We start from the raw sequence: 144,179 nt of genomic DNA on the forward strand, positions 1-144,179 counted from the left end.
GAAGGATTTCTTGCAGTGCTTGTTCTTACTCTCAGCTCACATCCCCATGCTGTTAGGGCAGAGATGGGTTTTCCATTCCACTTCTTCATGTCCTCTCTGTGGCCATGTAGGTAAGACCACAAGTGACCTTGCGATGTGTACTCTTTCTCTTGAACAGGGGGGCACTTTCTCCCAATAGCAGAAACTCTTTGTACAAGTAGGGCATGGAACACTTCTTTAAATTGCTGGTAGTCCTCTTTAAATTGATGGATGTCCTTGGACAGTCTTTATACAGACAAGACACAAGCCCATATAGGGTAAGAGATACTTTTTTCATATTGCTGGAGTTTGTTAACCAAATTACCCACTCTTTGTTCTCTTTCTTTCATTGACATCAATGCCAATAAGTAGATGCATGACAATGGTACTCTCCATAGGAATTTCTGCTTCACAATTTGTGTACATTTGACCATATCTGGATTTATAGGGGATTGCTCATTATTTGAATCCTTAAAGAGTACCTCCAGCACAGCTAATTCTCTCAGATGCTGGATACTTTGTTCCATGGTGTTCCACCTGTCTTGCTGCACTACTAGATCATCCTTGAAAAGCTATCTTTCCCTCAAGCTATACAGGAGCTGCCTTCAGAGGCTGAGTTTCTATTCTTTTTACAATCTCCTGGTCAATGCCCACATCCTGGGACAGGGATCCCAGTTGCTTGGCTTCACTACCATCTAGTTTCGTACTGTGGGCCATGACATCCCAGCATCAGAGCAACCAGGTTACTGTGGGCTCACCCAACTGGCAGTTGAAATCTTTTTGCATACCTTGCAGCTTACCCAGGAATAGGGATTGTATTATTATCTCTGGCCCTGCCTCTTCCTCCTGCTGTGAGGGCCCTACTTCTTCATCCCTAAAAGAACTGATTTTGTCTTGGCTTTTTTCTTCTGTACAGGGGCAACTGCTACCAGCACAGGTTGTACCTCTGGTTCAGCTGCAATTTGAGTGGCCATAGTGCCTGTTGGTCTGCTTTCCTCCTCCTCCTCCCCCTGAGGGTGCTGTCTAGTAATGGGCAGTGTCCAATAAATAGTAGCCAGGGTCTAGCACCTTGCATAACTTCGCACCTCTCTAGAACTGCCACAGCATTTTTCTTTCCAATATACTGCCACTATCAGGGTCCTGCAGTTGTTCAGGGGTGAACTTCCAAACCATTAGAGCAGAATAGTCCTTCAAAAGCTGGCTGATTTTCTCCCACCTTCCATGCCATTCATGATTATCCACCCTCAGGGCAGATCTCTGAAAGACCCTCCTAAAAATCTCTTGTAACTAAACATGATATGGACCTCACTGAGGTGACCTGGCAAACATAGCAACAAGAACATGCTTTCCTTAACACCCAAAAGGAATTCAAAATTCTCAAAACCTGTTGTAACAGGCCTGAAGGAGGAAAAGGAGATGGAAAGCTGTCCTCCCCTGTCCCCCCCCCACAGGCTGGGTATGATTATTAAAGGACTCCTAGTAGTAGCATGCAAGGTAAAGGCAGAAGGGAAGCACTGAAGACACATCTCAAATGACCCTCATTGTCTTTGATGTTCTGTCATAAACCAATATCACACAGTACATCAACAAAACACTCCTGATCCCTCTCCTTGTTCTGAAAATCATAATGAGGAGCACATGTTGCATATATGGGAATATATACAGGGTTAGGTGCCACAACCACATGAGCAGACCAAGCAACATTGTGACCAGTGGCTCTGAACCTAATACAACAAATGCTTAGATCAAATTTGGTTCCAACCCACTCTGGTAAGATCTGTTGTTATCTCAATCCTTTGAGCCCCAAGTTGGGCACCAAATAAGGCTGTCATGGTTTAGGAATGATATTCCCCAATTTAGTGTTCCCACTGAAACCATGCACTGCTCGCTCACTCCCCCCTTTCCCCTGGGGCAGGCTGGAGAGGAGAATTGGAAGCACAAAAGGTAAAGATCACGGGTTGAGATAAGAACAATTTACTGGAAACAACAGTGAAATAAGGAAACAAACAGTAATAGCAACAATATTAATAACAGAAGTGTATAAGGGAGGTGAACAATTCACACAGGATTTGTTCACCACACAGAGCCTGGCAATACTCACCCACCCACCACACTACATGACCCCAAAAGGACCCCTTCCCCTGTTCCCAGAAAATGACATGAAGTTGTAAAGAATAACCTCTGTGTGCTAGCCATGCCCCCTCATGGCTACTGCAAAAATTAACCCTGTCTTGGCCAGAACCAGGACAGGAAGATATTCCTACTTTATGCATTTAAATCAGGCACCTCAGCCAACAGCCTAGGTTCTCTACCAGAGAGCAATTCAGAGCCCCAAATTCAGACTTTACCTCTCTGTTCTGATTATATGGGTAGTCTAAAATTAAACTATTTATGCTGCTTGCCTGCAATCAGTCTCAAGGAGGTTAAAAGTCCTGATTCAGCACAATGTCCTGAATAAGAGCAGGAAAACACCACAGCTCTCACTGCTCTAGAATTATATAACAGCACCTGAAAGCCAAAGTACTCTGCAAGATGCTTAAGTAACAGCGGAGAATTCATTTTGCAGAGAGCTTACCACCTAGATAGGAAACATGCACTAAAGTAAGGGGGAAATACACAGAGAAAATGTTCTACTATCAGTTCTCACAATTTAAAACCAGAAGAATCCAGGCATTTTACATTGTTCTCAAAGCCTCAGCCCTGAAACAACATCAAAATGAAATCAGGTTTTTCTTTGGAGGGAAAAGGGTACTTAAATGTTAGCTCAGCGTACCCAACTTGCCAAAAGGCAACTCAAAATTAATTTTTAGGCCTGTTTTTTACACAAACTATCTGATTTTTGATTACTTGGCTTTGGCGATACTATGAAAATCAAGCTCAGACAGGGCTAGTGACAAGAGAGATATCAGAACCCAGGGTTACAGAATCAAAGTCCAAACTTAAGGTACGAATTACATGTACAGTTTTTCCAGCTTGACAATACAGATAAGCAGATGGCTACCCATTCTTTAAGCATCTCCATTTGAGTACTTCTGGCTTGGTAACTATTTTATTTTACAAAACAGCCTCACTGAAAAAAAATTCACTTTTCATATGTACTTCGGATATCAGTACTTTGGCAGAAGAGAAGAGGGATGAAGTCGCATTCCTTATGTACCACAGGCATTCTGCATTAAGATGCTTGAGCAGGCACTGGTGTTGGAGAATTTTGTTCAGACATGGCTTATAGGAAAAGGCCATGAGCACATACAGCTGGTTAAAAAGTAAAAGGCAGCTGTAAGCAGCAAGTTCTCAGGCTTTTTCCTTAAAAACAATAAACACCATGTCCTTGAGTAAAGTGATGAGAAAAACATGATGGAAAACATGGAGGCCTTGAGAATGGTCAATAACAAGTCAACAACAGGATGAGAAAAACAAGTATTAGCCTCAACAAGAAACCACAGGTATTGACAACAAAGGAGGGGTTGGTGTGTAATCTGTAACCAATGATGAGCTCAGGTTTTGCAATATGTATGAGCTTAATTAACACTACTATAAAAGTGTGTAAGCTGGATCAATAAATCTGAGATCGATGCTCATCAATCAGGATGTGATCATCTCCCTTCGCTTTCCTCACACTGGTCAGATTTTGAAGAGCAGAACAGCAGTGGGATAAGTCAGAAAGGCACTGGATTAAGAAACAGGAGTAGGTAAAGTTACTCAAGAACTGACAAAAGAATTTAAATTAAATACAGGCAATCAAATGTTTCAAATGCAGATAAATTCCCTTGTGCCACTAAGCTATGGCTGAAACAGCAATTGCAGGAGACAGTATCTTAGTGGTACTAACAGAAGTTAAAAAAAACTACCTACATAGACTGAGATGGCCTTGCATGCAGGCAGCACCACAGGTCCACAGATAATGTCTGCGGTGTCCTTGTCTACTTGGAAGTGCCCACCAAAAAAGGGTGGGTACAGTCGAGGTTATTAATTACAATATTCAAGGCAAAGCAAGTAATTTTGCTGTAACTGAAAGAACACATACAGAAATCCACAGTAAGGGGACTACAGAATAAGCTATCCAACTGATTCAAGTTGCAAACTGCTCATAAATGCGATGGGAGTCTTTCAACCAGACAAGTTGCTCTTATATGTTTCACAGGTGAAAGTAATCATCTGAGCTAGTAGGATGCAATTTGATTGTGGTAGGAAAAAGCAACTGCTTTAATAAATTTGATCAAGAGTAGAAATCTGTACTGCTAAACACATAGATCCAGAACCTGCACAACAGCTGTATGAGAAGTGATTTTAACATCTAAACTATACCTTTCCAGCCACAACATGCAGGACAGTTGTGCCATTTATTTGGGTGGGTTAGGATGACTCCTAACCTTCAACAGAAAATACAGACAGCAATTAATAAAAACCGAACCATCATGGGAATTAAAAGTTTTATTAGTGTATTCACATGTTAGGCAAATGCAACACACATGAAGCTTATTTCTTAGGTTCACAAGTTCTACCAATACATTAGTCTAGTGGTAAAACTAGCATAAATTGGTAACTTCTTTGCCAATTTTTGAAAGGTGTCCGTCCCACTTTTTCAAGGCTTGATTTTTGGTATTGCTTCTATGCCCTAGTCATTTTGGCATAAAAATATCCATCACTATTGTCAATTCAGTTAAAAGATTAAAAGCTGTAACACTGGCCCCATTTTTGTTCTAAAAGCTATCACTAGCTGTACTTACAAAGTACAGTACTAGTGTAATGGATGAAACAATGGGAAAGAGACAAAGACAATCCCGCTACTGCCACAATAACAAAAGAATGACAGACAGCTAGATCACAAAGCTCGTTAGTAAGATATATATTTTTCAAGTCAGAATAACCCTTCTATATAGCTTCCCAACCCATCCCCAACCCAGACTAATTTGTAGAATATATTTCAGAATATTTTTATTATGGTGCAGCTGTAGTGTCCAAGGGTTCACAATAACATGCACTGTCACAAAGAACCTAGAAGTCCTCCTTTGCTAGTCATACCTCAGCAACCACTATCCTAGAGGTTTTGCAAAAGCAACTACTTTTAATAACAAGACCCATTAGGACATAATGAATGTGTATGATCTGGTATACAAGTAAGCTATACAAAGCCACACAGATCAGAAATTTAAAATCTGTTACTGAAATATATTAAGAAGATGCATCTATTTAAAACCTATATGAAAGAGTAGTTTACCTTGGGAAAGAGTTTTTCAAGGTATTTAGCTCTAAAAACTAAAACCCATGATTTTTAGTGATATTTGTTCAATGAAAAATACAGATGTAAGGGGTAAGCCAGTAACCTTGTGTACTTAATCCAGTATCCAATGCTATGATAAATTCTCATTCCATGAGAAAAAAACCACTGACTTCAATGATTCAAGATAAACAAAAACGTCTGAAATTACACCATTGCCAGCAATGATGCTGGCATCAGATTCATCAACTCAGATGGGTAGGGAAAAGTAGATTCTCAGTGTGATAGATACTTGGAATTTATAATATTAATTGATTTAGGCCCTGTTAAGTATATAGTGTCTTAAAATTTCACAGATGAATCTCAAGACATTCCTTTCCAATTGAGGGATTTTCTTTTTCTTTAAGAAGGCAGCAAAAAGTTGAGCTTTTTATATTTAGGACAACTCAAAAATCTTCTTATTTAAAAAAGTATAAAAGAATAAGGGCATAGTCTTGGAATTTTATAAGAGATTTACCCAAATCAAAAAACCACAAGCAACTATGTATGGGAACTAAAATGTAGAACAGCAGAATACTGCGATATTTGAGATCATGATGCATTACTTGTACATATACTTAGTTATTCATGTTATTGATAAACCATTAGGACACTCAATTATATACCCAATAAAAAAACCATTAAGAGTCTTGAGAACAGTCCCATCTTCTTTCTGAAGTTGCATTTCTATACACTAAATTTTCATCTAGTAGCAGAGTATAGGAAACAGAATCCACAAGGTGCTTTAATTGCTGAGACCTCAAGTGCTGTTTTTCTTTTTTTTTCTTTTTTAAAAACCTTTTTAGATAGTAAACAGTTCATGGGGACCACACACAAATACTATGACAAACGAGGTTTTATATTGTCTGTTGATTAGCCTTGATATTTAGCCCACTGGTAACAGAGGAAGGAGTTTTACGACATGCTGGAGCAGCGTACTGAAGGGGAGCCCATCTGAGTCAATACTTTGTCCAACCATTGTAGAGGTCCATTCAGATGAAGTTCAATCCAGCAAGGAGTGCTTGTTACTGTTTGCCGCCTAGAAAATAAATAATAGGGAAGTCAGAAAGCAGCTTTAGCTACCATAAGGTTCTCCATAATATGATCAAATCTGTTTCCATCTATATCTCATAGACAGAAAGATAAAAATCCACAACCATTACCATAACTGTTACTAAATTTGTTTCAGACAGTCTTTGAAGGAAAAAAAAAAAACAACAAAAATTCCAAAACACTCCACATCTGTAAGACACATCAATAATTAGATGCTTGTCCATAATACATTGAGAATATTCTGCTCTGGAGAAAAAAAGCTTCAGCATTTGCTTCAAGTATGCTTCAAGTACCACACCAAGAGCTTTACAACTAAAAATAAATTCTAAACTGAAGATTGTCCAACCAATGTGGTGTTCACGTCACAGATAGCTGTGTGCAGCTGCATCACAACCTTCAAAGAGTCTGCATGCATAACTGGGTTTGAATTTTGTAGACAATTACTGAGAAATACAAACTAGAAACCCTTGACTCTGCACTATTAGCATGGTCAAACAGCACAGTGCTATGATGATCATAAGGTCTGGCTTTTTTGGAGCAAATGACAAGACAAATGTATAAGGAAACTGCTAGATGTCAGAAACACTGTCAAAACACAGTGTGTGGTTATAATGTGCTAACTGATGATATCTCAAAGGAACAGTAAACTTTTATCTCCAATTTTCTGTAATCTTACATTTCTACATGTGTTTTGCACTGCAACATCCTCACAAAAACAACCAAAGTAAAAATTGTGTTTCCATTGTCTTCAATATAAACTTACCTATAATTTTTCACAATAGAAGCCCTTAATTAAACACCATCTCTCAAGTCTCAGTAAAACTGAAGGGCTGACAATCAAAAAAGTTTCATTCACTCTCCCATATACTGTTGTTTCAGAGACCTGTTGTTCAAAAACTTTCCTTTTCATCTCCAAAGTAAAAAAAAAATCAGTATCAGACATACTGTGCCTGAAAAATCTTGGTTTTTTCACTATACCTGCTCCAAGCATGGGAATTTCCCCAAACTTGACTGCCAAGACTACTGTTGCTAAAACAGTTTTTCCTAGTAATTTTAGCTATCCCAAAGTCAAAGCAAGATTAAGCTTCAAAGGCAGCAGATTAGTCAGACACAAACCCAGCCCCTTAATTTTTACTGTTGGCACTGCAACCCTTCATTTTAAGGAAATCTATTTATATAAACAGAGGAACTGAAAAGGCAGAAAAATTAAGCTAGAGAGAAGATGAATTTCCAAAGTTGTCGGTGATTTCACATTTTCTAAAAAAAGAAAGCAGCTAGGGTCTGTGCACTTTCAGCACTCTAAAAAACATTGTTTATCTTAGCCCCAAATGTCTGTGCTAAAATAAAGTGATCCAATAGAACAACTTAAATCACAGGAAATAGAATTCCATTTAGTCTCAAATCCTTTCCCAAAGAGGGAAGTTCATTATTTCAATGCTGTTAACTCCCCTACAATGTGTTCCACAACACACTTCCTCAGAATTTTATAACTGGTTCTGTTCAACAACCCTAGCTTTGCACTACACTGGCAGAAGTTGACAAAATAGCAACAGTTGCTTTGCAGCTGTCTCAAAGCTAAAACTCAGCCTCTTCTACCCACAGATTTCCAGTTCACATATCACTGTTTGCTGTAATTATATCTCTACTGAACTCTCTTCAGAAGATGATCCTAGACCTGAATAGTTCTTGTGATAACGTGAACACTTGACTGCTGATCTGAACTTCTACCACCATCCTCAATTCTAGCCAACATGTGTTGAGCAAAAAGCTATAAACTATTTTGTCTACCAAGCTTATAAGCGTGGTAAATAAACAAAATGAACCACTTTGCCATACCTGTGCATTTACACACATAGCATAAAATATAAGTAATGCTCTGGCTTTGCCCAGGCCTGTTGTATAAGAAACCTTTTTGACATAACGATGAAGCACAGAAATTTTAACAAGAATGATGGATTTTACAGTGTCTCCTAGTCTATTTTGTGTTTTGGTTTGAAAGACAGGTGTCTGCTAAGGAAGGCAGGAGCCTCCCTTGGAATGGAGAGTGTAAACCCCCTCCCTCCGAATTATTATAATTTTGAAATTAAGGGGCTCTCAGGAAAAGATATGAGGATAGGGATAACAGTTCTTTACTAGTATGTAAAACAAGGTATAATAGATGATATGTATAAATTCGTGCTGAGGCTACAGTAATCTCGCCTGATGAAAATCCTAACATACACCAAAGGAGGGTTCCAGGAAATTCCCTCTGATGGGATTACAGCGATATGCACCAAAATCCTAGCCTGAATATTAGTCTCCAGAAATGTTGATTCCAGAGGATTATTCGTCTGACCAAATCCCAGCGATATGCATCATCGATAAGATAAATATGTGTCTCCTAGAATGTATATTGCAGGAGATTTTCCTCTAACAAGGCAAATTATTTACCAGTTTTGGGAAACTCTCAGCAAGAGCGGCAGCAAGAAAGGAAACACTACATAAATATGCTAAAAGGATAAGATCAACAATAAAAAAGCAAGAAACCCTCCCTGGCCACCCTCGGAGCTTGGAAATATATAAAAAAAACTTTGTGAGAGCTGTCTCTTCGTGATGCACAGTGGAGAGGAGCCATAGTAGCCCCCCCCCATCTCACCCAACGCTGTTAGCCTACTTCAGCACCATCTGATCTTTGCTTGTGGCCTTTTTTCAATTGTATTTTAATTATGGAACAAATTCTCCTCATTATAATCAAATTGGCTAATTCATTTATAACAAAGGCAAACAAAGGAACAACAACTATGGCATTAACAACAAACAGAACCAGGGATCCAGAAACAGCCTTCTCAGCTGCCAGCACTTTCCCCTTTGGTGCAGTTACTGTCACAGCCGGCAGGAATGAGCAAAAATTCCGGGGTGGTGGACGAGATGTATCAGAAGGTCAGCGGCGATAGCTGGAACTTCAGGATAGCGCAGGCTACAGCGTGGAGAAACCCAGAGCAGTACCAAAGAAACAGCAGGGGTGGGGCAGCGACAGCCTGGCGCTGAGAAGAGCAGGGAGAGACGAAGTTCAGGATTTCCCAGGGCACAAGAGTATATGGTGATAGGTCCCTCAGGACTGAGCTCCAGCAGTGCCGGTGAATTCTCCCGCAGTAAGCAACAGCCTGGCTGTCCTCCTCCGATGCCAAAGAGCAAGAGAGAGAATCCCCAACTCCCCAGCCCTCATCATTTACCTGCCTCTATTCTCTTGGTTTCTCTGTGGTCCAGTCCCGCCTCCTCCCCCCACCCCCGAGAAAACTTCCAAAAACCAGAAGCATTCCACTCCTGACATCTCAAGCACCCAGTCATCAGTATTTCTTAGCAACTCAATGGGAAAAAAATCCACAAGTAACAAGGAAAGCAAAGGAAAGCAAAGGAAAACCCAACCCCCAATATTTTGACAATTCAGACTATATTCATTTAAATTCAAGGTTGTGTTTGCAGGAGTATTGGAATTAAATACCAGTATAGCCAGATGGAACGTGCCTGGGCTCGTCTGGTTCTTGCTGCTTGACCAAAGGCGGCAGCTGTGGTGGTTTCACCTCAGAGACACCTTTGGCTAGCTGGATGCTACAGCTGGGCACTTGGGAAAAGTGCAAGCATGCAGGAGCTCAGGTTTACCTCTGGTGGAAAGGCTTTTAGGCGAGGTGAAGGAAAAAGAGTCGGGTTCTGCTGGAGGGTTTTGATCCAGAGCTTTATTCCAGGCACACAGGCCTCTGAATCCAGCAACAGCTCCAACAGAACAAAAAAAACCTGCGTGGTTGCTGTGTCTTTTAACCCCAGGGAGAGAGGGAGGGAAGGGGTAGGGATCCCACCAACCAGGTAAGGGGGGGGAAGTCTCAGGGGACAAATGACACCTGGATGGCCCAATGTCCCCAGGGCTGAGAAGCATCTTTTGAACTTCGCCAATAGCCAATCACACGACGCCCTTTCTGGAATGCCAAGATTGACAGACAGCACTCAGCAAGGGGAAGGGAGGGGTTATTGGCACACCTGGGGAAAGAACCCGGATGGACAGGCTATTACATCACACTGCAACACAGGAGCAACCTCGTCTTGCTTTAATCTCAACTGCAACATAACTTACAGGTTTTGTGCATCAATATTTTAATAGCATAATTTTAAATAGAGATGTAAAGAAATTAGTTCAGCATTATGCCAGTAATCAGTTTCTGTGGTGTTCTGGCAATGTTTGCACTGCAGTTTTTTTAATCCTGTGATCTCTCAACAGACTGCTAACAATCAACATTCTCCCTCCTTAGAAACAAATTTACCAAAGGGCTCCTCACTGTTTTAACTCAGCACTTACACTCCATTCACTTCAAGTTGTCTCCATATAATCTGACTGATAAAGCCCCTTCTGTTCTGATTTGAATATTGTATTTAAGTATGTGTAAATGTACACATACTTCTTTTGAGACAAATCTGAGAGGAATGAGGGATTTGTCTTCACAAACGAACTGTGGGTCTGCTGGTAGATAAAACTAGCACAGAGAGACAAAAAAAACAATGGGAAGGATTCCACTGACTGATGAATGGACAAAGATATTTACCTTTACAAACAAACTGTAGGTTTGCTGATAAATGAAATTAGATATTGAAAGATGAAAGAAACAATGGGGAAAACCCCTAAATTCCATAAGAATTAAAAATTTTAAAAGGAGGATTATACATTAGAGGGAAATCTTGAGTATCAGGCATTCCAGGAAGTCTGTACCTCTCAAGTACCTCAGCCAATGGGGAAAGAGAGAAGGGAAATGCGGCCAGCAAATTGGGATAAAAAGGAGGGCGAGTCCTCTAAAAATTTGAGAGATCCCAGGGGAACACCCCATGGCCTCTCCCTTTATTCGAACAAAGTAAAAGGACTCCTCTGTCTCCTTTTTGGACATAAGCCTCTGATGTTTGTGGATTAATTTTCCTGACAACTGGGGCCCCTTTCCGGAATCTTTACACCATCTGGGGTGGTGGGCAGTGAGTGGAGCTGGAGGCGCGCCTCACCCAGTTTTGGTGTTCAGCTCCCCTTGGTGGCAGCCGGCACCCAGAGATTGATTGGGTTCCCGAGACTGTCCAGGAGACAGATGAGTGGCGGACCAGGGGGGTCCATGAAGAGTCCACAGGGAAGGACCACTGAAAATCTCACCAGTGAGTAAAATGGGATCTTTGGGGGAGCAAACCTGGGAGGGCACCCATGGAGGGTAGCACAGGTAAACCTCAGAGGGCATCCCTGGAGGGTAGCACAGGTGAATCAAGACACCCATTGAGGGTTGCAAGGGTAAAGCTGGGAAGGGGCCCTGGAAAAGGGATGACGATCCCATAACACCCCCAGAGAGTCCCTTGGGGAGAATGCTGAGGTCTTGGAACAGATTATACATTCACCCAGAGGTAACTATGGAGATCATGGTAAAATATTGCTATTTTGTGTGGCCAGAGTATAAGTTGCCAAAGGTGCTTATATGGCCACCTCATGGAACAGATATAATTAATTTTTGTTGAATTTTGTGGAGGTATTTAAAGGAGAATTGGAAAGGATAGATTGAAAGGGCATGTGGATTGATATGGATTAGACAAGGAACAGGAGAAATCTATGTGTTAAGAAAAAAAGGGAGAAGAAGCAAAAGGGAAGTAAAACGGTGAGAATTGGGATGTTTTTCAGCACCTTCTCCTGTCCTGTCCTGCATGTTATGAACAAAAATTCAGTTGATTTTTTTCTGTGAGAAAAAAAGTTACCACTACTGCTGGGCTGCTGCCTGTGTTATGGTAATTACGGGTAGTTGTTGTTAATGGTTGTTTTTGTATTAGTAAAAGCCCTGGCTAGGGCGAGGTAATGGCCCTTCTCAGAGACAGTAATGGGTGGAGACCTTCCCGAACAGTGAGGAGAAGAGACCTGGAGGGGGGGGAGGGTTATGCAAAGTGACTCCAGGACCAGCATGCTGTGTGGGTCCCCCGCTACGAATGTACTGAGAAAACCCCAAAAACAACAAGCCAAATAAGAGTTGAGAGACTGGAGTGATGTCTGGACGTGAAGAGCCGAGTGCTGAGCCTGCAGAGATGCTGAACACTTTCGGAGCCCCTCTCGCCCTGACCATGGGAGTCGTCCCGAAACCGGGAGCAGGCAGAAGAGAACAGAGGGAACTAACATCAGACAGGAACACCACGCCTTAAAGGCTCCCACGAGGACGTGATTCCCCAGCTCTGCCCCTAGTGGACAGAGCTGTGCTTATCCTCCTCCTCTGAGTCGCCCTGGGAGAGGCGACGGGAGACTGCAGCCCCACCGAGCTGCCCAATCCTGAGCTGATCACTTTTAATAAAGGCATTAAAAAGGAGAAGAAGTCTCCTGGCCCTGTTTATTTCAGCTGGGGCGCTCATCCAGAATAGCCACGCCGCAAGATGACTCAAGACTGGCCATCTTGGACCTTCAGGACAGCTGGCTATCAGGACCCGAGGGATCCGCTCAGGAGCAGCGACGCAGAGGAGCACCGGACTGGTGAGAAATCCGGTGGCGGGAGTGGGAGACATGCGCATGTGTGTGTGAGTGAGACGAAGGCCGGCAGCCGGACCCTCGACCTGAGAGTGGACCCCTTAGTACTGCGTTTCCGGCCTCCTGCGAAGGGGCCGGCCGGGAACAGTGGGAAGCACGTGGAATTAGTGTGAGTGAGTCGTCTCCCAAGGGGGAATAAAGGGCCCCCCCTCCGGGCATGCGGAGGGAATTACTGTGTATGAATGGCACGCACCTAAAGTAAGTCCTGACAGAGGGAAGTCAGGCAGATTTGTAAGTCCCGAGAAGGATTCGGGTAGCAGTTGTCAGTCCCGAGAAGGATTCGGGTAGCTCACAAGCCCTGCAGGCAAAGTAAGTCCTGACAAAGGAGTCAGGCACAAACCCCAGCGAAGGAGGCTGTGGTTTGCTTTTAAGTCCTGATACGGTGAAGCCTAAAAATTGGCGGGTTAGGCAAACTAAAAATCAGGCAGTTGCTTTTCCTGACTGAGGGAGTCAGGCACGACCCGGATTCTTAAGTCCGAGGCTTCGTGTGTTCAAGTCCCGATAGATGTAAGACCTGACGTTGGGAAAGTTGGGCAATCAAGAGATCGGGCAGTTGTTTCAGTATAAAGTCCTGAGCATCAGGCAGAAATTTGAAGTTCAGTGGAGGAGGCTGAAGCTCCTCAAACAAGGTTTTTTTTGAAATTCCCGGTCAGTAGAGGCACCTTTGGGACTTTTTTTATTGAGACCTGGAAAATGGGAGGGTGTAATAGTAAAAAGACTGGCAAGAGACTGAGGTATATACATCCCAATAGTCCCTTAGGAGAACTGTTAGTAAAATGGGATTCTATAGAGGCCATGGAGGGATTAGATAAAGTGAAAATGATCCATTATTGTATGGAAGTGTGGCCAGAATTAGAGGTGCAAGGAGGATGGCCTTGGTGTGGGACAAAGGATAAGTGGATGTGCCAACAACTAAATAATTATCTGACAGCTCGAGGTGATACTGATCCTGAGCAATTACTGTATGTATCTTGCTGGGTAAAGAGCGCTGTTGAAGATGAATGGGTGCGAATTTGTAAGGTACAGAGGAAGAAAGAGGGGAACGAAGGAGGGGATGATAGGACTAGTAAAAGATGGGACCCCCTGGATTATTTGCCTCCTTCTGCCCCTCCACCTTATAATCCTCTTCTTCAAGCACCTCAAATGGCAGGTCTGGTTCTTCCCCCGGCTGCCATCTCATTACCACCTGCTCAAACTCCTCCTTCTACCTCTTCAGCTTCCGCTATGATAAACCCAGTATCTCCTCTGGTAACCACTCCCTCACAACCCCCTTCAGCCCCTCCAGTTCCTTCTGCACCACCACAAGTGCCTACTCCACCTGCTGCATTCTCCACCCCTTCTCCAGCTCCACTTAATATTCACTCAGGCTCTTCTCCCCCTCCTATTGCTGTCCCTTTACCTCCTCCTAGTTGGGACACAAATGCCTCCTCGCCCAGTAAACAGCTATCAGCAAATACACCTGCTGATGGGCAGAACGTTCAGGGTAACCCAGATGTCCCTCAAAGTAGTTTGGCATCTGAAGATGGGCCGTACTGTAGCACCAGATCCAAGACCTCCAAGGCGGAGAGACTCTTTCCCCTCAGAGAGGTTCCTATGGGAGGAGTAGCGGGAGATGTTGGCTTTGTGAATGCTCCCCTAACTGCTTCTGAGGTGAGAGGATTCAAGAAAGAGTTGGGGCATTTAGTTGAGGACCCAGTGGGCATAGCCAACCAAGTGGATCAATTTCTAGGTCCAAATATCTACAGTTGGGGGGAGATGAATTCCATCCTGAGTATATTATTTTCCCCAGAAGAGGTCCAGATGATTAGGGCGGCTGGCATAAGAATTTGGGAGAAAGATAACCATCCAGGACCCCAGGTGCCATCAGGTGAACAGAAATTGCCACTAACAGATCCCAGCTGGAACCCTAACCAGGAGGAGGGGAGGAAGGCCATGATGGAATATAGGTCTTTGATGATACGAGGGATCAATGAGTCAGTTCCCAAAGGAACTAACACCCAATTGGCATTTGAGGGTGCACAAGAGAAGGATGAAGCTCCTGCTGCCTGGCTTAATCGCCTAAGGCGGAACTTTCAGTTGTACTCTAGAATAGACCCAGACACCCTAGAAGGTCAAATGCTACTAAAAGTCCAATTTGTTACCAAATCTTGCCCTGATATACGGAGAAAATTGGAAAAGATTGAAGATTGGCAAGAGAAGGACATAAATGAGTTATTAAGAGAGGCATTGAAGGTGTATTTAAGGAGGGAGGAAGAAAAAGCAAAGGCCAAGGCTAAGGTCATGGTTGCTGTAGCTACAGAAAGTGCAGGGTGGGCGGGTCCACCACCAGGAGGAGGCAAGGATAGGCCTCTTGTACTGTCAGGTGCAAGAGGGATGGAGACACCTCAAGGCCCTTTGAGAGAACGACATTGCTCTTACTGTGGAAAGGCAGGACACGTCAGGAGGTTTTGTAGAAAGCTCTGTCTCGATGCGGCAATAGCCAGGGAACAAGATAATTTAGAGAAGATCCTTAAAGATGACGATTAGAGGGTCAGGGGCTTTACACTATAGGGGACCCGATGCAACATCTAGAAGAGCCCTTGGTAAACTTTGAAGTGGGACCCCTAAATGAAGAATTTTAATTTTTGAGTAGATACAGGAGCAGATAAGTCCTGTCTCAACAGAGTGCTAAAAAGTATAGTATAGTGAAAAAACATCTGAAGTTAGACAAAAACAGCTAGGTAGAAAGGATATCCAATAGCACCAAAACTGGCCAGTAAAACTAAACTTGTAATAAGTGATGTGAAAGTAAAAGGTACCTTTTTGTTGTCTTGTTGTGTGTGTGAGAGTGAGTCACAAAGTCAGCCTCAACTTCCCGGGCGGGTGGGAAGGGGGCTGTGGCCAAAGTGTGTGTGTGTGACCTGCAAACCAGACTAGGGCTCCCCAGATGTGTGAGGGAGCCATAGCTGTAAGAGCGTGAGTGACACATAGACAGCCTCACAGGTGAATGAATGTGCACCAGAGGCAACCAGAGTAAGGGCCCTTCCAAGAGGCCCAGAGATACTGAGACCTGTGTGCCAACCCCAGGGTGAGGGGGGGGCTACAGGGACCCGTGATTATCTAGGAATAATGATCCAGTTTGTGTCTTGAGGGTGTGAAGGAATGTGTAAAAGTGAATAAGAGAATAAATGTAAAACAATTAGAATAGAGGTAATGTAGATTGTGCATTACAAGTTTTACCACATCTCCTTAGAGGGAAGTGTATTGTGTAGAAGAATGGTGTAAAAAAAAAAAAAAAAATTTAAGTGTAAGGGGTTGAAAGAAGTATTTAGGCTCTAAATGAAAGTAAGAAACAGAAGCAAGAGATAAATAGATAAGATCTTGAAAAATAGAACAGAAAACCAGTGAATTAAATACACAGAAAAATAGGAGAATATCAGTACTTTGGGAGTTAAGTTAGCTGAGAAATACAACTCCTTGCAAAATACAGAGTATGTAGAAGTTGATGAGAGAAACATACAAGCTATGGAAAAAGAGAAATTAACCAATAACATTAAACAGAGAAACTGAGTTTTGATAAAATCATTAAATAGCAGACCATTAATGCCTGTGTTTGAAAGCCCATTTCAGGTACTCTTCATTACTAATTCGACTGTGCAGACCAGAAGAAAAAGGTTGGACTCACATCACTCTCATCCCCTGGCATTGGACCAGGATTCAACATCAGTTTGGTTTTTTTTTGTTTGGTTTTTTTTTTTTTTTTTTTTTTGTTTTTTTTTGTTTTTTTTTCCCTCTGGCATTCTGGCATTGGACCGGACTGCACCCCATTCTCCCTCTGGCATTGGACCGGACTCCACCCCTTTCTCCTTCTGGCATTGGGCCAGACTCCCAGTTTTTCCCTCTGGCATTGGGCCAGAGTCCATACCACTCACCTCTGGGCACTGGATAAGGATTCATACACATCACAAGTTAATTCACCTGAGTATACTGTGATTTAAAGTTGACTCTCAGAAGGAAGAGTCAAAAAGACTGAACTGTGTGGGAAAAAGAATTGATATCAGAGTTCTAATATTGCTTAAAATGTTTCAAGACTGTTCTGTGTAAACTATGTTGGTAAAAAGTTTAAGACTGTAAGTAAGTAATTCTGGTTAAGTTCCCCAATTTAATTCTAAAGACTCCAGGTAATTCCTCTACAGAACACTCCCCTGGGAGGGGAAACCAAAATTGGTAGGGAACAGACCAAGAGAGGTTTAACCAGAGAAGCGGGTAGAAGGGACTCTAAAGAGCTTGGAAGCTTCTTCTCAGTAAAATTCCCCAAGAGGCAAGGCCGGGTGGGCAGGCTGTGCAAGATGACCCATACCGGACTCTTGGGAGGGGTAGTAATGATGGCTCTGATTGCTGGTGGTGCTCTGGGAAGCCCAGCTGAGCCGTGCAGTGAATACTACCAACCCCTCTATGAGGAGGAAGTGAGCTCCTTGTCGAGAGTCCACATCAGTTCTAACCCTGATTGTGTTAACCTCTCCCAATTGGTCCTTTATCAGAAAAATAAGAGAGTGTATTGGATAGCATACAATACTGCCACTTTTAGGCAGCCACTCCTAGGAGAGTGCCCTATAGGGGAAGCCTGGTTGTGCTTTGAATGTGATGCTGCTGAAACAAGCTCAGCAGATCTAGTAAAAAGCAAAGAAATGGTGAAAACAGTAAGAAAAATTGTTTGTAACAAGTATTTATATGAGTGTACTGAAAAAGAGATAAACCCCTTTTGGAACGCATTTCAGGGGAGCTATAAACCCCTAGGTTTGATCTCTGATACCACAAAACACACCAAATTGTCAGGAGATAAAACCAATTTTCTTCTTATTACCCAAAGAAACTGGATCAAGTTTGGGAGTTCCTATATATAATGATTTTGGAGAAATTAAAAAAAAACAGGCAAAGTGAAATAGAAATGGAGAAAATCCAAAATTGTAAAAGCCAAGTTTGGATCCCAATATCTATGTTAAACAAAGTCATCCGGCTCCAGGCAGTATTCAAAATAAAGAATTCAATTATTAGGAACATTTCAAACGAAATAAAAAGATTAGCATGTGTAAATAATGAAGATCAAACTCCTACACTTGATCCCAGTGGGTGGGAGAACCTGGAGATTTTCAGAAAAGATGTATGGGAAAAGGTAGTTTTTCCCACTGTGTGTGTACTTGGAGGATTGCTCTTTTTACTATGCTTATTTAGCTGTTTCGGTAAAATAGTATTTGCCGTGCAGACCAACCTGAAGAAACTAAAGAAAGTAACAAAGTTAAGTAATCAAGATTACCAAAGTGCACAAGAAATTTATAGTCGATTCAAAACAAAAAAATTGTAAGTTGATGCGAGCTTAAAATTTAAACTCGATCAAAGAAAGAGGGGGGACTGTTATGAACAAAAATTCAGTTGATTTTTTTCTGTGAGAAAAAAAGTTACCACTACTGCTGGGCTGCTGCCTGTGTTATGGTAATTACGGGTAGTTGTTGTTAATGGTTGTTTTTGTATTAGTAAAAGCCCTGGCTAGGGCGAGGTAATGGCCCTTCTCAGAGACAGTAATGGGTGGAGACCTTCCCGAACAGTGAGGAGAAGAGACCTGGAGGGGGGGGGTTATGCAAAGTGACTCCAGGACCAGCATGCTGTGTGGGTCCCCCGCTCCGAATGTACTGAGAAAACCCCAAAAACAACGAGCCAAATAAGAGTTGAGAGACTGGAGTGATGTCTGGACGTGAGGAGCCGAGTGCTGAGCCTGCAGAGATGCTGAACACTTTCGGAGCCCCTCTCGCCCTGACCATGGGAGTCGTCCCGAAACCTGGAGCAGGCAGAAGAGAACAGAGGGAACTAACATCAGACAGGAACACCATGCCCTAAAGGCTCCCACGAGGACGTGATTCCCCAGCTCTGCCCCTAGTGGACAGAGCTGTGCTTATCCTCCTCCTCTGAGTCGCCCTGGGAGAGACGATGGACGCTGTAGACCCGTCGAGCCGCCCAATCCTGAGCTGATCACTTTTAATAAAGGCATTAAAAAGGAGAAGAAGTCTCCTGGCCCTGTTTATTTCACTGCAGTGTTGCCAGCTGAAGGGCCCTTATATCCTCAACTCCCAGAGTAAAGGGATCAGAGAAATGCTGTTCCTATGGCCCCACCTGAGAATAATAAGTGTAGGGGGAGGGGAGCAGCATATCGTATATCCCCCTAGAACTAGAAAAGGAACTCAATTTAGAACATCAAAAGCCCCCCGGACCCAAGAGACAGGGGTACACCAGATGCCACTCCGCCAGGTTCCTTCGGGGGGGTCAAGGGGGAGGGTTTGTGTTTGTTATTGTGTGTACCACTTACTATCCAGGATATAAGTGTTATGAACAAAAATTCTACCAATTTTTTTTGTGAGAAAAGGTTACAAAAATCAGCCAGATCACTGTTGCTGCTGAAGTTCTGACTGTTTTGTTATTGTAATGACGGGTCGTTGTGGCTAATTGCTCCTTTTGTATTAGCAGAGCCTTGCCCGAGGCTAAGTTGTACTTTTCCCCAAAATAGTGAAGAGACATGGGGTGGGAGGGCTATGCAAAGTGACTCCAGGACCAGCATGCTGTGGGGGGGGGGCTACTGCTCCAAACGTACTGAGAAAACCCCGAAACAATGAGCCAACTAAGAGTTGAGAGATTGGAGTGATGTCTGGACGTGAAGAACGGAATGCTGAGCCTGCAGAGATGCTGAACACCTTCGTAGTCCCTCTCACCCTGAGCACGCGAGTCGTCCTGATACCGGGAGCGGACGGGGAGAAATGGCGAAAACTAACATTTGAAGGAGTCATCATGCCCTATGGGCTCCCATGAGGACTGGACCTCCCAGCTCTACCCCTAGTGGACAAAGCTGTACATATCCTCCTCCTCCTCCTCCTCCTCGCCCTGGGAGAGACGACGGGAAGCTGCAGCCTCGTCTGAGCTGCCCAGTCCTGAGCTGATCACTTTTAATAAAGGCCTTAAAAGGAGAAAAAGTCTCCTGCCCTGTTTATTTCATAAGAGGGTTGAAAAAAAGAATTACCCCCATATCTGGATGATCCCATAGGGGTAAGGGAAAAGATAGAGGAGTATTTGGGAAATGTGGATTATACACGGAAGGATTGGGATATTCTTTTGGGGATTTTGTTTGGGCAAGCTTTGCAGAAAATATTAAGAGAGTTTACTCCACCTTCAGGAGTTAGGTTGTTGCAGTATGTGGATGATTTGCTTTTATCAGGGGGACAGGAAAAGGTGGTTGAGGAGGCTACTGTAAAGCTGCTTAATTTTCTTGCTAAAAAAGGACTTAAGAGTGTCCAAAAAGAAGGAGCAGTTAGTAGAGGAAAAAAAAAAAAAGATGCCAAATATTTGGGACACATTCTGACTAGAGGGTTACGATGTATTGATCTAGAAAGAATACGAGGGATTTTATAAGTACCATTACCCCAGAAAAAAAAGGAGTTACGGCAGTTTTTAGGGTTGGTGGGATACTGCCGAGCATGGATTGAGGACTTGTCTGTTGTGGCCAGTCCTTTATATGACTTTTTAACCCAAGATAGTCCTAATGTCGCGGTATTGATACCAGAAGGAGAGCAAAGCTTTAAAAAAATTAAAAGACAAATTGATTAATGACCCAGTCTTAGCTCTTCCAGACTCAGAAAAGGAATTTGAACTATATGTGGATGTTAAACAAGGTTATGCTAAAAGAATTTTGGTGCAAGAGCATGGGAGAACACAGTGGCCTATTGCTTATTTTTCTAAACTGTTAGACTGGGTGGCCAGAGGCTGGCCCCATTATCCACAGAACTGTGCAGCCACAGCTCTGATGGTGGCTGAGGCCCAAAAGCTGACAAGGGAAAGGTATCTGATAGTGAAAATTTCAACTCTGATTAAAGCTTTGTTAACTGAGAGAGCCTCTAAGTGGATGACCAGCACTCAGTTATTACAGTCTGAATCTTGTTTAATGGAACAAGAGGATTTAGAATTTAAAAGTGGGAAAGGGTCCAACCCAGCCTCCTGTTTGAATGGCCCTGAAGGGGGAGGGAGGGGCAGAAAGAAATCCATTACTACATTCAAGTGATAGATCTACAGACCCAGGCTAGGGAAGATTTGCAGAATGCTCCCTGGCCTGAGAGAGAAAATGTGTTTAGTGATGGGTCTTCAAGGGTGGTAGAAGGGAAACACAGGATACTCGATTTAGTGAATGGAAAGCAATTAAAGGAAGGGGGGAGGTTACTGCCCACCTGGTCAGCTCAGACATCAGAGCTGTATGCCCTTGTGAGAGCCTGTGAATTATACCAGGACAAGACAGTGAATGTTTTTTACTGATTCTAAATATGCATATGGGGTGATCCATGCATTTGGGAAACTATGGGGTGAAAGAGGTTTTTAACCTGCAGGGGAAAGATGCTAGCTCATGAGAACTTAATCTCTCGCCTATTGGAGGTGGTGAGCTTACCAAAAAAAGTTAGTGATAATACACATCAAGGCACACCGGACAGGGTGCTCAGAGGAGGTAATAGGAAGCCGACTGGCTGATAAAGAAGCTCGGAAAGCTGCATTGCTGCCAGAAACCTCTAAGAGCCTCCCTTTGCTCCCAGTAACTGCACCACTGCCAGAGAAACTGTCTTTTCCACCAGAGGAACTTGAGATAATTTAAAAGAGTGGGGCAGAGGAAAGAGGGGATAATTGGTTTACAAGGGATGGTAAACAGTGGATACCAAAAGCTCTGGCCTTATAGCTGTTAAAACAACTTCATGAAGGGAGTCATTGGGGCTCTCGAGGACTGGCAGAAGCCTTCCTCAAAACATATGCTGCTGTGGGTCTTTTTATTCTGGCAAAGCGAGCTATTGTGGGTTGTTTGATTTGTGCTAAAACCAATAACAGACTTACAAAGAAACTTGCCAGGAGAGGGAGGCCTTTGGCTGTACATCCCTTCCAGAGATGCCAGGTGGATTTTACTGAAATGCTCTGAGTGGCAAGATTTAAATATCTTCTGGTAATATTATGTCAGTTAACAGGGTGGCCAGAAGCATTTCCAACCTTTTCAGCAACTACAGGATCAGTTATTAAAGTATTTTTGAAACAAATAATTCCAAGATATAGGATTGTGGAAGCAATAGACTCAGATAGGGGAAATCATTTCACAGGAAAAAATCTTCAAGGAGTTGTAGATGCTGACAGTCTGGTCAGAGAGAAAGTCAGATAAATTTTCCCAGGCATTGCTCTGGGGAGTTTTGAGAAAGCTCAGAGAAAGAATTAAAACAATCCTTAATCTTTGCAGATGGTGTTGTTTACTTGTAAGATGTTTACAAGAAGGGTGTTGTTCCTAATTAGCCAATGATGTGAGGGGTGTTGATTGAGGACCGATCAGGTCCAACTTTGTCGAAACTGTCTCTAAAAGAATGTGATGGCTAATAAACTCGGCATTTGCCTTCTGAGAACATAGGAGTCTATGTCGCTTAATTCATCCATCCCAAATAGAACAGCGACATCTGGTGGACCTCCTACATTCAGCGCAGCCAAGACTGACAAACAGGAGTCCGGTAACCTCCAACGTTCATTGCAGCCAAGACTGATGACTCAGAGTTGCCTTCCATCCTCCAATAAGAGAGGTATGGTGATTTTCTCCTCATCCTCCCAGAGGGGGCTGGTCCTTTGTGACCAACAGGTAGTGGAACCGGCCTAGTAGCTGGTTGGGACAGGTCCCCATCATGCAAGAGTTTGTATTCTGGAGGAAACCACTGCTTAGGCAGGCTGCTGGGGAAAGCTTCCCTACAAGATGGGGAATCAAACCTCTGCAGAGGAACAAATTGTGCTTTCTGTATGGAAGAATGAATTACCACATGTAATGGGTTAAAACTTTAGGTTTGTTCATCAAAGCTGACAAAGTTATTCCAGTAAGGCTGTTGCACCACCTCCAGTTGTTTGCTTAAGTAAATTTCCAGACTTAAAAGGATAAGGAAGGTGAAACCAAAGACAATGGGTTTCACAAACATTTGTTTATCTGTTTAGTAAACTGTTAATATGGGTGGGGGGTTTGCTATGATTGATAACACAGTATTAGCTTATCCGCTCAGTAAACCTAAGATTCCAGGAACTCAGCAGATTGAGCCTAAAATTCCAGGAATCAGATAAACTCAGCAAATAAGGAAAATACCGGCCTTCATCTTCAGACCTCCGGGAGGTGGACTATGACCATCTAGACACAAAAGAAGAATACGCAGAGTACTACACATCAACCCGGAAGCAGGACTGTATAAGAACTCCATGAAATATCAGAAGAATGCGGCAGTGGTAGAGCGGGGACTCTCCTGTCGCTTAGCGCGCCCGGGGCGCTGACTTTGCCTATTATCGCTTGCTGTATCAATTAATAAATTTCATTTTATTTGGACTTATTAGTCGGTGATTAATCCCCCACCGCAACTAACCCATAACAGCACCCATGGGAATTGCTATATTAGATCATTCCATGCACGTCCTGTTCTGCTGGGCAAAGGCTCGTATTTTTGGTAGACGCTGGGACTGCTTTTAGCCTAGATACTTGGCAGTCGCTAGGAGACCAGCTGTGGCAAGAAATCTCCAGTGGAGATAAGGATGCATTTGAATTAGCAGTAACCTAGGGCACTATTTTTAAAGCGTTACAGAATGGGACCCTGGGGAGGGTGAAATGGATGTGGAGGACTCAGAGGGTGAAGACGATCCCTCTATAGACACTTATGTGCCAGAAGGCGAGGAGGCTCAGGAAGCTGCTGGCGGCTTTCCCTCAGCTCCACCTGGACCCCTGAGAGACACGGAAGTTGCTAGTAAAATCTATCCCTTACCGTGAGATTATGTCCCCCTCACATATCCTTCTCCCCGTGACTTTGTAATGCCAAAGTATCTGTCACCCGTGACGCAGCTCATGGACACTTTGTTAGCTGAGCCCCAGTCGGAAATTGCCAAGTTTCCTCCTCGTTTTGCCCCCCCCCCCCCCACCCACCTCCTCCTCTCTCTGCATCTGAAGTGGCAGCAGCAGAGCCTTTGCTGCAGCCAGCTTTGCTTCCCTGCCTGGCCCCTCCTCTCTCTGCGTCTCAAGTGGTGGCGGCAGAGCCTTTGCGGCACGCAGCTTCATTTCCCCCATTGGACCCTCCTTCCTCTGTGTTGCAGGGGGCGGTGGGAGTGCCTCCACTGCAGAAAGGTGATGCAGTTGGAGCCGTTGTCCCTTCGGCCCCTCCATTCCCATCTGCAAGGTCAGCGCAAGTGTCTGCACCACCTCCTCCACCAGCCTCATGCGGAACTGTGGGCGCCGTGCCTTCTGCTTCTGCTGTATTGGCGCCACCACTCGCAGCGTCCACCATGGCTGCCCCCCTGCCTCGGTGCTTCAAGCTTGCCCACCCTCCTCCACTTCCTTCAGGCTGTCCCATGTACCACTGCCCCGGGACGTGGACAGTGACACGGATGGAGACCGACAGCTTGTCCCGCGGTGGGGGAGTGCCTGGCAGCTGAGAGCTGGCACCGAAGTGCTGCAAAAATGCCCCAGAGCCACCTGTGGACATTGCCACTATGTCAGGTGACCGTGCGACCAGAGCACCTGGGATGTTTTTGGGAATTGGTCAAATTGCGAGCTCTGGAAATGGGGAATTGGGACTTGCTAGAGAAGATGGCGATGCCCAGGGGTGGCATTATCAAGACCGTAGATTAAGGGGGGGGAAACACAGGTAGACATCAAGTAGTTGTTCCATCATCTAAAGAAAGTATGATAGTGAATCAGGGAGTCAGTGTAGCCCCACAGGGGGGTGTCCAAGCCCTTCCTGTGTTTAAGGCTGTTCCAAATATGAGACAAGTCAACAGGCATGATGTTATTGCATGGAAAGTCGTACAGGATTTGCAAAATAAAGTAGCAAAATATGGGCTTGGTTCTTCAGAAGTTATGTAAGTTATCAGGGTGTTAAACACTGATCTGCTTGCCCCATTTGATATTAAACATCTGGGTCAAGTGTTGTTCCAACTTGTGCAATTTAGAGTTTTTGAGGACAACTGGAGGCAGGTGCCTGATAAGACTGCAGCAGATAACATGCGACTGCCTCAGGCTGATCCCAGATATGCCGTTGGAGTAGATGCTCTTATGGGGAAGGGTATCTTTTCTAATCCTGATGTTCAGGCTACCTGGGACCCTCGGATTCTTGAGTAGAGTCAAAAGATAAGCATTGGGGCACTGTTAAAAACTATAGAAATGGCTACTCCCAAGCCGCAATATGTGAAAATAACTCAAGGAATGAAGGACCCATTTCTGCCATTTGTTGAGAAAATTGCAGCGGCCTTAGAAAAGCAGATTGAGGATGACAACTTGAGACAGATTTTATGCAAGCAATTAGCAAAGGATAACCCAAAAAAGATTGCAGAAAGATCATAGAGGCTCTTCCAGGTGACCCAACATTAACAGATATGGTCCAAGCATGCTCTAAAGTGGGCTCTGTAGACTACAAAATGTCAGTTTTGGCTGCTGCTATACAGCCAGCCCAGGCATCCGGTGAGTGTGGACAACAGAGACAGGTGAATAATAAGTGCAAGCAAAAACAGGTAACAGAGAAGCAGAAAGGAAAGAAGGGTCATTTCTTGTGTGCTAGATGCGCGAGGCAAGGTCATTATGCAAACCAATGTAAGTCTAAATACCATGCCAATGGTCAGCTTTTGGCAGGCTCAGGAAACAGGAGGAAGAGCGCAAAGGAGAGCTGTGCTCTGACACAAGTGATTCCCCAGTGCATGGTACCGACACAGGCTTACTCAGCCAGCTTAGGGGTAGTACCCAAGGAGCAGATGGAGTGGATGTACACACTGCAGCAACAGTTATCTTAGAATCTTGTTGTGTATATAAGGTTCTTCTGGATGTATTTGGACCTTTGGGTCAAGGATTGAGTGCACTGCTTGTGGAGAGATCTAGTGCGACCCTTCAAGGAATCTTTGTGCATTCAGGAGTCATTGATGCTGACTTTACAGGCCAAATTTGTGCCATGGTTTCCACACCCACCCCCTCGTCACTATCCCTGCAGGGACTCGCATTGCTCAACTTGTGCCTTTTCAATCATGTGTCCCCAGGACTGACCAGCGGAGTCATGGGGATGACAGCTTTGGATTTACAGGACTGCCACAAGTTTTCTGGACTGCAGATATTTCTACTCAGTGACCACAGATGACATGTACCCTGATTCTACCAGGTGCCAGCCCACCTCAGATCCAGCTTCGAGGTTTGATCGACACAGGGGCTGACGTGACAATCATCTCCTTCTCTGCGTGGCCTCCTGTGTGGCCTTTGGCTTCCATGGGTTCGGTCATCAAAGGGTTGGGAGGAACTACATAGACCTTTATAAGCCAATGGTCTGTGCTGGCCAAAAATGCAGAGGGGCAGACAGCTACAGTTCTGCCTTATGTCACTGCAGCTCCACTCAACCTCTGGGGGCAGGATGTATTGGCAGCCTGAGGGGTACAGATTGGGACACATTTTTGATGGGGGCCACTGTGCTGAAGGGTGCACAGTATCCTACGTTGCCTTTGCGGTGGCTAGTAAACAGACTCATCTAGCAAAACCAGCGGCCCCTGACAAAAGAAAAGTTGGTCGCCCTTTGTGAATTAGTTCAGGAACAATTGCAACAGGATCACATTGAGACTTCTACTAGTCCCTGGAATACTCCTGTCTTTGTAATTAAGAAAAATCTGGGAAATTGAGGCTGTTACAGGACCTCTGGAAAATCTATGCAGTGATGGAAAGCATCTGGGCATTGCAGCCTGGTATGCCCTCATGCACCCTGATCCCTATGGGGTGGAAAATTTTGATCATTGATTTGAAGGATTGTTTTTTCACAATTCCTTTGCATTCTGATGACAAGCCAAAATTCTCCTTTATGGTACCTGCAATTAATAATGAGGAACCTGTGCAGAGGTATCAATGGAGAGTTTTGCTGCAGGGCTGTAAGAACAGCCCAACTATTTGTCAATGGTATGTGGCTCAGGCCTTGTCCGGAGTCTGCGAGCAGTTTCCTGAAGCATATTGCTATCACTATATGGACAACATCCTGGAGGCGGCATCCACCCAGGATGAGCTGCTGAGGATACAGACTCAACTGTTCACTGCTCTGCACTCTTATGGGCTGCAAGTAGCTCCAGAGAAGGTTCAACAGCATCCTCCTTGGAAATATTTAGGAGCAAAAATTTTGGATCGCACCATTCAGCATCAAGAGGTGCAATTAATGGATTCTATTAAGACTCTGAATGATGCCCAGAAATTGCTGAGTACCATCAGTTGGTTATGTCCTTATTTGGGGCTAACCACAACACAATTGTCCCCACTGTTTAACGTTTTAAAGGGTGACCCTGATCTGAATTCACCTCAGCAATTGACTGCTGGGGCGCGACGAGTGCTGGAGGAAGACCAGCAAGCTATTTCTGCTCATCAGGTTTATCGAGTAGATCCCTCCACTGATATCACTGTTTTCATTACCAATCCAGATTTTCATTCTACAGGTATCATTGGCCAATGGAGTGAAAAATGGTCCGATCCTTTGCACATTTTGGAATGGGTCTTCTTGCCCCATCAACCGAAAAAGACAGCATCCACATTGTTTGAATTGATCACTCATTTGATAATCAAATGCCATCAACGGTGTTTGCAATTAATGGCAGCTGATCCTGCAAAAATTATTCTTCCAGTAGAGCAGGAAGACTTTGAATGGAGCTTTGCTAACAGCGCTCCTTTGCAAAGTGCGCTGCAAAACTTTTCAGGGCAGATTGCTTATCATCTGCCCAGTCATAAGTTATTGCAGTTGGCAAAATCAACCAATCTGTCTTTGCAGCCAAAAAATAGTCGGGTGCCAGTGCAAGGACTCACCGTCTTCACTGATGGCTCAAGAAAAACAGGGAAAGCCATTGTTACTTGGGAGGATAAATCTGAGTGGCAGGTGCTGGAAGGCCACGAGTCAGGCTCAGCCCAGTTGGTTGAATTGAAGGCTGTTGCCATGGCATTCCAGCGATTTTCTCAGGTACCTTTGAATCTGGTAACTGATTCTGCTTGTGTAGCAGACATAACCAAATGTTTGGATTGTTCACTTCTGAAAGAAGTCAATAATGTAGCTTTGTTTCACTAACTGAAAACGTGGTGTGTAATTCAGGCCTGAATTCATCCTTATCATGTCCTGCACATTCGGAGTCATACCAATTTACCAGGTTTCATAACAGAAGGCAATGCCAGGGCTGACAGGTTGGCTAACCCTGCGTGGGTAGTGCCTCAGCCTGACAAAATTGTGCAAGCCAAGGCATTGCATGATTTTTTCCATCAAAGTGCACATACATTGCAGAAACAACTTCAGTTAACGCCAACTGAGGCTCGTGACATTGTCAGTTCTTGCACTGACTGTCATGGACTTACTGCACCTTTACCAGCAGGGGTAAACTCCAGAGGCTTTCGGACACCTAAAAGCCTTGCAGCTTTGGCAAACGGATATCACTCATATTGCCGAATTTGGCTGACTTAAGTATGTGCACGTGTTTATTGACGCCTCCTCTGCTAAGTGGGCATCTGCTCATACTGGGGAAAAGGGTCATGATGTTATTGCCCATTGGAGGATGGCTTTTGCAATCTTAGGTATACCTTCTTCTATGAAAACTGTTAATGGTCCTACCTACGTCTTGCAGAAGACGTGGCAGTTTTTACGTTTATGGGGAGTGTCGGATGAATTTGGTATTCCACATTCTCCAACTGGTCAAGCTATTGTTGAATGCGCTCATGGCACTTTAGAGCATGTTCTGGAAAAACAAAAAGGAGGAATGCCTCGAGAAACCCCGCACAGCTGACTGGAAAAGGCTCTATATACAATTAATCACCTTACAGTGCCACAAAATTCAAACAATCCTGTCATTTTAAATCACTTTCTTTCATTGCAGTCTTCAGGTGAGATGCACCTGCCTTGAGCGAAAGTCTGGATACGGGATCTAACCACTAATAAGTGGGAAGGCCCGTGTGAGCTTATCACTTGGGATTGTGGGTATGCATGCGTTTCCACAGATGCTGGGGTATGGTGGATACTTGCAAGGTGTGTTCGCCCTGACTTGTGACACCAAAAGCAGAGTGTAGCCAACAGGCAACCATCGAATGATGATCAGGATGCTGATCATCAATCGGATGGTCTCTACAAGTAGAGAATGAGCATTCTATCTTTTTCTTTGTTTCTGGAGTAGTGAATGTCGACAAGTTAGACTGCCAATTCTTTGAGCAGACTAACGATGTTTTGTTTACTGTATTATAATTAGTAACTGACTTCTTGCAAGAATGAACAACAAAACTTGATGGTGGTGCATGGACGTGATTGTGAAGAATTTGATGGCATGTGCAAGAGAATCTCCCTGACCATTCTAATTTAGTGTCTGATTGAGGTTCTGGTTGGTAACTGGCAAATTACTAAAGGGGCCTCTTGAGCTGTGTTTGTTCTCCTTCCTGCAAAGGGCCCTGCAGGGGTTTACAAATGCCACCTTCTTTTTTAAAACAAAAAGGAGGAATTGTGGATGCTGACAGTCTGGTCAAAGTCAGATAAACTTTCCCAGGCGTTGCTCTGGTGTAGCATCCCATGAACTCTCTCTCCTCAGCCAATTCCCAAGCAAATTGCCTTGGAAAGACTTACCATAGATTTCATTCTTCCTGTGGGAAAAGACAAAACTCCCCCATGGACCTCTGTCTCACTGATCCCTATATTTCACAACCTACCCTAGTTTCTCCTTTCCCTGTTTACTCATTGGTTGGGTACCCCTGGTGGCTGCCCCCTCTCACCTGGAGACCAATCCCCTTTGCCCTGCCATTAGCTCTGCACCCCCCCCCCCTTCCCCTTCTTAAACTGTCCAGAGCATGTGCTCTCGCTCTTTCGCCTGGGTTTCCTTCAGCCACCACATGTAATTAACCTTGCTGTAATAAAATCCTGCAAAGAGCCTTCTGCCTCTCTCACTGAGCCAGCTGTAGTGAGTGTTGTGTGTGAATCTGACTGCATTGCCTGAATGTTAACCCAACCTACAGGAGAGGTTTGTTTGGAACAGATAGTAGGCAGAAGCACCCATCATCCTATTCCCCCATTTTTACTCTGGGGAGTTCAGAGAAAGAATTAAAACAATCCTTAATCTTTGCAGATGGTGTTATTTAGTTGTAAGATGTTTACAAGAAGGGTGTTGTTCGTAATTAGCCAATGATGTAAGGGATGTTGATTAAGGACCAATCAGGTCCAGCTTTGTCGGAACTGTCTATAAAAGAATGTGATGGCTAATAAAGTCTGCATTTGCCTTCTGAGACCATAGGAATCTATGTCGCTTAATTCATCCATCCCTAATACAACAGCGACAAGTTGTGACTGCTTTAGGGATACAATGGACCCTCCATACCCCCTAGCACCCCCAGAGTTTGGGCAGGGTTGAAAGGATGAATAGAGAAATAAAGAAACACCTCCCAAAGCTGGTGATAGATACTAAGATGTGGCTCTTGCCACTGGCTTTGGCAAGAATAAGGGCCAGACCCAGGGGAGATATTAAATTATCTCCCTTTGAATTGATGTTTGGAATTCCTTAACCTTGTAATTCTCAGCCTAGTGGGGGGATAGAGATAAGTGATATGTATTTGAAACAATATGTAGCCTGGATACTGTCTCTTGTGAAATCTCTTTGACAGGAAGCTCAGCTGGCACAGACCCTGCCTTTGGACTTTGCTGTTCACAACATTCAGCCAGGAGATTGGGTCCTAGTTAAGGAGTGGAAAGAAGCACCCCTGGTGGCGAAGTGCTGTGTACCTTTCCAGGTGTTGCTGACCACAGAAACAGCTGTCAAGACAGCTGAACATGGGTGGACCCATCACACTTGGGTCAAGGTCTCTGAGGGCCTGGAGATTAGGACATCTCAGCTGGAGGAGGATAGGAAGCTGCGACTGACACTCCACAGGAGTGGACTGGAGCAGTACCCAGTGCGTCGACATCGGGGGAAGCCTTGTGTGCCTATCCACAGACTGCCTGCTGAAATAATCTGTGTGGGCATCCCTCCTTTCGGATCTCCAGTCATTGGGGGCCAATCCTTGCTGTCATTGTTTTCTTTATGTTAAGCTGTTTCTGTGCCTTCTCTCGCCAGAGGTGGTGTGGAAGACAACGTGAAAGTGAAAATTAGGTTAGGAGATTAGATTACACCATTAGAATGTTTCTCTTAATAATCTTACCCTTATATTGTCAGTTAGGTTGGGGCCAAAAGTGGGAAAATAATTTTTTAACCTTGTGAGAAGGAGTAGCAAAAACCTTTAACCTTAGCAATTGTTGGGTCTGTGGAGGGCCAGGGGGATCTAAAAGCTGGCCATGAGTGGCCAGCCCAGTCGAGCCTAAATGGTGGGTTAGCATCCTGAATGAGGTTCATAATTGAACAGGATTTTGGGATGAAGAAGGAAGTCCATGGCAGCTTCATTCTTCTGAAAGAGGCATTTATTGTCTAAATAGAACAGGAAACATACGTGGGAAAAAGCGTTTGTGACTGGACTTTATCTTTGGGTTTAGATTGTTGGACCCCCAACTGCTCTCCTTATGATTGTTCCAGATATCAAGGCAGATGGAATCAAACGCATGTTAAGCTCACTAATGGTAGTTGGGTAAGGTGTTCCTTCCATAATTAACGGAAGGATTTTGAAGTCTGTAAAGCAGTGGGGAAGGATAAGTTTTTTGACCCCTTATTTTTAAGCTGCCCTCAAGATAATTCCACAAGTAGAACACATGTTTTCCATGACTATCAGTGGAAGTGGCAACACTGGAACGGAACTTGAACCCTTTTTAATAGGTTCTGGTCCAGATCTAACAAACAGATCTGGGATGTAACTGCAGGTGGAAACCTCATGTGGGAGCTTGGAAATGCAAATACTGTGATTCTTACAGCAGGGCAACTATTGTTGGGGGACCACTAGGCCCAGGAAGCAAGCTGTATTTTGACCCACCAATTTATGATGAAAATTGGAAAGGTCCCTTTGCCAATGGGACCTGGGCTTTAAAAGGGCATTACTGGATTTGTGGCCAATATGCTTACCGCAGGTTACCCCCAAACCGGTCAGGGATATGTTATGCAAAGGTATATTAGACCATTGTTCTTTCTGCTACCACAAGCTCAGGGAAATCAGTTAAGAATCAAGTTGCATGATGATTTAATTAGAGAAAAGCAGTCAATTGATGTATCCCTGGCTGGAAGGAGCATCCAAAAGTGGGGTGAAGATGAATGGCCACCTGAACGAATTATACAACACTGGATCAGACACATGGAATCCTAATTAATATCAGGTGCCAGAGAACTCTTATATAATTTAAATCAGATAATTAGGTTACAAGCTGTCTTTGAAGTAATAATGAACCAGACAGCTACAGCTCTTGACCTCCTTGCTGACCAATCTACTCAGATGAGAAATGCAATATTTCAACATCGGATGGTATTAGACTATTTATTAGCAGAAGAAGGGGGAGTGTGTGGCAATTTAAATGACTCAAACTGCTGCTTGCACGTAGATGGCAGTGGAAAGGTGGTGAAACAAATAACAAAAAGAATAAGAAAGTTAGCTCATGTACCGGTCCAAACATGGAAAGGATGGAAATGGGACGTTTTTGTGCTTATCTGGTGGACTATGGGTTAAACAAATGCGTTTCTTCCTCTTATGTGTTGTAGCAACCCTAATCTTTTTACCATGCATGATCCTTTGCTTAGTACAACTTATTCAATATGTGATCAAAGGGATGCAGGTAGTAGCCATGCCTACTGATCCAGAGATGGCTACAAAAGGACAGAAATTGATGTCAGTGCAAATAATTGCAAAACCAAAAAAGACCCAGGAACAGGAAATTAGGTCCATGATAACTAAAGTTTGTAAAGACAATTTTTTTAAAAAAATTAAAGATGAGGGATTGAGAGGAATGATGGATTTGGCTTTACAAACGAACTGTGGGTCTGCTGGTAGATAAAACTAGCACTGAGAGATAAAAAAAACAATGGGAAGGATTCCACTGACTGATGAATGGACAAAGATATTTACCTTTACAAACAAACTGTGGGTTTGCTGATAAATGAAATTAGATATTGAAAGATGAAAGAAACAATGGGGGAAAACACTAAATTCCATAAGAATTAAAAATTTTAAAAGGAGGATTATACATTAGAGGGAAATCTTGAGTATCAGGCATTCCGGGAAGTCTGTACCTCTCAAGTACCTCAGCCAATGGGGAAAGAGAGAAGGGAAACGCGGCCGGGAAATTAGGATAAAAAGGAGGGTGCGTCCTCTAAAAATTCGAGAGATCCCAGGGGAACACCCCATGGCCTCTCCCTTTATTCGAATAAAGTAAAAGGACTCCTCTGTCTCCTTTTTGGACATAAATCTCTGCTGTTTGTGGATTAATTTTCCTGACAAATGCAATAGTTCTTTAAACTTGAACTACATTTTTTTTTTGCGTATCTCTTACTAACAAAGAGGTACCAATTTATTCCCTTACTCAATTTTCTCATTTCATCTAATTATACTTCTACAAAATTGGCTTAATTTATCTGAGAAGCCTCCCCCCACATAATGACGCTGCTATTTACATGTGTATATTTCAAGAGCAGATAAAAGAAACAAACCCCCAAGATTCACAGTGGAACCGACACACCATTATTGAACTTCAGAAATTATATGGATTTTTAAAAAGTCATTATGTATTACAATAGGGTATTGATATGTCAGACTTCATTCTTTCAGGGAACAATTTCTAGAGACTTTAAGGAATTTGTTTAAATAAAGAATATAATTGGAATCTATTCAAAAAGCAGATAAAAGGCTATTTTTTCCACTCAAAAAAAGTTTTAGCTGTTTTACTACATAAACACAGTCATCTTACTCCCACAAAGTTTTTTCCAAGTTCCAAAATATTTGTCAACCCTTAAATGCATGTTCTCCAACTGTTTCATTCTGCAGAATGCACTCCAAATGACTTCAGTTCTTTCTGTAAGATACTGTCGACTGCATCCCTCACCACAACCTAATGAACTCATTATACTCCACACAGAACAGGACAGAGACCAAAATTACTGTACATCTAACAAACAGCAAATAATCTCTCTGCACAAACTGTGAAACTTCTAGATATTGTCAGTGATTTTACCATAATAAGCAAGCAAGCAGAACCACGAGAAGAAACAACTTTGACAACATTCCTTGCTCAACAGCTGACTATAATACTAAAATCAATTTCTGGTCTTTATAACTTAAACACTCAATAGCTGAGGAGGGAGAAAAATGAAAATATGGGGTTCAACTTGCAGACAGCATGTCTACAGTAGCACTAAGAAGCCTGTAGGTACAGCTTTCAAACCAGAAAGAAATAGTGGATTAGCAAAAGAAGAAAAATTAACTTTCAAATGAAAACTTAAAGTTTTTTACCTGTATTCAGCTCCCCATCCTTTAACAAAACTCATTCTTATGGTACACATTCTAGTAAGCTGATAAACTGCTTCAAAACCTTGATTCACAGATTGAGCCAGAAGAGCAGCAAATTCTTGGTTATTAAAGATTTTTAGGTTGCATCCTATAAAGAAAAAAAGTCCAAAGAGTACAATCAATCAGTGAATATTTGTGTTTGCTACACAGAAATCCAAAACTATGAAGAAACTATGAAAAGAAAATCAAATGTCCAATGAATACATTCACTGAATAGTTTTACACAATACCTTTGGTAAGCTACTAACCTGGTGGAATTTTGCACACAGTTGCAGGATGCCAGCCATATCTTTGATTACAGTTGGGGCTCTGAACAAAAATTGCGCTATCACTTAAGCACTCAGCAAAAACTTCTCCACCAATGTAATAGAGACGTACACCCCTTCCTGTAGCAAAATTCAAAAGAACTTTAGTTATGATATGACCCAAGAAGATTAACAAACAAGAGAGGATTTTGTTTCAGAGAAGGTCACAGTTTTTCTTTATAACAGAAACAGAAATAAATAATCTACAGGACAACACTGCTGGGCTGACAGCTGTAGCGGGAGCAGAACACAATTAACTTGCATTTTTCCTCCCATGAACTCAAAATAGTTGAAGGAGAAGCAGAATAATTTTTGGTCAAGAGTGAGATAGAATTTTCTAGCCATGTAATGGCTTATAACCCAATCAAAATTAGAAAGCAGTGTTGATTACAAATAATTTTTTAGTTAAAGAAATACCAGAATCAAAAATATTAGGTTTAACAGAGTTAAAACTTGTGCTAGTATTAAAGTTTTGTATATGAAGGAGCACAGACCACTATGGCAAAAAAGGAAAACACAGTGTACCACTTCAACACTCTTTGCTTACATGCACCCATACAATTTCACAACCCACTGCGTACCCCCTTCTCTGTAGTACTTGAGCAAAATCAACAGGACTTCATTCAGCCCTATTACAAAAACTCTAAGAAATATTATTGTTCACTTTTAAATTGTGGTTTTATTCTCTCTCTCAGAGTGGTAAAAAACTTGTATGGCTTATTTCTAGCAGAAGATAAGTAATGTACAATTGAGCTCTCAAAGAAAGCTATTTATAATTAACAGGTTCTTTAAGGCCATAGTTCCTATTTCCCCTTTAAAACAATTTTTCAAACAAAATGTGAATTGGTCTATTAAAAAAAGTAAGACTTCCTTACATTTTTGCTTTTCCTCATCACTGGTCATTTTGATTAGTTAGCACAGGTATAGCCAGGGCTTCTGCACATCTAAATTTTTATTAGACAAGCATTTGGATTTGGCATAGAGGCAATCAGAAGGTTCTATTAAAGAAGTTGAAATTTTTACTAAAAATCAAACCAAAAAACCTAATGAATACTGCTAAATAAAAGAATTCAGAAAAAAAAAAGGCTAGCTTATTGAAGAACCTAAAGCAAAGACACTGCATTGTTGTTGGGATTTTGGGGGACACAAGAGAGATGATGGACTTTGGACCTTAGTAGCATGAGATTTGATAAACAAAATACCTTGGCAAAAGCAAAGAGAACTTTGAAAATTAGATCTAGATTGCAAGAAGATTAAATCAGGCAGGTTTACTGGAAAAAGAAAATCTCATTAAACTCTGCAAGCAAGAGATGTTGTAATATGTGTAAGTTTGTGATTGTGATTTTAACCTAATCATTGTACTTCACATTACTAGTCTCCCTAAAACAGTATATAAGTGTTTGTATCCCACAATAAATCAGATTCTGATCACCGAACCAGTCTTCCCCGTCTCTCTTCATCAATGAAACATTGTAGAAAACAATATTCTTTACTAACCATTACAAAGAAAATCTTAATAATGTCAAAACAGCATGTTATCTTAACTGCAGCTTTTCCCATTTCAGAAAAGCATTCAAGTACTACCAATGTTCATGCTGCATTTTATAAATTAGAATAAACTAAGCAACATGCTAATATTTTGCAATTAAAGCTTAATTTCAATTATAAGCAACTCCGAATATAAATGCTACCTAGGGCAGAGCAGTCCAATGAGGAGCCTGAAAGCCAAAAATCTGCCCCTTGGGATACTTTGGTGCGTCAACTCTTTCCAGAAGGCAGAGAACAGCAACATGAGCAACAGAAACCCCTACAGTTGAGTGGCTTCCTTCTGTGCTGCTTGCATCCTGACAGTTGTGTGACTGCTGCTGCCATCAGCTTAGTGACTACTGATTGAGGAAAGGGAGATCCTTTCAGCTGTAGCCATCACTACATCTCTTCCCAATTGCAACAGGCTGTGGTAACAGAAGCAGCTATATTTCTCCTCAATTTCAGAAGCAGCGACCTCTCTATTTTTCCACTTCTGTCCTTAGCAAGAGAGATCAAGCTCCTCTTTGCAAGCCCCAAGGGAGAAGTTCTATGGCTGGCTGCACAAGGGGGAAAGGAACCCAAAACACAGATCTGCCCATCCTACCTAGGTCATTCCAGATAATTTAACGTCTAAAATGAAATTAAAGATCAGAGATCTTTACCTATGTGTCGCCTTGTCATTTCCACTGTAGCATTCCTGTTTACGTTGGAAAGCAAACCTAGACAAAATCGTTCTGAATTTGATGGATCTGTAAAGCCATCTACAGTCAGAGAAGGCTGGGATGCGTGGAAGGTTTCTCCCACTCTCTGATTCAATTCATAATATGCTATTGAACACCAAAACGCAGGCTCCGAGTAAGTAACTGGTTGCAAGTCTATAAAAAAAGAAATAAAACAAGCTTAATGCAGAATTCGAGGCTGAAAAGAAATCTATCTGCTCTGCTATTTGTCTCTCCCAGAAACAACAGCTGTTAGTCTCTGCAAATTATATTTTACTTGCTGTCATTTTTACCTACTCCAGTAAACATAATGGAATTTAGATTTTCACACAAAGGAAGAAGGAGGGGAAGAGGGGGTGTGCGGATTCTTACAGGGGTGATCTAATCTCACCACAGCCCATTTAGTTCAGTACTTGCATTTTGCTTGGCAAAAATCTAATGCTGCTATGAATGCCAGATGTTGAGACATTTCTGTTGCTTTTCTATAACTTACAAACATTTTGACAATGTTAAAGAAAAGATTAAACTATCAAACATTGAACCACACAAAGGGAAAAATATTAATATGAAAATTATATTTTCTTATATTACACTAGATCTTATACCATCTCTATCTAAAAGCAGTTCCAAGGTCCTTTTACTCTCCCCTACGAGAGCTCAATATCTTCCCTGTGCATCTTCAACTTTTCCTGAGCTGCTTGCCCTTTTTACCTACCCTCATTACTTACTAAGCATTCTAAACAGCATTCTTCTGTCATCATTCCTTAAACAAACCCAGGGGAATCTGATCTTCCTGAGGCATTTATACAAATACACAGCAATGGCACCTCATCAAAGCAGGTGGACAACTAATGTGGGAGCAATGATTGTGTTGCGGTTACAGGTGAAACAGTACATGAGAAGAGTAGCAGAACATATATACAAGGGAGTCAGCAAGTCTGGGCAGCACTATGTATTAGCTAACATCCTTTAAACTATTTTCTAAACACTAGTCCTGCACACACAACCATATTATTCTTTCTCTTTGCTAGGAACTCAACAGTTACAGAAATAGAGTAGTAGTTAAGAAGTTATTTACCCAGCCCTATCATGTTTATCATCAGGAAACCAACCCAATAGTCTCCTCCTAATACAGTTCTTAATTTTTTTAAGTATGTTTTCAGTTTAAATGTAATATATACATAAAGAAGAGTCATCACACAGAGAAACAATTACAAGAATTTCCAGCTTACCCAGGCTATGATTAACTGGAGAAAGACTACTAGGAGACAGCTCTGCTGGAGATCCTGTTGAAGCAATACAGATTGTTTGAGAGCAAATGACTCTCATTATTTCAGATAAGTAGGAATAACCATTATCTAGATATAGTTTTACATTGAAATTCTTCAGAATAAGAAACCTCAGAAATACTAACACCACTTTTCCAGCATATCACACACTTATTGTGAATTAAGACTGCATTTAATTTTCCAGACTCATGGGACCCTACCCCACCTCATAAACCTAATTAACATCTTAGTGTTGTATTTGGCAGAACTTTCACTTAATGCACAATCTGTGAACATAACTTTATGTATGTGCTTGTCACAGAATCATAGAATGGTTTGGATTGGAAGGGTCCTTCAAGATCATCTAGTTCCAATCCCCCTGCCATGGGCAGACACCTTCCACTAGACCAGGTTACTTAAAGCCCCATCCAACCTGGCCTTGAACACTTCCAGGGATGGGGCAGACACAGCTTCTCTGGACAACCTGTGCCAGTACCTCACCACCTTCACAGGAAAGAATTTCTTCCCAATATCCCATCTAACTCTACTCTCTATCAGTCTGAAGCCATTCCCCCTTGTCCTATCACTCCATGCCCTTGTCCAAAGTCCCTCTCCAGCTCTCCTGTAGCCCCTTTGGGTACTGGAAGGTGCCCTAAGGTCTCCCTGGAGACTTCTCTTCTCCAAGCTGGACAACCCCAACTCTCTCAGTCTGTCTTCATAAGAGAGGTGCTTCAGCCCAGTAAGAAGGTAGTGACTTCTTCTCAAATTCAGTGGAAAAAAAGCTAAGAAAAAGTGGACGAGACAAGCAAGATATTGCTTCTATTCTGAAAGGAGAGGGTTTATCTCTAGAAGAACAACTTGGATTTCCTCATTTGAGATTATTCTTTCCTGGAAGGAGGAAGGAAAAAGTTTAGAAAAACATGAACTCCTCAACACAATTTGTGCATTTGTAGAAAAAATACTAAGAGGCTTTGCACAGAATCATTCCTACAATGATTGCTGATATCAGGCTTTTTAAATTAAGGTAGCCATTATCACATAGTGGGGAAATATTGCAATTCTTTTGGAAACTGGTGCAGTTGATTCCAGCTAACTGAAAAAGATTGCTAACATATCTGTAACTTGTTTAGGCCAACAGACATGTTGCTTCAACGAACCTGTTTCCAGAAGGTAAAGTTGGAGATGGTTAAAACAAATCAGCTATTAAAATTTGATGATGACTTAATTAGATCTGTATGTTTTTATTATAAAACAAATGTAATGTACTTAATATGGCACAGAATGTTTTAAAAGCATTCCCCTAACAAAATATTAATTTGTTCACTAAAGACTGAAAGTGATATTTTAAACAGAAAACACCAGGTTGTACAGAGGAAAACTGCCATCATCTTTTAGCCTGAATTCATGTTGCTATGCAGAGGGATCACAGCTAGTGATCCCAAGTTTTGAAAGTAGTTACCTGTATCCATGCTTTGGTTTAACTGCTGGTCATTTGTTTCTCCATCTTCACTGATATATCCTGGAGGTGGTGTTTCTGTCAAAAAAAACCAAAACAACAAAACACCTAATGGTTCAATGACTGAGGAAATTTGTACAATTTAGCATTTTGAGTTTTTGTTCTCAAGTCCTCATGAGCTTAATTCAATACCTAAATACTTTATTAGAATGTCATTTTGCCATCCCTTTCTCCTTCCAGTAGGTCTTCAAACACATTACTTGCCTTGTCTATGCAAAATGTATAATCTCTTTTATGCCAGTCAACTGTTCAAATGTGTTAATACTTGTCTTTTCCATTTAAGACAAGACTCTTTCACTAGAATAAGTAACAGTTTTGTAATTGTGATCAACAGCTTTCACATTTAGTAGAATTACAAATAAAAAAACCCCCACATCTGGTGACTTGCACAAAAAAAAATCACGTGAGCTGTCTTAATTTACTATAACCATCAGGTCAGATACCCTCCCATGCCTTATAGATTTGAAGGTTACTTTTCAGTTCAATTCCCAAATCCATTTTCCTTCATTATCTAAAAATTTCACTCAATAATAACTATATTATTTAACTAGTTACACTGCACAAGCTCTATTATCATTATTACTTCCAAGCTCTATTAAAACAATCATCTATTCTTTTAACTAGCTTTCTTTAAAGATGGAGTTTCAGTAACCAAAGCAAACTCAGAAACAAGTTTGAAGCATTCTGATACTAGAAACTTTGCCTAATTCAACAGAAATATCTTCAAAATCCAGAAGAGTATGCATGTTCCTTTTCTCCATTCAAAAGATACTTTGTAATCCAGATAAGTTAACCAACTGCCTTTCAGGAAATAATTTTCTTTGAACTGGGCAAATATCTTTTCCTATATGGAGTTGGACTTCAATGATCCTTGTTGGTCCCTTCCAACTCAGGATATTCTATGATTCGATATATTAAAGGCAAAACCTGGATTGCTTTAGTGAAAGTGTTTGAAGATAACTATGTCTACAATCACCTTAGAATTGTCTCTGAGACATCTGAGGGATTAAGTACATTTAATTACATTACTGTCAAACAGCAGAAATTAAGAGCTTTTTGCCCAAGAATTAAAATCAAATTATATCAAATATCATGTCTGAGATTTACAGCAATATATTAAGGTCAGAAGGAAGTCAGCGACAGGAAATTAGATTAAGTCAGTTGATTAAAAAAAATTAACCAAAAGAATTATCCTTGGTTCACTCTGTAAAACTAGTGAGCTAAATATAGATGTGACAAAATTCAAACGAGAATTTAAAAGGACGATTAAAGGAAATCTTCACTATCAAGAATTATGATAACAAAAATCATACTAATTTTGAACATTTTTATTGAATTCATTGTGATAAAGTGGACTCCACCCTTCTCCAAATCGTTCATTATAAAGGCCACAGCCATGGTAAAAGGTCAATTACCATTTCCAATCCAACTCACACTTCCTGTTTCCAGTTTCTAATCTAGAGTCTTTTGCATAGATTATTTTCCATAACTAATCTCTGTCTGAATAGAGATTTCCTCCATGTAGTAGTATTAATGGAACATACAGCCCCAAGAGCCATCCTGCACCTTCACGACTGCCATCTTCCCAGCTGTAAGTGAAACCAACCTCTCTGTAGACCATGTACTGAGACAGTATTGTGGTGCAAAGCTACCACAGTCTTAGTTTGGCCTGCTGCTAAAGAAAATGGTTCTCTGAAGCAGGCTGTCAAGACACACAAGATTTATCAGAACCTAGCTAAATGTTCAAGATTAAGTCAGCCAGGTCAAATAAAGTAAGATGCCATTAATATAACAGGAGGGTGTCAGTGACAAAGATAAGGATGCAAGGTGCGGTTAGCTGCATAGTCATTTGAAAATCATGTGAATACCCACAATCACCTTGAACATACTTCCTGCAAGTAACTACCTAGCTGCTTTAGCTCATTTCCATAGCACTGGATTTGCAAATGGTAGCTTTCCAGTAAGTTGTTAGGAAATGGTATCAAAAGCCCTCAGATGGAGTCAAAAAAGGCATGCATCAGTTAGGAAAGCAGCACCAATTTCTATCCCCTTAAATTGCTCTTTAAAGATCTGCTGTCCCTAGGTGACAACAAACATGGCCCAGATTAAACAGATGAGAACAAATTTATTACATTTTTAATGCCATTTCAATTCTTGGATGCATTTAAAGAAAACACAAACAATAACCTGTTTAAGACACATAGATACAATTTCTATATTACACATATTTGAGTTTCAAGTAATTTTATTCTTCAAGAGAGTCTAGATCTGAATTTTCAGCTTGTTCATAACATAGCTGCATTAAACATTTATGAGAAAGCTTCAGCTTTACTTGGTTTTACACTCCAGGCAACTTCCTAAAGGGATAGGAAACACAAAGTTGGGGCAGGAAACCAAGTTCACTGATTTTATGTTTCAGTAACAGTACCAGGTTTTGGGTACACTGTAGCAGGGTAGTCTTGGGATGGGGAAGAGGCAAAGAAGGGGAAGAAGGAATTCTTTGATTTCAATATTGTTAGGTTGCTCTTTCATACTAAAAAGACAAAACTGTGCACACCATAGTAACAAACACACAAAGCAGACCTTGATCAATTGTGGACTGCAGATCAAAACACTAAGTCACTCATTTGCAACTTAAAGTTTTCTCCACAAACTACATCTGGTGAGATTGAGTAGTAAACTGCTTCTCAATCTCCAACACACAGCATTTGGCAACCCCTATATGCTTGTAAAACAGATTAAAAGCATAAGACAAAGGTCTGTTTTTCACTCATTAGCATTCTGAATCTTAAATAAGCTACTGAAACCAAGTAAGCAATATCATTTCACACAGGATTGTGTTCTGCAAACAGCAATGTTCAGGTATTTCCATTGGAACTAATACACAAAATCAACTAGATCTAACTTATTGGCACATCTTGCAATTAATTTGATCACTTAGGAGCATAAAATTATTATCTTTGTTTCAGCTGCACAGTGTCAAACATACTGTTTACAGTGAAAGTTAAGAAAATACCTGGTATGTAATTGCTCTGTGGTTCAATTCCAGCTGGAAAGTTAGTGTTTTCAGGAATGGAATGGGTATAGTCATCAAGAGGTGGCAGTTCTGTTAGAATCTCAGTGTGCCGTGGCACTAGTACAGGAGGCAAGACTGGAAAAGCAAAATTCAAAGCATTGGTAAGACCCTCAAAATGCACGCTTCTGTGAGCTAAAAGGAAAAAATATCTATCTAAACCATCTAACAATATCTTCAGATGTTTTGAAATTTTCTGAATCTCTGTACTGCTAGTATTATGATTGCACTGATAGTGGTAGAAACAGATTCCTGAAGTGCCTCTTGACTAAGACTATTCCACAGTAGCAAAGGTGAATCGTCTATGTTCTCCTTTTAAGTCTGGGCCATATTTAGCCATCTGGAAACTACTGGAGGTCCCGGAAATGTTTATCGGAGTAAAGATATCTCCACATTCATAAAGATTTTTCAGTAACTTTACTATTAAAAACTATCAGGGGTTGTTTTTGCAAAAGCTGTATCTCTAAGAATCTTGAACTTTTGGCAAGAGAAAGCATTTTTCTCTTTTTCACTTATAACATGCTGATCAAGCACATACAGATGCTATACAAAGTCAGAAATAGTCTTCCTACCTGGTGTCTCCACCCTCTGGTAGTGGTAAGGGTTTACACATACTTCATCTTTTTTAAGATTAAAAGCATATTCACAGTTTTCAATTGCTTTAAGTTCATGGTGACTGTGAAGATCTGGCCAACGCCACAAACGACAGTAAATAACATGTGGTAATCCTTTACGATGAGATACCTGTAGACGGCCATCGAGAGATCTGGAGGGAAAAGATGTTAAAAAGTTTTTACAGAATGCATGCTCTTAGCCACTTAAGCAAGAGTATACACACATGGGATGGGTAGTTTAATGATTTTCAGAATTCAGTGGATTGATACTGCTAGTGACATTTATACTCTTGTTGAAAAGCTTCAAATATGATAAAAATGATCATATCAGTAGTCTCTTAACTTGTATTTGGGTCGCTCTAATCATTGGCAGTTAAATTTAGAATTCATTAAAAGCCACTTTACCTCCAACCAAGTATTTAGGATGATTGCTTCATATATTTTTTTAAATGCAGAAGACAGTTGTTAAAAAAAAAAAATCACACACTTAATAGTCCCTTCCACTACTAAACCTCAAAGCTTTGCTGTGGCATAGATGCTTTATGGCTTTAAGAATTCCCAAAGGACTGCAAATAAGCCTATAAGCAGTCAGCTGCTCAAGTGATCCACATGGCAGTATAACTGCAATGTAAAAAGCATGAATGCACATCTTTTAAGGACTGTACAGTTTATCTTCTTTACTTCATCTGCCTTATTACCAACTGAAATAATTTTGCTAGTTTTAAGACAGACTGCATATGCTTACACAAATGCAGATGTTTATGATTGTTATGGGATGGGAGACAAACCTCAATACAGAAATCAAGTAATATGACATGAAAAAATAAAGACCCTGTTTAGAATTTGCCTGCCATTAACTACTGAAGAATTTATAAACAATTCTTTAGTAGCTCATATCTGAGCCAATTAGCAAGATTTAACTGAAAGCTTTTGACATCCAAAGCAGTTAAAATACTTTGTAAGATTAGGCCTAAAGAATCAAGCTTCCCAACTTCGTTAATATAAATACCAAATCATATTAGAGCTTGCATTTAACAAGTCTTCCCATTCTTTCAATAGCACTGTCATGAAAAATCAATATTGCAGAATTAGAATTTCATTGGTCAAAACATCAGCTGATAACACTTGGATTTCTACACTGGCAAGCAAATATCTTAAAATGCTGTACCATGAGAGGCCTAGGAAGCATTTTAGTCTATTTTACAGCTAAAGCATCCCATTACAGACCCTCCAAAGCAAATCCCTCCCACAAGATTTCTATGATGCAAGAGGGCAGAATATTCACCTGGTTTGTTCAGAGAAGCTGTAAAGGCCTGTTGTATCCCACTGATCTATCGTGTTTGGTGTACTCAGTCCCCAAATTTCTGAACAAGTGCTGTGCATAATAAATTAAAAACAAAAACAAAAAATTGATATGAATATGGAACATGGTTATTCAAAACACTATGGTGTCAAACATGGAAAAACATACAGAATACTTCCTTTCACATAGAAGATAGAGCATTGTTTGACTTGCATTTAGAATGACATCGCATGCTGTATTTTCTATATGAAGGAGGCTATCAAAATGGAACAAGTGATTCAAGGTAAATGATTAATGTTTTTAAAAGTTGAACAAGTTCTCTGCTTTTAAGAAGCCAGTACAGTTGTAACATCACTTAAAACAGGCTAAATTTCTTCAGCCTAGCTCTTAAAAAATTCTGTTTTAAAGGGTAGTTTCTGGGTTTGTTTCTTGGGGGTTTTTGTTTGTTTTTAAACATAAGCTTCCCTAAGACTTCAAACAAATGCCATGTATATCTGAAACTGAAGGTCACAATCTAACTTTCAGGTACCATCACTTAAGCACTAATCTCATTTTCCATGCACATACTAACTTGCTGCTTTCCCCAAAAGAGGAAAATTCAGACTTTAAAGAAAAGCACATCATAGCTACTACTTTTCACTGTTTTCTGTACTCTCCTTGATTAAAGAACTAAATATTCTTTTCCACAGTATACAAAACACAGAATGTTTAACACGGTTTTACAGTATAGCATTTTATGATTCAGCTACAGGATAACAAACCTTTAATTGCTAAATCAAGAAGAAGGAAAAGAGAGACAACTAATTTTTTGCCAAACTGGTTCAAGGACAAGATCACAACAGTAAAGAAAAAGGAGCCTTCAGTCAGAGGCACAAACTAAAGGCAACATCAGATTTAAACAAAGCAAGAAAAGAGCATGGGTTTGTAAACAGAAAGCAGACTCAGAAGCATAAATCCAGCTCAGCTCTATCACAGACTTGCTCTGTGATCACTAAAAATGGACAGTTTATTTTTATACAAGTGACATACAACTAGACTTCGCACCTCAGAAATTATGAGAATTTGGTTCAAAAGCAACTTACATCTCTATTTCCTAATTACAGAGCCTGAAGTTTGACTGTCTGCTACAGTCTCTAAAATAAATAGCCTCTGAAAAGTTGCAACAGAAAGAAAAGAATCCAAGTTCACCAAACTCCTGGTTTTAAATATAGGTGTTGCAATTTCAACTACTAAACTTAGCTGATACAGTCACAAGTTTGGATTGAGTGCTTAAGGGATGAGAAGTAGGTATTTTTATTTCCCTTCTCTACACAGGGAAAATTCAGTAGTGTTATGAAACAAGAAGACATAAACATAAGTGTGGGCTACTGATGAAGGGACTTAATGGTTCTTGTCCCCTTCTTGCCTGTCCCAAACACCTCACTTTTAGTGCCATTCCAGGGAGGCTGAAATGTTCATGCAATTGAGCAGCAACCCAAATCAATCAACTGGCTATCTGACCACAGAACATACATGGCAGAAAATTTAACTTTTGAGAGTTACTTTTCTATATCACTTCACTGTAGAGCTTCATGAGCATTACGAATCAGGAATAAGACTATAATTGTGGACAGCAGCCTGCATTTATCACAAATAAAATTGTTACATAAAATATGGCCTTTGACATTTTACTGATTACAGACACAAGTAAAATATTGTAATAGAGAACATTTGTCTAGTAGAGAGCAGCAGTGTCAGACGAGAAGGCCTATTCTCTTATTTAGATCCAGCTCTTCCAAAGAGCCAACTCTCCTGAACAAGTTACATCTATCTCAGACACAGGCAGCATCACAGATCTCTACAAAGTGGGCAAAGAGGGATCCTGAGCATCACTATATCAGCAGAGCATACAGCCTCTCTTTTTCACATTCCTAAAACGACTCTAGGATGGTAGACTGCCAGAAGCTGCGTAATGATTAAAATAGTTGCCCTGAAGATGCATAAGGCGCATGTGGGATGCCAGGGAGCATTCCAACACTGTACTGTGTCCTTAAATATTCACCACTGCTGCTTGTAAGACAGACCATCATATACATTAAATCAGAAGAACAATCAGCAGACACAAAGCCTGCTGCATATTAATTGACACAGTCAGCTCATTACCTTTGAGCAATGGATCCTTTATACAAAGCAGTGCTCCAAAGCTGACACTATTACAGATTACACATTCCCAAAATTGTGGGGTGCATCACTGGTGAAAGCATGGCATGCCACACATTTGCTGCACAAGACTTAAGATAGCATATGCAAAAGTAAAATTTCACAGTTCCTGACAAAGCATGATGAATAGGAACAGTATTTTATATTGCTAACCTCTTCTATCTATAAATATTCAAACTATCAAAGCTGACAGCATATTTCATAACCTACAGAACGAAAAATGTAATCCTGAAGTGACTGCAACAGTCATACGTTATAATGAAGCTCAGGACACCATGGAGGGAAGGCAGGCCAAGAGGTACAGAAAAAGTGAACAGTTAGAAATTAGAGCAAAACTGCTCTAACATACAGCAGCTTACATGACATACTATCTTCCAGAATATGTCTGCTTAGAGTTAGGATTAATAGAAATCTTTTACTAGTTCATCTACACTATAACTATACTCAACTCCAGTAATGCACAATCAAACACAGAAAAGCCTGCAGGAAATCAACCCATACAGTCAATAAAGTCAGCTCAAAATAGCTTTTACTGTTCACTGGAAGAAACATCTGAGGAAATAGAGTGGTCTCTCCACTCTCCTGCTTACATAAAAGAACCATTACCTGAGATGCAAGACTGTCCCCCCACTATATCACCCAGATAGTAAACAAGGCCTCTTAATATTCACACACATGCACACTAAATCAGAATGAAATTCCTCACAACCCTAAAAAGCATACTTGATGCACAGCACTTCCATGAAAGACCACAATATGTTCATTCATATGCAAGCAATAGCCTGACAGAGGGCAAACATATCTATTCATCCCAGAAAGGTGGTGCTGGAAAGGTGACTGCATTCTGAAAGATGTTTAAACAACCACTGTAATGCAACCACTAAAACCCTCTGAAAGGGAAACAGGAGTACAGAATTACTGTCCCAAAATAAATAGGATGCATTATCTCCTAAACCTACATCCAAAGCATCCAAAACCCCTTGTGAAGAGTCCTTTCTATTCCTTATTCCATAAAGAATTTAGGAGAATCAAGGATTAACATCTGTACTCATAAGTTAAGTCTTGTCTGGAAATATTCCCATGCCCTGGAACGTGATCATTTATGCTAGAAAGCAGCTAGGACATTCCCCAGCACTGGGCCATGCCAATTACTGTTCTTCTACACAATTCCCAGGTTTGTGAATGGCACATCATCAGAACCACTTCAAAGATACATATGAAGTACCAGAAACTCTATACAGAAGTTGCTAAATATAATTTTCTTCTTCTTCAGTCTCAGAAAGCAGAACTGTAAAGGAGCTTAAAAAGCACCAAGTTCAGTTGATAGCCTTCTCTTTATCTGAAGTGGTAGCACTAGAGAAATGGCAAATAAAACCTGAAATGCAAATAGCATAACGCTTGTCAAAGCCCACATTATACAGAAATCATTACAGAATGGTGTTGGACATTCAACTTGCTTATTTGTGAAATATTACATTGAGCCACTAACATTTCTACTGAATCTTTCATATCTTTTAGGATCTACAGCCACTAAGAAGTTTGCCAACTCCACATTCAAGGCAATCACCTCCATTTGGTTTTTTTCCTGCATCCTATAATCACAAGCATTTCTTACATTTAATCTGTCTACCCCTACATTTTCTGAGGCATTTGTAGTGCTGGAGCTGTGACTGAAACAAAAAAATAATTTTAGTAAACCATGACAGTACCCCATTTATCTGTTTTAAAGTAGGAGATTAAAGTTTTCAAATTATAGAATTGTTATGCAAAATCTTCCCTATAGATATGAACCTGACATTTGTTTTAACTCACATTTTCACTGAAAGACTAAACAAGAAAAACGCAACAAAAAATATGATCAGGTTTTCACTTGAACTGGAGAAGTTACTTAGCACAGGGACACAAACACCTTTATACCAGCCTAACATTTACAGGACTTACTACCTTGACTTACTAATTTTGCCAGGGGGGTAGAAAAGAGGTGCAGAATTTGCTTTGAGAGCTACACCAAGCTATCAAAACAAGAGTTAGAGAAGTAAGAAATGACCACTAGATTTAGAGAATCCTATTTTCTCACAACAAATGGGCAAATGCCAATGTATTAACATTGCTCATGGCTGCTTGTGTAAAATTTGCCTGAGAAAACAGGTTGAAGTCTGCAGATTAAAGATCTGTACCTTGTATAGCAAATTAGTATTTGTTTGTGTGATTGGAGTTTTTTGTGGGGCTTTTTTTGGTTCATCACAGGTGAAGCTCCTGTGAAGACACTGTCCCATTACACTCCACTGATACTAACTTTGAGAAAAGGGTCAATGAATTGATGGATGAAAGAACAGAATCCTTCCTCTCATACCAGTTTTCTTTCTGATACACCTAAGATTCAAGAACAGCTGGGAGGGAAACATGCCAAACCTTTGGAACTAGTTCAGAGAGGGCCTCAAAGACAACAGTAATAGGAAAGCCTGATTTGACAAGCTTAGGTGTAATATAGATGAAACAAAGCTATTAAAAAAGTTCATTGGCTTACATACAATATTGTATTCAGCACAGACAGTTCCTAACAAGTCTGCCAAATTCCACCTTGGACTTCTGGTGGGCAGTCTTTGGCCTGTTTAGGACATTTATTGACAGAGTACCTGGGGAGTCAGTCCTGAAACGCAAAGGTGTCCAGGAAGGCTAGATATGCTTTAAAAAGGAATTGTTAAATATTCAGGAGCAGGTTCTCCCCATGTGTAGAAAGACAAGCTGTCAGGGAAAGACCAGCCTGGTTAAACAGAAAATTTAGGCTGGAACTTAGGGGAAAAAAAATCTATCATCTCTGGAAGGAGAGACAGGTAACTTGGAAGGACTATAAGGATGTCACAAGGGACATATATAGGGAAAAGATGAGAAGGACAAAAGACCAACAAGAACTTGATTTGACCGCTGCAGTTAAAGACAAAAAAAAGTTTCTATAAATACATTTGCAGCAAAAGGAGGGTCAAGGAGAATCTCCATTTATTGAATGCAGAGGGTAGTGTAGTGTAGTGTAGTGTAGTGTCAGGGTATTGAGTCAAGGGGTCAGCTGGAAATATATTTAGGATAATTGAAAACTGTAGATGAGTCGAGGGGCCAGCTAGGAATACAATTGAGATAGTAGAAGATTGCATATTTTAGTTAAGATTTTAAAATTAGTTAAGGAGCTAAGTTGGTAATATAGGTGGCAAGAATCAAGTACCTGAGTTAAAGAGTAACAAATGCATTAGGAAAGAGAAGCTAGGAGTGACAGGGATAGATGTAGCAATTGTGAAGGAGCAGAGACCATAGAAATACCTTGCCTTAAGAATAATCAAACAGTTAGGAGAGGCTTGGACCATGACCAGCAGATCAAAAAGTCCTGCCAACTGGCCATGGGTGAAGAGTTCACCATGAGGAAGATGGCTTTCTTCCTCCCATACCCCCACTCCCTTATTTCAAAATCCCACAGACCCAATTAAGGGAGTACAGTTGCACAGCAGTAATGTCTATTTCAGCTGATTAAAATACAAAGTGAGCAGGTAATGATTATGTATTATGTGTCCTTAGAAACCACTTGGATATGTAAAACCTTTTCTGCATAAATAGAGAGTAGGAGTCTGCGACTCCTTGCACATGTATTTGGAAATGATTCCACATGTGTCCAGTGTGCTGCAATAAATACTCTTCTTTTCAACTTTAATTAGTTGAAGAGTCATCTGTCTGTGCATCAGTATGAAGAAAAGGCAGAGATATTTGATGGCTTCTTTGCCTCAGTCTTTAATATCAAGACAAGTTGTCCTCAGGATAACCAGCTCCCTGAGCTGGAAGGTAGAGATCAGGAGCTGGATGAAGGCCCCATAATCCAAGAGGAGATGGTTAGTGACCTGCTATGCCAATTAGATACCCAAAGGTCTATGGGCCCAGAGGGGATCCACCCCAGAGTAATGAGGAAACTGGCAAAAGAACTTGCCAAACCACTCAATCATATACCAGCAATCCTGGTTAACCAGAGAAGTTCCAGCTAATTGGAAATTAGTAAATGTAACGTCCATCTACAAGAAGAGTTGGAGGGATGATCCAGGGAACTACAGGCCTGTCAGCCTTACTTTGGTGCCAGGCAAAGTTATGGATGATCCTGAGTGCCACTACATGGCACATGCAGGACAATGAGTGGATCAGGCCCTGGCCAACATGGATTTACAAAAGGAAGGTTCTGCTTGACCAACCTGATCTCCTTTGTCCTGAGTAACCCAAAATGTTATTGTATTCCATATCTATCTGTGCCCAAAATTGTGACTGTCTCTTTAAGACCCTGCAATGCAATGGTGGGGCAGGGGTTGCCCGGGGCTTTTAAAAGTTGGAGCATGCAGGGAGTCCTCTCTCTCTTGCCATTTTAGCTCTCTCTCTCTCTTTCACCTTGTAGCTCTTGCTCAAGGCAAAGGCTCCCTTTTGTGGTTTATTTTCTGTTTCTCTCTGGCATCTGGAGGGGGTTGTTTCAGGCAGGTTACTGGACTCACAAAAGTAGCAACTCAAGAAGCTGCATTTCATGATCAAAAACTGTTTCAGAGTAAAATTTGCAACACCTGTCAGCAGTGCGAAGTCTAAGCTGGTCTGGGGTTGGGCTGCCATGCATGAGTGCCTGAGAGTCCATTTTCTCCCCCCCCCTATGAAAGTGGAGACCCAAGACAGCAGTGCCACCTCCAGCAAAGTCCAGTGGGTGGCAGGCAGCAAGAAGCAGTAACACTGACCCTCACAAACATCAGCAATTCCCATCTTCCACTAAACTGCTTCATAAGCTCCGACTTTCCTGTTTGGTTTTTTTTTTTCCAGGAGCAAGGGTGCACTGAGTGGGGTTAGTCTGCCATCTCCCTTTTGTCTCACAGACAACACAGGCACCTGAAGAGCATGCCATCTTGGAGGGAGAGCTGCCACTGTCTTTTCCCTTTGTCTCTCTACACAAGTGGCGAGCACCGTCTTGGGGAAGGAGACACTTTGCCATTTTGGGTTTCTCTGTTCACAGGGAGTCTGTAGGATTTCAGCAACTTTGTAACTAGTGTCTACAACTTATTTTTTGCTTGCTGATGTTTCATTTTTTAGTAAACTTATTTTTTCACTTATATCTACTTGTATTAGTTTCTTCTTATTGGTGGGAAAGGATTCATTAAAACTAAAGAGGTAACTCATTTGCATCCACCTTAAATTGTCTTAAACTAAGACACCTTCTATGACAAAGTGACCCACTTAGTAGATGAGGGAAAGGCTGCGGATGTAGCCTATTTAGAGTTCAATAAAGCATCTGACACCATCTCCCACAGCACCCTCTTAGAAAAACTGGCTGCTTGTGGCTTGCATGGGTGGACTCTTAGATGGGTAAAAAAACAGCTGGATGGACAGGCCCAGAAAGTTATGGTATATGGAGCTAAATCCAGTTGGTGGCCAGTCACTAGCTGTGTTCCCCAGGGCTCAGTTTTGGGGGTGGTCCTGTTTAACATGTTTATTGATGATCTGGACAAAGGGGTCAAGTGAATCCTCAGTAAATTTGCAGACAATACCAAGTCGGGTGGGAGTGCTGATCTGCTCAAGGATAGGAAGACTGCAGTGACATCTGGATAGACTCAATCAATGGGCGGAGGACAACTGCATGAAGTTCAATAAGACCAAGTGCTGGGTCCTGCACCTGAGTCACAGGAACCCCATGCAGCGCTACAGGCTGAGGGAAGAGTGGCTTGAGGGCTGTTTGGCAGAAAGGGACCAGAGGGTGCTGGTTGACACGTGGGTCAATATGAACCAGCAGTGTGGCCAAGAAGGCCTATGGCATGCTGGCCTGTATCAGAAATAGTGTAAGCATCAGGACTAGGGCAGTGATCATCCCCCTGTACTTGGCACTTGTGAGGCTGCACCTTGATTACTGCGTTCAGTTTTGGGCCCCTCACTTCAAAAAGGACATTGAGGTGCTGAAGCATGTCTAGAGAAGGGCAACAAGTCTCATGAAGGGTCTAGAAAACATGTCTTATGAGCAATGACTGAGGGAGCTGGGGTTGTTTAGTCTAGAGAAGAGGAGGCTCAGGGGCACCTAACCTCTCTCTACAATTATGTGAAAGGAGGTTGTAGTGAGGTGGGAGTCAGTCTCTTCTGCCATACCTGCAGTGAGAGGACCGGAGGAAATGGCCTTAAGCTGAGACAGGGGAGATTCAGATTAGATATTAGAAAAAAAAAATCACTGTTAGGGTGGTCAGGCATTGGAATAGGTTGCCCAGGGAAGTGGAAGAGTCACCATCCCTGGAGGTGTTCAAGAGACATCCGGATCTGGCACTGGGAGATATAGCTTAGGGGTTACATTGATGGTGCTGGGTGGTGTAAGGACTTTGTGCCGCGGAGCTGAGGCTCGGAGCTGTGCCGCGGAGCTGAGCCTCAGAGGTGTGCCGCGGAGCTGAGCCTCAGAGGTGTGCCGCGGAGCTGGGCCCCGGAGCTAGGCCGCGGAGCTGGGCCGCGGAGCTGGGCCGCGGAGATGTGCTTTGCTCCTCCCTTCCCCGCATTCTGCATCCCTCGCAGAGTCTCTGTTACCTCCTTAGTAGCCCTGCGGCGCCGACCTGCTGCTGGAGAATTCCTGGAACTTTGAAACCCCGGATTTCCAAATCCCTGAATTTCCAAATCTCCGCATTCTTGAACCCCTGGATTCCTGTAACCCCGGATTTTGGAATCCTTGGATTTCTAAACCCTCGGATTTCTTGAATCCCCGGATTCCCGAACCTCTGGATTTTGAATCCCCTGCTGTCTGGTTGTTTCTGAGGTGTTTTTTAATAATGGTTTCTACACGGTCAAAAGCTGTGGCTGGTATAAGTGACCAAGTCGGGCCCTCCAAAAAGGACGTGAGTGTACAGACCCATCCGTGCCCAGAGTGTTTGAGCTTATTGGTGGCATCAGGGAGTGTTGTGGAGGAAACCTGCCTGCGCTGTGAACAAGTGAATGACCTCCTTTCACTGGTGGCTGAGCTTAGGGAGGAAGTTGAAAGGTTAAGGAGTATTAGGGAAAGTGAAAGGGAAATAGACTGGTGGAGTTCAGCCCTACCATCTTTAAGGGAGGTAACTAATCAAGAGACTGAGGACTTATATGCCTCCCACTCTCAGGCAACAGAAGGGCAATTGGTGGATGAAGAGGAGTGGAAACAAGTCCCTGTGCGGGGTGGTAAAAATGAAAAGACCTCCCCCCCCATCATCCAGCCAAGTACCACTTCAGAATAGGTATGACATTCTGGATCTAGAGATACAACTAGATGATTTAGGAGTGAACTGTCTGCCTAGTGAACCCCCCAATTATGATTCACCTGCAACATGAATCACTACCTCTAGCACCAAGAAGAAAAGAAGGGTAATCGTAGTAGGTGATTCCCTCCTGAAGGGAACTGAAGGCCCTATATGTCGACCAGACCCATCCCACAGGGAAGTCTGTTGCCTCCCTGGGGCCCGGGTACAAAATATCACTGAGAGACTTCCTGGGCTGATTCAGCCCTCTGATTATTACCCACTGCTGATACTCCAGGCTGGTAGTGATGAGATTGAGAAGAGGAGTGTCAAGGCAATTAGAAAGGACTTTAAGGTACTGGGTCAGGTAATTGACAGGGCAGGAGCACAGGTAGTGTTCTGCTCAGTCCCATTGGTGGCGGAGGAAAATGATGAAAGAAACAGAAAAATCCATATCATCAACAAGTGGCTTAAGGGTTGGTGTTACAGGCAAAATTTTGGATTCTTTGATCATGGCGAAACTTTTACAGCATCTTCTCTGCTGGAACCAGATGGGGTACACCTCTCTGTTAAGGGCAAAAGGATTTTAGCTCACAAACTGGCAGACCTCATTGAGAGAGCTTTAAACTAAGTTTGAAGGGGGAAGGGGAACCAGCTGAGCTATCTGGAAACAGGCCCAAGAATTGCAAGGCTAAGATAGGGGTGAACTCAGTTGCCCAGATGAGGTGCATGTATACCAATGCACGCAGTTTGGGCAATAAACAAGAAGAGCTGGAGGCCATGGTGCAACTGCAAAGTTATGATGCAGTTGCCATCACGGAAACGTGGTGGGATGACTCACATAACTGGAGTACTACACTGGATGGATATAAACTTTTCAGAAGAGACAGGAAAGGAAGAAGAGGAGGTGGGGTAGCCCTTTATATTAAGCAAACTTTTGATGCCATCGAAATTGAAACAAAGGAAGAAAGAGTTGAATGTCTATGGATAAGAATTAAGGGGAAGGCCAACAAGGCCGACACCATATTGGGAGTCTGTTATCGTCGACCCGATCAGGATGAAGAAGTAGATGACTTATTTTATAAGCAGTTAGGCAATGTTTCAAGATCATCAACCCTTGTTCTTGTGGGTGACTTCAACCTACCAGATATCTGCTGGGAACTTAATACAGCAGTAAAGAGGCAGTCCAGGAAATTCTTAGAATGTATGGAGGACAATTTTTTGTTGCAGCTGGTGGATGAACCCACCAGGGGAGGGACTATGTTAGATCTGCTATTTACAAATAGAGATGGGCTGGTGGGAGATGTGCTGGTTGGAGGTCGTTTGGGGCAGAGTGATCATGAAATAATAGAGTTCTCAATACTTGGTGAAGTCAGGAAGAGCACCAGTAAAACTCTTGCACTGGACTTCGGGAGGGCGGACTTTGGCCTGTTCAGGAGACTTATTCAGAGCGTCCCTTGGGAAGCAGCCCTTAAAAACAAAGGAGTTCAGGAAGGGTGGGCTTACTTCAAAACAGAGATCTTGAGGGCGCAGGAACAGACCATCCCTGTATCCCGAAAGATCAGTCAACGGGGTAAACGTCCAGCCTGGCTGGGAAAGGAGGTCTTGGAGGAACTCAAGAATAAAAAGAGGATGTATCAGCGTTGGAAGAAGGGTCAGGTCTCAAAGGAAGTATTCAAGAGGGCTGCTAGAGTATGCAGAAAAAAAATTAGGGAGGCGAAAGCTCAGTTTGAACTCAGAATGGCGACTACTGTTAAGGATAATAAAAAATGTTTTTATAAATATATTAATGGTAGGAAGAAAGGTAAGACCAGCCTCTGTTCTTTATTGGACAAAGGTGGGAAGTTAGTATTTGCAGATGAGGAGAAGGCAGAAGTGTTTAATGCCTATTTTGCCTCAGTTTTTAATGGGAAGATGACTTGCCCTCAAGACACCCGCCCGTCTGGGCTGGTTGATGGTTTTAGGGAGCAGAATGGTCCCCACATTATCCAAGAGGAGGCTGTCATAGAACTATTGAAATGCTTGGATATTCATAAATCTATGGGACCAGACGGGATCCACCCCAGGGTAATGAGAGAGCTGGCAAATGAATTTGCAAAGCCACTCTCCATTATTTATCAACAGTCATGGCTCACTGGTGAGGTTCCGGATGACTGGAAGCTGGCCAATGTGATACCCATTCACAAAAAAGGTGCAAAGGAAGATCCTGGCAATTATAGACCAGTCAGCCTGACCTCTATTACCGGCAAAATAATGGAACAGTTTATATTATGTGCCATCATGCAAAATTTGCAGGATGGCCAGGGTATCAGACCCAGCCAGCATGGATTTAGGAGGGGTAGATCATGTCTGACTAACCTGGTCACCTTTTATGACCAGGTAACCCGGCTAGTGGATGCAGGGAAGGCTGTAGATGTTGTTTACTTGGATTTCAGTAAGGCCTTTGACACTGTCTCCCATAGCTTACTCCTAGACAAACTCGCAGGCCGTGGTCTGGATAGGAATACCCTTTGCTGGGTTCAGAACTGGCTGGATGGCCGCGCCCAGAGAGTGGTGGTGAATGGTGTCACATCCAGCTGGCGACCAGTCACCAGTGGTGTCCCTCAGGGGTCTGTGTTGGGGCCAGTTCTGTTCAATATTTTTATTGACGACATGGATGAGGGCTTAGAGTCTTTTATTAGTAAATTTGCTGATGACACTAAATTGGGAACGTGTGTAGATCTGCTAGAGGGACGTAGGGCTCTGCAGAAAGATTTGGAACGGTTGGATGCATGGGCAGAATCAAACGGGATGAACTTCAATAAGTCCAAGTGCCGAGTACTGCACTTCGGCCACAATAACCCCCTGCACCGATATAAGCTGGGGACGGTGTGGCTGGACAGTGCTCAGATGGAAAGGGACCTGGGGGTGCTGGTTGACAGTCGATTGAATATGAGCCAGCAGTGTGCCCAGGTGGCCAAGAGGGCCAATGGCATCCTGGCCAGTATCAAGAATGGTATGGCCAGCAGGAGCAGGGAGGTCATTCTTCCCCTGTACTTGGCACTGGTGAGGCCTCACTTGGAGTATTGTATCCAGTTCTGGGCCCCTCACTTTAGGAGGGACGTTGAGATACTTGAGCGTGTCCAGAGGAGGGCAACGAGGTTGGTAAGGGGCTTGGAACACAAGCCATATGAAGAACGACTGAGGGAGCTGGAGTTGTTTAGCCTGGAGAAAAGGAGACTCAGGGGCGACCTCATCACTCTCTACAACTTCCTGAAGGGTGGCTGTGGTGAGTTGGGGGTCGGTCTCTTTCTCCGGGCGACAACAGATAGAACAAGAGGACACAGTCTCAAGCTGCGTCAAGGGAGATGCAAGTTAGAATTAAGAAGGAAGTATTTTACAGAAAGAGTGGTCAGATACTGGAATCATCTACCCAGTGAGGTGGTGGAGTCATCATCCCTCGAGGAGTTCAAAAAAAGACTGGATGTGGCACTTGCTGCCATGATCTAGTTGAATAGTTAGAACATGGGTTGGACTTGATGATCTTATAGGTCTCTTCCAGCCTCGAATTTCTGTGATTCTGTGATTCTGTGACTTAAAAGGCACAGTTGCCCATCTCAAACACTGTCAAGGCCACAGAGAGAACCTGCCAAAAGCCACAGGAACAGGAACTTGAGATAAGCACAGAGGGGAGGAATTTGTGATAGGAAGGTGCTAATTCCAGGCTGGGCAGAGGTGAGATCTGGGTAGCACATACTGGGTAATGCATCTGGACAGAAGCAACTGCTAATACACATATCATCCCAAGTTTTAGGCATGCCATTGTGATCACCCCATAGATACCCAAAACTTGGACTGTGTAAAGTTGGTACCCCCAGAAGAATGACTCTGGGATCCCCACAACAAAGTCCAGGGTGAAGGAGAACTCAGAGGATGCTGTAAGATCCACAGGTGGTGACTGTCTTCTGCTCTCTCCTCTTTTCTCTCCCTCTTTCTACTTCCACTTTGCTCTCCCTCTCCTCATTCATCCCTCTTTGTCTCTCTTCTCTCTCTCCTCCCTTCTCTCCCATTCTCTCTCTCCTCCTTTCTTTCTCACTCCCTTCTCTCTCCCCCTTTCTCTCTCTCATGAAAGAACTTTTATTGCTCAAGACCCCACTTGAAGAGGTTCTTCTTTCAGATCATTTGACAGAGGGGGCTCAGAAGCTGGCTATAAACCTGGAACATGCATTCTCCAGAACCCCACAAGGCCTAGAAAAGCTTGTGTTTCCTTCTTGTTAGCTGGTGAGAAAAGTTGCTATTTTGTTAATCACCTCTGTAAGCACATGACAGCGTCCACCCTGCCATTTTATTCCGAAGGTCCCTTGATCTTTCTTTTCTTTTTGGCAAACTCAGTTTTTGTCCTGGTTTAAGGCAAATTTGGTAGAGAATCTCCAAAGGGGGGCCCCTCCAGTAAGCAAACCCACACGGCCCCTCCTGCCAACTGGTTCGGGAAGAATTCCTCAGAGAGAAGTGGAAAGAACCTGTTTATTTAACAGGCACAGCACCTCCCCCACTCAGCACACAAAACGAACAATAACGGATGACAACACTCTTTCACTGCTCTGAAAAGATGACAAATTCAGAAAGTCTCTCTCTTGGGGGTGGTCGCTCTGTTATCAGTCCCTCCGGCGCTGGGGCAGCTGCTGCAGCCACAGGGTGCAAACTCGTGGTGTTCCCAGGTCCCAGTCCGGAGCAGGTTCAAGTTGGTCCAAAAAAGGGAAAGGAGAAACAGTCCAGGAAGAAATTTGGACTGTTTAGCTAAACTAGCTAATGAGCAGAAGCAAGAGCAAGCAGAAGCAAGAGCAAGCAGAAGCAAAGCAGAAGCAAGAGAGAGAGAGATCAAAGCGAAAAGCAAAAAAGCAAAAGCAGCACTATGTACTGCCCCGTCTCTGTATCCCGCCAGCCATGGGGGAGTAGTATTACAGCGACCTGATGAAGGTCTTCAGGGTGAGAGAAGTGGACGAGAATCTTGGTTCATGATCACAAGGCTAGATTTATTGATATATGATATATAATACATTATTACTATGCTAAAAGAATAAAGAGAGAAGTTGCAGAGGCTTGCTAAGCTAAGAATAGAATAGGAAAGAATGCATAACAAAGTTCTGTGTCCAGCAGAAAGCAAGGACAAACTCTCCCGTGAGTGGTCAGCAAATCCAAACACTCACAGAAGACCAATCACCACTGCACCTATTGCATTCCACATCAGCAGATAATTATTGTTTACATTTTTCTTCTGGGGCCCCAGCTTCCCAGAAAGGACAAATCCTAAAAGAGAGGATTTTATGAAAAAATGTCTGCGACAGAGTAGCTGATAAGAAACCAAAACAAAACTTTCACTCTTCAGAGCCAGTCTTAAAGGCACAGAACATAATATCCAGCATAAACAGAACACATGAATGGGGACACAAGCATCATAATGTCACCATAGGACAGTTTTCCCAAGAATCTGAATTTTCTTCCTTTTCTAAAATATTTCTTCTGCCTTATTGCCCCACACAATGTCATTATCAATATATTGTAGATGTTCAGGGGCATTTTCCAGTTCAGTTTGTATCAGTCCATGACAAATAGTAGAGCTGTGCTTCCACCCTTGGGTGTATGGCAGGGCTGGAATGGGCTCCATGGCCAAGGTGCATGGGGGTTGGAAGTTGACTCTGCAGGGGCAGCGGTGTAGCCACATTTCTCTTCACAGAGAAAAGCAAGGCACAATTCTTCCCAAGAATATTTCTGGGTTTCACATTCTCTGAACCTCAGAGAAAGGAAAAACAATTCTTATCTTATTTGCTGTGCCTGTGTTTGTGCAAAAGTAGAATGCAATATGGAGATTGTTTACCCAAAGTGATGGTGTTTTGTTTCCTTGGCCTATCAGAGCCAAGTGTGTGTGTGAGTTGGGACTGTTGGCCAACAGTCACAAGATTCTGTGCAGTTGTGTGCAGAGTTGAGTGCTTGCCAGATTCAGTTTAGATGTAATGTAATATAGTGTAATATAGTATAGAATAATATAGTATAATAAAGTAATTAATTAGCCTTCTGATAAGATGGAGTCAGATGCATCATTCCTTCCTTCGTCAGGGCATTCCCTGCAAACTATAACTGGTGAACCCCGACGTTGGCTGTAGCCTGGACTGAAGAACCAAGACCATGAAATTGGGCAGAGTTCGTGGCTGAGGCTGAGCACAGAAGAATCTGCCAAATCTTCCCAGAAAGCTTGTCCAGAGATCTTTGTTGGATGGACGGGAGCAGCCTGTAAGACCCCATGGACCCCGAGCCTGGACACTGCCGCCTGCTTTCCCCGAAGAGGTATTAACCCTTTCCTGCATCTCCCAAGACAGAGACCTGGTCTTTTCTGGCTGTGTTTGGCCCACTGGCCTTAGAGGCAGGGGTGGGGAAAACTCTTCTGGCAAGCACCGCCCCATTGGGATGGGCTTTGACTTTGGGAAGAGATGTCTGTAGACTTCAGCATTCAATTTACATGGGTACAGAGACTCACTTTGGAATTCTGGGAGCTCAAGATTCGTGACCATGGAATTCTCGTGTCCCAGCAAGAACAAGTTTTTTGACTGGGCAAGAGTCTGTGAGTTCCCCATGGGCATGAATTCCTCCTGGGACCCCTGAGCATGGAATGCCCTGGGTGTTTATCTTATGAGGCACTTCCAACGGACTGGGGAAGTCCACTGGCAGCTGCTGATCTGGGAGCTGCTTTCCAAATTTGTGAGAGGGGAGGACGTTCCCTTGAAGAGCATTTCTGACTCCAAGGGGGCCTCCGTCAGGGACGTGGGGGGACGCCTCCCCCCGCGCGGGGGCCACCAACTCCCCCCCACCACAGCCAGTGGGAGAGAAGTCTGTTCAAGGACAGTCCCTGCCGCTGGCTTGCCCCCCCGCACAGAGCGGGGCGGATGGCTTTGCCCAAGGTGCCGGCAGAGCAGTTTTTTTCTGGCCCTCTGGAGCATGTGCAAAAGGAGCCGCCTCCTCCACCCCTCCCAGGGCTGAGAGAGCCGCCCACAACACCGCCCCTTGCTGCTTTGCCCGGGTTGCTAGGCAACACAATCGACAGCAGCTGGAGCAACGAGAGCCTGTCCCCGAGTTGCTAGGCAACGCTCCAGCAGCAGCACAGACTGCGCCGGCGCTGCCCGCCGCCCCGCCTCCAGCACAGCCCGTCATGGGCTCAGGCCACGGCGGCCCTGCCCTCGCCCGCCGTGCCAGAGGGGAATGTTGAAGCTGGGGACGATCCCCAATCACCCCCACCGCCTCCCGCCGGCCTGGTTCCCGTTCAGCATGCCTGCTGTGACGCTGAGGACGGTGACCAGCCCACAGAGCTGCCCCGTGTGCCGCCCGCGGCCCCACCTCCGGCGGCGGCTGCTGCGGCGCCTGCGACCAGCCCGCCACCCCTTCCCACAGCAACAGAGGCCGCGCCGGTGTGGGACGTGCCCCCGCCGCGCCTGGCGGTGGTCCCGCCGCCTTCAGAGGCTTCGTCCTCTGCATCAGCGTTTACGTCGGAGCCTGTGACTGGCTCGGAGCCCCCCTCCTCCGAGTTCGGACTGTCCCAAGCTGTCTTCCCCTGAGGCAACGGCTGGGACGGCGGAAGGAGACGCCAGCCTGTCCCCCAGGGGAGGTGCAGCTCGACAGCTGTTTGCAGGCGCCTACCGGCTGAACACTTTGAAACTAGGTGTTTTTCTGGGATATGGCATTTTTCGCGGACCGACTTTCGTTTGGTTGGGGGGGTTCTCGCTGGAGTTTGAGGCACCTGACTCCCTCCGCGCGCGCCAGCAGCACGGGGGAGGTGGTTTCCGGTCCCAAGCCTGGAGGGAATGGGGGTGGTGCCACTGATCAGAGGGCTGGGCGACATTCATTTGTATTGCGGGGGAGAACGGCGTAGCAGGTAGCGGACGGCACTTGTTTGTCCTGGGCAAGTGGGGACGCGAAATCCGTCATGAGGATTCACATTCCTGAAAAAAATTCTCCTTCCCAGCCAGCGGCATGCACCGGTGGTTCTGGGGGGAGACGGAGAAGGCGTTTGGCCACTCCTGTTGCCGAGACACTTGCAGCATGGTGGGGGCGGGCTGTGAGAAGAAAGTGAGACGGAGTGGGGATCCATTTTGAATTAGGTGAAGTGCCTGGAAGAGGTGAGAGGTCTGTAGGGCCAAAGCTGAAGGAAAAGCCGCATTCCAGAGACAGCAAGGAGACAGAGAAAGAAAAACAGAAATTACCGCAAGGTCGATCTGCCCCAGACCTAGGAATTCCTCTGATAAAGAAGAACTGGTGCTAAATGTCACGCGGAATGAATATGTATGAACTTATTGTGAAACTGTATGCATATGCATTTGGAAGGGGGATAAAAGAAGACCCGAGGTCTTCAGAGGTACGCTTGCCTATTGGGGAGGCTTGCGTCCGGCCCGCGCGCGCCGCAATAAAGCATACCGGGCTTTACAACTTTTACAAAGTTGTGAGGTTTCTTCTTTTCTCCGCAAAACATTCTTGGCGAGCCAGGCAGGAGAAGGAGATACTTTCCGTCTCCATCTCTGTCCCCGCAGGGGCAGGGGGGGGGACCGACGGACTCCTAGGTGCGCCCCAGGATTTTCCTGGTGGGGCTCCGCTCGTCTTGGCTTGCCTCCTGCTGGGACAGACAAGGACCTGCTGGCCTGCGGAGGAGGATACAGTACGTACTGAGGGGCCCCCAGGGGGGAGGAAGGAGAGCAAGAGAGTAAATCACCCAGAGACGTCTGGGTTCAGCTGATAGAGCAGCTGAAAGCTGTATTAGAGACGGGGTTCATCGTTCTGATAGAGCGGAACCGCCAGCAGCTCTGGGGGTGGGCTGGGTGAACCCGTGTATGCATGTATTGGGGTTCATTGTTCTGATGGGGCAGAGCTGAACCCGCGTATGTTTTATGTTTTCTTTGCCTGTGTGTGTGAGTGGTGTCCGGACACTGTGTTGCTGTATGTTGCATTGAGTGATCAGCGTGCTGTATTTGCAATTGTGCAAGTGTATGAAGTGTATGTTGTATAAAAGAGAGTAGATCCATAGTGCTCTACTGCGCGGGGGGGGGAAGCCCTACCCGCCGCTGGAGAGGCTGAGTAAACGCCGGCCGAAGCAGGCTGCGCGGGGGGGGAGCGCCCGACAGAGAAAACAGAGTAAACTGTAGAAAAGTGTGGGTGAGGATGTTTGTTGAATAAAGGTGGTAAATTGTGGTGTAGGTTGTGCACGCTCTCACCGTGGCTAGACGAACCCGAGGGGTTCCTCTGCCTCAGTGGTTTGGACTCGACCCCTGGGAGTTTGTGAATCCGGTGAATTATTGGATAGATAGGGGAGACGAAAGAGTTCATTTAGAGGGGCTCTACCGGACTTCAGCTGGCACTCTTGTAAGTCTAGACTGGGAACAGCTTGCCGTAGAGGATTTAGAGCTCCCTGTAATAAATGGAATAGCTTGCCTTTGCGGGAAATTTCGAGTAGCCTTTGGTGCATCAAGGGGCTGGCATGCTGCGTGGGTATTATTACAGTGCATAGTTTGTGGGAAACGCTGGTATTGCTGTTCCAGCAGGCGGCGGGGCACTTGCCCCAAGTGTAGGTTAGAGGTTTCTCATCGAACTGATTCAGAGTCTAAGATCTTAAAGCTTTTGTGTGGGAAATCGCATCTGGTACCTGCCACTTGGAGTGTGTGGGAGGAGGACTGGGAAGCTACTGTGAAGTCCTGTGAAAAGAGGTTTGGGTGGAAGCGAGAGAGGGCAAGAAGGAAATAATGGGAACTAACCAGAGCAAGGAAGTTCCACGGGCCAGCCCCTTAGGGTGCATCTTGGCCCACTGGAAGGAAGTCACTAGCCGGGGGGGCTCTGAGAATAAAAAGGATCTAATCCAGTATTGCACACGCTGGTGGCCCTTGTACAGGTTAGGGGACAGAGCAAGGTGGCCACCCACTGGAACCCTAGACTATAATACTTTACTGCAGTTAATGTTGTTTTTAAGATGGGAAGGTAAATGGGATGAGGTCTCATATGCTGATATGTTTTTTGTTTTAAGGAATCACCAAGAGTGGCAAAAGGACTGTGGGATTAAACCACCCTCAGACCCACTGGTCTTGGCCCTTGAAAAAGATAACAAGGCAAAGAGAGGGCAAATCAAACACTGTTGTTCGGCATGCAGTATAGGACAATGGTGTATGAGATCAGATAAAGTCTATCGTTCTGAGGAGCAAGAACGGGACACATTTGAGTGGGTGAAAGCTCCTCCAGCTCCTCCCCGAGGGGGGGAGGCTGAGGAGGTTGAGGCTGAAACTGAGGATGAGGAGGAAGGGAACTTCCCCAAAAAGGAGGAGGACTCAGGTGGGGAGGGCACATCTACTAGAACCCACCCTACCCGTGGGAGTCCAGTTGCATCTAGAACTAGGAGGCAAGTAGTGCTACAGGCCCCTCTGCGACAGGCAGTGGGACCAGAAGGGGCCAAATTAATGATCAAAGTGCCATTTACCACCCTTGATTTAGAAGCATGGGAAAGGATTGCGAGGAATTATCGTGTTCACCCAATACTCACTGCCAAACGCCTACGATATGTTATCAAACAACACAATCCAGACTGGGCTGACATCCAGCTACTACTAGATGCTTTCACTGAAACTGAGAAACAGCTGATCTTAAAGACAGCAGGGAATTTGGCAGAGGATTACTGTAAGGCCACACAGCTGGATGTAAAAGAACATTTCCCCCTCCAAGACCCAGAATGGGATCCTAATGTGTCGGCAGAGGTAAAGAAATTAACAGAGTATCAAGAGTGGATAGCAACAGGGGTAGAAAGAGCTATTCCATAAACCATAAACTGGTCTGCCTTATATTCCCTTAAGCAGGGGCCTTCTGAGACTCCATCTGAATTTCTAGAGCGTTTAAGGGATGCTATGCGTCGTCATACATCATTAGATCCAGAGTCTGAGATAGAGATAAATCAACTAGTTAATTCATTTTTGGGGCAGTCTGCTGGAGATATCAGGCGTAAACTTCAGAAAATTCGGGGACCAGATGGGAGCAATCTCGAAGCCTTGTTAGAGGAAGCCTGGAGAGTATTTAGTAACCGGGAGGAAGGATATAAACAAGGAATGAAAAGGTTGGTGGCAGTGGTACAGGAGGAAAGGCAGAGGAAATACAACCAGGGACCGCCGAGACAGGGACCACCTCGGCTGGGCAGGAACCAGTGTGCAATCTGCAAAAGAATTGGTCACTGGAAAGGCCAATGCCCAGAACGAAGAAGGAGTGACCAGCAGATGGCTGCACACGTACAAGACAACTGAGGAGGACCGGGGGATTCTACCCCAGCGGATCCACTGGTTATAACAATGAGGCTGGGGGAAGAAGGGAAAAGGGTGGAATTTTTGGTTGACACAGGAGCTACATATTCAGTTTTAAATAAGGCTTTAGTACCTGTGGAAAATGATTATGTTGTAGTGCAGGGGGCAACTGGCCAGTCTGAAAGGGCATATTTTTGTAAACCTTTGAGGTATAAATTTGGAAAACAATGGGGTATTCATAAATTCTTGTACATGCCTAATTCACCAAGAGCACTCTTAGGGAGAGGTTTATTGGAACAATTACAAGCAACCATTACATTCAAAAATGGGGAAATTACTCTGGAGGTAAATGATCAAAAGTACATAGAGTTATTAAGTTTAACTCTGACAGCTATTGGCATTAAGGAAGAAATTGATGAAGAAATACTAGGTCAGGTATTTCCTGGGGTGTGGGCCTCTGATGTGCCAGGGAGGGCGAAAAATGCCTCTCCCATAGTAATCAAACTCAAGGAGGGGGCGCAACCAGTGAGAATCAAGCAGTACCCCCTAAAGAAAGAGGATAGGGAAGGAATCAGCCCAATAATTGAAAATTTTCTGTGGTTAGGATTACTGAAAGAATGCCAATCTGATTTCAATACTCCCATCTTACCTGTTCGGAAATCTGATGGGTCATACCGGATAGTACAGGATTTGAGGGCTGTCAATAAAATAACAGAAGATCTGTATCCGGTGGTAGCCAATCCATACACTTTATTAACTTGCCTAACACCTGAGCTAACCTGGTTTACTGTTTTAGATTTAAAGGATGCCTTCTTTTGCCTCCCCATCCATGAAGCCAGCCAAAAAATTTTTGCATTTGAATGGGAAAGCCCTAAGAGTGGGCGCAAAACCCAGTTCACATAGACCAGACTACCCCAAGGCTGGAAAAATTCCCCCGCTTTGTTCGGGGAGCAACTTGCAAAGGATCTGGAGTCCTGGGAAGCTCCACAGGAAGAAGGAAGGCTTTTGCAGTATGTGGACGACCTTCTAGTGGCCACTCAGACGAGGGAAGCATGTGTGGCCTGGACGGTAAGCCTTTTGAATTTCCTAGGACTCCAAGGATACAGAGTATCAAAAAAAAGGCACAGGTAGTGAAACAGAAAGTTATCTACCTGGGGTATGAGGTGAGTGCTGGGCAACGGACTTTAGGGCAGGCTCGCAAGGAAGCCATATGCCAAACCCCAAAACCCCAGACCATAAAAGAGCTCCAAACCTTCTTAGGCATGGCAGGATGGTGCCGGCTGTGGGTTTATAACTATGGACTGCTTGTCAGACCCCTCTATGCCCTGATTGCCGATGGAAGCAGAGATCTCCAGTGGAAAAAAGAAGCAACACGGGCCTTTCACCAGCTGAAGAATGCCCTCATGTCAGCTCCAGCTTTGGGACTTCCAGATGTGAGTAAACCATTCTTCCTATTTTCCCATGAGAAACAGGGAATTGCCCTGGGAATACTGGCTCAGGACTTGGGTCCATACCGGAGGGCAGTTGCTTACCTCTCTAAACAACTAGATGCAACAGCCAAAGGATGGCCAGGTTGCCTCAGAGCTGTAGCAGCAGTTGTGCTGAACATTCAAGAGGCACGCAAGTTTACCCTGGGACAAAAATTGACTGTGCTGGTGTCCCACACTGTATCTGCAGTACTGGAAGTAAAGGGTGGCCACTGGCTTTCGCCACAGAGATTTCTGAAATACCAGGCCATAATGGTAGAGCAAGATGATGTAGAGATCATGGTGACTAATATTGTCAACCCAGCTTCCTTTCTCAGTGGAAACCAAGGAGAAGCAGTACACCATGATTGCCTGGAGACCATTGAAGCTACCTACTCCAGTCGCCCAGACTTAAAGGATACCCCTCTGGATGATGCAGAGACCTGGTTCACTGACGGGAGCAGCTATGTTACCAATGGGAAGCGACATGCTGGGTATGCAGTGACCACCTGCAGAGAGGTAATCGAGTCTGGACCCTTACCAACAGGTACCTCCGCACAGAAGGCTGAGATAATTGCCCTGACCCGTGCCTTGGAAAGGGCAAAAGGGAGGAGAATAAGCATCTACACAGACTCGAGGTACGCATTCGGAGTTGTACATGCACATGGGGCCATCTGGAAGGAGAGGGGACTGCTTACCTCACAGGGAAAGAACATCAAACATGCACAAGAGATAATCCAGCTGCTGGAAGCAGTTCAGCTGCCTGAAAAGGTAGCAATTATGCATATTAAGGCACAGCAAAAAGTGAGCTCAGAATTGGAAGAAGGAAATGAGCTGGGGGATAGAGAGGCAAAAGAAGCAGCAAAGGGTGAGGTAGCTACTGAAGGAGTCCTTATTCCAGATGGACAAATCTCCCTTGAAGGTAAGCCAGAATACAACAAGAGAGATAGGAAATTAATCGAAGATCAAAAAGGGACGTATAACCAAGAAGGGTGGGCTACCATTGAAAAGAAACTGGTAATCCCTTCCCATCTATTGTGGTCACTAGTAAGGGAGGAACACCAGAAAACGCACTGGGGAATAGATGCCCTATACACCTACCTGATTGAAAGAATTGTTGCTAGGAATTTATATGCCACTATTACTCAGGTGACCCGACAGTGTGATCTTTGCCTCCAGACTAACCCCCAAAATAGCCCCAGACCGAAACTCGGTCAGATTGGGAGAGGCCATGGGCCTGGACAACAGTGGGAAATTGACTTTTCAGAACTCCCAAGGAAAGGGGGGTATCGATATTTGCTGGTATTGACAGACACATTTTCAGGGTGGCCAGAAGCGTTCCCCACCAGAACTGTCAAAGCTAGAGAGGTGACCAGAGTATTATTACAAGAAATAATACCACGCTTCGGAGTTCCAGCCACAATATCCTCAGATAGAGGATCACATTTCATTTCCAAAATAGTGCAACAGATTAGTAGCCACCTGGGCATAGTTTGGGAACTTCACACCCCATACTGCCCCCAATCAAGTGGCCAGGTGGAGAAGATGAATCATTTGATTAAACAGCAAATCATAAGACTGGGGCAGGAAGCTAATCTACCTTGGCCCCAAGCTCTTCCAATAGCACTATTGCGAATTCGAACGAAACCTCGAGCTAAAGAAAAGTTAAGCCCTTTTGAAATACTCCATGGAAGACCATATGGAATACAAAAGGGAGTGTCCACCCATATTGGAGAGGTAACACTAGCCACCTACATGGTGGCCTTAAACAAACAGCTCAAGGAAATTGAGAAACATGTGGCTGGAACTCGGAGCCGGGAGTTAGATGGGCCAGTACATAACATACAACCTGGAGATTATGTATGTGTTAAGTCTCTTACAGAAAAGACCTTGGAACCACAGTGGGAAGGACCATTCCAAGTGCTTCTCACTACCTTCACCGCAATCAAAATCAAGGAGCAGAACGCCTGGATTCATCACTCTCGGGTGAAGAAGGCCCAGAAACCCCTTGAGGAGTGACGCCAGGAGACAATGAACTGAGACTAAAACTTACTCGGGCAAAATGAGTATATTGCGGTCGGGAGTAGCTCATATTTTAGTTTGTAGAATTGTTTTGTGTGTAATCATAACTGAAGTTTTAGAACTTGAAAGTACCTTTATTCAGAGCAATGCTGAATGGCCTTGGTCCCAGGCATTTAATCAGTATACTGGATCCATGGGAAAACCTTCTGAGATAAAGGATTTAAACCTATCCACTGTGGTAATTCATGGAGATCAGGTATATGGGGAGCAGGAATGGCAGGAACGGAAGCTGTGGACACTTCAAGGGATCAGAGGAGAAGAAATCAAGGTAGGGTGCCGGATGATAAATGGGACAGCTTATGAGAGACCAAATGAAATTAGTGTCTCAACCTCTCCTGGTGTACATGAACGCCAGGAAATCTGTGATAGCCCAAATGAATCAGACTGCTGGTGCAATTTCACCTTAATACAGCCTGTAGAAATAACTTGCCTTTGGGCACAGGAAGATATCGGGCTTTCATTTAAATTCAAAATAGATACTACACCTTTTACCACAGCAGAACCCTATACAGCCCACACCAAGACTCAAATAGTTCAGACTCAACCCAAACTTGAACCTGAGGTGTATGGGGTAGGCCCCTATATAGTAAGGAATGTGGGTGAGCAACAACTATTATTCAATCCAGAATGGTCTCTCAAACGTGTGGAGTTGATAATGCAAATTAACATCTCAAAAATCCAACCAGCCTGCTCCTCCTTCCTAAAAACTTCATTTGGGGGCTGGACAACATGGTTACAAAAACAGGCATACCTCAGGAGCAGAACAAGAAGGGATCTAACTGGCATATTAGGGACAGGATTAGGAGTTTTAAATGGAATTGATTCGGAAATACTGATGAATAGACTGGCCACTGCAGCAGGTAGCCTAACAAAATTGAAGCAACCCTTGCAGTCATCTCTATTGGCATTAGGAACTAGCCAGTGGCAGATTTCAAAAGTTCTGTCAAAATGGGAAACGGCCGGGGACCAAGACCACAAGCTGATAGTAGAAGCACTTGGTACAGTTCAAGATAATGTGTCTTTAGCTTTCAGTTGTATACAAGCACAGTTATGGATGCAGGCAACAGCAGCTCTGATCATACGGGAAGGGGGTGAAGGTAATTTTCCAGCTGAAATTCGGAAGGTTGTGTGGGATAATGCAATTGATTTTGAAAGGAAGTTTCAGTCCTGGTGGACTATGGTGAATTTCACCTATGATCCTGTTTCTAATGTGGCAACTGCCTTTGTGCTTACCATACGTAATGCCACTGTTTATGTTATCCATCCCATCATCGCCCTAGGATTAAACCATGAAAAAACAATACTCTATCCTTCAGAACATAGAGTGTGGGCACGAAAGATGAATGGCAAGTGGCAGACAGTAAACTTAGAATCCTGCATTACTAGAGAACAGATGGGATTCATTTGTGAAAGCAATACTATTAATGCTCAGGATCTGTGTTTGGACACTGAACAGAGTATTTGTCACTTCGAAGTCCATCCAGTCACTGACCAGAAAACTGTGCTCATATATACTGGAAAAGGGTGTGTGTGTCTGAGGACTGCCTGTGCTGCAGTAAATATTGATAGCAATGATGTTATTCTGTCTAGTAAAAATCATTCTAACTTCTGTATTTGTAATTTTGTTAAGATTATCGGGTGTGATTTTTCGTACTTGGCCCCAGTGACATCCCACCAGCTAATTAAAGCTAATTACACGATGTATCACAGACTACCACCTACCCCTATTGGGATGAACCTTACATTAGTGAAACAATTAATTGAGCACCAAGACTTATTGGAAATCCTGAAGGAAATCCATGAAAGTGGAAAGAAAACCTTAATTACTGTCCAACACGATACAAAGGAGATAACCAGGGTTCTACAAAGAATAAAACAGAATATGGATCATCACTGGTGGGATGTGATCTTTGGGTGGTCACCAACTGCGAATGGAATCTTTAATAAGTTGTGTCACCCCATTGTAGTTTTACTAATATTAGTTGGGATAAGTTTAGGATTATCTATTACATTGTTAATTTGGAACTGTAGAATGCTACAGCGAATAGCTGTACTAACCTCTTTGTCAAACGTACATGGTGAAGCATTAAAAGACACTTATTGTCGCGGGGGTTTTCCTTAAGTAAAAGAATTTACTTATTTCCTAGGAAAGGGGGGAATGAGACAGAGTGGGGATCCATTTTGAATTAGGTGAAGTGCCTGGAAGAGGTGAGAGGTCTGTAGGGCCAAAGCTGAAGGAAAAGCCGCATTCCAGAGACAGCAAGGAGACAGAGAAAGAAAAACAGAAATTACTGCAAGGTCGATCTGCCCCAGACCTAGGAATTCCTCTGATAAAGAAGAACTGGTGCTAAATGTCACGCGGAATGAATATGTTAATGCATTTGGAAGGGGGATAAAAGAAGACCCGAGGTCTTCAGAGGTACGCTTGCCTATTGGGGAGGCTTGCGTCCGGCCCGCGCGCGCCGCAATAAAGCATACCGGGCTTTACAACTTTTACGAAGTTGTGAGGTTTCTTCTTTTCTCCGCAAAACAAAAGACCCCACCCCGTAGGCCAGGTCTGGGGCTCTCGGCCCTCCCACCTGGGCCTGGCCCCTGGCCCACCCACCGCCAGGTTTGGGTGCTTTGGCCCCCCCCATCGGGGCCAGGGATTCTGCCCCGCCCAGTGGTGCAGGGTCCAAAAAGCCTCTGCTGCTGCTGGTCTTTAAAAAAGGTGGAATGAGCTACCAGCTCAAAGTACTGGAAAGCCACGAGTCACCCTCGGCCCAAGTGGTTCAATTAAGGGCTGTGGCCAGGGCATTCCAGGAATTTTCTCAATATTGTTTGATAACTCAATGGATTTCTAAATAGTTGATGGTGACTTTCTTTAGCAGTTCTCTGTTTCAGGATTCTGCAGGTCTGTTTCAGAACCAGGAAGGACCTTCAGGGATGTCAAAGAGCAAGATCTCCAGCCAGTGGACCTTCTCCTGAAACTCAGCTATTTGGACATCAAACAATGAACTTTCTCTGCATGGTTGTTTGGGTTTCTGATATTGTAAACCTTGTTTCAATGATATAATAGAAGTTGATATTCTACAGGTAAGGAATCTCCTTGATCATTCTACATCAGCACTTGATTGAGGTTTTGATTGGTAACAGATAAACTTCTCGAGATGTGTTTTTTCTCTCTTCTGCAGGGGCCCAGCAGAAGAACTGCAAACGCAGTCTCCTTTTCTTTTTATTATAGGAAGAGGGGTGAGATGTAGCCACATTTCTCTTCACAGAGAAAAGCAAGGCACAATTCTTCCCAAGAATATTTCTGGGTTTCACATTCTCTGAACCTCAGAGAAAGGAAAAACAATTCTTATCTTATTTGCTGTGCCTGTGTTTGTGCAAAAGTAGAATGCAATATGGAGATTGTTTACCCAAAGTGATGGTGTTTTGTTTCCTTGGCCTATCAGGGCCAAGTGTGTGTGTGTGAATCGGGACTGTTGGCCAACAGTCACAAGATTCTGTGCAGTTGTGTGCAGAGTTGAGTGCTTGCCAGATTCAGTTTAGATGTAATGTAATATAGTATAGAATAATATAGTATAATAAAGTAATTAATTAGCCTTCTGATAAGATGGAGTCAGATGCATCATTCCTCCCTGCCACAGGGGTCCCTGCAAATTCAATACAGCGGGACCTGCATGTCATTGCCAGGCAGGTCGCCACCAGCAGCAAGAACCACAGAGGGAGCCAAAAAATCATCCTCCAGATCTCTTACTCCTGAAGTCTGCAAGGCTTTAGAGACAATTATGATGCTCTGCAAAATAGACAAACACATCGCTATGTTCCAGATAAACCTTTTTTCCTTGCAGTTTTAGGAGAAATGCTGAGACTGTATGGCCTCATTTTCCAAGAGGACTCCTCTCAGAAAGATCCTTTGTTAATAATCAAATGGATTTTTCTTTCTTGCAGGGCACCAAAGACAATCTTCACATCTTTAGAGATGATATCTTGAATTATTATCAATGGCAGAGCTAGGCTTCTTTCTATAGCAGGTCGCGAATTTGCAATCATCTATTTACCTATGATTAAAACCTACTTTCAATGGGCCATGCAAAAGTCAGAAGATTTGCTGTATGCCTTGTTAGATTTTCCAGGTGTTTGTTCCATTCATTATCCAGCACGCAAATTGATCAAAGCTAAATTATGCTACAAAGAAAAACCCCTGATCAGTGAAGAACGTTTAGATGCAGTTACTCTTTTCACTGATGGGTCAGGACAAACACACAAGGCAGTAGTTACATGGCAAAATAAAGATACTAAAGCCTGGGAACAAGATGTTCAAAAAGTTGAAGGTTCTCCTCAGATTGTTGAATTGGCAGCAGTTGTAAGAACATTTCAGCTCTTTCCAGAACCTTTTAACCTAGTCACTGATTCAGCATATGTTGCTAATGTTTTAAGAGAATTGAAGGGTCTGTTTTAAAGGATGTTAACAATGACAAGTTGTGTCTTTGGCTTACCTGTCTTTATCAAATTTTGTTTCTCAGATCAGAGCTCATTCTGGTCTCCCAGGATTTATGGCAGAAGGAAATGCACATGCTGATGCATTGGCATTAGCAGAGTCTGGGGAAAGGGTTGCAGCAGACATTGAATATTCCACTTCAGTGCTTCCTGCAGCTACCTTGCCTAACATTACTGAACAAGCTAAATTGAGTCATGCCTTTTTTTTACCAAAATGCACAGGCACTCAAACAAGATTTTCACATCTCCCTAGAGTAAGCACAAGCCATTGTACGTGCTTGCTCCGACTGCCAGCTTGTCCAATCTATCCCTTCTACAGGAGCAACCAACCCACGGGGGTTGGAAAGTTTACAGAAGTGGCAAACAGATGCCACAAAGTACCCTTCTTTTGGGAAATTTAAAAATATCTGTCTCTATTGATACATTTTCAAAAGCAGTTTTTGCATCTGTACATACAGGAGAAACAGCTAAGCATATTTGCCAGCATTTTTCACAAGCGCTTGCCTCATTAGGTGTCCCTCAAGAAATCAAAACTGATAATGGTCCCTCATCTGCTTCACAAGAATTGGCCGCATTTTTAAATGACTGGGGTGTTCACCATACATTTGGTATTCCCTACTCTCCCACGAGTCAGGGAATGGTAGAAAGAACACATCAAACTCTGAAATGCATTTTTAGATCAGCAGAAAGGGGGAGGCACCCAGGACACACCTCAGAGGAGGTTGAATAAGGCTTTGTATGTTTATAATTTTTTCAACAGTTCTGCAGAAGAGCCTGATCCTCTTATTTACAGACATTTCATGAACAACAAAACACCAAAACTGAAAGAGCACCCCCCGGTTTTAATTAAAAATCTAGAATCAGGACAAATAGAAGGACCATATGGTCTTAGAACAGGGGGGAAGGGGCTTGCATGTATTTCTACAGATAAGGGACTCAAGTGGCTGCCAGCAAAAAACGTGAAACCATACCACCCATCAAAGCCCATTGACGCTTCCACATCAGCCAGTGATCCCACGAGTGGAAGCTGAGAAACAGGCACCCAAATGTGAACTACACAGAATCACCCAGAGAAAACTGTCTGCCAGAAACAGTTCAAGAAAAGAATGGAGTTGTATTATTATTTGTGCGGATGCATGCTGCTTTTACCCTTTTGTTTTTATTTTTGCAGTGAAGATTCAGTTGTAACTCAACCAAAGACAAATGTTTGGGTTTCTTTAGCCAAGTCCATGGGTTCTGACACCATCTGCTTATCCAATACAAGCCCTGATAAACCTTTTTCAACTTGTTTAGTTGGAGTGCCTTTCCCAGAAGGTTTTGATAATGTCACTTTTGATAAATATTGGCCATATGATGATCACCACATTTCCCCAACTCTCAGCCTGAGTCACCAAACTTACATTGATAATTTTAAAGTTGATAAATCTGACCTTTAAGAATTAGAAATTTTAGGCTCACTAACTATGGACACTTGTTATTTGTTTCATTTCATAGGAAAAAATGGGCCTCATCTAAATGCTACTCCTTATCACCCAGTCCATTATTATGACTTCTTGGTGTCATCAAATTAAGCTTCTTACATATGATGAACCTCACACAGATCATTTTAACAAACTTCCAATTCAATTTCCTAAAGGAATTTGGCTCATCTGTGGAAACAGGGCTTGGCAAGGTATTCCCTCAAAACTAGATGGTGGCCATTGTGCCCTGGGACAACTTACAATAATTGCTCCCAGTGTCAAAAAAGCAATCAAAAAGAAAAATAGAAAAATAAGATCTTCCTTAGGGCATCATTATGAGGGCAACTGCGATAGTGATTTTCACCCTTGGAACTCTGGAAAATCAATTATTACAAGCATTTTTTGGCCTCAGCCAAGTTCTTCAATTGCATTGAAACAGTTAAACAAATTAGGGTGTTGGCTCAGTAAAGAAGTAAATGCCACCTGTCCTAGATTGCAAGGCAATATGTATTCTATTTGCCATCTGTTAGAGGTGTGGCAGTTCTCTTCTGTTACTTGGGCAGTTTTCTTTATCTCTTCCACAAACCAATCCTCCCTCCAGGGAGACATCTGCTGTTAATGGGCTATTGAATGTCACTGCATGACTGATAAAAATTACATCATCCCATTGTGAGATGCTCTGCCAAGCTTTCCTAACTGGATATAATCTGAGATTTTTGGGACACTAGATCAGCCTTTCCACTGGATTCCCAGAGGAACAGCTGCCTCTTCCACTGGATCTTCAGAGGAAGACTACATCCTTATAGAGAATCACTGCTTCAACAGAACCACATCTGCCACTCCAGGAGGACTGCAACCATCATTCCAATTGGACTGCTACCAACACCCTGACCAACAGTGTCAGGTTGTATTCTGACTCTGTCAGTGGTTTTTCTTTTGTATTATTGCATGAATTTTGTGGGTTTTTTTCCTTTTCCTAATAAATTGTATTTCTGACTTGGAGTCTCACACTGGTTTTGCTTTCAAACCAGAACACCACCTCTGCTATGATTAGTGATTTGCTAACACATGAAGAGGCAGTTAGACATGCCACTTGTCCTGGTTTAGAACAAATTTGGGAGAAAACCTCCAAAGGGGGCCCCTCTAGAAAGCCAACCCACACGGCCCCTCCCCCCAACCGGCTCAGGAATGATTCCTTGGAGAGAAGTGGAAAACACCCCACAGCACACAAAATGAACAATACCAGATGACAACACTCTTTCACCGCTCTGAAAAAGATGACAAATTCAGAGTCTCTCTTGGGAGTGGTCACTCTGTTATCAGTCCCTCCAGTGCTGGGGATGGCTGTTGCAGGCCACAGGGTGCAAACTCGGTGTTTCCCAGGTCGCAGTCCAGAGCAGGTTCGAGTGGTTCCAAAAAAAAGGGAAAGGAAAAACAGTCCAGGGAACAATTTGGACTGCTTAGCAAAACTAACCAATTAGTAGAAGCAAAAAGCAAGAGCAAAGCAGGAGCAAAGCAGAAGCAAGAGCAAAGCAGAAAGCAAAGCAAAAGCCGCACTATGTACTGCCCCGTCTCTGTGTCCCACCAGCCGTGGGGGAGCAGGCTGATAACAAAACAAAACATTTGCTCTTCAGAGCCAGTCTTGAAGGCACAGAGCATAATATCCAGCATGAACAGAACACACGAATGGGGATACAAGCATCATAACGTCACCCTAGGACACCACTTTTCAAAATAGAGATGCTATTGACTTTCTTTTACTAGCACGTGGGCATGACTGTGAAGATTTTGAAGGATTGTGTTGTATGAACTTGTCTGATCATTCTGCTTCTCTTCATAAACAGCTGCAAAACTTAAGAGATTTAGCTAACCAAACTACAACAGATTAAACATCTTGGCTAGACTGTTTGATGGTTGGAGCTTTGCACCTTGGCTGAAGGAACTTTGTAAAATAGGCTTGATTGTTTTAGTGGTGATAATTGTAATTACAGTAGTGGTAGCCTGTGCACTTCAATGTGTGTAGAGAATGATGAATAAGACAGTTTCTAGCATCTTTGTTTTTCATCAGAACAGGGGAGATGTTGGGAAGGATGACAGTTTGACAAGAAAGTTTAACAGATATGTATGCTTGGCAGAAAGATCTTTGAATGTAGAGTCTGAGAATGAAATAGAGATGGAAGCAAGTTTTGATATAGAAGAATAATAGAAGTGTAGATTGAGGTTTGCTGAGCCAGTCTTGCTGGACAACTAAGAAGGCAAAGGTTATGTCGAGTTGGAAAGAGGTTTTATGACTTAGAGCAAAGGATAAGCTGACCACAAACAACAGGATGTTTTTTACCAAGCAGAAAGATACCACAGGCAAACAAGACATGTCGATGTGTCAACTAGAAAAAAGGTCTAAGAATTTTCCACTGCAAGAAAACTGAAAAACAACTTTAGGCTTAAACTGTAACATACTAACTCATGTGATTGGATAGTATTAACCATAATATGGTAATTATAGTAGTTATGATAGGCTATAGGTAAAAGTAAAGGTATAGACTGGTTCTTATGTATTAAGATGCTCAGCAAAGAAAAGTATATAATGCAATGTAACCAAAACTAAAGGGTCTTCAAGCTTCTCTGCAGCTGGAGCAGACAGCTGTAGGCACAGGCTCTGTCACCCATGACCCTGGACTGTTGTAACATCTTGGATACAATAAACTGCATTTTGAAGAGCCGCCTGAAGTCCCACATCTCTTGTTATGGCTCTTACACTTGGGACAGTCAATTCCAGGTGTATTAGACACCTCTCCAAATGAAAGCAAACTGTGGCCTGCACTCTGCATCCAAAGAAATTGAGAAAAATGCATGGGCAATGTCAATTGTAGCACACCGCCTGGCTGTCTTCGACTCCAGTTCATAGTGGAACTCTAATGTCTGTTACAGCAGCACTCAGTGGTAGCATTACTTCATTTAGGCCATGATAGCCTACTGTTAACCTACACCCTGCATCAGACTTTGGCACTAGCCATATGGACTATTAAAATGCAAGTGAGTCACGATCACTCCTTGACTCTCCAGTTGACGAATCAGCTCACGGATGTGAGCTAGGGAGTCTCAGTGTATGCAATACTGCTGCCAGTGCAATGTCCTGGCAATTGGCTCCTGCTGGTCTTCAATCTTCAGCAATCCTAAGATGAAGGGATCTTCTGAGAGGCCTGGCAGGGTGGATAATTGTTTGACCTTCCCTGTATTTATTGTAGCTACACCAAAAGCCCATCAATACCCTTTTGGATCCTTGAAGTAAGTACCCTCTCCTGAGGCAGTCCATGCCAAGGAGACAGGGGCCTCTGGGCCAGTCACAATGGGGTGATTTTGTCATCTGCCCCCTGTTAAGCTCACCTAAGCCTCCAACACAGACAATTCTTGGTATCCCCCTATCACTCCACAGATCCAGATGGGTTCTGTGCCCCTGTACCCTGATGGCATCAGTGTACACTGTGCACCGGTATCTACTAAAACTTTATACTTCTGTGGATCTGATGTGCCAGGCTATCAAACCCACACAGTCCAGTATACCCGATCATCCATTTCCTCCTCCTGGCCAAAGGCAGGGACTCTATTCCTGTTCCTGGTCAGAGTACTCGCTGTCTGACCTTTGCAATGCCACGCCAGATGTCCCCTCACCAGGGTCAAAGGAAGTGATTTCACTTGTGTCTGGGAGATCGCTGATTGTCTTCTTGTCTCTCTGCAGCAACTACACTGACAGCCTTCTCAGGCAGCCCCTTCTTAACAACTCTCTTCCCTCTCAGTTCACTGACACAGGCTTCCAGCTTAGAGGTGGGTTCACCATCCGACTTCCTCATGTCCTCCCTCTGGTCACAAAGAAACAGAGTTCATTACATGGCCTGTGCTTGGGGTTTCCCTCTGACTGGGGCAGGAGAGAACTGACCTCTTGGGCTGCCCCTAAAAGCTAAGGTGCTGGCCTGTAGGAATGTGGAAGTACCCAGAGTTTCTTGTAAGTTTCAGTGTCTTCCTGGCTCCATCTCTACAGTTGGCATATCCATTTTCAGGTAATACATTGCTACCAAGCTTCTGGAATATGATGCAGGGGAACTTTGAATCACCTTCCTCCACAGGGCCATTGAGCAAGAGACATCCTCTGGATCTTTAGGGACATTATTCTTTAGATCACTATAGACAACTTGCAGCACTGTTAATTCTCTCAATAACTGGGTACCTTCATCTGCAGTGGTCCACTTCCCTGGGGAGTTCACAAGATCTTCCTTAAACAGATATCTTGCCCTCATGCTTGAGAGAAGCCATTTCCAAAGGCTGCAAATTGCTCCTTCCTTCCCAATTCCTCTTTCAATTTCCCAGTCTTTAGCAAGGGATCCCAGCTGTTGGGCTTCATGACCTAACTGCTGACTGTCAGCCCCATTATCCCAGCATCAAAGCAGCCATGCAGAAATCTGCTCACCTGGCTGGAAGCTGTAATCTTTATGCAAGCCTCGAAGTTCTGATGAAATCAGGGACTGAGTAACTTCAGTTTCCTGTTTGATTTGCCTCACTCCTTTCAATTTCTGTGTTGAAGGAACAGCTTCTTGATCTAACTCCTCCTTTGTTGATTCTCCTTCTTCCTCCTTGGTTGGATAGATGGGCAGAGTCCAGTAAGATGAAGTTTAACAAGTCCAAGTGCCAGGTCCTGCATTTTGGCCACAATAACCCCCTGCAACTCCATAGGCTGGGGACGGTGTGGCTGGACAGTGGCCAGGAGGAAAGGGACCTGAGGGTACTGGTCAACAGCCAACTTAACATCAGCCAGCAGTGTGCCCTGGTGGCCAAGAAGGCCAATGGCATCCTGGCCTGTATCAGGAATAGGGTGGCCAGCAGGACCAGGGAGGTCATTCTTCCCCTGCACTTGGCATTGGTGAGGCCATAACTTGAGTACTGTGTCCAATTCTGGGCCCCTGAGTTTAGGAAGGACCTTGAGATGCTTGAACGTGCCCTGAGAAGGGCAACAAGGCTGGTGAGGGGCTTGGCACATAAGCCCTATGAGAAATGACTGAGGGAGCTGGGGTTGTTTAGCCTGGAGAAAAGGAGACTCAGAAGTGACTGTATCACTCTCTAAAACTTCCTGAAGGGTGTTTGTAGTCAGGTGGGGGTTGGTCTCTTTTTCTAAGCAGCAACTGAGAGAACAAGAGGATACAGTCTTAAGCTGCACCAAGAGAAATTTAGGTTGGATGTTAGGAAAAAGTTTTTTACGTAAGGAGCGATAAAGTACCAGAATGGTCTGCTCAGGGAGGTGGTTGGAGTCACCATCCCTGGATGTGTTTAAAAAAAGACCGGATGTGGTACCCAGTGCCATGGTTTACTTGAGGTGTTAGGGCATGGGTTGGACTTGATCATCTTAAAGGTCTCTTCCAACCTAGTGATTCTGTGTGTGATCCTCCCTTTCTAATTGATTATACAGACCTGTAGCTCTCCTTATCCATATTTCCTTTTCACTACTTGAGCAATTACTGTAGTTGCTGTGGTTTGAGTCCCTTTCTCAGGCATAGTGTCCTCAAATGCAGTTTAGGTTCCTGCCTCAACTACAGTCCTCTGAGAGTACTGTAGAGTGGCTCTGTAGGCACAGACCAGGCCCCAGTACAGGGTGAGAAGCTTCTGGTTTTCATTGGGGTAGGCAAGGCACCCTTCTATCAGTTGATAGGTCAGTTTCTTAGGGTTATTTATCTGTTCAGGAGTCAAGTCCCAGGCAATGGCAGGTGATAATCACCCAAGGAAGCTTCCCAAATCCTTCCACACATCCTGATACCCAGGAACTGGATGGCTCAGGGCAGATTTCAATAGCTCCTCACCTAAAGTGTTTTCTCTTACACCAGAACAACATCAGATTCCACAAACCACATGATTTCTTAACCATATTAATTAATAGTAATACACAAATCAGATAAGGATGAACATGGATCACAGGAGTCCGCATTGTAAAACCATTCACATCAATCTTGGGAAGGCAGAAGGAGGTATAATCCCTCATCGTCCACACAAGATAGCTCCCCCAGCCATCAACATAAAGACAAAGCACAGAACCATTGCTTGTATTACCATAATCCCGAACTCAGCAAAAGATAAGCTGTGCAGCTGACAAACTCCATGTTCCACACGGAAGCTTGTACTTGGTAACTTCTATTACTGTAGCATGCAATATATATATATATATATATATATATATATATACACATATAAATTGGGTGCCAAAAAGGAAAAGCCATAAAAATAAAATGCATATTGTCTAAGCTCAGTAAAGCGAGACTTAGATATTGTTCAAACCCATAAAGCAGAACCCAAATCAGCAGGAACCAGGCTCCTGGTTTTGGCCAGGACACATTGACCTAGGAGTTGGCCAAACCTCCACAGCGCATGCCCAGAAACGAAGGTCAAGTAGCAAACACCTGAGGAAGACTTCTTACTTCATTGAAAGACCCCTGCCCACAACCCCCAGAAGGCATGGCACCACAGAAGACTAAGTATAATATGAAGTGCAAGGAGGCAGAGAGTGGGCAGGGAATGGGTGGACAGGGAGGTGTGGGCTTGCGGGATCAATGTGTACTTAAACCTGAAACCTGTCTTGACCAGGTACGCATGTATGGTGGAAATATCCCCCATGTGTCCCAGCTGGAATAAAACATACTTGCTTTACAATCTTCATTGTCACGTCCTAATTCTGCAACTTAGTTTTGGCGAGCCAGGCAGAAGGATCTCTTTGTCTGGCTGCAGGAACCCCAGGAAGTGGACATCCTAGGCGCACCCCAGGTCTTTCTGGAGGACCTCTGCTCCCCAGGCTTGCTGCGGGGGTGAACAAGAACCCCTTCTATACAGCTGATAAGGTATGTTTTACTGGAATTACGGGGGGCTCAAGGTACACTTATAAGATGCTGGGGACACCCACGCTTGGCGAAGGCAGCGTGTCAGAGACATCTGACATAATGTGTTGACCTTTGGGAAAGGGTACTGGAAAGTCGGTGAGAGGAGGTTTCTGCTGACTGCACAGTGTGGCTGCTAGTGAGCTTTGGGGTAGCTCAAGCAGAATCTAAGATATTATCAGTATTTTCTATAAGTTTGCTCCTATAATCCTCACTGCTCCTGCATAAATTGTGTTTGTTGGGATATATGGTGTTTTGTAACTTCATCACTTCAATTCTTGGTGGTGGCTGGGTAATTTAAGTTTGTTATTTTCTTATATAGTGTCTCTTGAAAGCATGTCTCTTGAAAGCGTAATCTTTGGCAATCATTGTATTTATTTTTGTGGTAACACTGCCCTCTTGTGTCAAAAGATACAATTGCAACAGATCAGTAGTTTTCTGAGTTATTAAAAGTGGCTGAAGCCCAAGCTCAAGCCCAAAGGGCCTGACCATCCAGGCAGGCTCTTTTTAGACGGTTTCAGCTCAAACCGGGTGAGTTTCTAAATGATGGGGGGAGTGGACCTTTGTAAGGCGAGAGGACGGAACAGTGAGACGGGTATACTTAGGAGGAATATACTTAGACTCAGCAGGTCGGTACCTGGCTTTTGATTGGGAACAATCTCCAGTTGAGAGAGAACTTAGAAATCCCAATAGACAGGGACAAAGAAGAGTAGTTCCCTGTTTTGTGTATAGGCTGACAATCTTTTGTTGGGAATCATGGTAGCATTCAGCCTGGGTTCTCCTCCGGTCCAACCAGCATAAAAGGAAGTGGCATAGCATATCTCACAGGCGAAAGCCTACATGCTCCAGGTGTACCCCAGAGCGGCGATATTATACTTGGGAAATGGCTCTTGCCTAATGTGAGATAGTTAACTTGATCTGTGGAAAGGGTAATTTAGTCCCTGAAATTTGGGATGTTTTTGAAGATGACTGGGAAAAGGTGAAAGATCAGTATAAGCAGAGGTTTGAGTGGAAATTAAAGAAGAAAGAAAGAAAGAAAGAGAAATAAGGCGAGAGACAATGGGAAGCCAGCAGAGTAAGAAAGTCCCTAAAAGAGTCCTTCAGGATGCATACTAGCCCATTGCAAGGAGATTGTGGGGATGGGAGGAACGGAGAGTAAAAAGGTTTTGATTAAATACTGTAATCAGTGGTAGCCTCTGTATAAATTGGGGCAAAGTGGTTGTCAAATAGGACAATATAAAATATAATACCACATTGCAGTTGATGCCTCAGGTTTTAGCTTTTATATTTTTCAGATTCTGCTCTGCTTTAGTGTGTACTTCTGAGCTTCATATTAGGGGATAGTAAGCTCTCTTCACAGAGTAGGTAGACAAAACAATTCCTTCTCTAGCTGGGGACCAAGGACAACTGATCCAAATCTCAGTCTCAAGAGCATAAACAACGGTGAACTGAAGAGAGGGAAACAAGGATGGGAATTCATAACCTAAAGCTATAATTGGACTATTAACTCCAATATGCTAATGGACCAGAACTTATGAAAGTGTGAGACCCCATGACTGGTTGCCCATTTTGTGACCATTTTGGGTTCATCTTGGGTGTAGCCCTGACTGGGCTCTTGTGCTGCCCAAGCTGTATCCATTGAGGCCTTCTAATAAATTTCTACTTTATTCTTTAACTCTGCCTAGTCTCTGTTCTAGGTCAGCCTTCATAAGGCATCATAGTAATGTTATTTTTGAGGCAGGAAGGAAAATGGGATGAGGCATCATATGCAGATATGTTTTTCACCTTGCAAAATCATCCAGAATGGCAAAGGGATTGTGGTATAAACCCACCGCAAGATCCTATAGTTTTAGCATTGGAAAAGGAAAACAGAGGGGTCCCACATAAATTAAAACTATGCTGTTCTGCCTGTAGTATTGGCCAGCAGTGCACTAGAAATGATAAGATATATAAGGAATAAGATTCTGATTTGGATGATCTATATAGACCCCCTCCTCAATCACTGGAGTTGGGTGGGAACTCAGAGAGGGCACCAATACCCCTGGGAAGTCCAGTATCCTTCCATACAAGGACAAGAACAAGGGAACAACCAGCAGCTTTGCAAGCACCCCTTTCAGAAGCAGTGGGACCAGATGGAACAATGATATTACTAAAGGTTCCTTTCAATAGCAATTATTTGGAAATATGGAATAAGAATGTAAAAGACTACCAAAAGGATCCTATAAGTATAGCTGAACATTTCTGGTTAATAATAAAACAACACAACCCTGATTGGAATGATATACAGTTACTATTACATGCAATGACAGAAACAGAGAAACAGCTGATCTTAAAGGTAATGGGATTTGGCTGAGGAGCACTACAAAACACTAGGAAAGGATGTGAATGAATTATTTCCCCTCCAGGATCCAAGGTGAGATGTGAATAGAGCAGCAAAAAGACAAAAATTGCTAGAATATCAGGAGTGGATTGCAAAGGGAATAGAAAAGGCCATCCCCAAATCCATTAACTGGTCAGCTTTGTATGCTGTCAAACAAGGTCCCTCTGAGTCTCCATCTGAGTTTCTAGATAGGTTAAAACACACAATGCGTCGCAGTACACCCTTAGACCCAGAATCGGATAAAGGGATACAACAGTTGGTGTCATCATTTTTAGGGCAATCTACCAGTGATATAAGACACAAACTTCAGAAATTAAGATGCACGAAAGGAAGAAACTTGGAAATGTTACTGCATGAGAGAGTGGAGAGTGTTCAGTAACTGTGAAGAAGGGAATAAAGGAAAACAAGGAAAGGTGATTGCAGTAGCTAAAAAGGAGAACAAAAGTTCTAAAAAGGGGCCATCACCTCCTCGCCTGGGGAAAGACCAATGTGCTATTTGTAAAAATTAGGCCATCAGAAAAAATTTGTATCCAGAGCACTAGGGGAAAGGAAATAAAGGGGCAAAGGTGGTGGCAAATGGGAATGAAAACTGATGGGAACCAGGGGAATCTTCCCTAGCAGATCTGCTGGTTATAATAGAGCTAGGGAAGGGAAAGGAGCAAAACCAGGTGAAAACTCTAGTTGATATGGGGGCAACATATTTGCTCTTAAATAAAGCTCTAACCCCTATGGGAGAAGATTATATAATGGTTAAGAGAGCCACTGGCCTAGTTGAAAAAGCTTATTTTTGTCAACCACTAAAATATAGAATGAGAAAGCCAATAGGCATACACAAATTGTGGTATAGGCCTAACTCACCACAGGCACTCCTGGGAAGGTATCTACTTGAACAATTAAATGCGATAATCAGATTTTAAAAAGGGGAGATTACTCTGGAGGTAGATGCTCAGCAATACATTCAAATAATGAGTTTACTTTTAGTTGATGTTCCCATAGAAGGAGAAATCAGTGAAGACATCATAGCCCAAGTGCACTCTAGAGTGTGGGCCACTGAGAAGCCAGGAAGAGCTAAAAGTGCATCACCGGTAGAGGTAAAGCTTAAAGAGGGACAATGACTAGTAAGAATAAAACAATATCCTTTAAAGAAAGATAGAGAAAAAAATCCAGCCAGTAATAGAAAGATTTTTGCAATGAGACTTGTTAAGAGAATGTGAATCTGATTTCAACATCCCCATATTACTGGTCTAGAAACCTGATAGAACGTATAAAGTGGTCCAAGAGTTAAAAGCTGTCAATAAAATAGTAGAGGATTTATACCCCATAGTAGTGAATCCATATACTTTGTTAACAGTATTAACACCAGAAATAACTTGGTTTACTGTTTTAGATTTGAAGGATGCTTTTTTTTGCCTTCCTCTCCATGAAGCCAGCCAAGAGATATTTGCCTTTGAACGGGAAAATCCTAAAAGTAGACAAAGAACAACTCACCTGGACTGTACTGCCTCAAGGATTCAAAAATTCCTCCACCATATTTGGCAATCAACTTGCCAAGGACCTTGAGTCTTGGGAAACCCCACCCGAGAAGGGGAGATTGCTACAATATGTAGATGACATCCTGATTGCCACTGAGACAGAAGACGCTTACATGGCTTGGACAGTAAGTCTCTTAAACTTCTCAGAGCTCCAAGAGTAGAGTGTCTAAGAAGAAAGTCCAGGTAATGCGGCAAGAAGTCATTTATGTGGGCTATAAGATTAGTGCTGGGCAAAGGACCTTGGGACAAGCCTGGAAGGAGGCTATATGCCAAACACCAAAGCCACAGACTGTAAAAAAACTGAAAACTTTTCTCGAGATGACCGGGTGTGGTAGTAAACCCCACAGGTTTAGCAAAGGTGCCATGGAGAATTTAACAATAGGAATGCTGACACAGCAGCAGAGAAGTTCCTGACTCCCCGACTCAGAACTTATCTTTATACCCTTTTAAGGAAAAAGCTTGTAACCCTTACCTATTGGTCACTTATGGTCCCTCTAACCCTTTGCCATTGGTTGGGCTTGGATTCTGGCCAAGGCTATAAAAGTAGTATACTGTACCCCTACTAACTCAGAAGAAGAGCTGAGACCCTTCACGGACTCCCCAAATAAAGCCATCTTCATGGAATAGCTGGCATCTTCTTCCTTCTCCTCTCTCTCTGTCTGCTGGAGCTTCGAGCCAAGGGCAAACTTACCCAGCAGCAAGCTGAAATCTTATGAGCTGGCTAATCACTATAAGAGCTGAGTATCACCCTGCTTGTTGGAAGTTTGACCCACGGTCTCTTTGGCTGAGCGAGCTAGCTTCTGGCACTCTATCCCCCTGGGGACAGAGATCCCAGGCTCATGCTCTGCCTATGATAAGGCCAATACAGGCTTTATTATAGGTGGTATTGCCTCTGGATCTATAATTATGGACTACTTGTTAAGCCCCTGTATGCACTAATCAACACCAAGAAGAAGCATCTTCAATGGGATAAACAAGCCACACGGGCCTTCGAACAATTGAAAAAGGCCCCGATGTCAGCTCCAGCTCTGGGGCTCCCTGACATGAATAAGCCTTTCTTTTTGTTTTCTCATGAGAGACAGGGAATTGCCCTAGGAATACGGGCACAAGATCTGGGTCCATACCATAGGGCAGTCGCCTACATTTCTAAGTAACTAGACACGACTGCAAAAGGATGGCCAGGGTACTTGTGTGCGGTAGCAGCCATGGTGCTCAACAACCAGGAAGCATGAAAATTCACCTTGGGACAGAAAATGACTGTGTTGGTGTCCCATACAGTGTCTGCAGTATTAGAAGTGAAGGGTGGGCACTAGCTTTCTCCACAGAGATTCCTGAAGTACCAAGCCATAATGGTAGAACAGGATGATATAGAGATTGTGGTCAATAACATTGTCAATCCAGCTTCTTTCCTCAGTGGAAACACAGGGGAACCAGTGCACCATGACTGCCTGAAAACCATCAAAGCAACATACTCAAGCCACCTGGATCTGAAGGATACTCCTATAGAAGATGCAGAGAACTGGTTCACAGATGGAAGCAGTTATATCCTAAATGGCAAAAGGCATGCAGGATATGCCATCACCACTTGCCATGAGGTAATAAAGTCAGAGCCATTGCCTGTTAATACCTCTGCACAAAAGGCAGAGATAATTGCCTGGATCCGAGCCTTAGAATTGGCCTGAGGTAAGAACATGAACATATGTATGGATTCAAAGTATGCTTTTGGAGTCATGCATGCCCATGGAGCAATCTGGAAGGAAAAGGGGGCTATTGAACTCCCAAGGGAAAAACATTAGACATGCAGAAGAAATTCTGAAGTTAGAGGCAGTACAGCTCCCAAAGAAAATAGCAATCATGCACATCAGAGCATATCAAAAAGCAAACTCGGAATTAGAGAAAGGAAACGAGCTGGTGGACAGAGAGGCAAAAGAAGCAGCAAGGAGAGAGATAAAAATGGAAAGAGCTTTCATTCCAGACAGAAAATTTTCCCTTGAGGGTAAGCCAAATTATTACAAAGAGGATCTGAAGCTAATCACAGATTTAGAGGGGACATACAATGAAGAAGGGTAGGCCTACACTCCAGAAGTAAGGGTACTCATACCTAGCCATTTAATATGGTCTATAGCAAGAGAAGAGCATAAGAAGCAGCATTGAGGAACAGAGGCCCTGTATAAGCACTTGACTCAGGACATCATAGCTAGAAATTTATACACTACAGTAAGGCAGGTAACCCAACAGTGTGATCTCTGCCTCTAGACTAATCCTAAAAACACTCCAAAACCAGAAATGGGCCAAATTGAGAGAGGAAATGGACCCGGTCAACAATAGCAAATTGATTTTTTGAAACTCCCAAGAAAATAGAGGGTTTTGTTATTTACTGGTGTTAACTGATAGCTTTTCAGGATGGCCCAAGGCTTTTCCCACTAGAACCGCTAAATCTTGGGAGATGGTCACGGTATTAATCAAAGAAATAGCAAATAGTACCAGGATTTGGGGTTCCAGCTGTTATTTCCTCAGACAGAGGACCCCATTTTATTTCAAAGGTGGTACAACAGGTTAGCAACACTCTGGGTATAGATTGGCAATTACATACCCCATATCATCCCCAATCAAGTGGACAAGTAGAAAAGATGAACCACCTGATCAAGCAGCAAATTGTGAAATTAAGACAAGAGGTCAATCTGCCTTGGCCTCAGTCTCTTCCTTTAGCTCTCTTATGCATACGAACTAAGCCAAGGGCAAAGGAAGGACTGAGTCCCTTTAAGATCCTATATGGGCGACCCTATGAGATGCAGAAAGAAACACCAGCACTAGTAAAGAAACCATAACAGAATATATGATAGTCCTGGGGAAACAACTAAATAATATTAAGAAACATGTATTGGGAACCTGGTGTAGGGAATTAGATGAGCCAGTACATTATGTGCAACCTGGAGATTATGTCTATGTAAAGTCTCTTGCAGAAAAGACTTTGGAACCACAGTGGGAAGGCTCATTTCAAGTGCTCCTCACCTCCTTCACCGCAATCAAGATCAGAGAGCAAGCTGCATGGATACATCACACTAGGATCAAAAAGGCTTCACAATCACCATGGAGAATCAAGCAAGTACAACCTGGAAAGCTATGCCTGTCATGATCATAGCCATGGCTGTCACAGATGTCAATGCAAGACCACCTGTGTATAAGGTAACTGCCATGTATGTTTGTCATGGGAAAGCTTATGACTTTAACTCTTGTGAGTCTCTGTGGCAGGTGTTAAAAATCACAAATTCAACTATTTGGATGGAGAAATGTCCCAGGATGTAAGGTAAAGTTTGTTCAGGATGGAATACACCGAGGACCCATAAAACCCATTCAAATTGGTACTCAATGCTGTGACAAATGCTTAACCAACTGTTCTGAATCCAGGACTGTAGTAATTTGTATTACATCAAATAGAGAAACTAGAACAACTCCATAAACCCTGACACCAAGAGAAACCATAGTCACCCAGGCCACACTAATTCAAACCCCAAAAGAAACAATTCAACCTTTAATCACCGAAATAGGACCTTATGCTATTAAAAAGACAGGGATCCAAAGGCTATTGCTCAATCCAGAGTAGTCCCTAAAGTGAGTAGAGATGGTAATGCAAGTAAAGGCTTCTGCTATTTGGTCAGAGTATACTCCATTCCTCAAAACTTCTCTTATGGAATGGGCCACTCGGTTGCAAAAGCGTGCACCTTATACAATCAAACAGAAAAGAGATCTTACAGGAATATTGAGACAGGACTGGGGGTCTTGAACACAATAGATTCAGAGCTATTAATGAATAAATTGACTGCAACCAGTAATGATATAGTTAAATTGCAACAACTTGTTAGGTAGAAACAATTTGTAACAGAACACATAGGAATTTAGTTGCTAGGCAAATGTGGTTACTGGCAACTGGTCAGAGAAGAGAGTCAGATAATTTTTCCCAGGCATTGCCCTGGGAAGTTTTGGGAAAGCTCAGAGAAAGAATTAAAACAATTTTTGCAGCTGGTATTTTGAACATGTTGCTTACATGTAAAGAGGTGCAAGAAGGGTGGTGTGTCTAATTAGCCAATGGTGTGAGGGATATTGATTGAGGAACAATCAGGTACACCTGTATTGTAACTGTCTATAAAAGTGTGTGGTTTTTAATAAACTCAGCTTTTTCCACAATGAAGAAAATTGAGTCCCGCATGATTTATTTAAATAGGTAAAAGCCATAAAAATAAAATGTATATTGTCTAAGCTCAGTAAAGCGAGACTTAGGTATTGTTCAAACCCATAAAGCAGAACCCAAATCAGCAGGAACCAGGCTCCTGGTTTTGGCCAGGACACATTGACCTAGGAGTTGGCCAAACCTCCACAGCGCATGCCCAGAAACGAAGGTCAAGTAGCAAACACCTGAGGAAGACTTCTTACTTCATTGAAAGACCCCTGCCCACGACCCCCAGAAGGCATGGCACCACAGAAGACTAAGTATAATATGAAGTGCAAGGAGGCAGAGAGTGGGCGGGGAATGGGTGGACAGGGAGGTGTGGGCTTGCGGGATCAATGTGTACTTAAACCTGAAACCTGTCTTGACCAGGTACGCATGTATGGTGGAAATATCCCCCATGTGTCCCAGCTGGAATAAAACATACTTGCTTTACAATCTTCATTGTCACGTCCTAATTCTGCAATTCACTGACCTACTAAAATTTGCTTGTACATTTCAGAATAAAAAGCCACAATTTGGGGAATCTTTTCTGAAGAAATGCTCAAGTCAGATTATTGTGCAGCATTTGTTCAAGATGATTTTCCCAACCTCATTGTTCTTCTGCCAATTTTTAAGCATATGCAGCAAGATGCGAACTTACTCCAGCTCTCAATTGTTCTGTTGTATCCTGCTGATCAGCTTCAAATAATACAGCATGACAGAAGCCAAAGAAAGTTGTTCATTATGAGACTACAGAATTTTATACAGTAAATTTTAGTTTTCCAACAATCAGCACTGCAACTCAGAGTAATTAAACAAAAAGTTAACAAGACATGGGAAGTTACTTTTATTAAATCAGCAGGTATAGATTTGAAGCAGGATTAAATCAGTAGGGAGCCTATTAACTAGCTATTTGTGTTAAAAGTTGCAGAAGCAAAAGAACTGCAGTATGTTGTTTATCGTAAACATTCTTTGTAAGCTAACTGCCTGAGCAACACAACCAGGAAGGGGTTTTTTTTCTGTAAAATTGCTCTGGTTGTCATAAAACATTCCCACCAGTAAAAACAGCACTCGTGTTTTGTTACAGTACCAAGAAAACTAAATTAGCTAACTTCTACAGAAGAAAAATATAATGAGGAGAGGAATCTTCATTACATTGAATAGTTGACCTGATATAAAGGCAAATTATCACAGTAAACCAGGGAATAGTTTAGAATTAACTGAAGCTAACTAAAGCCTTGATTCCATTACCGGAGGGAAAATAAGTACTATTTATGAGATAATTTGGGGCTCAGTATTGACAACAAAGCACAGTCAACATTTTTCTTGAGTGACTAATATGTCTTCTTAATGGCAGCATGAAGGGCCAGATACAGATATTATTCTAACTAGTTAGAGTTTTATGCCAGGATTTACTGAGCAGGTAAGTCACTAAAGTAATTACAAGTAGCTGTTTTTCATTTGCTTAAAACTCAGCAGTCCTAGCACCAGTTGTTAACCTGACAAACAATAAAAATCAAGCAAGCTTTAACACTTAATTTTGATTTCGATTTTTCCTGCTTACTATTAAGATAATCCTAATGAGGAGCAACAGTAACTTGAACTTGCACAAATTCCAACATTTTTTCACCTATAAACTTGCTTTCCACATCACTGATACTACAATGAGAACAATACCTTAAACTTACTCCCTAAACAAATAATACAGTTTATACTACTGAAGAAATTGCATTATCCTGCACCTTACAAAAAATCATCTAAATTTATGGACTGAAAAATGACAGCAAATTAAAAACTTGTAAGGTTACCTGAGAAAAAGCAGCAGAGCCAAGGCCAGAATCCACATCCCCTGAGCCTTTATCCAGTGCTTCAGTTAGTATACAATATAGTCCCCAAAATTCAATGTTTTTTCCCCCCCGACTTGAGAGACAAGCTCCTTTGAACTATACAGCATTTTGCTACTGGCTAAGTATCTTGTACATTTATATTTTTACATGTTGACCTACCTCAAAAGACATGCCGATACTTTCTGCTTGACACACCAACTTCAACAAGTTACGTGGCTAAGTTACATGGCTTCCTGAATTGCGCAAGCTTCAGACTGGTAGCCCTAAGTATCTTTAATACTCTAAGACTTCTTTTTTCAGCATGACATCATTATAAGATGCTGTAACCTGAACTATGTCTACACTAAGGCTTAACCTTAGTTATAGCAATTCAGTCCTCATCACCAGCTGTGCAACAAACCAAGTTATCAGCTATATTTTAGTATTTATAATTAAAACTCAATTACACTTGAACACAATCGCTATTCTTAACTTCAATCAACACTGTTAGAAGGCTAGAAAACTTAAATCTTCAAATTCATCTTCTAAAGAATGACTGATTTGCAAGGTCCTAACTGCTGTAATACACAGTGTCTGGGCAGTGCCCTACTGATGCACATACGTTCTTCTGTATACAGATATCAAAATGATTTGGGTTGAAAAGGACCTTAAGACCATCTAGCCCAACCCCCCCCACCATGGGCAGGGACACCTTCCACTAGACCAGGTTACTCAAAGCCCCATTCAATCAAGCAGAATCTCACAACACTGTCTTATTGATTGCTAACATCAAGCTTAGAAATTAAGTTTCATAGAGACTTGAAGTCAAACCTGACATGAATTTTTATTTCCCATTGTATGTCCATACAGCATCTAAAAGTGTTCTGCAACCTAGAGTTTGAACATGTCATTTTACACATATGTAATTAGGGACAGCATCCTTGCGTCTATAACCATGTAATCCTGAAAATTTAGGAACTAAGAAGAGCTGGAACCATTTATCTTTGGGTGCAAGATCATCTTGGAAAACCAGGTGCCAGCTTCTGCCACTCCAGCTCTGCAAAAGGCTCCAAGGAAATTATTAGAATCTTTCAGAGCACTCTCATTCTCTCTACACACTAATCAAGACTGCACAATACAGCACTACAGAACATGGAACAGTTGAAAGTGGCCGTTGTAAAATTATTGAAAGAAATGCTTAACAGTTGAAAGTGGCCGTTGTAAAATTATTGAAAGAAATGCTTAACACAGATTAAAAGACACTACAAAATGTCAGAAACCGCTCCTAAAGTCAACAGCTTCACACTTATCACTTTTAGAAACAACAGACTGCTTGTCTCACAGGATCACCTTACATTTTATGTTCAGGCAATGCAGGTGGACTCTATTCACCAGACAAGCAGCTGCCTGGCTGTTTCCTAGGCTGGAAATTCAGGCTGCACAACACCGTTTACTGTAGAAGGCACTGGGCCTGCTAGGACTCTGTGGAGGGAAGAGGCTTAAAGATAAGAAAATGCCAAGTCACGGTGAAATAGCAAAGAAGCCCCTGTCTTCTGCCTTTCAGACCCCTGCTTATCTCTCTGTAACCCCATAGGTCACTTTCCCTTAACCCCTGCTATTGGACAATTTTGGATCCCTCCATACCCTATATAATGGGCGGCTTTAGCCCATTCTGGTTAGAAGAGCCATCGCTGAAACCCTTCACAGACCCCCAATAAAGACATCGCTGTGGAACTCCAGAGCAGCCTTCTCCTCTCTCTGCATCTGCCGGCTGGCCTGCAGTGCCTTAGCAAGCAAAAGAGCTGAACTCAAAGAGCTGATAATCACTAAAGAGCTGATATTCCTTATGCTTGCTAAAGGTTGCCAGCGGCTGAGAGCTGCTTGGGTTTCGGGCAGTCTGTCGCCGCAAGAGGACTGAGCTATACAGCCCGTGCAGCCTGCTCTCAGCAGGAGGCTGGGACAATTTACTAAGAGGAAGTCACACAGTAAGCTGCCAGAGAAGTACATACACATAGGGCCAACTCCAAGATGAAAAAATGTCACATACAACAGGAAGCTACTGCAAAGCACACCATCACTCTGTCCTTATTGCCCTGTGGACACCAGAGCCTGGTGCAACGCACTTAGAAAGCACCAAGAACTTTCTTTAGTCTTTTACAAAGAACATAGAGACAATGTTCAACTCCCACCATAATTACAGAACTGAGAAAAGGAAGGACAATTTGATCTTCCTGCTATACCTTTCCAGTTAACACAGCCAAAGTCTTCACAGTACCAGCTATCATGATGATGAGGGGATTTTTAAGCTTATTTGGCCAACACTCCCCAAAATATCAACTATCTCTTGCCATATTTCCAGGAAAGATCTCTCTGGCTTTCTTCTAAAGCATTATTTTAATTGAAATTCCAACAAGAGAAAAATCACAGGGAGCTCTGCTTCACCCTCAATAATCCTGTCATAAGAAAAGGGAGTCAGTTTATAAACAAACAATTTACAAGCACATTCTTCCTGTAACCTCAGCAATAAAAATAGTATATTCTGATGCACTGTTTAAATAACTATACTTATTTTAGAAAGCTTAAGATGTTCAACTATAGTCTTCAAAAATTCATAGAACCAATTTACAGCTAAGTGAATGCATCCAGACTGAGATATGGTATATGCCATGAGAATGTTCTTTATATATAGCAACTCTCAACTTGTGAGCTATGATTAAGAATCAATGTCCATCCCCAACTTCAATAGTGAATTATCCCAGCTCTGCTACAAACTAGCAGTGCCAAGTTCTGCTTCTGGGAAAACAGACTTCACCTCTGTCTGGATAGCAATGTTATTTTAGGATCTACTGTGTCAATCCAACTGCCTGCTGTTGTCCCCTTACCTAATGCACTCATAGCTTAGCAGCAGATATTGGGAACTCTCCTAAAACAGTTTCCAGAGGAACTTTTCCTTCCCCCCAAGCGTAATTGTTGAAACCACCCATTTCCAATGGATTTAACCTGTATTGCTATACTCTAAAGCAACCTATTTTGGGGAAAGATGTTAAAGTTTGAAAACAATTTATTCTAAAAGCCACATTAGCTTGACACCTCTGCCCTACTGGTGATCAAAAGCATCCCTAAAACTAGCTTATTGCATGCAGCTATGTGATCACTTTCCTGACAAATATTCCCAAGGAATTAAAGAAAACATGCTAACAAGTAGCACAGGTTATATTCAAGAAAAACTGTGCCCTTTAGACCTAAATTAGAAATTATTCAGTTATGAGAAGAAAAGGCCTCAAAATGTCATAATTATAAAATATTTTTTTTTGTTCTGAAACAGCAGTTCCAAGTCAGTTATCCCATCTTTGCCTAGTTTACTTCTGCTGTTAACTCCTTTGCAGACACTGTGATCAGCACTAAAGTTCCATGTATGGAGGCTCATATTAACTAATAAAGAGAGTGAGCCTTCAGGAAACAATTTTAACATGTACCATAAGCTATGCCTAGGCTGCTTATCTTATCCTTAGTGCCAACTCACTACAGGGAATGTAAAAAAGGGCTGCAGGACTAGCAAGCAAAGGAATAACATTAGTATATTAGAGAAATTCATAATTTCCTTAGAGAAATTTGACCATGTAAAACGGTCTTGCTTTCACATGTTTGATGATCTTTCACCAGATTCTGCAGTTTTAGTAGTAATACTTCATACAAAATAAATCCCTAATACAGTCATCACATTTTACAAATGTTTGCATGGAAGCAGAACTCAACCTATGGTATGGATGTACTCAGTTACAGCTCAGGAAGGACACAGTCAGTTCTGCACTAGCTTTCAGACATATGCTCTAGAGGAACACAGGACATCATGAAGAAGTCTAAACTCAATGCTTCCCTTCAACTAGCTTTATTTCAGTTTTAAAAACATAGTAGCTACAACATTCCAGGCCAACATTATCCCAAACCTGCCCCAACTAAACTCTTATTAGTTGTACATTATCAGGCATTTTACAAAAGCAAGTGCATTTGGCAAGTCTATTTAAAAGAAGCAAGAAGAAGGCATGAAGCATATCTATACTCTTTTAATGACAGAAAAGCCACACAGCTGATCACACCAAAATACTGAGATGATGAAACTAGTTGTTTCTCTGCTTTGGATTCCAATACTGTATACTGTCATCACTGAAAGAACTTTTTAAATAATGAAGATAAACTATGAATATGCCATTTGACTATTGACTATGTGGCATGGTTTGGTTTGTTAAAGGCTTGGATTTTAGGTACCACTAATTGCAAAGTATTTATGGACAGGGCTTTGAGCAACCTTGCTTAGTTAGTGGAAGGTATCCCTGCCTATGGCAGGGAGGTTCAAACTATGTGATCTTTAAGGTCCCTTCCAACTCAAACTATTCTATGATTCTGTGATTCTATTTCAACAGAGCAATCCATGATAATAAGGAAGAAACTGCTCCATTAAAAGACTCTTATAAATGGTGGATTCACATGCCAACATTTAGTTTCAAGATACTCAGGGATTATGTGATTAAAATCCCACTGGCTTGCTGGGAGGATTCAGCAAGATAACTACAAATTACTTAGAGGGCTAGTGTCAAAAGGACCTCTGTTCAGCCTCTGCTCTAGATTACTGACCCACTTATGAAGAGTTAAGCATCCCTGCTGTGCAATGCCAACACCCACTCCATCTGTTGGCTTCTGCTTTCTCAGAACCTCTATTAGTCTGCATAAGAAGTTCTGTTAATTACATCATGAGCAGCCTTTGCACAGCACACACAGTAACAGCCTCACTCAGTATGTAGTCATCTTGACAAACAGCATAGGAACAGAGCAATCCTAATTCAACAGGATTATCAATGACACAGTAATATATAATATGCAGATTTCTGAAGAGGCAATTTAATACAACCTTTGTTCAAGCTGCTTTCAGTTTTGAGAAAAGCTTGTAGGTGTTTAGTTGCTTTAGGTTTCTATGATGAAAAAGTATACTAAAGTACTGTATCAAACTCTCTGGAAATCTCCAAGGGGACCAGAAATTTGTGAAATCACAAAAGAAACTTCTGTTGAGGAAATAATGCAACAGTGGGAAACAGAAACATCCCACATTTGTCAATATCTACACTGAGTATTAGTAAGTAAATCTAAAGGAAGTTTAAAAAACCCACACAAAATCAAACACAAAAACCCTCCCTAAGCAAAACAAGGTTTGAAAAGCTAGCCCAGCTGCCACATCAGAACTACATCACAGCATCTTGGCACCTCAAACTTTCTGTTGACTAGGAAGGAACAAAGGTCCAAATTCAGCATTTTATTATTTATCCCAGCTGATCTGCAGATCGTTAAGACATTCATTAATCAGATTTCAATCAGCAGTGTCATTAACTTAATAAATCCAAGAACAAGAATCTCCAGAAGTCATTATAGTACTGAGTTGACATTTTTTATTTCCTGGGAACCCAGACTCCTGCTATCAAAGTGAAATAATATCAACAATCCAAAACCTAACTATGAAACTCACTAATTCTGGCAAGCCTGAAATAATCTCACCCCTTAATACTAAAGCCATTTCTTAGTTTAAAATTAAACCTTGTACAATTGCCAACATCACTTCAAGAGCTCTCTAGTTACTAGCTTACTCCTAAGGTAGTTAAGAAAAGTAAAACCTAGGTCCAGTACTTTTTACAGCTTACTGGAGGATAGAGGAGAACAGTATATCACAGCCCAGCAAGAACTACTGGTCATAACATGGAGACTATACAGAGTATCATAGAGCTTTGTATTTCGTTTTAAAGAATTATTTAGTATGTCACACAAAAGGTCATGCAAGCAGGACATATCAAATGTAGACTAGGAAAATAATTGTATATTAGCATACTGTTTAAATCCTCTAGAAAAATTAGAAAACTGTTCTTTTGAAATATGAATATTTACTGCCCCAGTACCTTTGCAGGAGAGCTCTAGAAGATAGATACACATTTTATATCAAGTGAATCTCTATATGGGATATTTAGCTTGTCATATGAAACACCTTGCAATTAAAGCATTTTGTCTTTATCATGGTAAAGACTTGCTAAATACATAGTCATCTTATGTCAACTCAAGAAATACATACCCCTACAGGTTCCAATCTTAGTCTACTGATATACACCAAGACAAGAAAGAGCTAATATTTTATTTCCGATTGTTTTCCAGCCAGCAAAAGGAAGAAAGCAGAAGGTAAACCCAGATAATTTTGGAACTGCTCTAGGGAAGAAAATACAAGCAGAGGGCAGCATTAGAAACAAAAGGTGGATAGAAAAGAGAAAATACAATTAAAGTAGTCATTTATTCAGAGCATACTCATGATTTTCCCAAACAGCTGTGTCAAATCTAAAAGAACACTAGAACCATTATAGGAGCTATATACATTTGATATATGGAAATTGTCAGTGACACCAGTCAAACCTAGTTTGTGCTATGATTAATAAAAGTTTAAAAGTAGTTGGGATGAACATGCTAATACAGAAATTAGGGTCATAAACCAGATGCAGTTTCTCTCCCCTAGAAATTATTTTAAGTGTCAAGGCACTAAACGCCCAAAATATTCCCATGTCACCAGATCCTTTTTCATAGAAAACCACATCTGTGAAGTGATTTGATACTTGTGTTGCACACAATGAGCTTGCACAGGCACCTTAGCGGTATTTCTGTACAACATGAATAGAAAACAGACCACATTATACTTACAAACATAACCCTTGCCCCTCGCACAGCAGTTGCTATGAATTAAGTTGAGAAAGACAAAGCGGTAGAATGCAAGTTATTTACCTAAATGTATATACATATCAAGAGTGGAAGAACAGTTCTAGAAATATTTCAAGTTATTCAATAAAAAAGCATTTACAATAACCAATAACAAAGAATTAACATAGTCTTCAGACAGTGTGCCTCCAAAGACAAAACTTCAAAAGGGAGAATGGATACAGCTTGTACAATTTAACTGAAACTACCAGACACAATAGAAAATAAATAGATGACTGAAGTGTTGACCAAGGAAAAACTAGTCTTATTTTTAAAATGAAAGTTCAAGTATGCTCCTCAGACTATAGACAGGGTTATTAAATAAAACCATAAGGCAGTGCTGCAAACTAAGAACTGCGCTAGATACCACCAGAATACACAGAATTTGAATCTAAACAGCAATGAAAATTGAAACAAAGATATTAGAAATTGTAACTTTACAAAGCATGTGATTCAGTTATGAGCAAGCACTATTAAAAACCAAAATAGGTTTTAAAGAATTTGTAAGGAATCAAAGCATGCAACTGATTTTTTAGTAATTTGTTCAGCTAGCCTAAACATCCATTTACTTATTTCCATAGTGGTTGTAACAATTTTAAACATAACAGCACTTACCTTGGAATTGTCACACATTTTGTACTGCAATTCTGAGTGGTAATTGCCTTCTCAAGCTCATCCAGCTGTCCTGTTTTCTTCAGCTTCTTGACCAAGCTTTTCACGGCTTTTTCACACCACTTTTCATCCTGACCATTCTGCTCACTACCAGCAGCCCCTCCAGAGCCACCAGCAGATTTTTTCCACCCCAGAAGTCTCTTCACAACTGGTGGAGTGAATGGCAATATGGATGACATGACTTTCACCAGACAGAACACTCAGCAAGCAATAAATTAAAGAGATTCCCGTCTGATCCCTAAAAACACAAATCAAAACAGACACATTAGCACTGAGGTTTCACATGAAACAAATACCTTGCTTCAGACTTTTTATTACCAAATGCCATAGGACCCTGCATCCTAAAATAAGTCAGATAAGTCTGCATAAAGGTTAGGTACTTCATCAATAAAATTCAAATGCAAGTTTGCTGCAGACTCTTCAGCAGTTAGCACAGACTAAGGTTACTGTTGGATTAGACATTTAATTTTTCCTCAAGTCTTTCCTGGCTAAATCCAAGAGAAAAAAAAACAAGTTAACTCTAGTCTAGCTTTGCACCTAGGCTGGCTGGATCTATTAATTTATTAAAATTTTCCACAAGTGATATGCACATTCTGCCCGTCTCCAAATTAATTTAGCAAGCAAAATTGTGTTTGAAATGTCATTTAGTCATGACAGCTTGACAAAAGTCTTTCAAGAGCCAGCCATTTCACAAGCCTTTTCTCCTTGTTTGTCATGCTTTAAGTAACAACCAAGTTTTGGTACACCAATTTAAAATTCACTTATAAATCTGATAATAAGCTTATTTCCATCTTTCAATCTAGAGTTCAGTGGCTTACAGATAATTAATCTTCTCAACTGGCAGTGCTCAAAATCATCAAGTCTTTCAATATTTATTAAAGGATAGTTAAAATCTTAGTTTGCAGATACATGGGTAATAGAACTGTCCATTTTCAATTTTGATAGCCTTTCAGTATCAATTACCTGACCAGGTTGTTTATATGAAATGAAATATTAGAAGATATGCTGAAAGTTGGGCTATGTTTAACACTCACTACAACTTGCACTTCAAATAATTTAAAAGAAAAATTATAGCCATTTAGAAAAAAATTCTTGGTTTTGGAGCTTCTATTAGACTAGTTTTATGTATTAAAATATAAGCCCCAAACCAGCCACATTATTTCAGGCAGACAGCTGTTAGAAATTGTTCAAGTACATAATGGTCTTATGGATAGAAGTATGGCATTGAAGTAAAAAAAAAAAAAAAAAAATCTTATTTCCACGGAACAAACTCCAGAAAGTTCCCTTATTTCCAAGCTGTATAAATTAGTTCAGTCAGCTGAAAAAAACTTGTTTTAGCTAAAACTTAACACTAGATTCAGTCTACTCAATTTGAGCTCTCAAGGCAGCTTACATGTCTCTACATCCTGTACAGGTACATTCCTCACTTCTTTTCAGAATACACCAACTTAATGTTACTGAAGTTTCCCATCAGAAAAACAGCATGGTTGATTGGGGATACTTCAGGCTACAGTATTTATGGCTAATTTATACCTTGTCACATCTGCAGCTTCACTGAGAACCAAGTCAACAGACACTATATTATATTCTACAAGTAACTTTAAATCAACTTTTCAACTTCTGCAAAACAGAACATTTAGTAGGCATGAAATTTCAGTTTCAACTAAATTATACCTCCATAAACCAGCTTCTGAGAGCACCTCAAAACACAGGTGAAGCAAGAAATGCAGTTTTCTCGGATCTGAGAGACATAAGTTCCAATTAACAGGGTCTCAAGATTTACACTGGGAACTTTATGCAAGCCATTCAAAATAATCTATCCTAAATAAGTGAATCATAGAAATTTTCAAATTAAACACTGACTAGGACACTCAGGGTACAGTTTCATAGGGAGGCAAGCCAACCCAACAGCTTCCTGACACAGGAAGCACAGCCCTCCTTTTCTACCCTGTGGCACCACCACCTCTGCATCTGTGCTAATACTTTACCACAGACTCAGCTAGATAACTGTGAAAAATGCATTTTTTATGATTGGCTTTTCACAAATATTAAAATGAATATTATATGTGTTATGTTAGAAAGTTATGCTGTATTAATTTTCTTAAGTAGTATGTTAAATATAGTTTTAGGTTATAACATAATGTTAAAACAGAAACTATGCTATGTAAGATATTTTTTTAAGAGAAGAATGAGGTAGTCGCACTGAGATAGCAGCCACAGGACACCTAAATCTTTCAGAGAAAAAGAATTTATTACTCCCTTGTTGCGGTGTGAAGCAATATCCTTTCCCAGTTCCTCCCTCAGGTATGCCAACCTCTCCCTCGCCCCCTTGCTGGGTTCTGTCAGTCAATCTTAACATTCCAGCAAGGCCGTCTGTGGTTGGTCAAGTTCGAAAGATGCCCCTCAGGCCTGGGGTCATTGGCGTAGCCAAGTGTCATTTGTCCCCCGAGACCCTCCTCCTCGCACCTGGTTGGTGCTCACTTGTCCCTTCCCCTCCCCCTGTCCCTGGGCTTAAAAGGAGACCGGACCTTGCGGTCAGCATTCTGTTGGAGCTGTTACCAAGATTCAGATGTCCGTGACCATGGAATAAAACTCTGGATATAAACCCTCCGTCAGAATCCTCTCCTTTTTGTCTTCACTGTCGCCTAAAAGCCTTTCCACCAGAGGTAAACTGAGTTTCTACAAGCCTGGACTTGTTCCAGTGCCTGGCTGCAACATCCAGCCAGCCAAAGGTGTCTCTGAGGTGAAACACCACAGCTGCCACCTTTGGCCCAGCAGCAAAGGTCAGACGAGCCCAGGCACGTTCCGCCTGGTAATATTGGGATCTTATTCCAATACTCCCTTATCAAAAGAAACTAACTTCTTCCTGCCTCGCTCATCCCTGAAGATGCTGCCAGGATTAAGAGGAAGAAGTTGACACCGACCAGACAGAATCCTTTGTTTGAATGGAATTTATGCATAATGTATGAGATGTATGAATATGCAACAGGCTATTGCTTTTAAGGGTTAATCCTCTGTTAATGTGTGTCCTTTTTCAGGCTTATTTTGCCCAGAAAGAGGTACCTGGACCTTCCGTAACTCTTTGTTTTTATTGTCTCGTATTGTCCTAATCCTAATTGTCCAAATTTTTATTACTCTAATTATATTACTATTTTTATAACCATTTATTACTATTAAACTTTTAAACTTTTAAAAACAAGTGATTGGCGTTTTTCACAATAACAAAGTAAAAACAGACCCATTTAGGGGTGGCTTTTGTTTTCTTTTTTGCTGAACTAGTCTTCTTTCAGGTTAACAAGTTGCAGCAGCTCAGACAGAGTACTGTAAGTACTCCAGCTGATGTCAGGGGAGTTACAGGAGTATGTATGGAGGACTCCAGTCCCAGCCTTCAGCAGCCATTGTAGCATTGACTGCTATGCTGGAAATGCAAATCTGGGCACGTACTTTTAACTTAGATCATTTATTTTGGTGGCAAAGCCAAATAGGCAGTCTTACAGTCTTACACTCCCTTTTTTGCATGTTCTGAACTGTTCACAAGCCTCAAAGTGAAACATGTTAGTCCCCTAATGCAGTACATGAAGTAACTCCAGAGATTAAACAGGAGGTTTGCATGGCCTCTGTTTTAACAAACTCTCACACTAGGTCTCTGAAACAGGGAATAGCAGTCACTCTGAGTGTTATAAAAAGACTTGAATATTTGAGCAAGGCCAACATTAGATGCTTCAGAGGCATTTGCAAGAAATTGAAAAAGACCAAATCAAAGAAGATAATCTCTTTTGCTTTAAGGATCCCATTTTAAATACTAGCAATTGATGGTGTAATACTTGAACATTAAATTCAGTATTGAAAGGTGTGGGCAACCAAGTATCACTATCACTGCTTATCCACACACCATTTCTTTTCCTCATCTATAGAGCTCACTGAGATATACGTATTTCCTGTTTAGCTTCAAATTTTTTACCTTTCATTGCCCCAGAATACTCCTTTGATTGTCAGTCTTTTAAAACACACACTTGTCCTGGGTTGACTATATGATGCTTTTATCTCCAATAATCCGTTCTGTTTATCCTGAATAATAAGTTTTGCACTTTTAAGACTTGTTCCAGAGAGTGAAGGGGGGAGAGAAGAAGCGCAGTTTGTTTTCAGACACTGCACTCCTCCACATTCCTCCTCCTGGACTGTTGTTGTCTATGGATGGACAGACCTCTCCTTTGTTTTTGTTAGTTTTAGCTAGCAGAGGCAAAGAAGTTCCCTGGACTGTGGGGTTTTTTTCTCCCCTTTTCTTTGGACCTGTTTAAACCTGTTCTGGACTGAATACCCAGAAGAGCACTTGCAGCTCGCACCTGGAAACCTAAACAATATTAAACAAAAAAACCTCTTGCTGCTCCAAAAGAGATGACAAACTCAGAAAAGTCCCCTCCCTGGGTTGCAGCTTGGCTCACTCAGTCTCTTATCAGTTCCTCCGGTGCTGGAAATGTCTCAGCCCAGGCCCAGCGGACCACAGGTGCAAGCTGCCAGTGCTCTTCTGGGTGTTCAGTCCAGAGCAGATTTAAACAGATCCAAAGAAAAGGGAAAAAAAAAAAAAAAACCCAAACAAAAAAAACACAGTCCAGGGAACTTCTTTGCCTCCACTAGCTAAACTAACTAAAACAAAGGAGAGCTCTGTCCCGCTGTCTGTCCATCCGCAAACAACACAGTCCAGGAGCAGGAATGTGGAGGAGTGAGTGCAGTGTCTAAAAACAAACTGCATGCATCTTCTCTCCCCCCTTCACTCTCTGGAACAAGTCTTAAAGGTACAAAACTTATTATTCAGCATAAACAGAACAAACAATTAGGGATACAAGCATCAGTTAACCCAGGACAATACTTCAGTACAGTCTCATTTATCACCAAGGTAAATTGCCTGTTCTTCTAGGCCCTCTAAATATTCTCAAGGCTTTTTATCCAATTTTTCAGCTTTACAATACTCCTTTTGTGATGAGGTGTCCAATTTTGCAGTATTATGTCCCTTAAGATTGATCTATGTATCATTTTCTGTATTCCCTGGTGTTTTGTTTGTTTTTTTAACCAAGATTTCCCTTTCTGCTTCAAATGCACATTTGAATAATTTAAGTCTTGCAGCAGGAAAGAATTTCTAAGTCCCATACATTTCAGTTTTTCTGTGTATTTGAACTCTCACACTATTTTGACATACTCAGAGGGGAAAAAATATAAATCATTCTTTTCCCACTTTCAAAGGACTCTAAACTCAGACCTAACTAATTGGAAATTTCGAGATACTATACTTGGTTTTAACCAGTTCCCTTATAGATGTGTAATCATCCAGCTTCTCTAGAAGCTCTCAGTGTTTGATCTGCTACCCCAGTGAAAAGTAGCTTTTAAAAATATAAACCACAAAGGAATATACTTAAAGAACCCTTTATTACAATGACTATTACAGCTTAGCATCTATTTTTAAAAAAATTAAAAAGACACAAAAAAACCCCACAACATACACCACAGCTGCATACTAAGTCTGGAAGGTTTAAACTAGCCTCCTCTTTCTAGCTATTGTTTTGCCATGTCAAGGATTTGCCAGGAGTATCAAAAAGAATTTCACTAAGCTATTCCAGTAGTGGCCCTATATATTTCAAAGGGTAAGCAGAGAAAATATGACACAAGTAGGACAGGACTCGATTCATCTTAATACTTCAGCCAATTTTGATGACTACTCACAGGAGAGCAGCACTCTGCTGCAAGCCCAGAAGAGAGTGCAAAGTGCAAGGCATAGTTAGGTTGAATTATGACCAATTTAGATAAATGCAAATTATGCAAGGAAAAAGTAGTAATAAAGAAATTAATAAAAAATACCCTACTCTACCAGGAGTGGTACATCCAGCCTAGCACTCCATTTCTAAAGGTGGCAAAAGGACATGCTACTCAAGGAAAGCAGAAGAACCTGGCTCTTTTCTGAGCCTGTTCTCATAATTCTTCAGCATCTTAAACTGTTACAGCAGTAAATTAAAGGCTACATGCCTACCCATTCCCTTTAGCAGACATTTATGGACCTCCTGCCCAAAAATTCATCTAACCACTTTTTGAATCTGTCTCCACCACCTTGTGGCAGACTGCACCAGAATTTAACTGTTCACTGTTTAAAGAACTACTTTTAGCTATTTTCTTTAGCATCTTAGTTTCAAAAAGTGCCTCTTGTTCTACTGTTGCAAAATGTGGAATACATAAAATTCTCTTAAGAAGGGATGTTCTTTCATCTTTATATACTTTTAAGCCTTATCAACAAGAAGGGAGATTTAATCCATGAAACAGAGAGTAGCTAACAAGCTCTAAGTGATGTCCAGGTGTTACAAAGACAAACTACTTCTTGGTAGAATTGCCTTGTTAAGGTTTAGGGTTCCACATGTTTCAAAGATCTCAGGGGGAGGTTAACAAAGCTTGGCAAGAAAGATGCACCACTAATAGTGGACACAAAGAATGCAGAATTTACAGGCCACAAGGACATTTGGCAGATCTCCCAAGATAGAGAAACTAATAAAGCAAACTCAGCAACTGTGCTGAATCAGCTCCAACTGGGTAAAAGGTAATTCTGGCAGGGGGAGATCACAACCACATACTCACAAGCCACTGACCCAAGAAACCCACTGACTCAAGAGAAAGACTGAGCATTCAAAATAATTAGCATTAGAAGCAAAGGAATCATTAATCAATAGAAGATAGAATATTAATTCATAAGATAACTATGTAACTTGTAGTCAATGAACACTAATTCCTTTGTTTGCTAAAATGTATAAATAGTAAAAAGTTTTAATAGTCGATGTGTTTGATTTGTGGAATACCACTGAGCACCCAGGCTCATGCAACTCTGAAATAAATAATCCATGTCTCCCTCGAGTGTGTAATTATTGGCTTGTTGCACGCCAGGTAACGAATCTGATTTTTGTGGACAACACTACCGCTGCAAGCTTTGCTGAAGACCTGTTTTTATTCATCTTGCCTGCAAGCTTCACGATTCTGTACATTTGAATCACATCCCTCCCTCAAATGGAGGGCTATCATCAGCCTTTTGTCACAAAGAAAGTATCTGAACACAGCTCGTATAGTTTGGGATGCTCCTCTGGAGAGATGCCAAGCCTGAAAGCTTTACTACTTCAATTAAATTACAAATACTCAAAGACATTGCCTAAGGACCGACCTAAAGACCACAGAAAAATTGTATCAGTCTATGGTTATCTTCTCACTTATCTTTTTGGTCATATTATCCTAAAGCTCTCAACATTATAATTTAAATAAAAAGTACAAAGACAGAAATCTACACCTCATGAGGAATTGGACATAGAAGGCAGAGTGCATATCTGATGCTGAATATCTGGCAGGAGTTCAAATAAAAATGAGGAGCTCTATATCTGTGTTGGGTTCCAAATATCTACCCAGTCTCAGATGCTATGTTTATGGTAATAGGTTTGGGAGTCACTGTTGCAGCTCATTTTTGACCAGTAAATCCCATGTCAATTAATCAATTACCTTTTCCCTTCAAACTGATACAGTAATATAGGTTTTGATCTTCGTTCCGAAAGAATCATCCTCTTATACACTGGCACTGTTGATACAAGCCTCTTGCTAAACACATTCCTCTAGTTCTTTTGCCTTGTACATTTTCTTCATTCACAAAAAAAATATAAAATGCTTTTTCCCCAAACACACCCAGAAAACAATCTTTGCCAACAATGCAAGAAATATTTCCACATTGCTAAATTGGCTGCAAATTAAAGACATGCTAAATATGTAATATCTCCTCTTCCTTGCCATATGTTTTGTGATTTCCTTGTAGCCTACAGCCAACCATCTCAAAAAAATGAGTACTCATTTACAGCCTTTGCTTCTAAGGATTTTAAGTGTGCTTCACAATCACTTATTCTTTTTACTGCCTCTTTCTTTGCTCTCTCTTCTACTGAGGCCCAACACCACAGCCCAAATCTGATTTTTAATTCCCATGTACTATTTTCAATTTCCACTACAACACACCAACATAAAGGGACTCTGAGTAACTACAGAGAGATTTTTAAGATCACTTCCTGAACTCAACTATAGGTGAACTATTAGTATCAATGCAGCAGTGCAATACATAGCAGAAAACTTCCACTATTTTATCCCTTTCCACATTCTCTGGATTGTGCCTTAAAACTGCAGCACTGAATACTCAAGGTGCACTCACTGTTTCCCAGAGAGGTACAAGAGTTTCTTTAGATTGATGGAACACAGGGAACACATGCTGTTATTCCCAACAGATTAATGCTGGAAAAGCTACAAACTGCCTAGCTCCGGAGATATTTATTTAATCTCTGCCCCCATAGTATCTCTGCTTCTTGATGCACATGTTTCTATAGTGTGTCAAACAGTGTCATAGTTGGCAGCTTCTAAAGTCACAGCTTGAGTCATGTCTGCTATTTATTCCATTCTGCTGTGGTCCTCTGGAACAAGTATTAAGCCCATTATCCCAGCAATAACTAAGCATAAAATACAAAGTAAACCTTAAAGACAGTATGTTATCAGACTAACATCTTCAAGAGAAATTTTCCTTTCCTGAGTGACTCGAACATACTATAAACATACTGGTGCTACCAAAAGTATCAAGTGCTTTCTGGCTAATTTATTCTAAAACCTTATGCAACATATGAAATATCAGTCTGCTTATTCATCTTAAACTTGAAAATAAAGAAATCTGATCTCTCTTAGTTTTACTAGAAGCATTCTGTCTTAGAGGAATTTCATTTGCAAGAGCTGTTCTGAAAAAAGAGTACATAAATTAAGCTCCTAAGGAAAGAAGATCAAGGAAAATAATTAGTGGTATTTGAAAGTCTACAAGCTCATTTCCTCACAATTTTAGTCCCATTTCTGAGATTTTTTTAAGAAATTTTTTTTTCATTACTCTTGGAATTCGGACAAGATTCTTTATCAATTTCACCAACTGCACAATGTTTAAGATCTTTCAGAAGACAAAGGTATATCCACCCTTTCCCTTCACATGTGCCCCTGTGATATTACCGGTTTCACAATAAAGTGACATTAATTGAAGCATAGTCTATTTTAAGCAGAGTCAAGACTTTAGGTTAAACAATAGTAGGAGCTGAAGTTTTAAAAGGCATAGTTTATGCAGTACTTGCATGTCTCCTATATTAAGTCAGAAGTCATTAAGACTTAGAAAAACAATAAAACAAGTATTTCATCTTGCATTAAACAGAAGAAAAGACAAAACTAATTTATTGTCTGCTTCTTGATCCTTCAGGCTATGTTATTCCATCCAAGGAGACAGTTTATTCTCTGTGGAATCTGAGAAAGTTCTCTGCTGTGTTAATGATCTCAACTTGCAGGAAACCTGAATTTTGCATGAACTTCAAACTAAAATCAAATTCCCTTTCAGATAGAATACACTCTAGTTAAATTACACAGTGTAACAGACAAAACATTTCACTTCTATTGCAGCCATAATCCCTCCAAAAACTGCCTTTCGCAATTCCATAAGGGCTAATTCTTTCTCTACAAATGAATATTAGACACCTGGTTTTGTCATACTGGAGAAGCAAGCCTACTGCCACATACATACTTTTCTGAAAAACAACCACACAAGAAAATGAGATGGTACTCATCTTCTCTCCTCATATTTTAGTCATAGTAGGACAGATTAGAGTATTCCCTTACTGGTTTTTGGGTGTTAGGGTTTTAGGGTCTTTTGCTTTGGAAGAAGGGGAATGCAGCCTTACTGAGCAATGCCCTCAAATCTAACTCCCAGTTCAGCTTTTCAGCCAATTAGCCCAGCAGTGGGGAGTGGCTCTGAAGAGCTCCCTCCAAAGGGGCTCCATCTGGCCAGCTCACAGCCCCAGGTTCCAAGGAGTAAAAGGCCATGGTCCTGGTTGAGCTTTGACATGAGCCAATGAGGCTGGCTGCTTGTGATCTGGGGGGACAGGAGCAAGGAAAATTCTTGCTCTGGGTCAGCTTTAGAATGAGAATTTCAAACATGTCTACAGACTCAACATACTCAATTTTTAAGTATACTATGTTCTAGTATTGCAATGCATCTTCAAACTCTGCATAACTGTAGTACCTTTAGCTCACTGAAAACAGAATTACCCACCTACTTTGAAAGTAGACTTTTCCTCTCACTCTCTTCATGAAGTTTGTTTATGAATCAAATGAGAAAACTCATATTTCTCATACACAGAGCTAAAATAAACACAATTGTGACATTATGAAAGCTTCAGAAATTGGATTTTTTTTAATTACTAAGGACTACTAAAAATGATATCCAAATGTAGTTATGAAAAGCTATATTGCTATTAGAAAATCCCACTCTATGTAACACATTCATTCATGGTATACTAAAATTGCATGCAACTGGAGACACAAGAAAGATATTAATTTTACTAACCTTTCATCAAATTACTAATAGGATTGAGGTATTTTAGCAACTCCCGTAGAATTGCAAATGAGGAAAATTACAACTGCAGTCAGCCAATTCACCTGTTTCTGCAAAGCAGCAAACTTCTTCCACTTTGTGTTATGAACAACCTAACAGTATTGCTCCTTAAAACTAGAAGGCCATAATAGCCCCACAAAAAGCACCAAAGAAGCACTCCAAACCACAACAGTTTAAGCCCCTACCTCATTAATTTTGACTAAAATGTTTCATGTGTAATAAAGTGTCAACTTCATTATTTTAGAAAATAAATACTCCTGGGCTAAATTAGACAGGAATATTCACAGAATGGATTATCAGGTACCTAGGTACCTGTTTCAGTTTTTATCTGTATAGTTTAGCAGCTTCTCCACTTCACTAAAGCCCAAACAATTGCATTTAACAATTAGTTAATGCAAGATACAGGCCAAACATAAACATTTCTCAAACAATCTCCCTTGTGAAGCAGAGTTCACTTTGCATAAGCTCATATTGCTCCAGTGTAATTAAATTTAGCTTGAGTTCCAGACTAAACTGATAGGACACCCAGGAACTGCTCTCTCAGTCTCTTCTTGGTGTTACTTGACCACTTATGGCTGTCACCCATCATAATAATAAAAAGTCATATGGAATGAAGCCTTACTGTTCGTAACAGTTTCTCTATTGAAAGTGGAGAGGAACGTTTAGGAAGGTTTTCTGCCGTAGCCCAGAGTACTGAACACAGGGCTGCCTGTACTCTCCATTCTATTACAAAAAAAAAAAAAAAAACCCATCACATGACCTGCAGTAATTCAGTTTAACAAATCAACAATTACAAATATTTTGGCAAGTAAGCTTAGGTATTGTTTGCCTCTCAGCACACTTCACAATCAGTTAATGGCTCTATGATAAAAGTAATTAAATCCAATCTGAAAAGCAGAATTTACAGCTCACTAAGCAAGTCAGGCCCATAAATGGATGCTTTCAATTACAGGGTATTTATATGCACAATCATTAAGGCAGCATTGAATACATTTGAAAGCTCAAAAACACTTCTGATAATAATTAAAACTTTTATGCACTATTCTTTATACAAACAAAACTTAGGAATTTATTTCAGTCTCAAGCAGAGATCAGAGTCGTTATCCAGGCCTGTTCTCACAGTACTTTTGTGGGAAAAGGATTACAGAGGTGGAAAGAAGGTTTTTTAAGTTCTGTTTAGTAGCAGAGAATTTTTTGGAGCTCGAATAAACTCAATTATATCAACTGGTGCTCAGCACTTCTGAAACATCAAGTAGAACAGGAAAACAGAGGACCCAGAAGGGGCTTTCATTTGGAGATTTACTGTAATTATTTGATTTTGTTCTGGGTGGAATAAAAGAAGAGATCAATTAAGAGACCAATGGTTTTAACGTCATTTTTCCAACTGTGGTCCTCTTTTTAATCATCAAGGAGAACCTCAGGAAAGTTGACAAATTCTTCTTCAAGATTATATTACACAAACCCAGCTTCTTCCATAAAGAAAACTGGATCTTCAAACACTCTCATTCCTTTTGGTGACTGTCAGTGTAGTCTGAGTCTGATCCACACAACCGAAGAACAACAATCAACTACCAGGCTACTCTTTTAAAATCACAATATGGTCGTAAATATGTGCTTAGACTCGTCTTTGAGTTAAATTTAAGCCACTTTAAATGAGACCCTCCCCTTTCTCTTTTTAAAGGCATTTGTAACTAATGCTATCTTTCATCACGATAGTGCTAAGCAAACGGGAAGGGACCTCACAAACCTCCTGTTTACTTACATTCTCATTCTCCTCTAATTCACTAGTTTGTAAACACTTAAATTTTAAAGCTATACCTTAGAACAAATACACAGTCAATCTACTCACACAATGCAAGCTCCAACACTGCAGTGAAGCATAGGAAAGAAGAACAACGTTGCTGTATAGACTAAGGGAAGCCTTTCACTTTAACAAGAGGGGGTTTTGTTGGTTTGGGGTTTTTTCCAGTTTGGAGAACAGAGCAAAGACTAATCAGTCTCTCACTAGAGAGTCCAGTCTCCACAAAAATAATGTCACAAATCAATCTGAAAGTACAGCACTCCAGGCTAAGAGGAACACTTCAGAAAAGACAAACCTGCTGTTACGTGCAGTCTCCTAATAAGCTGTTATTATAAACTTTTTGTTATATATGGAATCTGACTCGTTTATAACCATGAACTGTGATAACATGAGCCCTATACAGGTTGCAGCATTCACTAGCGCTCTTCTCAGAAATAGTTTGATGGTAAACTCAGTAAGTGAAACTTTTTTTTAATGCTATCCACTTGTTTGTAAAGGATTTGAAAAGAGCACAACAACCCCGTTGGGGTTTTTTTAGTCAAAAACTGTGACAGACAAACAAAAATACATGGGACTAGGCTGCAGTGTGAATTCCAGCTGTTCAATTCAACAGCTCTCCAAGACTATCACAAGAGCTCTTCAATCACCCACTTTTTAGCATTCTTTTATTTCCCCAGAATGAAGACTAATAGACTAGTGTCATACTGTTTCTCTTCCCCTCCAGCCCCTACAAAAAATTACAAATAGGAACTCCACAAATTTACAAAAAGGAACTCTGCAGTAACACCAACTACTTGCATTTATCACAACACAACTTTCCCCATGTGCTTATCTAGGTAGATGACGTACTTAACAGATGATGTTTATTTCCACCTTCCAACGCATGGATAGCCACAGCATTAAGACTAATACCATCAAGAAAACCACTAATAAATTTGCATGTATATGTCTCATGTAGACTGTGTATATTTGACATTCATGGCTCTGGAATACACAAAAGAGCACTGGCTGAAGTGAAACCTTGAAATCCTAAACACTTCTTTCCAACTTGCTTCTAGCTTTCTCCACCACCCCGGCGCGAAGTCTTGCACACCTAATCTCTGTAAGATAAAAAGTCCAAGCAAGAGAGGGAGGAGAGAAAAGCATATATTCCTTTTCCCCCTCATCCCTCATACACACACCGAGGGTTCAGGCCAACCCTTCCCACCTTTCAACACCCCGCGTCGAGGGCTATTCTGGCGTGTGAAAGGCGGAGGAGGTGACAGCGACGCCCCCGGCCCTACTTCCTGGGAGCATCCAGTAGGAGCCGCCGCCCCCCCCCCCCCTTCCCCCGCGGCAGTTTCCTTCCGCCAGGAGAGGCAGCCTCCAGAGCTAACGCCGCCGCCACTGAGGCCCACCGCGCCTGTTTGCCGCCCTCAGCGCCAGCAGCTCCCCACCACAACAAAGAGTGAAGAGGTGCGCGGGGAAGAGGGCGCGGAAAGGAGCCCCCGTCTCCCGCCGGACCTAGTTAGCCCATACACCGCCGATGGGACACTCCTTCCCACAGCGCGGCCGAGCCGCTCGTCGAAACCACCCCAAAACCAACCTCCTGCTCAGCAAGCAGCCCTGCCGCCCTGCTCCCTCCGCGTTGCTCTCCCCTGGGCGCCCGCCCTCCCCACACTCATTGGCTCCCGTTCAGACCCGCCCTCAGCAGTGGGCGGGGAGGCGCCGCATTGGTTCGGCCATTCGTCACTTGAGAAACAGTGAGCGAGGATTGGGCAACGGTTGCCAAGGCCCGACCCCAGCCGCCGATTGGCCCATTTAGCCGCCGATCGAAAGCACGCGACCCGAAAAAAAAAAAAGAGAAAAAAAAAGAAGTGAGGCCAAGAGAGATGGATCTGGTTGGGTGAGGCGGTGTGTTCCGCGCGGCGAGGGCGGGGCGACGCTTATTGATCACTCCTCGTTCCACGCGCCCATTAAGGGTTGTTGATAAAGACAGGACAATCGGAGCGGAAGTTTGGGTTACCCGCAGGCGCGCAGCCGCACTGAGGATGAGCGCGCGCGCGCCGCTGCCGTAACATTCCGTGCCGGGCGCAGGTGGGAGCTGAAAAAAGCAATGCGCTGTTTCCCGGCAGAAATTACCTCTGGAACCGCCGTGGGCCCGGCACGGTGATACCACCCTCCCGCTCCGTTCATCCGGACCTCCTGCCCTCAAGCGGCCAATAAAGCCGTAACTAAATCGAGGTTTAAATGTTCCTTGGATAAGGGAGGGCAAAACCTCTTCCCTCAGTGTCCGGGTACGGATGGGAACCACGGTGACCCCTCAGGGGCACAATACTGTACAGTCTCTGCAGCTATGGTGAGGACAAATTGGCCTTCCCCCAGCCCTCACCAGGCCCCTTTTCCCTGATCACATCCTGAATCTTTTGGTCGACAGTAGCCGAATATGAGCCAACGTGTGCCCAGGTGGCCAAGAAAGCCAGGGGCATCTTGACTTGTATCAGCAATAAGTGTGGCCAGCAAGATGAGGGCAGTGATCGTGCCCCCGTACTGATGGGACTCTACCTGGAGTATTGTCTTCAGTTTTGGGTCCCTCACTCCAAGAAAGACATTAAGATGCTGGAGTGTGTCCAGAGAAGGGCAATGGAGCTTGGGAAAGGGGCTGAAAAAGTCCTATGAGGAACGGCTGAAGGAGATGGGGGTGTTTAATCTCGAGGAGGCTGAGGGGAGACCTCTCTCTATAACTGCCTGAAAGGAGGTTGTAGCCAGGTAGGGGTTGGTCTTCTCTCCTATGTAACAAGTGACAGTGTCACTGAAATCGTTGGGATAAATGAGACTCCCTACCACTGTCTATTTGATGCTGGTGCGTAAGATATTACTTTATTCTTGGCCAGGAGGTGTGTGTGGGGGTGACAAAGTTCTGGCCTCCACACAGATGCCTATACAACACTTTTTCACTTATTTATGCATTTTCAGCAAACAAAGACATTATTATTCATTGGTTCTAAGTTACATAATTCTTTTCATTAATTAGTATTCTATCCTCAATTGGTTATTGATTTCTCCCTCTTCATGTTAATCCAGTCCACATTCTTTAATCCTTTTGCTCTCTTTTTCTCAGGTGGGGAGTCTTCAGTTTTCCAGGCCTTAATCTCCTCTATATCTTCTGGTGCTTTGCCAGTAGGCAGAGTCAGCACCAAAGACGCAGACATAAACTTAAGGAACAAGTGTAATTTACTATAATGCAAAGCTGCAAAGAATTGCAAAAGGATAAGCTAAGCAATGCACATGATAATTACTACAAAACATTGCCTATAGTGATTAGGAAAGATACATCACCAGTTATCCTAATACTTAACTCCTACATCCAGGTCTGCGCAACAGCTGGGGAAGCTCCTGTCACAGCAAAGGACTGGAGATCCACTCCCAGCAACTGGGAAATCCTGTGTGGTTCGTCCACCCACGAGCAAGGCTTCCAACTTTGCTGTGAGAAGGCCCAGCTTTTATATTGTTGAATAAACAAGCTGACATAACTTCTAGCATGGGAACATCTGGTTTCATCCTCCCCTTGGGTTTCTCCCAATGCCTGGCCAGGGCTCAAGGATGAAACAAGGGAGTTGTCTTTGATCATACACCTCCAAACAAAGCTGTCTGGATCTCTAGCTGGTCAGAGTGACCCTGAGAAAAGTTAGAAAGTCTCTTTTCCCAGCCCGGTGCTTGAAGAAAGAGTCAGAGCTCTTCATTTCCCAGTCTCAAGGTTGTTTATTGTATCTTATCTATAAAATTCTTTCTCCTGTCCTGCCAAGGTCCGCTCAGCACGACGGTCAGAGGCATTCTGCCTGCCCCCGGGGCGGTGTTATGTCTTTATACTAAAAACTACATATACAATGTTTACAATTGCTTTCCAATACCTATCATCTATGTTAGACAGTGAGCTTCTACTCTAAACCAATCTAAAAGTGCCAACATCACAGCAGAAGATGGAGGCCAAGAAGAAGAAGAAGGATAAAGGCAGAACACGCCCAGATCCCTCCATCTTGCCCCCTGAACCTCCATTCTAAAAAAACCCCAAAAATCTACTTTTTCACCCTGTGATAAATTCACTATCATTCTACTTAATTTGTTGTGGCTTGCAGATCTTCATCTAAGGTTGGTAACTTGCTCCACGGGTCATAATCAAAACCACAGGCGTTCTGGGCTCTGTGCCAGGGTCTCTGAGACCCCTGGCAGGGGTCTTGGCTGCTCGGGACAGCCAGATGGATGTCCTGGGTCCTGACACAAAGCCAGATGTCTGATTTCATGGCCTTGTCTGGCTTCTACTTACAGAAAGGTAAATACATGTTTCACTAATGATACATATATCATATTGCTAATAATACTTCATTAATGAGTGGATACATATAACATTTGGTTGGAAGGTTCGTCCAGAGGTCAACGTTGGCACAAGGCCTGTTGTTCAGGCCTTAGTACTTCATTTGGTTAAAATGTCCTTGAAATGCCATACATTTAAGATCCCAGATGCCCAGTATTCAAATCCTTTTGGCTTTGTTTATTGAAGCTTGTCGGGGTTAGTTTAGAAAACTTAAGGTTTCAGTGATTTAATGATCAAAGTAACAATAAGAGTCTGTGAAGAAACTTAACTAGTGCTGGCTAAAAGTGGATGCTGCTTACAATTAATTAAAACAACTAATTAAAAATTAGCTAGGAAATGTATATAATTTCCAACAATTTCCCCCTTTGGAAGTGATCTTAATTACTTTTTTAAAGATTACTTCCACTTAAATCATTGTGTGTTTAGCAATACTTAAGACACTAAAATGTAATAATCACTATTAATAAAACTTATTAGGCAAAACATTTAAATTATCTAGTACCTTAACAATACTAATCAGGCTTCTTAACACTAGATTAAAAAAACCTTACTTTTCAAAAAAATTCCATTATACAGAGTAGCCAGCCATCTTTTTGAGATCTTTTTCAGTTTTAGAAAAGAAAGATAGTTTTTGTTAGATCTATACATTCTATTACATCCTATTTTGCAAATTTGGAATAAAATACATAAACCAACAATTAATATCAAAACTATGATAATTATGCCAATCAGTTTTCTTACTATTGCACTTAAATTTGGGATTCATTATGCTATTCAATTAAACACATCTTCCACTTGATCACTTGATGTGGTCGTTTCCACCATTCTCAGAGAAGTTCTTCAATCAAGGTTTTGAGGTACACCCAGTCTCTGGGTTGGTATAGATGGGCAGTGATGTCCAGCATCATGGGTGCTGCCAGTACAATGTATCTGTGGTGAGAAGGCACTGCCTTCCCTAGGGATATAACATACTCTGTTAGACTGATTCACTATTTCTACTTTCCTGCTCAACTGAGATCTCCATGGGGTATACAAGTCCCATTTCACCCCTAATGTTTTAGCTGGGCTTTGCCCTGTTTCAGCAGCGAAGTGTGAACCTCTCACTGATGACATTCCCACTGGCACTCCAAACCTCAGGATAATTGCTTTCAATGACACCAGTCATTCGTATGCTCAAAACATGAGTCTTCAATATTACTACTGTAGACTCTATTCCCCCATGAGTTACCTTATGTTGTTCCCCTGCAATTTTCCTCATAAGGTGATGGGGAGTTATTACGTCTTTTCTGGGTGTAATCCACTATCCTTCAGGACTCTGTTCAGCATCTAACAAATTTGCCAATTTCTCATCTTCAGCCTGATATTTGGAGGCCTCTTTGTCCAAATGCCGATATTTCTCAGGTAAGACCAACATAATGTCTCCACTGGCAGCCTCCTAAGCTGCTTTGTCAGCCAGGCTAGTTCCAATATTCACTGGGGTCTCTCTTAATTGATGAGCTTTAGAATGCATTATTGCCATCTTTTGAGGTAGCCATACCCCCTCTAACAATCTCTTTATAGTCCATGTTTCACGGGGGATCCCTGAGAGGTTTACAGCCAAATGGCTCCATGGGCATGGACCACTCCAAAAGCAAATTTCAAGACAGTCCATTGTCCTGGTTTAGGGCAAATTTGGGAGAAAACCTCCAAAGGGGGCCCCTCCAGAACGCCAACCCACATGGCCCCTCCCCCCAACCGGTTTGGGAAGGATTCCTCAGAGAGAAGTGGAAAGAATCTGTTTATTTATCAGGCAAAGCACTCCCCTATTGTATTTGCAGGGATGCCCTGATGAAGGCAGGAATGATGCATCTGACTCCATGTTCTCAGAAGGCTAATTTATTACTTTATTATACTATATTATATTAAAGAATACTATACTATACTATACTATACTATACTATACTATACTATACTATACTATACTAAAGAATACAGAAAATATACTTACTGAATGCCGAAAAGATAATAATGAAAACTTGTGACTCTTTCCAGAGTCTGGACACAGCTTGGTACCAATTGGCCAAAGGGTCAAAACAACTCACACCAGAATCCAATCAGGCAATCACCTTTGGGTAAACAATCTTCAAACACATTCCAGATGAGAACAATACAGGAGAAGCAAAGGAGATAAGAATTGTTTTCCTTTTCTCTAAGGCCTCTCAGCTTCCCAGGAGAAAAATCCTGGGTGAAGGGATTTTTTCAGAGAATGTGAATGCCACACTCCTCAGCACACAAAATGAACAATACCGGATGACAAAACTCATTTGCTGCTCTGAAGAGATGACAATTTCAGAAAGTCTCTCCGGTGGGTGGTTGCTCTGTTATCAGTTCCTCTGGCGCTGGGAAAGGCTGCAGAGTGGGCCCCGGCAGGCTACAAAGTGTTCTCAGTATTTCCTCAGGTCCCGGTCTGGAGCAGGTTCAAATGGTTCCAAGAAGAGGGAAAGAAAAACAGTCCTGGGAAAGCTCAGACTGCCTCAGCTAGCTAAACTAACTAACTAAAAAGCCAAAGGAGCAAAAAGCAAAAGGAGCAAAAAAAACCAAAAGGAGCATGGTGTTCTGCCCCATCTGTGCCCAAACATCAACAGTGTTCCAGCAGACTGTGGAGGAGGAGGCCAGTCCCTGGTAACAAAACTGTGCTTCTTCTCCCCACCTTCACTCTCAGCCAGTATTGAGGGCACAGAATATATCCAACATAAACAGAATACACGATTCGGGATACAAGCATCATAACATCCCCCTAGGACATCCATATATTTACAGTCTTATCCTGTGAGACCTCTAACGTTCTCATCAGTGCAATCAGTTTGCTTTCTGAGACGATGTTTGGGGGATTAGAGTTTTGGCTTCTATTACCTCATGCTGAGTTACTACTGCATACCCAGCTTTTCAGATTCCATTTTCACAAAGCTGTTCCTGTTCATGAAGAGTTCCCAATCCACTTCTTCCAAGGGCATGTCCTGTAGATCATCTTGACTGGAGTATGCCTGTTCAATAGTCTGCAAACAATCACAGACCAATTTCCCTTTTTCCTGGGTCAGCTGTTAAGAACACTGCTGGATTCAGAAGGGCAGTTACTTTTAACTCCACATCATCTTGTTCTAACAATATTGCCTGGTATATTGACATCCTGCTTGGTCATAACCAGTGTCCTTTTTGTTACAACACCACTGTAACTATATGGGGCACAAAACCCAGTAAATTTCTGTCCTGGGGTTAATTTTCTTGATTCCTGGATTTGGAGGACTGTTGAGGCTACTGCCTTAAGGCAGGCTGGCCATCCTTTGCTCTTCCAGGATCCCAGTCATGTCAATGCCCCCAGTGTCAAATGGGACCTTTCATGCACAAACAATTCTGAAGGTTTTTCTAAGTCCAGTAGTCCCAATGCAGGAGCAGTAATTAAAGCATGTTTCAATTCCCAAAAGGCTTTCCTGCATTCAGGCTCAGTTCTCTTTTAGAAAGGGGCTCAGGAGTTTGACAGAAAGCCTCTTGTCTTTCCTGGCCCAGACTCCTTTGTCCTTGTGAGATACTAAATCTCCTAAAGTGCAAGTAATCTTCCAGTTCCAAGGTAAAGCCTTTCCACATAACAGTTAATCTGAGCAGGCCAAGGCTTGTGTAGTGCTGCACCAATCCCTTGGCTGCAGGACAAACTAAGCCAGCTCATTGTATCAGAGGAGCCTGAAGAAGCAGTAGCCTGCTCAGGCCATCCTGACCTTGATGAGAGCTCTATGTAGAAGCAGCAGTCGATCACATTTATCTCAACTTTTATAAAGGCTCTCTGTTCTCTTGGGAAAGGTGCATACAAAAGGATTGACTACAGCCATAAACACCATGTGTGAATGTTCCCATTTACCACCCAAACACTGGGAGATGGCATGTTTGAGCAAATGACTGATAAGGGCAGAAACATCTGCTCTAAGGGGTGCTTGGTGGTGTGACTGTTTTGTCTTTGCTTCTGCACCTTCCCAAACCTTTCTCATAGCAGAAACATATAAATAGTGAAGTATGCCTAATAAAGATGGATCCTGCTAAAAGAAGCAGTGGTCTCTGTTTGGTTTTTTCCAAGCTGCTGCAGAGCCTGCAGCCAGAAACTTGGTACTGGTGATTAGGCTCCAGAACATCTCCAGTACGTTGATGACATTACTGTGTGGAGGAACATGGCAATGGAGGTATTTGAGAAAGGAGAGATCATCCAGATTCTTCTAGAAGCCAACTTCACCATCAAGAAGAGCAAAGTAAAGGGACCTGCCCAAGAGATCCGGTTCCTGGGGGTAAAGTGGCAAGATGGATGGCGACAGATTCCCACAGAGGTCATCAACAAGATCACAGCAATGTCTCCATCAACCAGCAAAAAGAAAATGCAAGCTTTCCTAGGCGCCATAGGTTTTTGGAGAATGCACATTCCTGAGTACATCCAGATTGTGAGCCCTCTCTACCTGGTCGCCTGCAAGAAGAATGATTTCCAGTGGGGCCCTGAGCAGCAACAAGCTTTTGCCCAGATCAAGCAGGAAATCACTCATGCAGTAGTCCTTGGCCCAGTCAGGACAGGACCAAAGTGAAGAACATGCTCTACTCTGCAGCCAGGAACCATGGTCTTTCCTGGAGCCTTTGGCAGAAGGTACCTGGCAAGACTTGGGCCGACCACTGGGATTCTGGAGTCGAAGATACAGAGGGTCTGAAGCCAACTATACCGCAACAGAGAAGGAAATCTTGGCAGCCTATGAAGGAGTTCAAGCTGCCTCAGAGGTAATAGGCACTGAAGCGAACTCCTCCTGGCACCCAGACTACCAGTGCTGGGGTGGATGTTCAAAGCAAAGGTTCCCTCTACCCACCACACCACCGATGCCACATGGAGGAAGTGGATTACCCTCATCACACACCACACCCATATTAGAAACCCAAATCGTCCTGGGATCTTGGAAATAATTACAAACTGGCCAGAAGGTGAAAACTTTGATCTCACTGACGAAGAAGAGCAAGAACAGGTACCCCATGCTGAGGAAGCTCCACCTTACAACCAACTGCCAGCAGAAGAAACACACTGTTGCTGTGGTGGGGGCTCTCTGGTCACAGTGTTTTGCGGAGATAAACAAAACTTCACAACTTTTGTGAAAGTTGTAAAGCCGGTATGTTTATTACAGTGCTGGACGCATGTGGGAATCATTCCCCTAAAATGAAATGCGTACTTTCTGGGAACTTCAGGTCCCTTTTTATCCCCCTCTCAAATACATATGCATACAATTTCACAATAGGTTCATACATATTCATTTTTGAAAATTTCGCGTGACATTTGCCACTAGTTCTTCTTCATCAGAAAGAATTATTAGATCAGGTTGACCTGCTCTCAAAGCAGTCTTTCTGTCTCTCTATCACTCTCTGTCTCCCCCTCCCTTATCTCTGTCCTTCACTGAAGCAGTTTCTCTGAGCCTAGGCTTTTGCAGTCAAACTACACAGCAAGCTACATACTTAAAGATGTAAATTCCACCTAAATCAAAATTAATTTCTACCCTGAAAAATTTCTACTCTGCCTCATTTCCTCCTTTCCTAAAAGGAAGAAGTAAATTCTTTTACTTCATGCAAATTCCTATGACAATAAGCGTACTTTAGTGCTTTACTATGTACGTTTCATAAGGAGGTTAACACAGCTACTTGCTGTAGTATTCTCTAATTGCAAATTAGCAATATAATAGATAATCCTAAACTTGTTCCCACTAATATTAACAAAACTACAATGGGATGACACAACTTATTAAAGATTCCATTTGCAGATGGTGACCACCCAAAGATCACATCCCACCAGTTGTTGTGGTGTGCTGTAATGTCCCATTTTGGCCTTCCAGGTCATCCCCCCAGGTGTGCCTATACCTCTCTCCCTTCCCCCTTGCCCCCATGCTGAGTGAGTCCTGTCAATCAGGCTTATCATTCCAGCAAGGCGTTGTGTGGTTGGTCAAGTTCAAAGGATGCCCCTATGCCCAGAGGTCATTGGCCTTTCTGGGTGTCATCTTCCCCTGAGACCCTGCCCCTCTCACCTGGTTAGTGGCTCACCTGTACCTCCCCTCCCCCTGTCCCTGAGCTTAAAAAGGTCATCAGACCATGCGGCCGGGAATTCTGTTGGAGCAGTTGCTCACGTTCAGACCTCTGTAACCATGGAATAAACCTCTGGACATTAAACCCTCCAGCAGAATCTCTCCTTTTTCTCTTCACCATCGCCTGAAGCTATTCCTCCTGAGGTAAACGGGGTTCCTAACAAGCCTGGACTTGTTCAGTGCCCAGCTGCAACCACCAGCAAGCCAAGGTATCTCTGGGGTGATACACCGCAGTTGCTGCCTTTGGCCCAGCAGCGAGGGTCAGACTGGCCCAGGCACAATCCAACTGGTAATATTGGGAGCCTTTTTCCAATAACCAGTGATGATCTGCATTTTGTTTTATTCTTTCCAGAATTCTGGTGATTTCTTTTGTATAATATTGGACAGTAATTAGGGTTTTCTCTCTGTTTTCTTGGGTTTTTCTTCAAGATCCCCAGTAGGTCTTGGTGCTTAATTAATTGTTTTACCAATGTGAGGTCCATCCTAATAGGAGTAGGTGATAGTCTGTGATACATTGTGTAATTGATTTTAATAAACTGGTGGGATGTCACTGGGGCCAAGTACGAAAAATCACACTCAATGATCTTAACAAAATTACAAATACAAAAATTAGAATGATTTCTGCTAGACAAAATAACATTGTTGTTATCAATTTTTACAGCAGCACAAGCAGTTCTCAGGCCCACACAACCTTTACCAGTATATACAAGCACAGTTTTCTGGTCAGTGACTGGATGAATTTCAAAGTGGCAAATACTCTGTTCAGTGTCTAGACACACATCTTGGGCATTAATAGTATTGCTTTCACAAATGAATCTTAGTTGTTCTTTAGTAATGCAGGATTCTAAGTTTAGTGTTAGCCACTTTTCATTCACCTTTTGTGCTTACACTCTATGTTCTGAAGGATAGAGTATTGTTTTTTCATGGTTTAATCCTAGGGCGATGATGGGATGGATAACATAAACAGTGGCATTACGTACGGTAAGCACAAAGGCAGTGGCCACATTAGAAGCAGGATCATAGGTGAAATTTACCATAGTCCACCAGGATTGAATCTTCTTTTCAAAATCAATCGCATTATCTCAGACAACTTTCTGAATTTCAGCTGGAAAATTACCTTCACCTCTTTCCCATATGATCAGAGCTGCTGTTGTTTGCATCTATAACTGTGCTTGTATACAACTAAAAGCTAAAGACACATTATCTTGAACTTTACTCAGCACTTCTTCTATTAACTTGTGGTCTTGGTCCCTGGCCTTCTCCTACTTTGGCAGTACTTTTGAAATCTGCCACTGGCTGGTTCCTAATGCCAATAGAGATGGCTGTAAAGGCTGCTTCAATTTTGCTAGGCCGCCTGCTGCAGTGGCCAACTTATTCATCAGTATTTCTGATCAATTCCATTTAAAAGTCTCAATCTTTTCCTTAATATCTCAGTTAGATCCTTTCTTATTCTGCTCCTGAGGTATACCTATCTTTGTAACCACGTTGTCTAGCTCTCAAAGGATGTTCTTAGGAAAGAGGAGCAGGCTGGTTGGATTTTTGAGATGTTAATTTGCATTAGCAACTCAACACGTTTGAGAGACCATTCTGGATTGAACAACAGTTGTTGTTCACCCACATTCCTCACTACGTAGGAGCCTATTTCATACACTTCAGATTCAAGTTTGGGTTGTGTCGAAGGAAGGGGACCAGGACACCAGATGGTTCATCACAGGTCCAGTTTATTGAAGAAAGCATCAAACACTTATACAGCAAATAATAAGCTTATGAATATTCTGTAATTTACACCGTCCATTGGCCACACCACAACATCAGCTCTTCCCCATTCCTTAGGGGTTACATCTTTCTTTTCTCATGTCTCTTTCACTATTTGTTATCATACTACAGCTAGGCCCAAGGACACGCTATCTTGCAGGTGCAGGACTTGGAATTAGCCACGGCTTTGTACTTTTCCAGTCTCTAGTCAGCTAAATTCCCAACAGGGTTGGGTCTGAACTATTTGATTACTAGTGTGGGTTGTATAAGGTCCTGCTGTTGTAAAAAGTGCAGTGTCTATTTTAAATTTAAATGAGAGCTTGATAGCATCCCGAGCCTAAAGGCAGGTCACTTCTACAGGCTGTATCAAGGTGAAATTACACCAACAATCTGATTCACTTAGGTGTCGTGGTTTGAGAGGAAGTAGGTTTTTCTGGGATATGCTGTGGTCACCAATAGGTATTCAGATTTTAATATTGGCACCTGGTGTGGCCACTGGGGACAATGGATACGCCTCTGAGAACACAGGGGTTAAAAAGCAGAGCACTCCCGTGGGGATGAGGGAAGCAGGACAGACCTCCCCTGCCCAGCTCCTGGCTGGGCGGGGGAGGGGAGGCCATGCGGCTGTGAGGTAGGCCGGGCCCTGAGGATGGAAGGGTGGAAGAGTGGAAGAGCACCGAGAGGCATCGGGCAGCCCCCCCCCCCGCCCCCCCCCCCGGAGACAGAGAGAGAGAGAGATCCTGTGCCACCTTGAAATCTGATATGATGTGCTGGCAGCCCCAGCCCGGCCAGCAGAGAAAGTGGGGGAGGGTGCAGCGAGAAGGTGTCCAGCCGCTGTGGGAGGGCAGAGCCCAAGCTTTTAACCCTTTTGTTGGACAATGAAAACTTTGCAAAACATTAACCTTTCCTAGAAGAGAGATAGATGGGAAGAGATGATGGAGTAGCTTTTGCTGGGCTCTTCTTGTTATAGCCATGGACAGAACCATGTTTCCTTGTGACACAGAGACTGCATCCAGGGGGAGGCGATGGCTCGGAGCCAAGAGGGTGAAGTGTTGGTACCCCTCGGCCCCAGGGGGTGAAATTTGGGGGGGACAGGTGTCCCAAAGGTGAGACTCTGCTCTTTTTGGAACGGGACAAAGCATCCTTAAAAAAGACGACCCTAGAAGCAGCTCTGGTCTATGTGCAGTGGTGAGAGCACTGGACATGAAAGGAAGAGGTCACGACGGCAGATCTTCTCCGGGCGGTGCCACGAGTGACATGGAAACACACGAGGTTTCAACGGTGTTTCCTGGGGAAACCTATGGCACAAGAAGGACTCCTCTCTTCTTGATAAACTGAGAATTGGTTACCTAAAGGGTGGTGATGGATGGAGAGTTGGTGATTTTGGGGGATAGATGTATTGGAAATTTGGTGGGGGGGAAGATGAAATGTTTTTGGAAAGTTTTCATTTTCCCTGTGTGTTTCTTGTTACTTAGAGTTGTAGCTTAGTTAATAAAGTTTTCTTTTTCTTTATTTCTAAGTGGGAGCCTGCTTTGCTTATTCCTGGTCACATCTCACAGCAGACACCAGGGAGAATGTATTTTCATGGGGGCACTGGCATTGCGCCAGCGCCAAACCATGACATTAGGCTATCACAAACTTCTTGGTGCCTGTATACGGGAGAGGTTGAGACACTAATTGTGGGAACTCAGCACATCACTCCGGATGTCCAGAGTTACCGAGACAACCCTTGGGGGGCTCGGAAATCCTGGAATGTTGCCAGAAGTGCTTGGTGGTTGGATTTTGACCCTGCACGGGATGTGCCACCTGTTTGAGGACAAGAGAATCACTTGGGGATGAATAGTGTAAGAATTAAGTATTCACAGGGTGGAAATACATATTTTGGGATTTTGGTACAGGGGGTTTATGGAGACAAGATGGAGGAATCAGGGCGTGTCTTGTCCTTCTTTCTTCTTCTTGTCATCCATTTTCTGTGGTAATGTTGGCACTTTGGGATTGGTTCGTGGTGAAGGTGCACTTGCTAATATATTGAAGGGGAGACGACCATCCTTTAATGCATCGAACTCCGATTTATTGATCGATCGGTCACTTTATATAACAGTGCTAATTAACTTCATGCATATTACAAAATCCAAGCTCATGATAGGCTAACAAAGAAAACTCTAACCACTCCTTTTGTTTTACAATACCTATGATTGTTTATTAAAAACAGAACCAGTGTTCCCACTGTGATATGAAAGGTTCCCAAAACTTCCATATCTGTTCCCAGGGTGCCATCTTTTCCCAGAGAGGGTGTTTTGCTTGTTATGGGAAGACTGTCTGAGAACCTTATTGTTTATAAAGTGATGCATGAGAAAGCCTAATTGTTTATAGAATTCAAGCCTGGGAACTGCTTTTGGAACTGCTTTGCAACTACCTTTTACTGTTCTCTCAACTCTATGCCTTCATGGCCCCTTTCTTTAAGCCATGCTTGAACTAAACTCTCCACATCTCCCCCGTCTTTTTCTTTTTGAGAAAGGAGGTTAGTTTGCCACGTTTTCTCTATCATCCTACTAACCATATTTTGGATACAACTACAGAAACAAGGTAAAATAAGTAAAAGCAATAAGAGTACCCCTAATATCCCTATAGCATATATTACAAGGTTTCTTAACCATGGTCCTAATCCTAAACTTTTAAGCCACTCATCAATTCCCAATCCTTCTTCTTCCTTAAGGCTGTTAAGCCCTAGCCGTAGCTCTTTTATCTTAGCATGGATAGATACAGAATGATCAGATAAATTCATGCAACACATCCCTTCAAACTCTTCACACCCATGGCCTTGTGCTAGCAGTAAAAAATCTATGGCAGCTCTATTTTGTAAAACAGCGTGATTAACACTCTGTACATCTGCAGTCAACATATCTAATATCTGTGATGTCTTATTCAATTCACCCTTAGCCCAACACCCTATTTGCTTTGCTACAGTCATTGCTTTGCTTGCAGCACCCCATGGTAGGAGAGCTGCAACCATCACTTGTTTAAATTTACTCCAGAACCATGGATCTCCTATTTGACTACAGTCTAAGTTATGTAAGCTGCGCCTTTGCCTGCTTGTCTTATGACTTAGTTGGATTAACACAGATATATTAGGGTGGAATAATGATAATTTGCCTAAATAACAAGGTCCACCCTGAGGTTGGGCAGGTATACCATTCCAGGCTCTATCTCCACAAATTAGAAATATCCCTGTGGGTAATTTCTTAGGGTGTCATGATACTAGAGCCTTTACATTGGTTATAAAGCTGTTTGGACACTATGTCTGGGCTTAGAGATGAATCCAGAGTAGCCCATGTCTGTTTATGCTGATTCATCTTTTGAAAATTAGAGTAATCAAAGCTGAACCACCCACCGTTGAAAGTGCTGGTCATGCTAGCATTTGCACTTCCGAAAAGACCTAACTCCTCAGGTGGGGAATGCAAAGGAGTATTAAGTGATTGAATTAGCAGGCATTGGCGGTAGCCGTCACTCTGACTGGCAGTATACCCTTTTTGTGCAGGCAATTTAATATTTACCATATTGCGCATACATAAGGCACGGTTATTAATAAGACTGCAGAATTCTTGAGGAGACCATACTGGTAATCCTACCAAACACGTTCGAAATGGATTAGTAACTCCTCCAAGGCTGAGACAAAACGATGACTGATTAATCTGTCTAGCAAGTGTTATCCATACATTATCTCTAGGTTGGCTAAAATGTTTTACCTTTAATTCTTCAGCTACCACTACACCAAGCAATATAACAAAAGTAAACCTCATTTTTCGGTTTTTACTTTGACCTTCTTTTTCTTATCAGTTTTTAACCTTACTGTTCCCGATACCTGAAGACCACACCTCTGTAACCTTCTAATGCAGTTATCTAATGCCTGATAGGGATCTCCTCTTATAGGCCCTACAACAGAATGTTGTGTTAAAGGCACCAGTTTTCTACACCTCACAGAGGCTATATATGATGCACTTTGAGCTTTAACCCTTTTCAAAATATACTGTATCTCCCACCGATAATAGGCCAAGATTTTCTGCTCATGAGATTCATAAAGGTCTAAAGCTGAAGCAGTATTTAGCCCTGTCTGATTCTGTAGTGCCCACTCCCAATTATGTTCCCAGGTATGTCTATAATTACAGGTGTTACACCATAAATGAAAAAGTGACAACTGATCCACCCAAAAGGTCTTATCACAACCCCCACAACACAGTGCAACCCAAGCAGCACAATTTGGGCTGTGACATTCAAGGAAGTTCTCTTTTGCCGGTCCTCTTATATGGAAAGATGATAATGATTCAATAATGTCAATCAGTTCCCTGATCGTCCAGCAACGGCGTGTTATGGCCCTGTCGATCGCCTTCGAGTGTCCCTTCAGTTGAAGCAGTAGTGGTTTCAGGATCAGGAACAGCTTCTTCTCCAGACGGTCCTTGTCCTCTTCCGTGAGTTGGTTCACCAATCGCTGCATCAAGAACAGGTTTAGTCCACTTGGCAGATACCCACAATGCTCCTGTAGGGGTGGAAATACAAAGATATCCCCTTCCCCAGAACAGGACCTTAGCAGGATCCTTCCATAACCCTGTCTTGGGATCTCGGTATTTTACCCATACTTCTTTTTTCTGTTCACCAATCTCTTGTGGCTTATAGTGTAGTTCTGCTGGGGGTTGCCCTACATCTCCAAACACACACAAATGATTAATCACAAATAAACTTTTTAATAATCTTGCCTGGGGGTCAGTTACTTCCTCATGCTTGGCTAAATACTTCTTCAAGGTACCATGTGCCCTTTCAATGATGGCCTGCCCTGTTGGGGAATTTGGGATACCTGTAACATGTTCAATTCCCCAATTCCTTAAAAATTTCCCTATCCTTTGACTGATATAGGCAGAACCATTATCTGTTTTAATTCTTTTTGGTGTACCCATCACTGCAAAGCAACTGTACAAATGTCTTTCCACATGTATAGCTCTTTCTCCTGTCTGAGCTGTTGCCCATATATATTTGCTATAAGTATCAATGGACACATGTACATATTTTAGTCTGCCAAAACTAGGGACGTGTGTAACGTCCATTTGCCATAATTCATTTGTTTGCAGGCCTCGTGGCTTTACTCCTAGGCCTAAACTACTTCCCCCATTATGGTGACTACAAGTCGGGCAAGCCCTCACAATAGCTTTTGCTTCTGAGAGTGTTATCTTAAATTCTCTGCTTAAGCCTTTTGCATTTTGGTGAAACATTGAGTGGGCCTCTCGAGCCAATTGGTGACTTGACAGAGGTGTGCTTTGGGTAATGGTGACCAATCTATCTGCCCTATCATTTCCTTCACCTAAACCAACATCCCATTTGTGACTTCTAATATGAATTACAGCATAAACATGTTCCCTGGATCTTGTAGCTCTCTTTAACTGCAATAATAGTTCATATAGTCTTTGATTTTGCACCTCTTTTATGGAAGCATCTTCAATTCTTGCTACAACTTCTGCTACATACAGAGAGTCTGTAACAACATTCAAAGGTTCCTTAAATTGTGCCATTGCCCATACCACTGCTAACAGTTCCATGGTTTGTAGGCTGTCCACTGCTTCTGCTTGCAGAATATGATGCTTCCATACTCCCTTTTCTTGCCAGGTTATTGCAGCAGTTCTTGATTTCTTACCAGCATCTGTAAATGCAGTAATGGCACCTGAGATAGGAGAATTCTCTCGCTTTGGACGAGTTATCCAGTCCCAGTCCCCTATCCATTGAATCAAAGCTGGTCGAAGCTGATATGTTTCAATAGGGCAACATGCACCTAAGAGAGCTTCCTGCAGTTCCTCTGAATTAGTCAAATACCAGTCCAAGGTATCCTTTTTCATTGGTATCTTGATGGCAGCTGGTTCTGCCCCAGCCACCTGCAACATTCTTTCTCTGCCCTTCTTTATCAGATCCACTAACATTTCAATTTTTTGAAAAAGAGTCTTACTTTGCTGCAGTGGGGGGGAGATCTATTCTAATATCCGTGTTTCCCCCGTTTCTTGTTTGCATTGCGTAAGTGCTCCCAAAAGATACTGTGGGCTCTTCCAAATGGTCAGATCTATGGGTAAGTCTGGATCCCTTCGATGAACATGTCCATGCATAACACAGTCCATAATTTGCTGAATGACCCGCTGTTGTTTGTCAGTAATACACACCGGATGAGTTGGGTCAGTTCCTTTCAACAGTGGACGCAACTCATCGAGCAGTTCATTGGGTATTCCTACCATTGGTTTTAACCACTGTAAATCACCCAAGAATTTTTGAGCATCATTTAAGGTGGTTATTTTTGTTTTTAATTGCAACTTTTGAGGTTTGACAATTTGTTCTGTCATAGACCATCCTAGGTATTTCCAGGGAGCAGTTGTTTGGATCTTCTCAGGAGCTACTACTAGAGAGTATTGTGCCAGTGTGGTTCTTATTTCCTGGACTTGTCATTGTGTGAAAGGCATCGGCTGAGCAAACAGTGCATCATCCATATAATGATATATCACTGTATTAGGCCATTGCGTCCTAAGAGGTTGCAAAGCTGCACTGACATAAAGCTTACACAAGGTGGGGCTGTTGCGCATTCCCTGCGGAAGAACAGTCCATTCAAACCTCTGATCAGGTGCTTCTTTATTAATCGCAGGTAATGTGAAGGCAAACCGTCGCATATCCTGTGGATGGAGGGCGATAGTAAAAAAGCAATCCTTTAGGTCAATAATCAGCAAAGGCCAATCCATCGGGATCATGGCTGGGTTACGTAATCCAGGTTGTAATGAACCCATAGGTTCCATCTGTTTGTTAACAGCACGCAAATCATGGAGCAGCCTGTATTTCCCTGACTTCTTTTTAATTACAAAAATTGGAGTATTCCAGGGGCTGGTAGATAAACGCAAATGTCCCTGTTGAAACTGTTCTGAGACGAGCTGATGTGCGTGTTGAAGACTTTCCCCTTTCAAAGGCCATTGCTTAACCCAAACCGGGGTGTCAGCAATCCAGGTGATGGGAATTGGGAAAGTCCAAGCAATGGCTTTTACTCCAAAGGGTGTTCATTTGTTAAAACCACCCCTAGCTGAGCCATAATATACCGACCTATGAGGCATTGAACAGTAGGTGGTAACTGTACCACTGAAAAGATTGCTGTAAGCTGTTTCCCGTCAATGTAAACTCGGAGGGGGGGCGAGCGGCTAGCCAGGGTAAATCCTCTGACCCCGGATACTGCAGTGGCTGCCGGCTGTAAAGGCCAGTGCTGAGGCCAGCATCTAGGACTAATAATGCTGGAATCTGCTCCAGTATCCAGCAGACCTGAAAATGACCTTTTTTGTCCTTTGAATTCTATTTCTACCTTTTTCTTGGGTCTCTCGGCAAGATTTAAAGTTAACAAAGTAAGTCCTCCTGTGGAACCAAAAGCACTTTCTTTCCTCTCTTGATTTTTTATGGGTTGTATGCCTTTAGTCATTTGCTCAAGCGGTACCAGCTGAGCAATCCTTTGTCCCTTGTTTATTTGAAGAGGAGGAAAAGGTGTGTAAGCCATTACCATAATCTCTCCCGTGTAATCCGCGTCAATAACGCCAGGTAAAACAAACAGTCCCAACATAGATGCAGAAGATCTTCCAAATAGCAGAGCACCCACTGCTTTGTTCTGTATAATAATAGGTCCTTGGACCCCCATTGGGATTTTTTGCGGGTGCGGAGTCATCAATGTCCCGTCTACTGCGGCTGCCAGGTCCATGCCGAGGCTCCCTGCTGTGGCGGGTTGGAGGCTCCCTGATGCGGAGGGTTGGAGGCTCCCTGCTGCGGAGGGTTAGAGGCACAGGGGCGTGTTGTTGTTGCAGCGGCGACTTGTGTCTGGGCGCGGCCGCTGCGGGAATACGCGCTCCTGGAGAAGTTTCCCGACCGCTGTTTACAAGCGCCCGTGTTATGATTGTCCATATGGCATTTCTGGCACCAGATTCCGACAGCCTGACATTCCCGGCGTACGTGGCCCGTGCCTCCGCATCGGTAGCATTTCATGCGGCCCCCTTTATTTGATGCTGCAAATGCGGCTGACGCTTGAAGAGGTGCAAGAGCGGCTAATACCTGACTCTGAGAGGACTTTGCCTGTTCTTGCAAGCCTATTCCTAACTGTTTGATCGCGTCTACCACCAAAGCCTGCTGCCCGGTTGGTACGAGAGCCATCCTCTCTAATGCCTCCTCTATAGTCCAATTCGCACCTAAGGTATTAAGTATGTTCCTAGTAGCAGAATTACAATTTTGAAGTACACACTGTTTAAGAAGGGCCCCGTGCATATATTCCGCTACACCAGCTCTCTCAATTGCAGCAGCAGCTTTATCAATAAAAGCGCCAAATGATTCCTCTCTGCCTTGCTTAATTCCCATATATACTGGTATCCCTCCTGGTTCCTTTACCCTTTCTATTGCAAGTCTGACTAACCTCATTGCCTCCTGGCACTTATCCTGACCTATTAAGGCTTGTGCCTCAGTACGAAGGAAAGGTCCCAGACCCATAAGCTCATTAACAGTGACGCCATGGAGGGGGTCACCCTGCTGCCTTTGTACTGCCATGCACTCGTTAACGAGCACTTGCCAATGAGCATTAAACAGCAATTGTTGATGTTGAGTAAAAATTAATTTAACTATGCCGCGACAATCATTAACGAGAAGGATGCTGGTGTCAAAAATATAGTTGAGCATTTGTTTGGCTGGTTTGCTTTTAAAGCCAAACTGACTAACAGTAGCTCACAATTGAGATAACATTTTCCAGTCAAGAGCAGTGATTGTTGCTTGTAGCCCACCCCCGGCTTGAGGAGTGAAAACAACCGGACAAGCCAGCTCGCCAGCCGTGCTTATCAGCTCTTGATCTCCCTTTTCCATGGCATCTTTGGCCAGGGCAGCCCACGCATCTCGTCTATCCCTCGCAATCGTCGCCGCAAAGTCGTTTTCCGCCCCAGGGATCGACTGATTGTTTTTCGGGAACGGAGTGTGCATTTGTGTTCCTGGCTGCTGCGATACAGCAGATACGGGAGAAGCAGAAGTGCTCCGTGTAGCCTGCGGCAAGGCAGACAATAAAGCACCCTGCGGAGCTTGGCTCGTTAGGGGGGGCTGGCTCTTTAAGGGAGGCGGTGAAGCGGGTAATACAGTGCTCTGTGGAGCCTGGCTTAAAGTCTCGCTCGCAGCCTGGCTCACAGCCTGGCTCGCTGAGGGAGGTGGTGAGGCTGGTAATAAAACCATCCTCGTAGCGGGGCCAAGAGGAGTTCCCGACTCCTTATCAAACTCCCTGTCTTGATCGTATTCTTTGTTACGATCATGAGCGGCAGTAGCCTGGTGAGCAGCCCTTTTTTCAGCCTGAAACTGCAACAGCTCGGTATTAATGACCCGCCATAATTTACCCCACTTCCTAGCAGTTTTATCATCGTCTAACGTAGCCTGCCATAATATATCACCAAATTTCCGCCATTCCGACAACTCGTGAACTGTGTGGGGATTTACAAAGATTCCCCTTTCCAAACCATAAGCCAAAAGACCCGGTAATTCTTTCTGTAAATCTATTCCCTTAATCTGCCTTTTTTGCAAGAAAGTAATAAAAATTTCATATGCGGCTTGCCTTTCCATACCTATATCGTATGTGCGCACTTTGCAGCTCCTCAGGGTGTCGGCCGCACGTATCGGCCAGGCCCGTCTATACGTTCGCCCAGGGCACGACGCGTTTTGGCGGGTTTTCCTCTGCTTTTTTCTCCGTGCTTATTTGCCGCTCCGGCTGCTTCAGAACCCGAACCAGTCCTCACTTCCCGTGGTGTTCCCAATCCCCGTGGTGTTCGCAATCACGTCCGGGTGTCACCATTTATTGAAGTGGAGACGACCATCCTTTAATGCATCGAACTCCGATTTATTGATCAATCGGTCACTTTATATAACAGTGCTAATTAACTTCATGCATATTACAAAATCCAAGCTCATGATAGGCTAACAAAGAAAACTCTAACCACTCCTTTTGTTTTACAATACCTATGATTGTTTATTAAAAACAGAACCAGTGTTCCCACTGTGATACGAAAGGTTCCCAAAACTTCCATATCTGTTCCCAGGGTGCCATCTTTTCCCAGAGAGGGTGTTTTGCTTGTTATGGGAAGACTGTCTGAGAACCTTATTGTTTATAAAGTGATGCATGAGAAAGCCTAATTGTTTATAGAATTCAAGCCTGGGAACTGCTTTTGGAACTGCTTTGCAACTACCTTTTACTGTTCTCTCAACTCTATGCCTTCATGGCCCCTTTCTTTAAGCCATGCTTGAACTAAACTCTCCACACTAATATGGGTGAAAGGTATTGGGAAATAAAGGTAAATATGATGTATGTAGTTTTTAGTATAAAAATAGACGACCGCCCAGTGGGAGGTCAGAGTGCCCTTGGCTGCCTTGCTGGTCAGACCTCTGTCAGGTTGGAAGAAAATTTTGTAGATAAGAAATAATAAACAATATCGAAGACTGAAAATCTGAGGAGTCCAGACTCGTCCTTTGAAGCGCGGGCTGTCCCAAGGCCATCCCACGCGTGACCAGGCAGAGACGCACAGCCGGACTGGTCAACTAGTTGCATCTGGTCTCTCATAAGCCATCCCACTGACTACCCAGCACCCTATTTTGATTTCTTCTCTCCTGATATCTTGAAGTGTTCACAGTTCTCGTTCTTGCCACTCCTGCTCCTCATATACCTGATCTTCATGAATTACTACAGTGGATAAGTTTAGATCTATTATCTCAGAAAGTTCTCCCATGGATCTGGTATACTGATTAAAAGCCTGGGACCAAGGCCATTCAGCATCGCTTTGAATAGAGGTACTCTCTAATTCTAAGATTCCAGTTATAATTTGGAATAAGATCCCAATATTACCGGATGGAACGTGCCTGGGCTCGTCTGGCTCTTGCTGCTTGACCAAAGGCGGCAGCTGTGGTGTTTCACCTCAGAGACACCTTTGACTGGCTGGATGTTGCAGCTAGGCACTTAGAACAAGTCCAGGCAAACAGGAACTCAGTATTACCTCTGGTGGAAAGGCTTTAGGTAAGGTGAAGAGTAAAAGGAGACGGATTCTGCCGTAGGGTTTAATCCAGAGTTTTATTCCAGGGTCACGGATCTCTGAATCTTGTAACAGCTACAACAGAATACCGACCGCATGGTCCCGTGTCCTTTTAAGCCCGGGGAAAGGGGGAGGGGAAGGGGTAGATGTGCCACCAACCAGGTGGGAGGGGGGGAGTCTCAGGGGACAATGACACCTAGACAGGCCAATGACCCCAGGGCTGAGGAGCATCTTTTGAACTTCACCAACCAGATGACACCCTTGCTGGGATGTTAAGATTGACAGACAGCACTTAGGAAGGGGGCAAGGGGGAGGGGAAGGGAGAGGTTGGCACACCTGAGGGAGGAACTGGGACAGGATATTGCTTCACACCACAACAATAATTATATACAAAACAATTCTGTAAATGAAATTACAAACTACCCCCAGCCGCAATATACTCATTTTGCCTGAGTAAGTTTTAGTCTCAGCTCATTGTCTCTTGATGTCACTCTCTAAGGGGCTTCTGGGGCCTTCTTCACCTGAGAGTGATGGATCCAGGCATTTATGCTTCTTAATCTTGATTGCAGTGAAGGTGGTGAGAAGCACCTGCGGTAGTCCTTCCCACTGTGGTTCCAAAGTCTTTTCTGCAAGAGGCTTAACATATACATAATCCTCAGGCTGTATGTTATGTACTGGTCCATCTAGCTCCCTGCTCTGAGTTCCAGCCACGTGTTTTTCAATTTCTCTGAGCTATTTGCCTAAAGCCACCATGTAGGTGGCCAATGTTACCTCCTCAATGTGGGTGGACGTTCCCTTTTGTATTTCATATGGTTTTCCATAAAGCATTTCAAAGGGACTCAGCTTTTCTTTAGCCTTAGGTTTAGTGTGAATTTGCAACAATGCCAGTGGAAGAGCTTGGGGCCAGGGTAGATTAACTTCCTGCCTTAGTCGTACAATCTGCTGTTTAATCAAATTATTCATTTTCTCTACCTGGCCACTCGATTGGGGGCAGTATGGACTGTGAAGTTCCCAATCTGTGCTCAGGTGGCTACTAATCTGTTGCACTATTCTGGAAATGAAATGCGATCCTCTGAAGATACTGTGGCTGGAACTCCGAAGTGTGGTATTATTTCTTGTAATAATACCCGGGTCACCTCTCGAGCCTTGACAGTTCTGGTGGGGAATGCTTCTGGCCACCCTGAAAATGTATCTGTCAGTACTAATAAATACCAATATGCCCCTTTCCTTGGGAGTTTTGAATAGTCAATTTTCCACTGCTATCCAGGCCCATGGCTCCTCTTAATCTGACCAGGTTTCAGCCTGGGCATATTTTTGGGGTTAGTCTGGAGGCAAAGATCACACTGTTGGGTCACTTGAGTAATAGCGGCATATAAATTCCCAGCAACGATTCTCTCAGTCAAGTAGGTGTTTAGAGCATCTATTCCCCAGTGTGCTTTCTGATGTTCTTCCCTTACTAGTGACCACAACAAATGGGAAGGGATTACCAGCTTCCATTCAACGGTAGCCCAGCCTTCTTAGTTATATGTCCCTTTCTGATCTTCAATTAGTTTTCTATTTTCCTCATTATATTCTGGCTTACCTTCAAGGGAAATTTGTCCATCTGGAATTAGGGCTCCTTCAATAGTTACCTCATCTTTTGCTGCTTCTTTTGCCTCTCTATCCACCAGCTTATTTCCTTCTTCCAATTCTGAGCTCACTCTTTGGTGTGCCTTAATATGCATAATTGCTACTTTTTCAGGCAGCTGAACTGCTTCCAGCTGCTGGATTATCTCTTATGCATGTTTGATGTTCTTTCCTTTTGAGGTCAGCAGCCCCCTCTTTTTCCAGATGGCTCCATGTGCATGCACAAATTCGAATGCATACCTCGAGTCTGTATAGATGTTTATTCTCTTTCCTTTTGCTATTTCCAAGGCATGGGTCAGTGCAATTATCTCTGCCTTCTGCGCTGAGGTGCCTGTTGGTAAACATCCAGACTCTATTTCCTCTCTGCATGTAGTCACTGCGTACCCAGCATATCGCTTTCTACTGGCAACATAGCTACTCCTGTCCACGAACCAGGTCTCTGCATCATCTAAAGGAGTTTCCTTTAGGTCTGGGCGGCTGTAGTAATGTTGTAGACATATTTTCATTAAAAATCTTTTCTTAGGATTTTTTCCTCCTGAGAAGCTGAGAGGCCTCAGAAACAAAATGTAAACAATTATTATCTGCTGCTGTGGAATGCAACAGTTGGATCCGTGATTGGTCTCCTGTGGATGTTTGGAATTAATGGCCAATCACGGCAGAGCTGGCTCTCTCTCTGTCCGAGCCACAGACCTTTGTTATTCATTCTTTTCAATTCTTAGCCTAGCCTTCTGATGAGAATTTTTTCTTCTATTCTTTAGTATAGTTTTAATGTTATATATATATAATAAAATAATAAATCAAGCCTTCTGAAATATGGAGTCAACATCCTCGTCTCTTCCCTCATCTGAAAACCCCTGTGAACACCATCACAGATGGTGACCCTCAAGTGACTGAAGAAGATTCATCACTTGGTGAGACTCCAGAGGAGCACGGCTACACTGGGTAAATCCCGAGTGTGTGGCCTTGATGGTCACCTCACAAGTGACCACAGAAGTGGATTCTAGCCAAGAGCTGAAGAACTGAAGATCTTGATTTGGACAGAGTTCACAGCCAAGGCTGACCACAAAGAGAACCTTTTGAAAAGCTTCCAGGGAAGATGTCCAGAAAGCCTAGCAGCACCATGCAGCCTGCCAGAGCGTGGTGGACACTGTCACAAGGTACTGTTAACTCTTCCTTTCCTGACGATGCTGACCTTCACAGAATGTGACTGCACATGCGGGTGAGGGTCCCCACAGAGGCAGAGGTTCCTTTCTCCCCCTCAGAGGAGAAACTTATTGGCCTCTGGCAAAAATGGAGTGAAGAGGACAGAATTCCTATGGTGCAGAGACATTTCTATGAGTTTTTTTGATGGGCAAAGTTCTATGGGTTTCTTACAAATGTGCTCTACGCCCTTGATATGTACATATGGGAATGTATGGAATCCATTTTTGAAGCTGCCGTGGACCGTGGATTTGGGTACCCATGGATTCATCCGTCATACAGGACGCTTTTCCCAGTCTTGAAACGGAAAGCAGCTGCGTTTCAGTGGATTGCTGATTTCACGGGGCAGGCCCTGCTCCCCCCAATTCTCACGGGAGAAGACCCTTTGTAGGAAGACGATCTGCTGCTTCCTAGCCCCCCTGAGTCGCAGCGGGGGGGAGAAGTTTTGTCCACAGCCGAAGAAGGGTTTTTTTCTGTGTCTTTGGAGCATGCTCAGACGGAGCTGCTTTTCCCTCCCCTCATTGCTCTCAGGAGGGGATCTGAGTGGGCTGCGCCACCCCAGCCAGCGCCGCGAGCACCGCCCCGGCCAGCCCCGTGGACCCCGCCCCGCTCAGCTCCACAGGCAGCACCGGTCCATGTGACCCCGCCTCCCGGGCCCGTGGGGCTGCCCCAACCTGCCCCGCGGGTGCGGGCGCTTCCTCGCGCAGCCCCTCTCGCGGTCACCCCTCCAGCAGAACCTGTGTGGGCTCTGGCTGCAGCAGCGACACTCCCGCTGCCCTGCCCGGCTGTCTTGCCGCCTTCCATGTCGGCTCCGCCATTTCTGCAGTCTGCGCCTGGGCTGCAGATTCTGGAACCCAGAGTAGACGCAGCTGCTGCCTCCGGCCCAGCAGGAGATGCACTCCCTCCGGCCGTGCCGCCCCCACCGGCCCCCCCCGGCGGCCTCGTCGCCTTCCGCCGAACCGATCCTGGTTTGGGATGATGCTGACAACGGCGCGGAACCCGCGGGACCCTCATCAGAGTCGCCCGTGGTCCCGCTGCGCCCAGCAGCACTTCCTGCAACCAGCGTGACTTCCCCCCCAAGTTCTTCGGGCTGTCCCAGGGCTGCCCTTGCGAGGCGAGCTGGGACAGAGGAAGGGAGCGTTGGCCTCTGCTTCCGTGGAGGAGGCATGGCTCGACAGCTGAGTGTGGGCGCACACCAGCTGCCTGCTTTCAAACTCAGCATTTTTGGCGGGTTGGTGGATGTTTTGTCGGTGGTTCCCCCTTGGGGGTTCCAGAGGTCCCTGCCATCCCTCGCGCGGCCCAGCGGTGAGGGGGAGGTGGCTCTCGAAAGTTCGGCCTCTGGTCCCCAGCCCAGAGAGGGTTGGTGTAGTGCCGTGGGGCAGGAGGCAGGAACATCTTTTTCATTTGCATTGCAGAGGCGGGGGAAACAGCAGAAAGCGACCATCACTCGCTTGCTGTGGGGACGAACCATCCCCAGATACGAGATGACGATTCTCGGGAAAGCTTCTCTTCCCAAGGCACTGGTCTGTACTGGGAGTCAGGGGAGGAGGAAGCATTTGGTCACTCGTTTTGCCATTCCATTGGCAGGAGGGTGGGTGCTGGTTTGTGAGAACACAGAGCCTGCCGCAAGGGGCAGGACTGGGCTGTTTGGCTTGGTTCCCTGGGCCAGGGCCACCGCCCGGCTGGATGTTGGGCTTGGGGGCTTTGCTTCCCCGGTCAGGTCCGGGGCCACCATTCTGTGGGCCAGGTCTGGGGTTCCCGATCCTTCCAAGAGGGCCAGGGCGCCCCAGGGCCTCTCAGGCTCTCTGCTGCTGCTGCTTTTTCCAGAAAAAAAAAAAGTAAATTAAATTAAAAGGGTTGAAAGAGCTAGTAGCAGCTCAGAAGCATGGAAGAGCCAAAAATTAGCCTCAGCTCAAGTTGTTCAATACAGGGCTGTGGCCAAGACATTCCAGAATTTTTCTCAAAATTCTTTGAAATTGTTTGATGACTAGCAATGGATTTTTTGATAACTATTGATGAATTTTTCTTTAGCAATTTGTTGTTTCAGGATTCTGCAAGCCTGTTTCAGGACAAAAAGGGACTTTCAGAGATGTTAAAGGGGAACATCTTCAGTCCATGGACTTTTCCTGAAACTCAGCTGTTTGGACTTGAACTTTCTTTGCATTGTTTTACTTATATTGTAAGATTGTTTTAGCGATATGATAGAATTTGATGTTTTACAGGTGAAGAATTTCCCTGATCATTCCACATCAGCACTTGATTGAGGTTTGATTGGCAACAGATAACCTGTCAAGTGTTTCTTCTTTCCTCTGCATGAGCCCAGCAGAGAAAATTACAAACACTTTTCTTTATAATTTAACTAAATAAAAAAAGGTGACATGTTGCAGACATCTTTTCATTAAAAATCTTTCCTTAGGATTTTTGCCTCCTGAAAAGCTGAGAGGCCTCAGAAACAAAATGTAAACAATTATTATCTGCTGCTGTGGAATGCAACAGGTGCATCCATGATTGGTCTCCTGTAGATGTTTGGAATTAATAGCCAATGATGGCAGACCTGGCTCTCTCTCTGTCCAAGCCACAGACCTTTGTTATTCATTCTTTTCTATTCTTAGCCTAGCCTTCTGATGAGAACTTTCTCTTCTATTCTTTTAGTATAGTTTTAATGTAATATATATATATCATAAAATAATAAATCAAGCCTTCCGAAATATGGAGTCAACATCCTTGTCTCTTCCCTCATCTGAAAACCCCAGTGAACACTGTCACAGAGTAAGTAGCTTTAATGGTCTCCAGGCAATCGTGGTGTACTGCTTCTCCTTGATTTCCACCGAGAAAAGAAGCTGGGTTGACAATATTAGTCACCACTATCTCTACACCATCTTTTTCTACCATGATGGCCTGGTATTTCAGAAACCTCTGTGGTGAAAGCCAGTGGCCGCCCTTTACTTTTTGTACTGCGGACACTGTGTGGGACACCAGCACAGTCATTTTCTGTCCCAGGGTAAACTTGCGTGCCTCTTGAATATTCAGCACGACTGCTGCTACAGCTCTGAGGCAACCTGGCCATCCTTTGGCCGTTGCATCTAGTTGCTTGTAGAAGTAAGCAACTGCTCTCTGAATCGACCTAAGTCCTGAGCCAGTATTCCCAGGGCAATTACCTATCTTTCATGGGAAGATAGAATGGTTTACTTACATTTGGAAGTCCTAAAGCTGGAGCTGACATAAGGGCACTCTTTAGCTGGTGAAAGGCCCGTGTTGCTTCTTTTTCCACTGGAGATCTCTGCTTCCATCGGCAATCAGGGCATAGAGGGGTCTGACCAGCAGTCCATAGTTATAAACCCACAGCCGGCACTACCCTTTCATGCCTAAGAAGGTTCGGAGTTTCTTTGTTGTTTGGGGTTTTGGGGTTTGGCATATGGCTTCTTTGTGAGCTTGCCCTAAAGTCTGTTGCTCAGCACTCACTTCCTACTTTAGGTAGATTACTTTCCGTTTCACTACCTGTGCCTTTTTCTTTGATACTTTATATCCTTGGAGTCCTAGGAAATTCAAAAGGCTTACCGTCCAGGCCACACAAGCTTCCCTCATTTGAGTGGCTACTAGAAGATCATCCACATACTGTAATAGCCTTCCTTCTTCATGTGGAGCTTCTCAGGACTCCAGATCTTTTGCAAGTTGATCCCCAAACAGAGTGGAGGATTTTTTGAAACTTTGAGGCAACACGGCCCATGTGAGCTGGGTTTTGCACCTGCTTTTAGGGCTTCCTCATTTGAATGCAAAAATTTTCTGGGTTGCTTTATGGATAGGGAGGCAAAAGAAGGCATCTTTTAGGTCTAAAACAGTAAACCAGGTTAGCTCAGGTGTTAGACAAGTTAATAAAGTATATGGATTGGCTATCACAGGATTTAAATCTTCTGTTACTTTATTGACAGCCCTCTAATCCTGTACTATCTGGTATGACCCATCAGATTTCTGAACAGGTAAAATGGGAGTATTGAAATCAGATTGGCATTCTTTCAATAACCCTAACCACAGAAAATTTTCAATTATTGGGCTACTTCCTTCCTTGTCTTCTTTTTTTGGGGGGTACTGATTATTTCTCACTGGTTGTGTCCTTTCCTTAAGCTTAATTACTATGGGGGAGGCATTTTTTGCCCTCCCTGATGAATTAGAGGCCCATACCCCAGGAAATACTTGACTTAATACCTCTTTATTAATTTCCTTCTTAATTTCAGTGGCTGTTAAGGTTAAACTTAACACCTCTATATTCTTTTAATCATTCATCTCCAGAGTAACCTCCTCATTTTTGAATTTAATGGTTGCTTGTAGCTGTTCCAATAAATCTCTTGCTAAAAGTGCCTTTGGCTTATTGGGCATATACAAAAACTTATGAATACTCTAATGTTTTCCCAATTTATACCTCAAAGGTTTTCAAAAATATGCCTTTTCAGAATGGCTGGTTTCCTCCCGCACTACAACATAATCATTTTCCACAGGTACTAAAGCTTTATTTAAAATTGAATATGCGGCCCCTGTATCAACTAAAATTTCCACCCTTTTTCCTTTTTCCCCCAGCCTCATTGTTATAACCAGTGGATCCTCTGGGGTATAATCCCTCAGTCCTCCTCAGTTGTTTTGTACGTGTGCAGCCACTTGTCAGTCACCTCTTCTTTCTTCTGGGCATTGATTTTTCCAGTCATGTTGTATTGCACTAAATAGTTTATTTAGTTGCTGTTTTGCACTGGGTGATTGGAAATTTGTACTGAGTATGTTATGTCACGTCGAGTGTTATTTATCTTCCCCCATCACATAGTCTTTCCCTCATGCACCCCTCTGCTATACCCCCTGGTGGTCTGTTCCCTGGTTACCCCTCCCCTGGCCCCTCCTCAATGGTATCCCATTGGCTGTGGTCCTCTTCCTCCGCCCCCATCCCCTCAGGTATAAAAGTCCACTGCAAGAAGGTCACACCCTCTTTTTCACCTGGAAGGTAGCTAGAACCTGAAGTGTCTCCTCCCGAGCCAATATACAGGACATTCGTCCCCACCTAGAGAAGAGCGTTTCTCATCTTTTGCTTTGTCCATGTAAGACCGTGTGGGCTAGGGTCCGAGCTAGCCAGGCTGGACCCTTACAACAGCCCAAGATACATGGATTCTTAGAGGTGGCACCCCACGTGGTCATCTCCCACGATGGTCACAAAGGAGCTGGTAATTCCCATGAGTGGATTACGTTAGCTTTTGGGACTTTCACCTTCCTCTGACTTCTTCATCGCGTTTTTGTCGGCAAGAAGGCTAGAGGGTGGAATCAGGAACCCACCGTGCACCTGGTGGACTGATTTCGGACGAGGACTTCTTTACAGCTGTCCCAGCCAACCAAAGTCCCCAAGAGGGGTAAGTATTCCCTGCGAATGGTAGTGGGACCCCGGGGGGCCCCCAGAGGTTGGTGGTGAGCTCCCCTCAGGGAATGGTCCAGTCCCGAGAGTGAGGGTTTGCGGGTCCGCGTGGTCGAACGTGGGTGGAGGGGCTTTGGCACTGTGGCAGCACCTGTGTGAGGTTCTGGAGGCTGCATGGTTCCATTGGTCGGGTCCTCAAGGCTCGCAGCTCCAAGAAGCGGCAGCACCGTCGCGTGCAGCGTAATTTTGCAGCGTGGGCAGGTTTGGCGGTAAACTCGGTAGCACGGGCAGCTTTTGGCGTGGCGGTGGCACAAGCGGTGGCAGAGTAGCTACGGCTTGTGTTTTTGCAGTGAGCGGTTGCGCCCGGGCAGCGGCGGACCCCGGCAAGCGGCGGCGGACCAGCACAGGCGGCTCTGAGCACCTGCGTGGTGGCCATGGGGCACAGGGAGCCGGCAGCTACCGCCCGCTATTTTAAAAGCCATGCGGTTTGGGCACAAGCAGTTTCGTCTTTCCCCCGGAGAGGAAGGGAGGGAAGGCTGCCCGGATTCTTTCTTGGATTGGCTGTGGACTCAGTGCTTTCAGTTTTTTGTTTGTGCTGACTGTAAAGAAGGTAGATTGAGTGCTGCAGAGAGCAAATAACATCAGAATGGGTGCCAAGTTTTCTGCAACACAGAGAAGCATTTATATCCTCGTTTTAGATACCCTAAGTAGTGGAAACACTAAGGTTTCCAAGCAGTTTTAAAACAGTTTGTTTGCTGGATATCTTTTCATTTTCCTCAGTTTACCCAGCAGAATGTTAATTCTGTTTCTGCCTGGGACAAAACTGGGAGCTTTGTTAACATCAAAAGCAGAACAGGGAGATGGGACAGTGTTTCAATTTTTTCCTACGTTCCTGGTGATTCAGAAAGAAGTCCTAAAGAGGGATTTGAAAGGACATCCAGAGCAAATCTCCCCTCCTGCGGCTTCTCCTACCCCTCCTCCCAAACCCTCTGCCCCTGAACTGAGAGAGATGAGCAAGGCTCCCCAGCAATCACAGGGTACCTGGCACTGACACTGTTTCCCTGGCATCCCACCTCCCTCTCAGTACCCTGGCTCTGGCAGTTGTGCGCAGGCTGACGGACCACTTTCCCTGCACCCCTCTAACCTAGCTGCGGTTACCCCAATTTC

The 144,179-nt window shown here is 43.0% G+C and overlaps 1 protein-coding gene across 2 annotated transcripts; it reads right to left on the minus strand.

Annotated features, from left to right (window-relative positions):
- Positions 1-4,431: 4,431 nt before the first annotated feature.
- LOC132086215 (mothers against decapentaplegic homolog 2-like) lies at positions 4,432-113,115 on the minus strand. 2 transcript variants are annotated; one of them, XM_059491700.1, is made up of 11 exons: positions 113,068-113,115; positions 99,157-99,451; positions 44,676-44,765; positions 43,349-43,542; positions 42,720-42,854; positions 39,647-39,721; positions 38,152-38,205; positions 36,863-37,075; positions 34,617-34,754; positions 34,312-34,456; positions 4,432-6,314 (listed from the first exon to the last, which is right to left on the minus strand). In XM_059491700.1, the coding sequence occupies exons 2-11, from the start codon at positions 99,390-99,392 to the stop codon at positions 6,191-6,193; spliced, it is 1,404 nt and encodes a 467-aa protein (XP_059347683.1). In that variant the 5' UTR covers positions 99,393-99,451; positions 113,068-113,115; the 3' UTR covers positions 4,432-6,190. The 2 variants fall into 2 exon arrangements, with proteins under 2 accessions (XP_059347683.1, XP_059347684.1); XM_059491701.1 differs by lacking the exon at positions 44,676-44,765.
- Positions 113,116-144,179: the final 31,064 nt, after the last annotated feature.

The sequence above is a fragment of the Ammospiza nelsoni genome, chromosome W (genome assembly GCF_027579445.1).
Source record: "Ammospiza nelsoni isolate bAmmNel1 chromosome W, bAmmNel1.pri, whole genome shotgun sequence".
In the NCBI taxonomy this organism is placed as follows: Eukaryota; Metazoa; Chordata; class Aves; order Passeriformes; family Passerellidae; genus Ammospiza; species Ammospiza nelsoni.

Bases quoted from the DNA above. Each gene is read 5' to 3' on its own strand.
- LOC132086215 (XM_059491700.1), bottom strand. From the start codon at position 99,392: ATGTCATCCATATTGCCATTCACTCCACCAGTTGTGAAGAGACTTCTG. The intron at 37,076-38,151 runs GTAAGCTGGAAA...CTTTTTTTATAG, and splicing joins TCCAGTTAATCATAGCCTGG to ACTTGCAACCAGTTACTTAC. The intron at 34,457-34,616 runs GTTAGTAGCTTA...TTTTCTTTATAG, and splicing joins TGTGTGCAAAATTCCACCAG to GATGCAACCTAAAAATCTTT.